This window comes from Dermacentor variabilis, chromosome 9 (genome assembly GCF_050947875.1).
Source record: "Dermacentor variabilis isolate Ectoservices chromosome 9, ASM5094787v1, whole genome shotgun sequence".
Lineage (NCBI taxonomy): Eukaryota > Metazoa > Arthropoda > Arachnida > Ixodida > Ixodidae > Dermacentor > Dermacentor variabilis.
This window is the reverse complement of record NC_134576.1, coordinates 38,629,126-38,773,304: the sequence shown is the minus strand read 5'-3', so window position 1 is coordinate 38,773,304 and position 144,179 is coordinate 38,629,126. Positions and strand designations below refer to the sequence as shown.

The 144,179-nt window shown below is 44.9% G+C and overlaps 3 protein-coding genes across 6 annotated transcripts; 2 read left to right on the top strand and 1 right to left on the bottom strand.

Moving 5' to 3' along the window:
• Positions 1-37,220: 37,220 nt before the first annotated feature.
• LOC142592625 (uncharacterized) lies at positions 37,221-53,595 on the bottom strand. 2 transcript variants are annotated; one of them, XR_012830745.1, is made up of 3 exons: positions 53,495-53,595; positions 46,420-46,570; positions 37,221-41,374 (listed from the first exon to the last, which is right to left on the bottom strand). XR_012830745.1 is itself a non-coding variant. In XM_075704167.1 (3 exons), the coding sequence occupies exons 1-3, from the start codon at positions 52,169-52,171 to the stop codon at positions 41,137-41,139; spliced, it is 453 nt and encodes a 150-aa protein (XP_075560282.1). In that variant the 5' UTR covers positions 52,172-52,239; the 3' UTR covers positions 37,221-41,136. The 2 variants fall into 2 exon arrangements, 1 of the variants encoding a protein (XP_075560282.1); XM_075704167.1 differs by lacking the exon at positions 53,495-53,595 and adding an exon at positions 52,108-52,239.
• LOC142592624 (uncharacterized) lies at positions 52,222-85,357 on the top strand. Of its 3 annotated transcripts, XR_012830743.1 has the most exons (4): positions 52,222-52,417; positions 66,793-66,852; positions 79,655-84,437; positions 84,476-85,357. XR_012830743.1 is itself a non-coding variant. In XM_075704165.1 (3 exons), exons 1-3 carry the CDS (start codon positions 52,222-52,224, stop codon positions 80,254-80,256), a joined length of 858 nt encoding a protein of 285 aa, XP_075560280.1. In that variant the 3' UTR covers positions 80,257-85,357. The 3 variants fall into 3 exon arrangements, 1 of the variants encoding a protein (XP_075560280.1); XM_075704165.1 differs by having other exon boundaries at positions 79,655-85,357; XR_012830744.1 differs by lacking the exon at positions 84,476-85,357 and having other exon boundaries at positions 52,379-52,417; positions 66,793-66,982; positions 79,655-79,740.
• A 967-nt stretch (positions 85,358-86,324) lies between these two features.
• On the top strand, positions 86,325-98,074 carry LOC142592626 (uncharacterized). The gene is made up of 3 exons (XM_075704168.1): positions 86,325-87,034; positions 91,487-91,598; positions 97,072-98,074. The coding sequence occupies exons 1-3, from the start codon at positions 86,966-86,968 to the stop codon at positions 97,335-97,337; spliced, it is 447 nt and encodes a 148-aa protein (XP_075560283.1). The 5' UTR covers positions 86,325-86,965; the 3' UTR covers positions 97,338-98,074.
• The last annotated feature ends 46,105 nt before the right edge of the window (positions 98,075-144,179 follow it).

Sequence of the window (144,179 nt, the reverse complement as noted above, 5' to 3'; positions counted from 1 at the left end):
TAAGAAATGAGCAGAACTTCAAGGCTATCTATTTTGGTTACAATGTTTCTAGCGTTCAGGGATATCACACGTAACTGGCACGTATCTGGCGATGGGGTCGTCTTGACGTCACGAGAACTATACCGGCGTTAATATTAACCGATGGCGGTTTATGGTTCGCTTGATTCGGAGAACCGTGGGCGTAAAAAAAGACAGTGATTCTGAACCTGTGGCTTGTCAAGTACTAGAAGCATTGGCGCGTTTCCTTCGCGGACGACCTGCATTTTTCCCAGGCTGTGAGGCTTTCGTTACACCACTCTCATAGCTGTGATCAATACCGCGTGAATCAGCTTCAGGTACTTTAAACCTTTGATTTTTCCTTTCGTCCCACGGGTAGACCTCTTTGTTAATGACAAATTTATCATACTTAAGGTATACTTTATCCTCAGGCTCCTTATCTTTAGCAGTAGCCCAGAGCAGCTTTCTAATTTTTCTTAGCCTAGGTGAGAAGTCTTCCAAAATGTACGTTTGAGTTCCCTTCAGCTTCGAAGCATTTCTGAGAAGTTCCGCTGTTTCAGTGAAGTCAAAAAAATTTATAATCACCGGACGCGCTTTCCCTACCACTTTTCTTCCTAGGCGGTGTAAACTTTCTAGGCTCTCTACTTTTATTTCAAATTTGCGCTCAAAAATTTCTGTCAGAATATGTTCTTTAAGACTATTTACCGTCTCTGCTTCAGACTCCTGAATACCATACACGAGCAGATTGTTTCGTCGAGAATAATTTTCAATGTTGTCCACATTTGGAAGACAGTCTCACGTTTGTCGCGGTAATGTGCGAGTCTAGCTTAACTCCGATAGCCTTTAGTTCGCATGAGGAAGCTTTTTGATTTTGGAGAATTTCTTCGAGTTGCTCTGCTATTCCTGGGCCTGGATTAAGCTCAACGTCCCCGCTTAGCAACAGTGCAAGTAGACAAAATGAGTCAAAACACTCAGTAAAACATTCAAGCAAGACGCCTGGGCAAGGCAGCACAACCAAACAGAGGGAATCACTTTTAAATTCACAGGAACTGCGATATCTACCAACCTGCATGAAAAAGACGAACAGGTTTAGCCGTGACTGCATCCCTCGGGTGCTGCCTTGCCCACTGGCGAAGAAATCTTGAGGGGCGGTTTCCAAGAAATTTGATGATGTCGATGTTACTTGGGACAGCCAACGCGAATGCCGATAACGTTCAGGGCAGCAGCCATCGGTGTCGTTGCGAAATCCATTGTTGGCATGGAAGAGCATCGTCACTGGCACACGGTGATGTCGTTCATTCCACGGCGCCGAACACTGACCGTCGACGGGACGAAAAGAAGCAGTGTCGATGCACGAGGCAAAGACCTGCATGAAAAAGACGAACAGGTTTAGCAGTGACTGCATCCCTCGGGTGCTGCCTTGCCCATAATCACTTGCGGCGTGTGAAACCGAGGCCAGTTGACTCCCAAAAAAATGGGCACGTTGCTTGATGAAGATGGACTGCGACCTTCTCAGTGGGGGTTCATAGAGCCTTATGAATGTTTGAACAGTGAGTATTTTAAATCTCATTTCAAGGGAAGATAATCGTGAGTCCTTGTAGAGCACAGCGTTGGCTACAAACTTTGGTAGCCCCAGACATAAATGAAGCGCTTCCCGTTTCAGCAAAACTAGTGGACGTAGCTTGTAAGCAGCGGCGCCGGAGAATAACCCACAGTTGAACTCTAGTATAGGTCGAATATACATGCGGTAAATCATTATGAGTGTGTCTCTACGCATGGCTGTCGATTATTACTTATCCTTATTATTATCCCCATTGCACGGGAAGCTTTTGAAGTTATATGTTCAATATGATGATGCCAATTAAGATTTCCATCATAAATAATTCCAAGGTACTTGACTTTTTCCACTTGTGGGATAGTGGAATGGCGGTATGAAAGGGATATTATAACTGAGTCTTGTAGAAGAAAGACACGAATGACACTCTTATTTACATTAAGAGACAAGCGAATACTCTCCAGCCATGCTTCTAGCTCGCATAAGTATTCCTGTAAGCACTCGTATAGTGACTGAATATCAGTTGCTGAAGCAAAAAAACGCTATATCATCAGCGTAAACGTACGTGCTCACATTCTGATGATAAGGAATGGAGCTGAGTAGGATGTTAAACAACAGCGGGAATAAAACTGCGCCTTGAGGAACCCCGCGCGTTTGCTTGGATTTTCGCGATGAAATTCCACTTTGTGCGAAGTAAAACTCCTTGCCCTGCAAGAACTCAGCAGTCTACGTCACGAAGTATTCAGGCAATCCAATATCCTGCATCCTCCCTAGTAATATAGGGTATTCCCCACTATCATATGCTCTAGAAATGTCTAATATAACTAGAGCTACATATTGTTTTTGGTAGCGAGCCAACTGAATTCGGCTCTCTAGGTCGACATGTCCGCACCAAATTGACATCCATGGTCTAAATCCAATTTGGCAGGGGCTCAATAATTCTCTTGTGGTCACAAACTTAACCATATGTGCGTTTAATAATCTTTCTAGTAATTTTACTAAATTTGATGTTAGAGAAGTAGGCTGAATATTGTCTAGAACATACCCTTTGGTTTGGTCTTTCAGCAGAGGAATCACCTTCGCAATTCTTCACACAGGAGGGATCCGTGCATATTGTATTGAGTAATTTACGGCATCTAACAAGCCTTTAGGAGCGACTTCAAAGTGAAATTTAATCATCGTAGTGAGTCTATCGGGACCTGCGGCTGCAGCTCGTAAACAGGAAACAGCTCGGAACAATTCTGGCATAGAAAACTCTTCGAAATCTTCAGAAGTGCCCTGTCCCTGAGGAGAGAAGGGAAGAGAGGTAGCGAATCGGGTCTTTAACCCTCTCGCAATATCTAGAAAGTCAGTTTTCTCACTGGTGGTTAAAACTACTGACTCCAAGTTCAAAGGGCGTGGAATCATTTTTTGAGATCTTAAAAACCAAAATAATGCATGCTTATTATCTGATTTTGAAAGGAATTTGAAATGTCGGACATTGTAATCTTCTTTTGCTTTAGATACCGTTCTTTTAAATGTTCCAGCAATAAATTTAGAGTTGCTCCAGTTTCTCGGAGACTGGTTATGCATGAGTTGTTTCCATGCAGCTTTACGTCGCTTGTAGCCTCGCGAGCAATAGTCATTCCAACAATTTGTAGAAGCAACGTCTTTGCGTGCCTTTAACTGTAACTCTAATCTTTCGCGCGAAGTATCTATGATTGAGCAAATAACCTCAGCTTTCAATGGAGAATTTTCAATTTATTTGAAAGTGGTCTGCAAGCATTTTTTAAATGTACGGTAATCCACAAAACAGTGGATTCGAGCCTTCACGGTGGACTGCGGACCTACCACTTCAAACACAACTGGAAAATGATCGCTGGTTGTCTCGACATTAACCGTTTCCCATGCGTATATGGAAAGACCTGGACCCGAAAATGTAAGATTCAGCACAGATCTAAACTGTCCGCGAAGAAATATAACTGATCCCGAATTTTTACACGATAAGTTATTTGTTATTGCCCAGTCCCACAGACGCTTTCCGCACTGGTCTGTCCTGGATCCCCATGATACATGATGAGAGTTGAAGTCACCAGCCAAAACTATATCTTTACCGCATTTTGCCAAAACCGAATTCAATGGGCGTGTATCCTGCACACCCGAGGAAAAGCATATATTGACCAACAAGAAAGGCCTACTGCCAGGGAGAGTAATTTCTACTGCTAGAATTTCACATTCTGGAGACATCAGCTGAAATATATTTGCCCTGTGGCAAAACTTGCTTGAGACCATAATTAACAGTCCCCCACCTCTAGACGGGTGATCTAGGTGAAAGGACCTAAAATTTCGCGGAGAACATTCTTTTTCAGGGGATAACCAAGTTTCTTGCAGTAAAATTACATCTGGAAAAATTTGATAAGATAGAACGTTTAAATCAGTAGAAGCAGCGAATATTGATCTGCAGTTCCATTGCAGCACCCTCATTTACTTTCCAGTGATGAGAGCACCGCAGAGGCCACAGCCTCCTCCAAAATATTACATTTCGGGTTGACTTCAGGGAGGATTTTCTTAAGTTTACTGAGTGTGAAGTGGTAGCCTCAAGAGGAGAATACCTCCTTTTCTGTGCCCTATCGTCACTTTCCATGTTTGAGGTATCTTGATAATCAGAGTTGTCTGGGTTAGTAGGAACCTGGAACAGGCCTGACTTGCTCTATATGGGTTGTGGACGCCACTGCCCCATCTTCCCGAGAGTGGGCTAAACAAGCATTCATGTCAGAGCTTGATGGCAGAGCCGTAGCAGTCGGTAATAATTGTTCTAATTTTGAGGATACCAGTAAGCCTTCCGTGACGCTTTCTACGATGCGCTCCATAATTTTAGCCATAGACTTCTCAATAGATTGTGCAATTACCTCTGACAGGCTTCGATCAACGACAGCCTGGTGTCGGGCTGTCACACACGCATAACCATGGCTCTTTCCTTTACCGCCGCAAGGGCCTCTTGGCGTGTGCAGCGCCTTTTGTCCATAACTTCCAATATTTGGACTTGTTGAGTTCTAGCAGGGCAGTTCGAGCAATCAGCCTTGTGGGGCCCACCACAGAGGCAGCAAAAGTCCGACTCGGCCAAGCAATCACTAGCGGAATGACTCCCGCCGCACACGCAACAACGAAGGCTTCATTTGCAACCACCCATGTCCATAGTGCCAACAATTGCGACATTGTAATGGACGCGATGCAAGCGGGTCCACTCTGAATATTAGAGGCCAGACTTTTATGTCAGTAGGGCGAGATGTACCTGCAAACGCGGCAATTACTGACTCAGTAGGGACACGTGTATTGTCCACCTTTCTGTTGCACCGGTAAACATCAATTACCCCAACCGCGGAGAGCTTTTCTAGAGTCTCTGCAGAGCTTAAAGTGGAGTATACGCCACGAACTATTCCTTTAGTGCAGGCAAGATGCGGGGGAATGAAGGCACTCACTTGCATCGATCCAAATGATGAGCGCTTAAGTAAGTCGTACACATATGCCTGGTATGGTGAACGGCAAACAATCCCACCTCTGCCAAACCGCCGTACATCAGTGATGAGCAAGTAGTGGTGCGTTGCCGCCTGATGTTCCGCCTGCACTGCCTTCGGGTTGTTGAGCCGGATGGCTCCTCCATGCAAAGGCGTCAGCGCCACAGGAATGCTGCACACCCCACTACGAAAGAAAGCTTCAAGAGGCATTTGATCAGGCGGTAGGGAGGCCGACCAAGGCGGAGATCGCCCCGGGCCGTTCCCTGGAGAATGTTTCGACATTTGCGGCCCTATCTCTGTATCAGACAATATAAAGTTATTATAAAACCCTGCTTGGTGCCTAAAAAACCGGACTAAATCCGCCCGACACTTAACCGAAACCCCGATAGCTCGTAAAGCTTGCAAAGTTCAACTGTTACAATACGCCCCACTTACATGTTGTGCTGTTTTGCTTGTCGAGAGAAGACGAAGAAAACGAGTTCTTGATCAACTGCAATTCCTGCTTCGCTCTGGTTTTTGAGTTAAATTTGTGCGTACCGACGTCTCCGTTGCGGGTACGGTATCAAGAGCAATGACGGACGTTCCACCCCCTCTGACGCCAAGGTTGAAGGCTGGCCTCCAATCTGCAAGTCGGTCTGCGGCGTCCGACCAACTGAACATGACTCTGCCAAGGTCATCGAGCTGCTCAGAAATCTACGATACGGATTCTGACGGTGGATATACCGAAGCCACAAATCGCCGGTTGAAGAGAAAACTTCATAGGACATCAAGAGTGAGTGAGCTTAACTGCAATAAGCCGTCCTCAGCACACATGCACAATCGCCTACATCCCCGTCGCTGCTACAGGCAACCTCAATTCCCTCAATAGGCACATTCTCATGCCTATCTCGAAGGCTGGCTACAAGGCAAATCAGAGAGGTCCGAATTAATCCCAGAAGAAACATACTCACTGTTGATATGACTACACGAACCATCCTCGGCACTTCGAAAGCTGTAGGTTAGCTAGGAAATATACTTATCCGTTCATTCATCGTACATGGAAGCAGCACCACCGCCGGTGTTATCTACGATGTGGATACAGATATTGATAATGGTGATCTACCAACGCAAAGATCCTCAACTGTCCATATCACAGACATACACCGTTTTGGACGGTCGAGGTCCATAACGCTTATTTTTGAGGGAGAGACCTTACCAACACATGTAAAAGTGGGTAATGTGAGGCATGCTGTCCGTGCATACATTCCTAGGCCATTGCAGGGTCATACATCAGACAATCGGGCATGTAAGTGGTGTGTGCGTGAAGAAGACGGCATGTGCCCGCTGTGCTTGTGATCACGATGAGTTGACGTCTCCTGGCTTTCACTTGAAGTGCCCTGACTGCGATGGGCCACACCAGGCAGCGTCGAAGGACTGTCCAAAATTAAAGACTGAAATGTCCGTGCTAAGGAAAATGGTACGAGATCGATCTACACACAGAAAAGCAGCTACCAAGGTACACCGCTACCAGAGGCGCTCTTGTCATCGCAGAAGGAGATCAGCATCGTCAACAAGACAACCTGTACCCCTGAAAAGTCGTCGCGCGCTCCTGCTATTCCTCAAACGCTAGGGCCACCTTTAACCACGTCTACTCTACTGAACACCAAGGACACTACTATATGGCCTTCCCTGCCACATCGGAGTACAGAAGTGCAGCCGGAACGCCAGCTTGACCATGAAACTTCATCGTCGGATGGGCAAATCAAGGCAATGCTTGCACAGTTGATTCGTTCCTTGCGAATGTTGCTTATAGGAGCTAAGACGCCCGTTGTCAAGGATGCGCTGCAAATTCTCGACGCACTAAAACCGGTGCTTGCTGCTATATCTACCAAACGCCATGGCAACATCAACTTCAAGGTTATCACTGCAGGAAAGGATAAGCTGTTCCGCAATATTTCAGTGGAACGCACGAGGTCGGCGGGGTTGCCTGCGAAATTTTAAACAGTGTGTGTTCAAGCATCGATTTTCAGTTATTGTGATATGCGAGCCGAATATTACATTGCCATTTAGACTCTCTGGATACGAACAATTCGCGAGTGAGACAAGTGGAGATCCTAGCAAAGCTTTACTATGCGTGCGATGTGACCTCAAGTATTCGCTAAACCAAGTTCCGGTGCAGAACAGTAACGAGTACGTTTCTATAACACTGAAGCTAAAGCACCGGGCAATCTCGATCATCGGAGGCTATATTTCTCCCAGGGGAATATTTGACTCTGGACACCTGAAACTTGTTCTTCACTCCAGCCAAGGACCTCATATTATTGTAGGCGACTTCAACGCGCACCACCATCTTTGGTGTAGTAGAGTCACAAATGTTCGAGGAAGACAACTTCTTAACTTCACAAGCAGCAAGGGTCTTGACATCCTGAACGACGGCTCACCAACATTTTTTCGGGCCACAACGTACAGCAGCTGTCTCGATTTAGCTATCGCTTCACGATGCCTTTCGTCTTCTGCTGCCTGGTGCACAGATGCTGAAGCGTATGGTAGTGATCACCTACCCACTTATGTACAACTGAGATGGCTTACAAGACTCCTAAGTTTTCATACGCGACGCACTGACTGGGATGCTTTTCAAAACAAGCTGGAAGAATCCTGCAACTGTATGATTTCTCCGAAAGAGATTGAAGAGCGCATTACAACAGCAATGCACGCAACAACACGCACCATCCAAACATCGAATTCAAGAACATCCGTTGACGTTATATATGAATAGCTGCGGGCAGTCCGACGTCGCGCCAAGAGGAAATACACGCGAACTAAATTGATATCAGACTTGAGCACGTCACGCCGTGGGCAATAGAAAATTCAAAGATACATAGACAAACTCGACAGACAACGTTGGAGGTCCTTTTGCACCAGCCTGGACCCAAGAAAACCGTTGTCCACAATATGGCATGTTGTACGAGCACTACCATCTTCTCCACAACAACTACGTCCCTACCGAGCTTTGGCTATCATCCAGACGCGCAGTGAGAAATAAATCAAGGAAGATTTCTGTATGCACCTCTTCGGATCTACAATAGCGGTAGCTTCACTACTCAGGTGCGCTCCTCCAACAATGGACGATCGTCTCGACTTCCCATTCACGCTGCAAGAGCTACGTGCAGCGATTTCCTCTTCAAGACACTCAAGTGCACCTGGGCCTAATGGCATTACCTATTCTGTCTTGCGCCATCTAGGTGCTCGAGCGACTGAAGAGCTTCTGGTTTTATACAATCTCTCTTGGTCCTCAGGAACTGTGCCTGCACAATGACAGACAAGCAATTAAGATCGTAGCATTATTGAAACCGTGCAAGACAACCCATGCTATGCTTTCCTACACACCTGTGGCGGTTGCCAGTTGCATAGGTAAAACGATGGAACGCATGGTTTTGACGCGCTTGGAGTGGTTTTTGGAGAAGCGTAGTCGCAATGACAGGTTTCCGAAAGAGTAGGTCGTCAATCGACAGCGTCATTGACCTAGTAACAACTGTTGAATATCAGAAACGTCGCCGTCGCTTGACGGCTCTTTTCTTTCTTGATATCAAGGGTGCTTTTGACAACGTTCTACATGATGCAATTTGAAATGCGCTATAAGAATGTGGCATCGGTGGCCGTATGCATCAGTGAATAGCCAGCTATCTTCAGAAGAGAACGATATTCATGACAACTCCAGACGGTGAAACAAGGAACCATCCCGTCTATCGTGGGGTGCCTGAAGGAGATGTACTTAGCCCAACATTATTTAATGTCGTTCTAATTGGACTGGTCAAAGAACACGCAGGCACAGTTTCGGTCTCTGTCTACGCAGATGACATCTGTAAATGGACCACGAGCTTAACTCGCTTGCAAGTGCAAACGAAGCTGCAGCGCGCGGTGGCAATAACGTCGACATACCTATACAGTCGCAGACTGCAGCTCTCACCGACAAAAAGCGTAAACATGGCATTTACACGGATGCCAATGGCCTGCTACCCCGTTATGATTGATGGAAACCCACTACCAGTTTCTCGGAGTCATCATCGACCATGACTTATCTTGGTCGAAGCATATCTCGACAGCTTCACTAAAATCATTCGACATATGTCTGGAAAATCATGGGGACCATCCAAATCATCTCACCTGCAGCTCTACGAGGCACATTTTGTTGGCTACCCCGCTACAGTGCGCCTGTACTTTCTCGGATTAGTACAACTGCTGTACGCACACTTGAAAGTGCTCAGGCTCGCGCGCTGAGCATTTGCCTAGGACTACCACGATGTGCGTTTACTTGGAACGCTATTGCAGAAGCACGTGTGTGCCCAGCTTGAGTTTATCTGCAACATGAGCCATTGTGAATGCATCTAAGGCTACTTACTAGACACGGAAATCATTTACTGACGAACGTCACAAGCCTACGACCTGTCGAGAAGCAATTCGCTGCATAGTGCAACAAAGGCTCGAGAAGTGGACAGTACGTGTTCTGCGATTCAAAACCAGCACTGCAACTCATCAGCAATTTTATGAATGACAGAACCGCATATAGTCCTCTGGTTTATGGCATCATGTCTGCTTGCTGAGGCGCCTCATTCCGGGAATAACATCGTGCTGCAGTGGATTCCTAGCCATTGTCGAATAGCTGGAAATGAACAGGCTGACGCGGAAGCAAAAAAGGCGCACACTGACGGAAACATTACAAAAATTAATTTTTCCTGGTATGAAATCAACGGCTCGCTACATAACTCCATCAAAACTTCTATGGCGCGACATTGGGACAACCCCGAACATCAGCAAGAGTGCCTCCATAGACTTGACGCTGGTTTACGATTCCAGCTTCCACTTCGGTTGCGGGGAAGCCAGCAAACACTCATTCATCGATTACGGCTGGGTGTGGCATACATTCACCGATACCTTCACAACAGTGGACAAGCACGGACCCTGATTATAGCGTCTGTCACACTCCCGAGACAAGAGCTCACGTACTTTGCGTGTGCCCTCAATATGCGGCCGAACGAAGAGCACTCAAATCTACTGTTGACTGCTTGGACTGCCGCCCCTTTTCGGAAGCTTTTGGGCGTGTGAAGAGTTGGCTGTGTCCATCGTGCCATAAAGTCACTTTTGAACTTTCTACGCGAGGCTGGTTTAGACGATCGCCTCTAGAGCCTGTGAGACGTGCAGTCAGTGCGAAATGTGCTTGCGCGATAACTTTTTGTGTGGACAAGATTACCCTTGTGTGTACTGCGTCTACAGTGCGCATCCGCATATTGGACAACGTGTATATAGTAGCTCATTGTACCATAACATAGTCACCAGCCACCTACCTTTCCCTGTATTTCCCACTTTCCCTTTCCCCAGTGAAGAGTGGTAGGCTAGAGACACGCCCTGCAGGCCTACCTCTCCTCCTTTCTCTTCATTAAAATCTACTCCTTCTCCTTGCTTGTCGACGTTTGTCTGAATTTGGTGACGCGGGTATCTTCATCGTTGCTTAACCTGTCAAGTCAAAAGTAGTGAGTTACGCCCGCGAGATAGTAGCTTATTTTAGTTGCTTTCCTGCAACTGTGTGGGCCGACGGGTTTGTCTTCCGACGATAGAACCAGCACTCTACACGTCAAGCTTTCGTGGGCCTCCAAAGAAGGCACGTTCTGTGCAGGAGTGCGATTTTGACACCCGTAGTGCTGGACTTTTCCTGCATCGCTTTCCATGCTGAAAGCTCGAAACGCCGATCAAGTCGAATGGCGGGGCATTTGAATATACAGCTCTCATGGCAGGCCACCGCCTTGGCTGAAGTCGAGCCTTCAGACCTCATCACAATAAAAGTTTTCACACACACACACGCCAAAACAAATTTCGCGCCTTTGAGGACAAAATGACGTAACTTCTGTTTTTCTAACAGATATGGCGTCACACCATTTTTTTTTCCGCCTAAACTCTAAAGTGTTCCTTCGTCACATAGATGGCGCTAAGCCCCATGAACTGCCGATGACCCGCCATGTTTTGAACGTATGGGCTTCTATGGAAGCTTCGCCAAGGTCCACCTAAATAGATCGCGAAGCTTGGAATGAAAGCCTGCCAAAACCTATCGCCAGAGATACCAGTTACCAGCGCACGATTGAAGCGCGACTAGGTTAGGGGGGGACAAACACTGAAATTAAAAACCCATCTGGAAAAAAAATTTTCGAAAATTTTCATTGGTATACTGTCGTAGAAGTAAATATTCAGTTTCAAACATTTTTACTGTACCAAAACAACAAATGTTTATTTTTTCACTTTCACAATTTATTAGTTCGTTCTTGGTGACCCCTAGCGACCAGTGATTCTGGCGCAAGACTTGGCAAGACTGCAAACCAGCTATTATGTCGTGCGGAATGGCGTTGCTTACTTGAACGCGGCGGTTTAATCCGAGTTTTTCTTTATTTCCTGGCGTGTTTATTCAACGTGTGGCGTGCGCTTCACTTCAAATTTTGCGGGACCTAGCGTACGGCATTCATTGGCGAAATGTGTGAATGCGGCGTTTTGTTATCGTGCAAGTTCACGTTACGGCATCCGACACGCTGTTTCTAGTTGTGACGACAAATGCGGAAAGCTCCGCGAAGAAACGTCGCGGTATGTTCGTTCACTATCCGCAACAAAGCCTCTGAGTGTCCGACGGGCAGCAAAATTTAAGTCCAATGTTTTCTAGATGATAATGTCGGGCAACGTTATTTGTCTTGTCCGATAATTTTTGGATATGAATACACGGTGCCGCACGGAATTACGAATGATTATGTGAAAAGGTTTCGCGTATGTTGCTCTAAATTACGACTGTATGCTGGTCATAGTACTTTTCATCCAATGAAACATGTTTTGTTCGGTCAGTTATATTGATTGCATTATTCTAGACGAATAAAAGTGGAGTTGCTTTTAAAACCTCTCTGGCACTGTCATTTCCATCCTGTTCCCTCAACTTGTTAAGGAACCCACTGAAGCAACTGCCGTCAATAACACCCTAATTGTGTTACCATTAAGACTTGCGCAATTCCTATAGTTTAATGACACGCTGGCGCTTCAGCTGAGAGGAGTCGCAAGCTTGTCTCAGCCTCAAAATAAAAATAACTGCTGGCGTAGCGCCGGAAATGCCGGACGCCGAAGAAATTCAAACATCCGCGCCAAACAGCGTAACATCTTGACGTCACTGCCATTTTCGGTTGTGATGCCACTTTTTATTTATTTTTTATCTGTTGCTCACAGTTAGTTGTCCCCCCCGATACGTCGATGGCGACCGTTGCAACGAGCCGCCATTTTCTTGGCATGTGGCCTTCTATGGAAGCTTCGCTACCAGTTTACATATTCCTTGGCTGCGCTGCCAGGTATATTTACCTTGGCAGTCACCTTGAAGCGCCACCAGATGGCGCTCACGTCCACGCATCCGCTTAACTAGGAAATAACTAGGAAGCTTACCAGCAAGTATCAGTGTTGCCAGATTGGGCTATTTATAGCCAAATTGGGCTACTTAAAATATTTCCTGGCTGCTTTTTAGATAATTGGCGTTGTGGCTATTTTTGGGCTATACGCTCCCTGAAATTTTTAATGGTAAAAAAGCGTGTTTTTGGAAGAGCGCTACGTTTAATTAGTAGCTGCTGCAGCCTTTTCGCGGCTTGCTTGCATTCATTGCTTCCGTCTACGTGGCGTGCTTCCGTGGAGAATGACGTGGCTTTTGTTGGCTAGGCATTCTGCGTACGGCGCATTTAGCCAAAGCCGCTCTCCTGCTCGCTTGCTTGAAAGTGAAACTATGGCGTCTGGATAGTGAAACCACGCATGCATGAAAGCTGCTGCTGTTGTGCTCGCTCTGTGTGTTTGTCTCGCCTCTTCATTTATGCACAATGGGGAAGTGGGCGAAATACCCAAGGAAATACCAGAAAGAATGGGAGCAGAACCCAGATTTCAAAGGTAAGTATCTGCTGTTAGCTAATTTTATAGTCTACGACAGGTTTATAGCATAAATTCACAGTTTACTATATTTTTAAATGGACTGGGTCATGCCTTCGAGACAGGAGGACAACGGAGACGCCATCGACATGGTATACTGCAAAGCATGCAAGTGCAAGCTGAGGCCGCACGTGCAGGACCTCAAGGTCCATGTTACGAGGCACAAGCACATTCAAAATATGAAATCGATGAAGCTTGCTTCTGTAAACAGGCCTATCGACTCGCACTTCAAGCCCGGGCCTTCGAAGCTAACAACAACTCAGCTGAAGATTGCAGAGCTGCGCCTGGCAGCGCATGTCGCCGTGCATAGCTCGCTGTGCTCTGCGGATCACTTGGTTCCACTGTTGGCAAGTACATTTCCCGAGTCAAATGTTGCGGTCGGAGTAACGCTTGGACGCACCAAGTGTACGGCTCTGGTCTCAAAGGTTCTTGGACCTACATTCCGAGAGATGCTACTCGAAGACATCGGAGAGCAGCCCTACTCCCTTATCATCGACGAGAGCACGGACATTTCATGCGAAAAAGAGATGGGCGTTGTCGTTCGGTTCTTTTCTATGAAAGCAGATGATTTTCAGACCATGTTTTTGGGACTGATCCCTATCACTGACGCGTCTGCTAACGGCATGTTTGTGGAACTTAATCTTGAGTTATGCCACCTAGATTTAACAAAATGTGTTGGCATTGGTACGGACGGTGCCAGCGTGATGTGCGGCCGGCACCACTCGTTATATTCTCTTCTAAAAGAGGAAAACCCAAAACTTATACTTGCGAAGTGTACTTGCCATTCCCTCCACCTAGCCTGCAGTGAGGCAACCGCTGCTCTTCCTGCTAACATTGAATTTCTTGTGCGGGAGTGCTATAATTGGTTTTCATGTTCACCAAAACGGCGAGAGCAGTATCGCCTTATCTACTCTGCTATCAATGAGACCAACCCAATCAGGTTGGTCAGCATAGCGAACACTCGGTGGCTGAGTGTTGCTGCAGCTGTGAATCGCATTATCGACCAGTGGACGGAGCTGCGGTTGCATTTTCAGATAGCTCGAAACACAGAGCGGTGTTATACAGCACGACTACTGCACGAAATGTTCCAAGATGAAAAAAATTATCTGTACATGCTTTTCATTCAGCCCATCATCTCGGAATTCGACAGAGTCAATAGGTTATTTCAATCGGAAAATCCTGATCCAGTTAAGCTTTTTGCAGATTTAGATATGCATGTCAGGTAGATGCTGTTTAGAGTGGTCCTGAAGGAGCATGCTTGTCCAATTGCAGAGTGGGAGAAGCACTTGCTTCACGTACGTGCGTGTAACTACGGAACTGTTTTCTCTGACGCCTTTCACAAGAGCTCGCTTTCAGACGGCGAGAAGGACCAGATGCTTGACCGCTGTCGTGTGTACCTTAATTGTGGCGTGTATCAAATCACTGCTAAAAAGGCTGCCTGACAACCTAGAGCTACTGCAGAACTTCAAACTGTTGAGGCCCAGATGCATTCGTGACACGCCGTTTCGTACGTTTCACAGAGTCATTTCCATTGTTGCAGCATCGAGTAGTACATCAAACCTTGAAAGCGAGCACGGAACTTTGCAGTCGATGCTCCCGTCTCTCGCTATGAGTCGGCAGTTGCCTTCGTACTTCTGTGCTTGCCAGTGTCAAACGCCGCTGTAGAGACAGTTTTCAGTCTGGTGACCGCAACTAAAACAGACCATCGAAACAAACTAAGCGTGCGTACTTTGGAAATGATACTCCATGTGCGATGTGGCTTAAAGGAGTACGGGTGCTGCAACAATTTTGAACCAAGCCCGCGTTTCTTGGTGAAGTTTAACAGTGCTGTCTTGTAGGAGTAGTGATGTGAATGAATGAATAACAAATGTGTACCTCGTGCTGTTGTATTTAACACCGCTCTCTGTTCGTAGTGAATAGTAATGACACATCTCGAAGATATAATCCATATTATTCTCAGGAAACTGACGGGCACTTCCAAAGCCCCACAATTGTCGCTCAGAGGGAAAAGCGTCCGCCACCGCGGCTTAAAGACGACGACTTGCCATTGCTGGCGCACTTGGTCCTCCGGCCCGGCGCCAAGATCCACTGTCTTTCCAGTTGCCTTAGCCGCTGCTCCGTTATTGCGTCGCTTCCGTATTCCCGTCTGCGCTTGGCCGTGGTCGCTTCCAACCGCTCCGTTGACGTCCCTTGGCCCAGACAGGGCTTTACCGATAGGGTGACTTCGTTCAGAGGCTGCGGCCGCGCCACCTGAACAGTCTTCGTCCTTCCGGACGCCGTGGTCTGCGCGGCTGCGTTGACGTTTCCCTCGCGCTTCGGTTCACTAGGGCCGGAGGAGGTAGACGTAGAAGGCGTTGCCTGGACGGGCTGCCTGTCGCCGAGGTTTCTAAACGGGCGTTCCGTCGCTGATAGGGAACTGTTAACTGGAAACGACACCAAAGTGCTCTCCACTTCTTCAGCGTCCATCAGGAACTCTGTTTTCGCGTCTTCGAATGCGGCGCCGCCTGCAGCAAAGTGTGCATGGCTACGCGAACACCTGTCACTCGCATGACCGAAAGCACGGCAAAGGGTACAGCGGACAGTCTTGCATTCTCGGCGCACGTGGCCCGTTTCCTTGCACAACAAACACAGCGGGGCGCGTCCAGCTATAACGACCAGCAGCCTTCCTGTGTGGAATTGCAGAAGGTGCGGAAGGTCCTCTACGTCCATGCCTTCCTTCAAGCACAAACGTACAAGACGCGTCGTAGAGTCGGAAGCTTCGAATCCCGATGACCGCAAAGGAACGCGGCTAACGTCGCTGACTTCACCGTAGCCGTCGAAAGCTTCCTTCAGGGCGTCGTTTGTCACATTAAACGGCACCCAATGCACCTTCGCACACACCTCGCGCCTACACGGGTCAAACACCGCACAGTGCTTGTCTTTGACGGTGATACTTCCGGTTTCCAGAAGGACACGCCGGTCCGCTGAAGTGTTTAGGTGTAGTAGCCAGACGTGGTTAAACTGAAAAGCTCCGAATCCAGTCACACACTTGAGCAGGCCTAGTGCTTCGAACGGTCTCCGGAAATCTTCTAAACGGTACGGTCTTCCGCTGGGGTCACAATGAAGAACCAGGGAATCTTTCATAAGTTCGCCTTCCGGAAAATCAGGGAAGATAAATCTGTAGCCGGGAGGCGCCATGCTCTTCGCACGGCCAAGCGCTGTCGACGGCGGTCCCATTACGAGGCTCTGCATGAGCTGGGCTCTGAAGTCTACCACAAATATGAAGTGGCCACGAGGACATCTACGCAGCGCAGTATGGAATGAGCAGTGGGTGCACGGGGACAACCGTGCTCACGAGAGTGCATGAGACAGTCTGGATCGAAGAAAAAGAAGTTAAACGAAACTGGTTGCATGCGGGGAAAGTTCAGTAAAAAAAAAAAGAAGACAACAGACATGTGCGAGCTTTGTGCCAGTATTTCTAAGAATCTACATCTACCTTACAAATCCCAACCCGATATCCACAGAAGCTTTTAATGCGAAGCAAGGTTTGGGACGGGCTAGTTGGTATTCGATGGTATCAATCGCCATTTACAGCGCATACATAGACGAGGGACAAAAAGGACGACGAAGACAAGCGCTGACTTCCAACTAATTTTTATTTTGAGGAACAAGCATATATATACTGAGACACCATGCGAAGCATTCTTTGCCTCATTCCTGGCACTTCGCAGAAGGTCGGTAGGCAGGCAGGTATTTTATCTCTCGTCGCCCCGTCAGACTTTATGTATTAAAGAAATTCATGACCGACATTGGACTTCACGCAATAGGATCGCACCTCTGCCTCCGAGCACAGCAGCCCAATGCTCTTACCGTTATTTTATTCCAATAGCAATTATATGGACCAAGCGCATTTCTGCCGTCGCCGTGCGGTTCCGCATAAAGTACATGCAAGGGCGATAAAATGTTCGCCGCGCGACGTATGCTGTATGTGCGTGTGAAAGCGTGCGACGTTGAGCCGGCGATCGCGTCACAAGTCTCGCGCACGAAAGGGAGGAAGCGCGCCGTCTTCCGTCCAGTGTTGCCAGATTGGACGAGGCGGTGCCCAAAGCTAGAGAAATTGTAGCCCAAATGTAGCCAAAAAAAGAGCAAACAGAAGTGTAGCCAAATATAGCCATTTTATTTGCAGTGTTATTTGTACTCTATATGTGTGTATGCCTTGACATGTGCACTTTAACGTATTGAATGTGTGGCCTCAGGTGGCACTTGCACACTTTGCAGTACGTCATCTCAGAAGCGTCGTTGCTTACGTGTACACTTGATGGTGCAGTCCAGTCTATAGATAAAAAAAATTCACGTTCAGCACAACATGTGCTGTTCCCCTATGATAGACCTTGATCATACGGTATGTCCAGGCTAAATCGGACCAAGACTATTTTTGTTGCGACCTCGTTGCGAAAACATGTGAATTTACCTCTATTATTGATTCCCTCATTACCTAATATTGGGCGCACCGAGTGCGCGTGCGCGCCTCGTGGATGGATGGACCATAGAGTTTCTCACTTTAACACCTAGACGGAAATCTTGCGCCACAGTCTATGGGAGTTTCCCAAGGAGCGCTGTGTCGCCATAGGAATGACGGTATATATATATATATATATATATATATATATATATATATATATATATATATATATATATATATATATATATATATATATATACACGCGCTGGAAAGAGACGGTTAACTTTTGGGAAGAATTATGTACTTAACGTTTTCGACTGGTGGACCAGCCTTCGTCAGAGTACAGGGCGAAGGCTGGTGCTGATCCACCGGCCGAAAACGTAAAGTAAACGAGTCTTCCAAAAAAGTTCGTCGTCTCTTTCCCGCGTATGTTACGCCGGGTCCTGCGTGCTGAATTTTGAAGAAACCCGCTATTCATACATACATACATACATACATACATACATACATACATACATACATACATACATACATACATACATACATACATACATACATACATACATACATACATACATACATACATACATACATACATACATACATACATACATACATACATACATACATACATACATACATATTCATTCAAAAGAATCTTACAGGCCTTATGGCAGGGCATATAGTAAGGGGAGCATATTAAACAGCAAAGGTATAAAAAGTACAAATTTCCAACAGGAACAGTGCTATAAAAAGATTGCCGTGTTACACAATTTTGAAGACACAAGGAATTCAAAGCAATATCTGAAGGCACACGAACACTTGTTACTGTTAACAGAGCAAAAGGAATACCGTTTATGAAAATGACATACAATATCGCAAAAAATGCACGATAAAATACACTAGATTGGGCACTTGTGAACGGTATTAAATGGGAAAAGCGTGAGTAACTGAGAGCGGAACGTGTCGAGATTAGATATGGAGGCTATGTTATCAGGGAGGTTATCCAGAGTGCATGCATATATATATATATATATATATATATATATATGGGGGGGTTGTGTTGGCTGGTGTTATAAGAAGCTTTGTCTAAAACGTGGATATGGCTACACAAATAACGCTTTCTTTAAGTAAAATCTGCATAAAATGTTTCCGTTCACGCATATTACATCTTTACTTACCTGCAATGCATGACCAAGCGAAGAAAAGCAAGAACAGACGTCAAACTGTTTCAAAGCGAGCGCGAATGTTATCATCTGTCCTCCAAATTTAGCGGCCCGCAGATACAATGTACATGCAATAACAAGTCCTCATAGTTAAACAAAACATGTTTCTGTGTTATAATAAAGCCAAAACAGCTTTTAACGTGCTGTTTTAGTAGAAAATTATTAATTGTGGCAAACCGAACGATGCTTGTCTGGCTCTCCTAAAACGATGCCAATCCGAAGTCACAATATACCGGCATTCCCATGCATACCACAGGGCAGAAGCGCCAGATTTCCCTCTAGGTAATATAGTGAGAAACTCCATGGGATGGATGGACGGACGGACAGATGGATGCTATGAGCGTCCCCTCTCGAAAGGGGCGGTCGGTTGCGCCATCAAGCTCTTGTTATTATATTGCCTTATGCCCTGTACCTACGTTAAAAAAAGAAAAGAAAAAAAAGAAAAATTCCCATAACGAGACATCCCTATCGGTAACTGTTTTTTATGCCTCCGTTGTTTCTAGTTTCCCTATTTTTCTTCCGCCAATCTATCAATCGCCTCTTACTAATCGGATGGATGGATGATGGATGTTATGAGCGTCCCCTTTGGAACGGGGCGGTGGGTTGCGCCACCAAGCTGTTGCTATTATACTGCCTAATATCCTACCTATGTTAAACAAGAAAAAGAAAGAAGAAAACACTATGAACTCCTACAACTAAATTTTCTTATCCCCTATTGCGAACTTCGCTTTTGTACGAGTCCGTTTTTGTCGTTTCCCCACTTCCACCAATCTTCCAATCGCCTCTTACTAGACTCTATTGCGGACGTTTACTTTTCCACTGCTTTCGCTGAACCCAAGGGCTTCAAGGAGGCCAGCGGTGCCTAAATCGATCGCTGGACAGCGTCTTCACATTCTAATAAAACATGCTCTATTGTTTCCCTAGACTTACCGCAGAAAGCACATGCTTCTTCCTTCTTATATCTCGCTTTATCGGTGCGTGTTCTAAGGCATCCCGATCTCGCTTCGAAAAGTAATGCGCTTTCCTTTGAGTTATCATAAATTGTTTCTTTCCTGATATCATTTTTTTTCCTCTTAAGTAGTTACTCATGGCAGGTTTCTTTTCCATTGCCGCCACCCATGAGGTTATTTCAGGCTCTCTTACTTTCCGCTTGACCTTCTTTGTTGCTGTGTTGCGCACCCTACAGGCCGCATACTTGCTCGTAAGCTTCCTGGTTCTTCCTGGTTTTTCCTGTACAGATACCTGGAACACTCTCCCAGCCCATTTACTTCCTTCCATATTCCTCAGTCGTTTTTCATAATCAATATTACTGTGAGCTTCCATCACTTCAAAACTAGTCTAGCCCATATCACCCTGCACAACCTCATTTGTAGTCTTCCCGTGAGCGCCCAATGCGAGGCCACCCACTGACCTTTGGCTCTCATCGAGTCCTGATTGTACCCCTGATTTCAAGACAACAACCGCATTTCCAAAAGTAAGTCCTGGAACCATTACCCCTTTCCACATACCCCGGAGCACCTCGTATCTATTGTATCCCCATGGCGCTCTGCGCTTCATTATGGCTGAATTTCTGTTCCCTTTTACTGTTATTGTTTTTTCCTGTGTTTCCATATATCTATTGCCTTCGTTTATCCATATACCAAGGTATTTATATTCTCTTACCCGAGGTATTTCCTGGCCCTGTATTGCCACTGTCTGTACAATGTTTTCATTGAATATATACACCTCATTTTCTAACACTAAATTTCAAACCGAAATTCTTGCCTTCCTGTCCACAAATATTAGCCAGACATTGCAAATTACTTTGATTCTTAGCTAGGAACACAATGTCATCCGCATAAAATAAACCTGGAAACTGCTGGTCTACTACTGTACCCGCCTGTTCGTATGAGAGATTAAACCCGATATCACTTCTTTCTAGCGCCCTCTCCGTCCTCCCCTTGTACATCATAAACAGCAGTGGGGATAAAGGGCACCCCTGCCTCAGTCCCTTGTTGATATCTACTGTCTCCTCGCTCCTCATCCCTTCCAATTCAAGGCAAACGGTATTTTCTAGGTAAATCTCTCTCAAAAGCTGTAGACAATCGTTACCTAAGCCTTCCCCTTCCAGAATATCCCACAAAATGTTGCGGTCTACGTTGTCGTAGGCTCCTGTAATGTCGAAAAAGGCCACATACAACGGTCTGCTTTCGGCTTTTGATATTTCAATACACTGAGTAAGAACAAACAAGTTATCGTCCAAACGCGTAGCTATTCTGAAGCCATTCTTAAGCTCTCCCAAAGTGCCATTATTCTCTGTCCATGCTTGAAGCTTTAATTTGATTGCCTGCTTTGCTAGCCTGTATATTACCGATGTAATGGTCAACGGTCTATACGAGTGAATTCTGTCTCTCTCCCCTTTACCTTCATAAATTAAATTAATTCTACTTTGTCGCCAACTGGCTGGTATTCGTCTATCTTTTAAAGTTTTTTCCGCTGTTTTCACCAGCGCTTCCTTACTTTCTGTTCCTAGTTCATTAATCAGCCTAACGGGAACCTCGTCTAGCCCTGTGGCTGGGCGCTTAGAAATTTTCTCTTCGGCTTTCTTCCAGTTGAAATTTGTCAGCAACAGCTCCTTTTCCATCTGGTTCTCTTTCATGCTTTTTTTTTTCTTGAAATACAACCTCGTCATTGCCTTGGAAAGATTCGGCTGTTATTTTTCGGGTGTAATTTAATGCCGCTTTCCCTTCCAATTTGTTTCCATCTTCGTCTAGGATATGTAGTTGCATTGTTGTTGACTTCCTGCCTAATAATTTGATGTGGTTCCAAGAAACTCTAGGTGCGGCCTTCTTTTTCTCACGTATTTCCGACAACCAACGTTCACTTTCACCTTTTATCTTTGCTTGCACCTGTATTTGAACCATAGACTTTTTTCTCTCGGTATAGTTCCCACTTACTGGCTACTTCAACTGCACTTTCTGTGCCTGCCTGTGCTCTCGGTATGCTGTCTGTAGTTCGGCGATTGCTTCTCGTATCTCCTCTATCATGCGTAATGCACACGGTCGTGGCAACAAGAAGACTATTGATAACAAGGGAACGTACTTATAGCTGCGCTTGTGCACCGCGCTGCTCTCTTCGTTCGCCCAGTGTCACTGTGTTGGTTGGCCGTTGCATCCTCCTTTCTTTGAAGAATGAAAACACTGAAAACACGGAAAGCACTCAACATCGATGAGTAGCAGTCGACACTTCTAGGCCGTTTCAGTCCGCTGGAATCCGTGCGTGTAGGCTAGGAGATCTGGTAGTCTTCGCGGTCTGGTAGATCGCCTCAGTGAATCTGGCATGTTGGGCGGGCCTGGTGTGCATGCTGGTGGTCGATCCGGTGGGGCCTGCGGAGGTTCTGGACGCTGCTGCGAGACTGCGCTCGAAGATGAATCGGGGGTGTCGTCGCAGTCGTCCGCCTGGTAATGGATGGCTCGATGAAACGCTTCTGGTGTTTTGCGAAGGTGCTGTCTATTTCGACGAAAAACCCGGCCATCCTCCGTCAGAACAGTGTACGACCTTGGGGCCACGAGATCTTGGACTTGCGCCTTGATTTCCCATCTACCATTTCCGAGGATGCGGACGACGTCTCCCTTCTGTAGTGGAGCTAGTGGTCTTCCTGCGGTCCTTGTTTGAACGTGTTTTTGGCGGGACCTGACGCTGACGCTGAAAAATCTGGAAGTAGCGTTCTGAGACTTCGTCCCTAGCAGTTCTGATGGTGAACGGCCATCCTCGAGAGGACACACCCCGTAGTTGAGAAGGCCCAAGTCGAAGTCCCCTTTCGTGCTCTCAGTCTTGCTCCGCAGCCGCTTGACCACTTGTACGCCCTTCTCGGCGAGTTCATTGGGCCTGGCAAAACAGGGACTGGAAATCGTGTGCACAAAGTAATAACGCGCAGCAAAATCTTTAAACTCTTTTGACATAAACTGCGGGCCGCCATCACTGCAAACATTTAGTGGTAATCCATGCCTTGCAAAGATCTGACGTAGTGTATGAATGAAAGTCGTTACAGAAGTCTCCTTCAGGTGCTCGACTTCTGGAAAATTAGAGTAGGCGTCATGAACCAAAAAAAAATGCTCCCCGGAGTGTTAAAAAAGATTTGTACCAACTCTGACTCATGGCATGTCTGGAACGCTGCGCTGGCACAGGGGCTCGTCAACCTGTCGATAAGCAAACTTCTTGCAAACGTCACACCTGTCGATGAAATGGGCAATATCTGTTGACATTCCTGGGCAATACATCAACTTGCGAGCCCTCAATTTGCATTTTCCTAAGCCGAGATGCCCTTGGTGAACTCGTCGCAGCATCTCTGTTCGCATGCTGGAAGGTACGACTACTTTGGTTCCCTTGAGGAGTAATCCGTTGACTACAGAAAGTTCTTGTGCGAAGGGCTTTAGCTCGCCTTCTACAGGTATTGACGACTGCAGCCTGGCGATGACGTCTTGCGTCCTTGCATCACTGGCCGTCGCTGCTTGCAGACGGGATAGGGTGGCTGGTCCAACAATGGCAGTCAGGGCGCCCACCACATGAACTTCAACGTCCGTTGTGGCTTTTTCTGGTTGTTCCTGTGATTGGATTCGTGACAAGGTGTCAGCAACAACCAATTTGCTGCCTGGAACATACTGCAACTAAAGCTCGTACTTCAGCGCTCGAAGAAATAGTCGTTGCAGAGGGGGTGGCATGTCGCCTATTCGTTTCTTTGAAATTGCCAATAAAGAGTTGCGGTCGGTTTTAATAACGACATGTCTTCCAATACCGTAATCATTAAACTTTTCACTGCCGAATTTTATGGCCAGAGCCTCTTTCTATTCGGGCGTACCTTTGCTCAGTTTCTGTGAGTGCTCGCGATGCGTGGCCTACCGGGCACCAGTCTCGTACACGTTGTTGGAAAAGCACTGCTCCGAGTGCAAATGCTGACGCATCCGTGGACAGTTTCGTGGGAAGTTCCGGACTAGAGATAGCCAGGATGGTTGCTTCCGTCAGCATCATTTTGAGCTGCTCCCACTCACGCTCGTAAACCTGCGTCCACTCGAAAACTGTCGTTTCTAATCAGGCTGCGTAAGGCTTCAGTGTGGGCTGACAACAGTGGCAAGTATTTTCCGAAATATATAGTTCACAGTGCCAAGCAAGCGTTGAACGTCTTCCTTTGTCGTTGGCGGAGGGTGGTTTAAAATGCACTTTATCATGTCGGTATTTGGCTCAATGCCTTTGGAACTAATCTTACCACCCAAGAAGCCGATTTCAGTACGTCCACAAATGCACTTTTCTGCATTCAATGTTAGGCCCTCTGCCTGTGCCCTTTCCAGCGCTTTGTACAGGCGTTCATCGTGTTCCTTTTGCATAGAACCCCACACTAGCACATCATCCATGTACACACGTGTTCCCGGGAGGTCGTCGAATATCTGGCTCATAGTACGCTGGAAAGCTTCTGGTGGAGATGCAATACCGAACGGCAGTCTGAGATACCGATAACTACCAAACGGCGAACTGAATGTGCAGATTTGTGATGTTTTTTGTCGAGAGGAATTAGATAGAACCCACTGTTTGCATCGAGTCTGCTGAAATACTTTGCATGTGCTAGATCCCTTTCGATTTCTTCCCGGCATGGCAACTTAAAGTGCTCTCTCTTCACCGCCGTATTAGTTGCCCGCGGGTCCATGCATACTCTTATGTCTCCATTTTTCTTCCTCACGATAACCAAGGGACTTACCCAGTCTGACGGCTCTTCCACCTTCTCGACGATGTTCGCAGCATTCATCCGGTCGAGTTCTCTCTTCAGCGGCTTCTTGAGGGCGTAAGGCACACGCCGGGTTGGCTGCACCACAGGGACAGCGTCCTTCCGAAGCACCATTTTGTACTCGCGCCGCGTCCTGCAGTAGCCTTGGGAATACCTGCTTTAAGCTTCCGTATGCCTCGCTGCCGTCCACCGAATTCACTCTGTTGACCAGACCAAGTTGCTCACTTGCCCCGAGGCCCAGGATGGCTTGCTTCTTCTTTACTATGAAGAACTCAAGCAGCACACGCCGCTTGTCTAACTGCACGGCGAGGCGAACCTTTCCACTGTGTGGTACTTCGCCGCCCCCGTAATGGCGCAGGGGTATGGCTGCTGTCTAGTTCCGAGCCTTTTGAACAGCGAACGCGGCATACGCTATCGTGCAGACCTTCCGCTGCAAATCAGTTCCCTCAATGCTCGTTGTTACAATCCAGTCGTGACTTTCGGGGCCACGCTTGCTTTCCGTCGTCCCTATCTCCAAAACGTTGAAGTCACTGTCACTCTCCGCTCCTTCGACCACGTCATCAACGGCTGCTTGTTGCTCGTACAGTAGGTGGCAAAGTTTTGCCGTACGCCGGACACTTCCTTGGCGCGTGCGAGAAGTTGCAGTACCGACAGTTTTGGCATCCGTGTTTAGCTTGCGTTCGTAAAACAGGTTCAATCTTGTTTTCTTCCGTCCACGCCCTATTTTGCGATTCGGCAAGTTCCTCAGCTTTGCAGCATTCCACTGCTGTGGCCAGAGTCAGGTCTTTCTTTCGAAGAAATTTTTCTCGCAGGGAAGTGCTTAAAATGCCGTAGACGATTCGACCCGCAGCATGGAATTTCGTAAATCCCAGAAGTTGCACGTTCTTGCTTTTAGTTGCAGATCCCGAAAGAACTGTTCGAATGGCTCTCCGTGTGCCTGACGACGCGAGCGAAACGCATATCGCTCATAAGTTTCATTACGCTTAGACAAGCAGTAGTTTTCAAATGCTTTAACCAAAACGTCGTAGTCTTTAGCTTCCGCCGGTGTTAGGTTCAGAGTGTTAACCACGACAATTGCTTCTTGACTCGCAACGTGCAAAAAAATTGCAGCTTTGTGCTCCTTACTGCGTGGTTTCGTGGACTCAGTTGCTATCAGGTACAGCTCGACCTGTTGCTTGAATGTCTGCCAGGACGCCGCTACGTTGTCGCCCACTTGCAGTGGCTCAGGCGGGCGTAGGTCGGTCATGGTCCCGTGGGCGAGCTACACTTCTGACCCCGTGTATCGTGCGTAATGCACACTGTCGTGGCAACAAGAAGACTGCTTTATTAATGACAAGGGAACGTTTTTATAGCCGCGCTTGTGCACCGCGCTGCTTTCTTCGTTAGCCCAGTGTTGCTGTCTTGGTTGCCTGTTGCATCTCCCTGTTCCACCAGCTCTTCGTTTTTTTTTTTCTTTCCAACGAACCCGTTGTTTCTCTTTTCGTATTTCTGTCGTTATTACACTTAGAAGCTCACTATATTCGCACTCTTTACTTGGCCATTTGCCAAATTCTTCCTCTACTCTAGTGATTATACTTATCTGTTCAGCGTTTAAATTACTCTAGTGATTATACTTATCTGTTGAGCGTTTAAATTTGGACTGGCCATATTGCACTCCTTGCTCTCTTTCCCAACCACATATACCATATTCAATATGATACGTTTATGGTCACTCCCTATGCTGCAATACCCTTCCACATCAATGACCATTTCTCTCAACTTATCATGAATTCCTTCTGTCATCAAGCAGCAATCAATGGTTGATTGCCGGTTTCCCACTTCCCACGTGATCTGCCCTTCACACTTAAGCCCTGTATTCACGATAACGAGATTATGTGCTCACAAAGGTCTAGCATTGACTTCCCGTTGTTGTCGATATAGCCATATAAATCCTGTATGTGGGCATTCATGTCACCTAATAGGATAATTTCAGCACCATTCCCGAAACCCTTAATGTCACAGCTTAGCATTTCACTAACTCTTTATTCTTCTCTGTGCAATTATTTCATGCTCACAAATACGTAACGCCTAGCCAAGTTTTTTTTTTTCCCACTCATTGTACCTGACAACCTAAGATGCTCTAGACATTTTGAATTTACTCTTTTCCATTTGGCTTCCTGATGGATGAGCATTCCGACTCCCCCTCCCTTTCTTGCCGACTTAGTTCTGTTGCACCCTTCCCAAACATAATTCTCAATCATTGGCGGCTCTTCCCAGTCCCTAAGGCGCGTTTCTGTAACCGCATACACACCTATTTATTCTCTATTTAACTGCTTCTCAATCTCTGCCCACTTTTCCTTTCTTCTGCCGTCCTGCATGTTTATGTAACCTATTGCATGGCGAGCTCTCTTTCTTGCTTTCCTCCTTTTTCTGTTATCGACGTCGATGCTCTTCTGAGGTTGCCCTAGGGGACCTTCATTACTATCTACTCTGGCCTCCTGAGCGCCCGCGGGCCCCCTAAAAAAGCAACAGCGCAACGACCAAGTCGCCAGCCCACTTCTTGTGCCAGGCTGTAATTGAAGTGGATCCCGTCTCCTTTAAGACTACCACACCTTCTCACTTCCCTGTTTACTTCGACAACCTCGAAGCCTTTCTCTCGGCTCATTTTCCATATCGCCTCATTAGCAGCAACTACGGCTCTTTGTACATGACTGTCACGTACCGGCACCTCCGGCACCGTGCATACCACGATTTGCACCTGAGGTGACAGCTCGCGCAAGTCGCCCACCCCCTTCACCACGCGCTGGGCTAGTCCTGTCCCTTTCCTGTTTAGGACGTCACTTAGCCCACCTGCTACTATGACAAGGTTGCGCACGTGGGCATTTCCCGCGAGCTTTTCTTTTGCTCGCTCCATGACAGAACCCAGTGTCCGCCCTGGAAATGTCCTACCGCCACTCTTTTATCGCCTTTCACCCTCTCCATAATTGCTTCTTAGCACCCAGCCAGGTTTGAGTCACCGGCGATAATCACCCTTTCACTATCTCCTACCTCTCCCTGCTTCCCTTTGTCCTTTTCCGCGTGATTCAGACTTGACAAGGGGCATTGTCCCCTGTGCCCCCATTTTTTCCGCGTGGCAGCCTCAAGGTAGGTGCCGCTCTTTCCAGCTAAGCCTTCACCACGTTGCACGCATTCCACGTACTTTGCTAGCACTCGCTTTCCTGTCACTTCGGAGGACTGCGTCCCATTGTCACGACCATTCTCGTTCCCAATGGCGGCCCTGTTCAGCTTTTCCTCGACTGCTTCAAGTCCTTTTTCCACTACCCTCCGTGCATCACGCTCCCTATTTACCTCATTTTTGGGCTATTCAACCTGTTTGACAAGCTCTTCCTGGAAAGCCTCCATTTTCTCCAGCCTAGCATCGACATCACAATGTGTGCCGATTGACTCTGTTGCCTCTCCATTCTCGTCCGTCCACTCATCTTCCTTGAGGGAACCCCCGCGCACTGCCTGCTTTCCTGGCTTTCTTGCCATGTATTGCACGGCTTTTTCTAATGCAAATACTATAATACTATTATAATGCAGAGCACGTGCCTTCTGGCAAAAACTGATACGCACAGGATCTAAATCCTTAAAATGTCGGTAATTCTCACAAATGTTTTAAAATTAATCAATGCATCAGAGACTTAAGGTATGACACGTTTTCGCACGTGTTCAACCACGCGGCCACGCACTCACTTTCCTATCAACACACACACAGTAAAACCACTACTAGCTATTAGTCTTGCCACTTCCAAGCTAGTATTTAAAGGCTATAAATACTCAACGTACCACCCGGTTGCACGTGCTGAAGCACGTGGCGCGAAAGGACGCTCTAACCATCCTGCAAAACGAAATATACACGAAACACACACGCACACACGAAAAAAAGAGAGTGACAAAAAAAAGAAAACTACCCAATTATTATTTTAAAAACCAGCAAATCAAAAGCAGAAGCAAGCTCAAAGCATGCACAAAAACTTATGATTTTGTCGCCGCCACGAAGCCCTAAACAGCACGTCCATCCGCCGCGAAATATCGAATGCTGGCTTTAGCGAGCGGCCCGCATTGCATGGCGGTAGTTTCTAGCGTTTGTTTTCGCGCTTGTGCGGTCTGTGACGTGGTGTCTTCTACGTGGCAAATGGTTGTGTGAGACGTACTGAAGTGGTTTAAGTCGGCGTGGCCGCACTTTCTGCTGGCGTTGGCGCGCACGGAGCACGCCGCGCGATGTGTGCGCGCATGTTTGAGCCTACAGTCAGCCTCGGAGATCAATTGTGTATTTCTGAATGTTCCATTCACTAATGTGACCTTATCGTAGTACTATCCTCTAGTTCTAAGTGGCGGTTTAGGAGCAATGAAATATGCACGATGATCGCAACAGCGTGGGTACCGTTCTGCTACGATAGGAGCTCTGCTGTTATACTTTGACAAGCGTTCAAACTGTTAGTTGCAGATTACATTGCGTCACTACTTGGTTCGGTGGATGAGGTTTGCACCCATGAATAAAATAGTTCTGTTATTACGAACGCCATACCTCACAGTGTGAATTAAGCTTGTCCAGTAAAGCGGAAGTTCACGAACCGCGCGATATAGGTGCAGTGATAGCAGTGATAGGTGCTGGATAACAGATATATTTGTTCTATATAGCGCATGGTCCGAGCATACGGCATCAACGTTTATAGAGCTATAAACGTTGATGCCGTATGCTGATCTATAAACATTGTGCGGCGTGACTATACGAGGTCGTACTGCGGCGCTAGCCCGTTTTTTCTTTTTCGAGAAAAAGGATGATAACCGATTTTCTTTTTTTTCTGGGGCGGGGGGGGGGGGGGTAGGGTACAAGTGTTCGTTCCGTTCTCTACGACGCACTCACACGTATTACGGAAATTTTGTCCTCAAAAATAGCCATCACATTCTTTTTATGCGATCCCTCTATATTATGCCTTTACAGGACAAAAAGGCAATGCCGAATCACAGCTTGTATATGTATCATGCTGGTTCACCAACCGCAGTGATCGCTGTGTTGAGCAGCGGCATCGGCCTCGTGCAGGAAGGCTAGCGTAGACATATAGTTACTTCAGGTCTTAGTACTAGACTTGAAACGCGCGAGAACGATGACGGTGTATAACAAATGTTTGATATAGCGCCTGCCAATCGTAGTTGCCTTAGGTTGGCCGTACACTAGCATGCGCTCTTATGTTTCATGTGTTTAGCCCCTACGCCAAGCGATCAGATAGTGAGCAGATTTACCATTTCATGCTGGTAATACAGAGACACCGGTTCTGTTCGTTGAATTAAAACCGATACCCACAAAATAGTTCACAACAAATGCACACACCACGGCTGATAATGCGCGTCGCGTGTTTGCGCCCTCACGAGATATTTCCGCGTACTGTAGTGACCGATGTAGCGGAAGGCTTCCCTGATGATCTTATATGAATAGACATTGGGGAAATTTCACAGATTATTATGTAAAACATCTCTAAATCGTTCCACAGCACGCGACAAAATTTCCAGCAGCGCCGCGCGGGATCGCACAAGCCAGAGAGGAGGAAAGGCTCTCCGCGCGCCCTTTTCTCCTCGCCCGATGAAAAGGTCTACTTAGACGCTTGAAAGCTGCTCAAGTTGATTATGATGATTTCATGCAGAAATAAACTGCTCAAGATATTCATGAATGTTTTTGGTATACAGACATAAAACTTTTGCCCAGAGCAAAGTAATTGGCGATTACTGTTAACATACCATGTACAACGGGAAAGAATGTTACACATTAACTTTAACTTATTTCACTCGCTAAAAGGAAGCAGACAGCTATTAATCTATCTTCTGTTCTCTTTAGCAATGAAAAAGTACATAGCGACTTTTGTACTTGAGATAGGGTATTTCTGCTTGAAAATATAATGCATACTGGCATCTCATCACAAAATGTGCAAAAAGTCTATAAATATACACAGGTTATTTACACAACTTGCACACTTGAAATCGGCACAAAAGAAATATATCAGCATATCTATTTACTATTTATAAGCCTACTGCGATGTTTTTCAATCGAGAAATGAATTTGGCTGGTTCTGTGAGCCAAGCATTAATTGCCGTATAATATATGACACAGCATGCAGTTCTGGGAAAATGGGCGAATTGGTGTTGATTCATGGCAATGGGCAGCCTGAACACATGGAAAAGTGCCCTTTGCACTAGAAGCAATACTCAAAGGAACGGGAAACTGGGACAGTTGTATTGAGTCACGGTAACGGGCAGCAGTAATGAGTCTGACATCGACTGAAGGTTTCCAGCGATTATAACATACATGGTGTTTTTGTCATGCTGCAAACTTGGGACAATATGCTCAGCAGTAAGAGCCCGTGCCCGCCCCAGTGCTCCTGAATAAGGCACTAGCAAAGTCAAGCACCACATGCATTCTGTGCCTTCTAAAATCGGGGTGGTATACTGTCTACTAATATACTGTGGTCGAGTATTGTCAAGTACATATAGGATGAATTCGGAGATGTATAGATGCAGTGCATTCCCACATGGCCTTACACTGCAACAGGAGCAGTTGCACACCAATATTTAGTGAGACTGAAGTGCTTTTCCAGCACAAAAATCGGAGGACATGCCAGCTGCTTGAGGCATACCATATAAAGAAAAGAGGAACTGCATGCATCAGCCAGGCGTTGGTATCACTTTAACAAATTGAAATAACCTTGTGAAGAAAGGGCTAGGCACATGTGCAATTCTTTACAAGCGAGGTTGAACTACTATGTCATGATTCGTACCTGGTGTCAACATATGTTTTCTTATGCTTTTAAGTCTTTGTTGTCATTGCCGTTAGTTTTGTTTTTCCTTTTTCTATTGTCACGTACGATAGTTGGGCTTAGATAACCTTGTTTGTATTTAAACAATACTCTTCTATGAATAAAATGTTGTAGTTCAGCACTCATTCTGTGTGGTTCTTTCTTAGTCTTCGTTGTTTGTGCTGCCCGTTACCATGCCGTTACAGGTTGTTTTGTGGAGGACAGTAGATTCTCACGAAAGAACAAGTTTCGTGGCAAAATTTATTCATTTGCATCAACTATACTTCTTTATAAGAAAATGAAAATGCCAGCAGTGTGAACACTGAAGATAGCTTGGGGCCTGCCATGTTCCAGAAGCTTCCAGAAGCTAAACAGAAGCAACAAACAACTCCCAGAAGAAAAAAAAGGTTTTCCTTGGGCTTGTGCCAAACTCAGACAATGCAAAGCAATAGCAAACATATTACCAAGGTGCATAAATGGTCTGTAAAAATGTATAAATGAATAAAGACATTGAAGGCATGAATCAGCCAATCGAGGAAGACATCAAATTTTAGTCGAACTTGCATACTGACTGGAGCAGTGAGAAATATATCACTTAAAGCAAAGCAATGTGTCAAGTCATTTCAATGGTTCTGACATTTTTGGGAATTTGTGTGCAATATTATACCAAGTGTGCTGCTTGGCTATCAATGATTTGCGTGGTCTAAAAAGTAAATTTCTTTTTCTTGGTGGGCTCTTGAAGGCTGACTAACAGATTGTGTTAGTCAGCCAGATTGTGCACCAGCACAACACAAATTGTTGATAGCTAAGCAGCACTGTTTTAGATTGTTGTTAATTATTCTTTAGTATCAAATGATCTCACCACTAACGCTTGTCATGAATTGTTCACTGCCTTGCAAGCACATGCGCATTTTAAGTGTATATTAACTTAACTGCATGGTAGTATGTGACAGTTCCTGCTCATAAATTTGCAACTAGCAATTTCTTTAGCAAATTTGCACGGTTGCTTTAGGCACATCTGGCCTAAACAAAGCCTTGTCTAATTTCTTTTACAAAAGAAAAGTTCAAGCACTACGGGGTTAAAAGAGAATCACAAGCATGTGATTTCCAGTTCAACCCTGCTAGAATGTAATGGTTCATGCCGCCTTGAACCGTTTGCATAACTTATGGATAATTACAGAACGGCATAAACTTGTCGCACAGAAAGCCAATTGGGGCTCCTGTGCTGCATGGAGACAAAAGAAAAAAAATTTTATGCGCATTGCTTTTCATGTTACAAGAAGTTAAGAAAGTGCATTTTGGAAGCACACGTCGGAAGAAATAAATGGTTTCTATCGCACCTACCTCTGTTTGCAAACCAATGTAATCAAATGCGACAGCTTATTAACTAGAAGCACATCGTTTGGCATGTAAAACCCCATGATTTAATTTAGAAGCACTTCGTAACTTCTACAATTTAGTAGCTTCACTAAGCGCGTGTTTATCCTATCTTGCGTCTCGCACAGAAACATAGGGCAAATGGCCATGTTGCTGTACAGCTTTTGCACGCTCTACAGTCATTAAACTCTACTGCAGGTTACTTCGTAAATGCAGAACGATCACAACGCATAATGGTGTAAATTTCCCGCAAGAATCACAAGCGATGCTTTGGCACCAAAGTTCAGAAATACTGATACCGCGTCGTTAATTTCAAACGCTTCACTGACCACTTTGCGATTATTGGGTTTTCATATGCCTCCATCGCGACAGAGAAAAAACTATTTACGACTGCAGAGCATGGCAGAGCAACAAATGCAAGAAGCGCGACTTCAGCCACTCCATTGCGGCTGTGTTTCAAGTTGTGTGGTAGCATAGCTAGGGACGAATGGACCCATGTATGGATGTTTCTTGTGTTAGTACCCAGGCTAATGGCGTTCTTAGGGAGAAAAAGTGCCCAGAGTCGAGGTGCCGCCATGGTTCACGTTCTCCCGAGCGGTAGCGCTATAGTCGATGGCCCTGCTGCCCTGGAAAATGGATTACGCCAATCAAGCTCCTCTCGCGTTTCTTTTTTTTGACACGCTGCGCCTTCTAGTAGCACTGCTTAGAAGTCCCCGCGAGGCCTCCGATACGAGAAGCATGGCACACCGGTGCCTGTGAACGCTGAGAATTGTTCCTTTGCTTGGCTGCACACTCAGTGGCGTATACTCAGTGACCCAAGTTTTGCGAGAGGTTCATTGAAGAGCGGCACATACCAAGTGCATTTGTGGCGTAGCCTACTAACGTGTCGGGTCACTGTCCTTGAGGAACCTTTGTGACGTGGGCTTGTTTCAGTTCACCATTGGATAAATTTAGGCTACCTCTTTATTTATTGTAGAGCGGCACATACCTTAATTTTGTTACCGAAGTTTGCGTCGAAGACCTTCATTGAAGACTGGCACACACCTACTCACACATACCCAGTGACCCAAGTTGACATAAAGGGGTTAATTGGAGACTAGCACAGAGCGAGTGGCACATAACCAATACTCCAAGTCGGCGTCAGTTTTTCTTGAACAGCAGTACCTACATACCCAGCCCCGCATCTACAGCGACTCATGTCGGCACGAAAGAGGTTCGTTGAGAAGCGGAACGTGTGTACACATTGCCACATACTCGGTGACCCAGGTTGGTCCGATGGTTGGTTTCGAACCCTAGATTACCTCAGCACAGCAGCGCGATGTGCTACCGATTCGACCACTGTCTACCCAGTGACCCAGGAAGGCGGGAAAATGCTTAGACAGACAGACAGACAGACTGATAGATAACGACCGGAAAGTATGTGAATACCCAAAGAATGCTAACGCATTTAAGGAGGTCAATCAATCCAAGTGTCAAAGCTAAAGAATACAAGCTTGATGTAGTTTAACTTTAAGTGTGACATGAATAAGATAAAGAATGAGTGAATAATGAGCACTAAAAAAAGAGACAGAACAGAGAGACCATAATATATATTTGTTCAATTGAACCATGTACTTCGACCTTGTCTTCTTTATCGTGAACGCTCGGTTGGCCGTCTTTTTTTTTTGCTGCAGTGGACACATTAGCAACCTAGCATTATCACTGTTTCAGTGCAAAAGTGTTATATGCGCCATTACTCGAAAATCTGTCAACATTGACCTGACCCAAAGATGGCACCAAAAAATGGCCCATGGAGCAAAGAGTAAGAACACAAAAAATGCTTGGGTTGACGTCAAATTTCTCAAGGAAGCTCTTGTAAAGTGTAAACAAAGTGGATTAATGGCTTCAAATAGAGAAAATTTGGTACATTTTGGCCTGGGTGGAAACTGAACCCGGGCCTCCAGGGTGCGAGACGTGCACGCTTCCTCGACGACACGGCAGCTCTGCAGTTCTGGCTGATTAGTGCACCTGGTGTGTGCATCATTGTGTGCGTGACGGCGCAGCCAATGTGGAGGCGGTGGTGCTATGTCATTATTGTATAAAAATGAGCACGTTCATGATGTTCCGATGTTTACAAACGGTATGATCCTTTCGCATTCCCACATGTAAGCAGTGTTAAAGTGTCTCTGCTGAATTTTACTTTTCTAAACTTAGTTGGAAATGGTCACAAGGTAACTATGAGCGCAGCATAGTTTGTTAATTATGCAATGTGCACAATAGATAATTTTCTGCCTCCTAGAAAATTTAAGTACCTTTGCAGAAGGCAGCACTTCGGAATTTTTATGTAACACTGTTAGAAGTGCTTCTTTTAGTGACTATAGTTTTGAAGACTGTAGCAGGTTGTCTAGTGGTTCACAGTTCAACAAGTTGAATGAAATAGCATGTGTCAAGAGTTTTTTCTGCGTTTCTTTGAGGTGCTGCACTGGAAACTGCCTTCAACTAGTATTACAATTATCATATTAGCTGGCTAAAATTCAAGCGATGACAGATACCAGAACAAGAGTTATGACTACCAACTAAATTTCACCAGTTAGCTTGTCGCTACTTCAGTACCATTGAGATAATACAACCAGAGAGTGCAGTCATATTTTTTTCATTTATTTACTGCGAAATTAGCGACAAAATGCGAAGTGGACGAAGTGCACGCGCGGAGCGCCAGTAGTTTCAGATGTGCTCTGCTTTTGATGTTTAGTCCGCGTTGATGCGAGAGACAACATGAAGGTCTATTCGCTTGCTGCTGCTGCCGCATTTCCTCACTCCAGCATTTTGAGAGTGAGTTTCCACGGCCATGGAGTGCAATGTGTTCATGTTTACCTGTGTGCACGTGACACCGTGCTTGGTAATTAAGCTAGTAAGCGAATGTTTACAACTTCATATGGCTGATAAAAGTAATATACTCACTTCATATAGCTCCCTACTAATTTGCTATCGCAAATGATGCTTTGCCTTTCGGGCAAAACTGTGTTTTTAATAAATACCCATTAGGTCTTTCTAAAAAATATAAAGAACGAACCTTACACATTGTTTATATGCATGCGTTACATGTAAATACTTATTTTTTACGTCATACTTGTTCTTTAGCATTACAGAAATGGTTTCAGAAATTGTTAGGTTACAGAAATAGTTACACAAACATGGCAGTGCCTTTGCAGATGCCACTTTCTTTTTGCTCAGCTTTTTCTCTAGTTATGATGGCTAGAACTAGCAAACTAACTCTATGCTATGCTAAGTGTATAACAGATATGCTAGGGCCAATGCACAAGGCTTAAGTTTCTAGGCGGAAAGCCTACAGCTTGGGTGCCATATGCTGCATTCTGTAGGCAAAGCCAAGGCAATCGCTTTAGCATCAGAAGCCAAAGGATGCACATTGTATGTGTGAGCACAGCAGAGCAAAGCCCAGCATACATTTAGAAGGAATCCTGGGACTGCACTCATAATCGGATGTTTGTTCTTTGAATGTCAGGTGCTTTCAGGCATAGGTGTTCCACAAATTTTTTTCTGCTATGTGCAAGGAAGACTGGACAAAGTAGCGCTACACCCATGCACAGAAACAGACTCGGAGCACAAGCTTACGGAGAAATATCTGAAAGCTTGTGTTTGTGTTAGGATTTCCACTATGTCAGTGCTCAAGACCTATTCGTGAACATGTCTTGAGCAGTGACTGGCATTAATTCCTAGCATTTAAAACTTTCCTTACTAAAGAGAAATGATTAGTCTGAGTAGAACGGTATTCTTTCTAATTTCATGCTAACCAGGTTATACCCAGCCCAGATGAGGAAATAAGGTTATACCCAGATGAGGAAATCAAGGTGAATGCTCCCCTTTGAAAAGGTTGCACTGAAATCCCAGCACAGGTATGCCAATGTGAGGTCACATATTTGAAAGTATTCTTTTGCACTTGAGACCCGGTGGCTTAGTAAAAGTTTTTCAAGCTTGCCAAGTTCCAGCTTTGGCACCTTTAGACTACAATCCAGTCAATCTTAACCGAGGAAAATTAAGTGGGCCTGGGTGGTTACATTTTGGTGAGCTAGTGCAGAAATTTCAAGGCTATGTCACCACCCACCTTTTGTTCTTGCGTCTTAGCTGGCTCATGAAGCTGTCAGAATAAAAGCAGCTCTTCTGGTATTATAGGTAAGTAACTAATTTACTGTTCAACTTATTTAAAATCTCATTGGAATATGCCTGATGTCTACCATTTCTATGAATCTGCCCCAGCAATGAGCATTCTATCTGGAAGTCCCTATTTCAAATAACTGAAAAGTATTTACTGAACCAGCCAATTTATACTGACACAAAGTCATGCTCTCTTGTTCGCTTCTTTAACACATAGGTAATAGGAAACTGCCGTAACTGCGGTGGTACACTACAGCCTCCACCAACTACCACACAATATGCCCAAGGCCATGCTACCTGTGGATTGCAAATCACATGAAAAAACAAGCCGCAAGAATAATTTCCATGAGTGCATGTAATGACCAGCACTCATCACGCAGTGCCTTACATGAAGCTGCTCAGCCTTTACCAGGAGCAACTTCAGGATTTATTCAAGTCTTCACCAGAAAGACTATTCAAGCATTTTATTAAATCTGGGGCACAGTATGCTGCCTCTGTGTTGACCATTGTCTACATAATTTGTTTTCATAAGCAACATAAAGCTTGACAATGCAAATTTTATGAAATACCCATGCAAGCACACATACACATCACGGTTATAGAAGTTAACACATATACAGAAAAACAAAACTGAACACTACCATAGTATTTCAGTGTAAGAATATAAAAAAAGAAAGGAACTGCAACTAATGTCTTCTACTTGAGACAGTGCAAATATGCACTGGCAGATACCATTGCACACAAAACATCCCAATACACAACATCAAACATGCCAAACTTCCTTCAGTAATTTTGTCAGGCAATCCCGAAAGAAATAGACTCTGTGTCACTGGATGGCTTGATCAGTCATTATGGAGAGCAATAACTTCGTTCAGAAAGTAAGTCTGGGCTTTTGATGCAAAAGCAAAGTGCCGAACGAGATACAAGCTATAATGTAAAACTAAGTACTGCCCCCTCGATTAACTGCACAGACAAACTGCTCTCTGCTACTGTTCAGCCATTGAACCATCCACACAAACAGAAACATCAATGACTTGCATAAGGAAATTAGCCTCGTACATCGAAACTCATGCACTAGGCCTAGCATACTAGGCTTAGCACCTAACCACTACACCTAGTTTTTCATAAATGCCACAAGCTGCATTCTGCACTGTGGGCTACAGGCAAAGTTTAGGCAAGCACTTCGCTCGAGAAAGCAAATAAATGGTCCACAAGAGTAGCTGAAAACAGTAGTAGAGAAGCCACAATGTACAACATCCACAATCCCTCAATCATATTTTGTAGCCAAGCACTCATTGTGACCAATACGACTAGACGAAATATATGCGTGCACTTTTGCTTGCAAAATGACTTCTTTGCGTGAGGCAATACACCACATAGGAACAGAAAGCTGAGTAAGCAATAATTCAAAGCAAATTCACTGTGGCAATGTTTGGTCTATTTTAGCACATACCAGTGTGATAAATTCAATTTGTTCATTCTCAACCTGCCTGATGGATGATTTTCCACTGCAAATAGTGCTCAAATTCTAAAGCAAATAGCATGGTCAGCCAAATTTGTAGCTGTGACAAATCCACAACTCGTTTCTTGTGAAATCATCACTTTACAAATGTACATGACGATGCTCCACCAAAAACTGAAATATGAAGCAATGAACCTGGTAAGCGGAATTCATACAAATGTGCTTACCTAACGGGGTTTTTCCATAATCAGTATGATGCAGCTAAGCTGTCTGTAGTGCTTGGCACGAGACTAATTTCATCACTGCCAGTGCACAGCTTCAGGTCTCCAAATGCCAGTTAACTCAGGTTTCACATTTCACTAATACTTAGCCTGAATTATAGGCCTAGAGTAAGTCAGGAGGCTGTTCTTTATACTATGCCCCTTCGTGCTTCTGTTAGACGCACTTGCCAAAAAAAAAAAGAAAACTTCGCTTGAGAAATTTAAGGCTCTTATCCCTCTAGGCCAAGCCAAGCCTAGCATTTATGCCACGATCAGAATACCAGCAGCCTGAATTAGATTTGTAACAGATGTGTGTGGTGAGTGAGACATTAGCGGTCAATCATGCCCATGGTGCTGCAAGCTAGCTTGAGCTGTAGACTGACTTCACTGCTACTAAAGATTGCCACCTATCCATGAAATTTTGGTAAACAGAGTGAAAGAGCAATCTGGTCTTTGGCAACACTGTAGTATCATTAAGACTGACTTCGTGCCCTGCCAAGTTCATGTGTAGGTGCACACAGCTCTTTGCAGCTCAAATAAGGGTGGAAAAGAGCTGCCACCTCTTCATCTGCTGGGCTCCATGCATTTAAATTGTCACTTTGTTCTTGCTTCACTCCAAGCCAGGCAACTCGCAGGCAAAACAACTGTGCTGGTGCCCTATTGCTCACAGACAACTCCCAAGTTGCACGTATGTAACTTCGGCAAACTAGGGCACACAAAGATTTAATCCGTAGATGACTGAATACGCTGGCACCAAGTTTTCATTTACATTGCTGCTGCAAGCAAAACATAGCCTATGCAATACCACATAACACATTTCAAAGCATGTGCTGTCTTAAAGTTTCATAGAAGACAGATTTTTAAGTAGAGCCAAAAAAAGTAATATCATGAGAAGCGAACAAAAAACCATAGGGGAAATTACTTGTACTTGCTAACTGAATTAAAGAAATGATAAATTAATGGCAATTAAAGTGGATGAACAAACAACTTGTTGCAGGTGGGGAATGATCCCACGTCATCGCATTACGCGTGCGATGCTCGCACGCGTAAAGCGAAGACATGGGATCGTTCCCCATCTGCAACAAGTTGTTTTTTCATCCACTGTCATTGCCATTAATTTATCATTACACGTAATGCGAAGACGTGGGATCATTCCCTAGCTGCGGCAAGTTGTTTTTTCATCCACTTTCATTGCCATTAATTTATCATTCCTTTAATTCAGTTAGCAAGTACAAGTAATTTCCCTGATGTTTTCTTTGGTGTCTTTGTTTGTTGGGGGGCTTCTCATGATATGATTAATAAAAATCGGGCCCCTCGGTTAACCCCCTTCCTTCTAAGAAAAAGTAAGTAGCATAATTTCTGAAAAGGCACTTAGCTCACAGATTGCACATATAAAACTCGGTATGGTGAACAAGGTAACAAGGCATGATGACATGCTCCACAGACCGGTATCACGTGGTTGCCAGGGAGCCCCAATCGTATGGCTACTCATCTACACCTAGTGGCAACAATGTTTCTGAGACCATGTAATAACATGAGTGCTAAAGCATCACATTACTTCATTCATTCATTAATCACACAAACTAGCCCAGCAGCTTACTAGTCACACTAATAAACATTACCTTATTAGTACAAAACATCAAACCACCAACTATGCCATAGTCATCAGTTTAGAAATGACTATTAGGTCCCATCTAGTCGGCAAACAATTAGACAGGCAGTCACTGCACGGTACTGAAAGACACATCTGGATCCAAACCTAGGCCAGATTCTGTTTGGTGGTGCAGACACAGTGCAGCAGGGCAAGCACTTCGCAGAGTGCACGCCTAATCATGGCAAAGTTATCACTGGCACAGTGCTAACAGAGGAAGTTCCAAGGCCTATATTGAACGCGTGGCAAGCGAAACTGATAAGCACACTGATACGCGAAACAGGACGCTAAACTCATCAATGAATCTACAGTCTGCAGAAAGCATAGCACCTAAGGGCGCACTTGAGGGTATAAGTGGATTGCACTATAAGTAATTTCCATTAAGCTTTCCCCAAGATAAGACAGGCTGCCACATAAGTAGTGCTATTGAACATCAGGTGTACATCATGGTGGTTGTACATCTGCCTGCTGAGCAACAGCTTCAAAAAGCAGTGGGATAGTAGCACCGGGGAAAGCACAGCTCACTCGTATGCTCTTCCTCGTGCTTTAGGAAAGGTGCAAAGCTAAGGAGTTTCTGTGGAAAAAGCTGGCATCCAAATCAATGCCAAGGTGCACAATGCACTTTCTGCTGCTCAGGTGGTAGAGGGCACTGCGCACAGATGCAAAGTGGTATGTGTCGACAAGTGTTTGTGCACTCCAAAAGATCTGCTGTGCACACCCATGAAATGACACATGCAGTTCAGATGAAGCAGCAGAACTGTGCAGTTGAACCCAGCTGAACAGGGCATGCATCCACTTATGCCAAAGCAGCAGGTCGCCATCCATACACAACATTGCACAACACACTCTGGGCAGTCTTGGATCACTGGAAAATGCAGCATGATGAAGGGCTTGCTTATGCGGGCCAATGGCTGCAACTTCATTGCTCACTGTGGTTGCCATCATGAATTCAGAGATGTGAAGCCGGAACACCACCATGCCTACATTCGCTCTTATGGCGCGTCTTCGTTGTCGCCAAGTATCTCGTCCTTGTGGATACGGAGGTGGATGGTCAACAGCTGGCGGGTGACAAAGGCCTCGGGGCAAAAGTAGCAGCGGAAGCGCTTCTCATTGGTGTGTGCCTCTTCATGGGCGATGAAAGGTGTCAGGTAGACGAAGAATCTACCGCAGTAGCGACACTTGAAATTTCCCCTCTTGCGTGACTGGCTGGTGGCTGTGTACGGGCTGTTGCTAGATGAATACGACAATGGCAATGTTAGCATTATTACATAAAAGGGTGAAAAACGCTCTTAGCACTATTTCAGTGAAGTGCAGATATACCTTAAAGAACACTTCCTATGCCAACTCCACAGTACCTTGTTAGGTGCATAAAAGTATGGGTTGCCGCCTATTGACCTCTATAAACCTTTTGCCATGTTCAAATGGAGGCTCTAGAAGACATCCAGTTTTGCGCACCGAAAAAGCCTGTTAAATTTAGCGGGCAAGAAAGTATTATGGCAGGCCGCAGTGTTATACTACTGTAATATTCCAAGCAAGCACTACCCCCTATACTGAAATATACTCCTTGAAAGTTTGCAGGGGGGGCTACCTGCCTTGTATCCGGGGGTCAGCAAGCTAAGCCAATACCGTCTCCCAGCGATCACAGGCTCGCCTGGTGTGTTTGTTCGCTTCCGTCGGCGTCAATAAAATCAAATGCATTGCAATTTAAGCACAACATAACTGTATACACATTGTGCTGATCAACATAGGTGTTTATTATGAGCTACATGCGGTCGTGTCCCAAGTCCCACAGGTCCCTGGTTTAACTGTATATGCACATCTTACTGTACACACGCTCGATGGAGAGGAAAAGAAGCCTGTGGGTGTGATCGTTGTTAGTCACATTTATATGAGGCCAACAGACAGTGAGGCCAAGAAAAGCGTGGAAAAAATTATATATATTTTTAATTCAGATGTACATATGATAAAGTAAAGAGAAATAAAAGTGGACAAAAAACAACTCTTTGCAAGTGGGAACTGAACCGATATCTTTCATATTACGCGTGCGTTGCGCTACCAATTGTCCTGTGCTGTCTTTTCATCCGTTTTCTTGTGCACCTGTGTATGTGTCCTGGACCTAGCCCTGGGAGTGCTAGCCAGTGCCACTACTGATGGCCGGTGGATGTAGACCACCCTTTCAACTGCAAGTGTTTGCAATAAAATGAAGTGGCACCATCTGGATGGTTACGATGAGCATGTTCAAATAAAAGCAGAAGTAACAAAGCATTCATGAAGAAGGTGGATCATCCTCTCCTCTACATATTGGCGACAGGAAACCCCCGACATAAGGCCTCTAGAGGTGAGGCCAAGCAGTCTTTGTGGATTCATGATTGCACTGAAGAGCCTGGAGGGCCATCGACAGGCCACCAAAGGCTAACGCTGGTGCATGTCAGGCCTAACCATTCCCAAGACCCAGTTCACCATGAATGTCTTCCTGGACAATGCCAAGAAGTTTGCTGTATGGATGACACCGCGACACCAACTCCACCTTGCAACACATCTGACCAGTGATGACCTGCATTTTTGGCACTGGCGTGAATCATGAAAACCCGACTTGAAAAACAGAGCATGGTATGGAAGGCAGCCGTGGAAGCCACTGCAAGAATTCATGGTCTTTTGCCCTTGGAGTGCCTATCATTACATGAGCTGCGGGAATTTCATTCCACAATGATAAATCAGTAACACATACTAAGGGAAATCGGCAAGAAAGAAAGTGCGAAGGATAAATGAAAGGAAGAGAGGTTAACCAGGGCTGAGTGCAGTTGGCTACCCTGCATTATTGGAAGGCGAAAGGAGGAAAGGATTAAGAGAAGGAGAGAAAGTCCAGTTATAAAGGCCAACTGCAACAAAATTATGGACTGTGTGAAAAGCCCTGTTCAGGTAATTTAGATGTATAGCAGCCTCTGCGCAAAATTTTATGTTTGAAATGCAAGTGGGTGCTTCACAAAATGCCAGCAAAAAACTGTTTTTCATACCAAAACTGAAAAACATCGACATTACCACTTTCCAGAAGTGACATACAATTTAGACTGTAGAGAACCAGTGCCTAGGTCATCTGCTTCTCTTGCTTGTATACCATGCCCATGTATCAGCGAACAGGTCCCGCACATTTGCCAGCCACAGTGTTAGTATACTCTGCTAGCTGCTTCACACACTGTGCCCATGCTGTCGTGTGCTCACAATGTTGTTTTACTGCAAAATATTTTCCGAGCCAAGCCAGGTTTCTGTATCTGGTTGTCTATGCCCAACGAGCAGAGCCTCGATGCTTCGTCTCTGCTCAGGGATGAAGAGCACATTGGGGTGGCCAAGCTAAAGGAGCAGTGTAGCGTAATGCAGATGCGATTCACATGTTGTGCAGTTATGCTACATTGGTGAAAACTGAACACTCTACAGTCTAGCATGGCTGTTGCGGCAATAGAATGTGTCCTACCTCACACCAGAGCTGCTGGAACAGAGTGAATTGTGCACTAACTTGGTTGACCAGTAGCATGCTGCCCTATATATAGTTTGGGTTCACTGCAGCGACTGTGTTTACCCTGTTTGACTGTCTTTACCCCTGCCCTGCCACCACCAGGGAAAGGGGTTGACTGGTGGGTGAACAGAGCGTCCCAGAGAAACGACTAATCTCCTGCAGGCCGAATATAGTAGCCCATTGTTGGATCGCCTGCGACAAATTTTTAAATTCTGTTAATTCAGGTGTGCTCTCTTATTTTTTTCCCTGCTGTGGTAACACATGCGCTGTAACGCTACATTTTCATTTTATAATACTCTGATAGGCTTTTGACTTCTACATCAAGATTTTCTATGTCTACTAAGACATCATTGCTGCTCTGTGGTTCATGTGCTATATACTCTTTTTTTGCTCATTGCTCTGGTAAATCTCGGTTGCTCAACTTTCTGCACGTTCATTATGCTTATTTTTTCTTCGTCCTTTTGTATGGTGCACATTGATGTGTATAGCACAATGTATGGTGAGCACTCCCCCCCCCCGCCTCCCCCTAATGTAATGCATGCTTGGGTGATATGCAAGTATGTGAACAAATAAATCCATACGCTACGAGAGCCACTGCACTGCAGAGCTCAGGGTTCTTTAACCACTACCTCAGGTTCTTTAATGTGCACTCAATACATGCCCCCTCCCCCCGCACCCACCAGAAATGCAGCAGCCACAGCTGGAAATCAAACGTGCAACTTCCTCCAGCCCAATAGGAGAATGCAAATCCAGTGAGCCACACTGAGCCAATGATGTGAGAGGGAGGGGGTGATGCAAGGTTAAGATTGGAAATCAGGGTTGCCATGATCAGAGCCCACGTGAACAAGGAAACCATGTGCATAGCCAGGAAAAAGGAGTACTGCATAAGAGATAACCCCCATAGAAACAACAGCTCCTAATGTCTCTGGGCATGGTCTCTACGGCTTTCTGAAATAGAATTTATGTCAAACTACAAATATTTCGGAACTTGTGTAACAGGCCTACAACTAATTAGCTGACAAAGCACATAGCAAATATATTGCAGTATGTCAAGAGAACTGAAAACACTACACCATTGGTTTTATTCATTCCATGATTTACCAATACTACTTGAAAAGTTTGCTTCTGGTCGTGTGAAGCCCACTGGGTGTATGTCTGTGCATGTTCCGCAGCAAGCTATACAACAGCAAAAAGCTCAGCTATCAGCGCTTGTGCTGCAAGGTGGCCTAAAAGATTTAATGATGTGGTTTTAACTGCTTAAGCCACCTCTGATTATGGGCAATGACACAGTGGACTGCGGATTCATTTTGACCTTCTCAGGTTCTTTTACCACATGCCCAACGGCATGGTGCACGTGTGTTTTTGCCTATCATCTCCGTCGAAATGCGGTCGGCCCAGCTGGTATCGAACCCTTGACCTCATGTTTAACAGTGCAATGCCATAGCCGCTAAGAAACCATGATGGGTCGTGCTACAACGTGGTCTCCCTCTGAAGGATCAATTGACCTCAATGCAACTTAGCTCCAATGTCTGACAGGCCCTGGCAAATTCAGTAGGAATGGCAGACTCCCCAATTGAAGTGAACGCCTTACTTATACTTCATGCTCTACTTTCCAAGTCACGCTTGTCAACTGCAACTCCTTCTGCAGACATACCTCATCACCGTTCAGACAGCCAGCGAATGTCTTTGAATGAAAGCACCGAAGAAGAAAGTGACAACGAGGACCGCAAAGAAAACTGTTGCTGCGGTGATCGCAGGAACAGTAAAAGTGGTGCTGCACTCCCATAAAACCACACCGTAGGGTGAAATTCAAGCCGAAATTCACACATACAACTCGTACCAATTATTCAGATTATCCCGAGGGCTTCCATTTATTGGAGCAATCCTCGTCAAGTATGAATAATCTATCGGCTACTCTATATCGCCTTATATTACTGAGCATACTTATAACGTTTTTCAGGTTCCCATACTGGCGCCCTCAGGTTATAATCATGACCACCTTATAATCGAACAAATATGGTAGTCAAATTATTCCACAGTTAACAACAGTGACCCTCAAGGCACCTAGGTAGCTTTGAACATTAAACCCCGTAAATCAGTGAACCACAGGTGCCTATGCAAATTAGTCAGCTGAAAATCGTGCTTTGCGAACAATATGCCAATTTCTAACTTTTTATTTTTTTAATTTGAAAGTTTGCCCTGGGGCCCCTCATCTCCTCTGCAGTGGAAGTGCCGAGAAGCTATACAATATTTCTAGGCCATTATTCTCATTTTTAAAAAGAAGAAGCAGGTGTCGGGACTAGAGTAAGTTATGCTGTTAAGCAGATTAGTTGGTTGCTGGCTTTTTAATGTTACCAGTGCAAAATCCCATTTCATTTTGCAGTCGCAAGATGAGCCATGACCTTCAATGCACACTACCAAAGTTCCTAAATAGCAATTTCCCCTGGTAATATGGCGCATCACCTAGTGAAAGCATAGATGTAAAAACCTGTCCAGCACAAGGAGTGTTGGTGAAAGAATATCAATAATCACAGTTCTAGCTCTGCAAAAGGGGAACACAAATTCACTGGTTCGAATCCGGTATTAGTCTGTCATTTCTTCATTGTGTTGCTGTTAAAGATACTTGGTGGGTCAAAGATAGAGGTCACATCAATGTCTGCATCACTGCGGCAATTCTGAATTGCAGAGCCTAAAATGGCAGTGAAAGTTCCCATGCGATGCATTGCGACACGAATGTGTCCATAAAATGTCGAGCCAAGCCTACCTTTTGTGAAGTGAGAAGTTGTAGAAATCACCCTGCTCCTTGGCATTCTCCCTGTAAGCATAGGTGTTCAGCTTGACGCCTGTACCACTTCCTTGTGTGCCCAAACGATGTACCAGTCTTGGTATGTCCTTCTCGAACGAGGCACCGGTTACTACAGAGAGAGAAAGAAAGCCACTCATGTATGGGAATTGCTGAAGAATCACGGTGAAATCATATGCACACGTTCATTGGGCATCAGCAGTACCAAGAAAATAATATTAATAAATGAATAAAACCACTACGACCGTTTGAGGTCAAACTATTTTTAAGTTAAACATAAGCTCTGCAAACACAGTCACGGTTCTCCCTGTTGCAATAAAAGCACCATTAAAAAGTGCACTATGTCTCAAATATCATTTTATTACACAACATAAACAAACCAAGACTGTCTCCGTAAATCACTTACAGCCAGAACTTGACGATTCCTGTATTTCTAACCAACTTTGAAGCCACTTGGTTCTGAATTTTTGCACACCAATATACTAAAATTACAAGAAAAGCTGCTTTGATATTTAAAAATGATGGATGAAGTTAGTTTCACTCACTGCATAAAAAGAAGCAGTGATGCTAATGATGATATGTGCCAAGGCAACCAGCACTTCCCATTTTTTATGAAAAAGGAATTCTGTCTTACTAGTTTGCTACAGGCACTTTCATGAGCCAGCCATACAATGCCGACAGACGAAGTCGAGGACTGTGCAAGGTAAATGTGAATTTTAGTTGAAAAGTAGAAATGAAGGGTGGGCAAATTTGAAATTTTGAATACAAATTGCGTGTTACTCACTATTGGAAAAGGTGATATTCGGCATTTTTGAATATTCAAGAGTACCCAAACACTTGGCAACAAACGACTGTTAAAGCCTAGTCACTATATATCCATTTGCTAAACAAGGTAACTGCAATTATCAGAAATGAAACAACACGACAAATGTCTCTGAAGGAATGCAGAAACAAAATGAATAATGCAAGTTTCGTGTTTGGTTTTGCAGCACAAGCCTAGATGCAACCTGCAAGTTCTGCTGGTGCTACCTAATTTAGCGTTTTTGGCAGTCTGGTCATGTAGCATTTTAACCTTTTACACTAGGACCAGCGACATTTTCCTTGTAACGGCTCCCCTTATGTGTGTTTACTGCACACAAGTTCCTTGTGGAGCTTTTTTTTTTTTTTCCTCTCACTTGTCTTCAGCCACCATTTCTTTACTGTTTTTATAGCTCCATTTCAAACAGCCAGCCGTTCATTCTTTGAAGCAAGTTTGCGACCAGGCTCCAATGATGCTGATAGGTTATTTGTGCAGTTATTTAATGGCAATTAGTGATCTTCTGTTTAAAACCAATTCCTTGCCCCCGATAGCTATCTTTTTCGGACTGACGAGTGCAGGCGTCTTAATTATGCATAAATAGATATTCCTACTGTAAACATGTACATATGTCTGCATTTGTCTATTCAATATTGCATTCAAATTTGATACATGCAACTCATATTTGATTGATGTTAAAAAAATGTGGTATTTACCCTCTTTTAGTATAAATAATAAGGAAACAGGAAATGAAAATGGAAACGACACCTTGCTGCAGGTGAGAGCCAAACCAGCGATCTCCACATGTCGTGCGCCAAGCTCTACCATTTCAGCTACAGTGACAGTTATCTTCTCCCTCTCGCTGTCCATTCTCACAAGTATTTTGTGCACGCACAAGAGTTTACCCTCGGGCAAATTAGCCAGCACCACTCACACCCACTGAGGAAGCTCTGCGATTCAATCATGGGCAGCAAGCTCCCAGTCCGGGGCTGCAGCAGTCACTTTCAGAGATACTTTAAGTTTTGCAAGGTTTCTGCAGACCAGCGCCAGACATGTCAGTGTCTACGAGTGATAGCACTTCTGACACGCTCTGTCAGGATGGTTGGCACAGTGGTACAACGCCGTGGCTTGTGGATGCCGAAAGCATCAGGTGCTAAGTTCTGTGAAATCTGGCAGCAGTGAAAGTATTTCTGAAAGTGATTGCCCGAGAGTGCCGCCCTTGCTATAATGGCCACGAGTAGCGCTAGCTAACACACCCATGTTATGTTTAGTCAAATAGACAAATACCAAAGAGAGTGGATGGGGAGGGAAGGACAGCTACCAGTGAAAGCTTGGGTCACTTCCTGTACACCTGTATGGCATTAGAGATTAAATGCAGCAGTGGAAACCTGCCATTTGGCAGACGCATGCACCCAACAGCCACATACATAAAGTTGCCAATGCTGCATCAAATTTTTGCCTCAGTTTTTTCACCAATGCAGTTGCAAAAGTGATTTCGACTGTACAAAGATGCCAACTTCAACATTTTGCAAAGGCTCCATCAATGTTCCATAAACATGCGCTTGGTATTAGTGCACCAACGGGTTTATACTGCGAGAGAGTGAGGCTGGCCAAACATGTAAAAGCACAGCATGTGGCAATGCATAGATCGTGCATGATTGTGTGGATTCATCTGCAAGACAATGTACAATTGGCTAGCTCGCATGATGTGGTAACGTGCTTGTAGGACCACCTGAACAATATCAATCGCAATACAAACTAGAAAACAGGTGGTCACCAGTACTTTACGTCAAGTTACACATTTAGTTAGCAAGACAATGTATCTGTGTAATGCCCTTTCCGATTGCTTGCTACTACCATCTATGGCTACTGTCATAGCATGGTGCCTTCCTCACAACCTCTGCTTCAGCAGTGGTACATCAGTGAGTGGGACATTACAAGTTTTAAAACATTTATATATATGGACCATTTTTGCTTAACAGAAAGATTTTAAAAAATTTTCTGGGTTGAGTCATTGGTAGCCTTAGAAATTGACATAGCCCTCATTTATCAATGAAGAATTCAGTTAAACAAGACACTACAAAAACAAAAATTCATTAAGGTACAGGGAGCTGGTGAGATTGCATCCAAGGTGTCATCACCCCTGGTCCTTGGTTTCTGCCTCTTTGCTGCCTTACCTGTTATTACCTAGTGAAAAGACTGCCCACAATGGTATCCCAGAAATGTCATTTACTATGCCAGCTGAACCTAGCATCCCTCCTCCGTGTACCTTTACGAGCCTGTTCTGCACATCATGAACATAGTTTAGTTATATTTGTGAATGCAACAAGGTCAAGATTAAGCTGCACATTATGTTCTAACAGCTTTAAAAAATAGGTAATGTGCTTACTGCTGCTTTCCTATTCTCAAAGTTCACATAACTGCACCTCTTAGCATGTATCAGTCCATAAACAGTGGTGTACTTGCTTGCCTAGTTTGTCCTAATTTTTTATTCCCGACAGCGCACAAGCAGGGACAAAATACTGCAGGACCTGCGAGCATGTGCCAAACAGCATTACCGACAAAGCAAGCACCTGGTGCCATGACATGGCATCCTGCACGAGTGTCCTCTTACGCTCCTGTGCCTGCCATTGTGTCCACTTCTCGTCAACCTGCAGTCAGAATTGCTTTAAGTGCTAAACATAACACTAAGAGAGCGGTGTTTGTTTTGGCCAGCGGAAGTGTGGGGTACACTGTCTCTCACATCACAACAGCCAAAAGAGATGCCACTCTCCCAGTGTGATCTTTTGCACTCATCGCAACTCGTACAGCAGGAGTTGTGCTGCAACAACAAGTTGCATTGCAACATTGCAACTTCTACAACAACATGGCATTGCACATGCACAGTGCCGTTGTTTCGACACCTGGTGCTTGCTTCATCAGAGGGCATGGGAATGCAACTTGGCATGCACTCACAAATCCTCCTGAATAGTTTGCCTCCACTGTACATCACTGTGGCTGCTCACCTCTCTAATGGTGAGATATGGGGAGGTATTTTCCAAGAGTCCACCTAGTGGACATGTCCATTTCATGTGCTGCTGAAGTGCTGACTGACTGTGGCACCTGTTTGCTGCAGACATGCAGCCCAGCCCAGCCAATCAGAACATCAACAGCTGACGAAATGGACATGTCCACTAGGTGGACTCTTACAGAATACCTGCCGTGGTGCTATTTTAGTGTGTGTATATCTCTTAAAGGAAACAGGTAAGCAGATATGCCAAATGTTCTTTTGAATAAAGCAGACCAATAAATCCAATCAAGCTGGGAAATTTGAGCGAAACCAAAGAAGCTGTAAGCAGAGAATATTCTTTCGGAGCTGTCAGAATAAAAATACACAGTGTCTACTTCATTTTAAGGGGGCAACAACCAGAAACAAGGAAAGGGACCATGTACACAGCAGAAGGTTTCATCCATGACGCCGCTATACAGCACATGGATAAATTGTTAAATGTTTGCACAATAAAACCACTTGTGAACGAGAAATTCACAATGAATAATTTTTGCAACACGACACCAAGTACAACTACAGCCACTAGAGAAGGGGATCTTGGTGATGTGGGACAGAAGTGAAAACCTGGAACACAGAAAAATAAGAGGAACAGGGTGAATGTTCATTGTGACATGGTGAGAGGCTCTTGCAGACACAACAAACCATATAAGTACATAGAAAGAATATACGATTGGGCATGCTAGCGACGGATACCTGCGCGGTACTTCACGATGCCTGCGGATACCTATGGATACCTGCACGGTACCAAAGAATATTGCTTGGCTCTCTGCAACAACTGGAAACTTGGAAGGCCTCCAACGGTCATCTACTGAAAGTTGGAACACAGTCATGCAAATACACCAGCTTAAAAGGTAGTGCTCCTCAAAAAACAATTGAAATTTCACCTACAACACTGGTTGATGGCTGGAAGCATGCCATCTTCACTTTTTGAATTGAGCACATTTTAATCTTGCACGTCTGTAGTGCTATAAATTAGCTTGTTTTCAATTCTTCCAATGCTTGACCATTTATTGCTTAAACTTGCAATAATTATCAAATAAGTATATTGCTTAGCCCATTGGTTCCTTACCTTACCTGGCCGCAGGTGTAAGAATGGAGTTCAGTCAGGTTTGTCACTGAACATTCATATACACATAAAGTAAGTATATCTGTGGAATTAACAGTTAAAGAAATGAAGTAGGCTGTATGCAACAGCACATTAATCGGTGTTGACACTGCTGCTGATGCTAAAATTTTAAACCGATATCAAGTTTGAGTTATCACTCGGTGTGTACAAGCCCTATGTAGCTGTTTCTTGGGCAGAAAATGTTGCAATAACACACCCTGATTAAAAAAAATGGGGTGGGGCTGGGGGCTTGGGACAAAGTTGAACGATGTAGAATAATGTGAATATAAAAAAAAGGTGAATAGAATGTCACTGGGACATTCCGGACGAATGCAACCAGCAGGCAATCACTCTCGATCGTAAAGCAGAGTTAATGATAATGATTTACGCGATGCAATTACACCATGTGAATACACGCACGCGCACGCACACACACACATACGCACGCAAATCCTTTCACCTCGTAATAATAGCTATTGCAAGTTATATACTCCTTAATTAAAATTTCAAAAATGCACAATCTTTCTAACACCATCAGCTGATGAACGTTTCGAGGAGAACATCTAGTAATAAGCATGAAGATCACACAGTATTCTATAGCAATAACCATAGTGCTTAACTGTCACTGAAGCAAACGCAGTTAATAAGCAGCGCGTGCTAATTACAACGGATGTTCGCTGACATGATTGTACTACGCACAAACAAGTGCACCCCTTGGAGCTGTCATATCTTCGTTCGCTGATGTTCGGATATCTCGAAGCATAGGCACAGCGCGACGATTTCTTCACCACATCATCGAAGAGATTTACAAGGATGCTTGTTATATCTGCCGAACTCAATACCCCATGCTTTTTCCTCCGCTGGAAACCGGCTCTTTGGTTCGGCACCACGGAAAACGTGAACGCGTGCATAAACCGAACGTTTCCAAGCGCGCCATTACAGCGCGCGCTCACGGGCTTCACGGTTTCAAGATGTTTCGTTTTCCGCCGTAGATTGCCAGACTACTTGCGTGAGTATGTACAGCAGCAACGTTTAGCCGTGCTTAATTATAAGTTTACTTTCCGGCCAGTGCTTCCTAGGTGTATAGTATTTACGCAAAACACGCAGGTTAGATACGGCTGCGCGCCCTGGCTGATTCCAGCAGCGCTCAGCTTGTGCAGTTGTGGTGGTCATTGCTTTCAGCATTTGAGCGGTCAATGTTTGCCTATGTCGCCTGTGTTGATAATAACTGTGGTGTTTACTACTACTGTTCGTCGTGTTCTAATGGCAACCTCAAGTGCCCTGCCTTATTATCGCCGTGAAGCCACCGAAGACGCCGGAAAGGCCTGTCACTTTCTTGTCACGTAGCGAGAAGATTGTGTGCCGATATCGGTTTCTTGACCTTCCCTTCTTGTTGCGGACCTACCAAACTTTAAACCAGTGCTGGGCAGTCGTCGAAGGCTTCGACACTAACCTGTACGACGAGTGCTTTGAAAACGTCGCATAATACCAACAACGACGCAACCGTCGCTCTCAAGAATTGTTACTTTCATGCGTCACCGATTGCATTATCTGGCATAATTTACCTAGCCAACCATTCTTCGGCAAACATTAGAAGCTTCTTGGGTTCGAATTTTAACTATTCGTTTGACATGCGGGCCTACGTCGCTCCACAACTTACATAGTCCTTGCATGGAAAGCATGCATTGAGCGTAACCGAAACTGCGCGACGCAGACGGAAGGTGCAAGTTTGTTTCAGACTCCATGCGGTAATTACCTTGGAAGTGAGAAGTTTGAAACCTTGTGGTGTTTTGACTGGACACTTATCGCATTCAGTGAGGCAGACGAAAGTGGTTTTTGTCGTGGAAATCTTGCAAAAAGGTCGCGATTTTTTTTTTATTTTTGTACGTGCTCCGGGTAAGCTTATAGATATGCGAGCGTAATTTTTTTTATAGTTCGTAAAGTGTAGCGAAGAATCGGCCTCGCTGCACTATGTAGTGCACCCGAAGCGACACTATCTTAATGCACAACGCAAGACGGCTTAGTAATGTAACAAGGTCCTGAATATTTGGTTGCGCGCGTGTTCAAAAAAAGTTCTTGCGCTCACCGCTGCACTGTTCTTGCTCAAATTTTGCAGAACGATCGCATTTTGGCGTAGACCTCGTTTAGTGTAATACTTGACACGATTAGTCGCCTGTTCTTTAAGACAAAAATTTGAAACTTTTCATCTGTGGGAAAAATGGCGTCTAAAAAGCCGGCTTTGGCACAGACTTGTGTCGCCACCTGCCGCCATCTGCAAATGTCATCTGCATCTGGTCCCTCATTAGACAAATGAGGGACCAGGCCTCCACATGTCCACGATAACGACTGACAAGCAAGAAAAATACGCCAAAATTTCAAGACTGGCATTCGCTGATGATATTGGGCTGCTAGCAGAATCAGCAGCTGACCTGCAACACCAGCTCGACATCTGCTCCCAAGTTACAGGAAACGACCAGCTAAGGTTCAACACTGAGAAAACACAGTAGATGGGGATAAATACAAGCAACACTAGCGACGAATTCACCCTCCAAGGGAACCTCATCAAAAAAACATCGGAATACAGATACCTCAGCATAACTATCAGCGACCAACCAAACTTTCTGGATCTGCATCAAAATGCATTAGTAAAAAAATCTACTCGCTTCAAAGGCCGCATCTGGCACTTGGCCAGACATTCATACAACCCATACACTGTCGGACGCACACTGTGGAAGGGAGTAGCAGTACCAGCGACAACATATGCAGACGATGTGCTGGCCTGCTCCATTGAAACCGTAAAATGCCTGGAGTGTCACCAAACAGAACTAGGCGGTTGGCTGCTAGGGGGCAGCATAGCCACTGCAAATGCAGCTGTAAGTGGGGAAATGAGCTGGTCCTAATACGAGGCAAGGGAGATGAGGTCCAAATTACAATATGCCGGCAGACTCAAATTCATGGCAAACACAAATTAAAGTCGCAGAATGTACCTACACCTAAGATACAAAAAAATCAAGATGGCTTGGATTTAGAAATACACGTCCCTAGACATGAAATACAGCCAAAATTCAAAACACCACGACACTTAGGACAGAGGCAGGGTGGCGCAAGGCAGTCATCAAGGAAATCAGTGATGCTGAAAACACTATTTGGCACACGACAGTGGTAAAGAAGTAAAGCCTGGCGCTATTACCACCACGAGCCGGAACCGTGCCCATCACCACAGTACTGAGAAGATAGAGGCAGCGCCCTGCTGCTTCAAGCAGGGTGCTGGCGCTCTCCTCACAAACCAACGCCGCCACAAACTATTTGGCATGGATACGACGTGCTGCTTGTGCGGTGCACCAGAAGAAGCCCTTCTCCACATGCTACAACCATGTCCGAGACTTCCCGCAGATCCCCGATCGTGCCCCTTGCTGAGAGCCTGGCGTTGACTGGTCTCACCGAGGAGGACCCAACTGCCTGCACCGAGACTACGAAGATCCGGCTAGAACAGTGGGAACGACTGGGCAGGCGAGCCGAATAGGTGAAGGAAAACCCCAGACAGACATCGCCTGGCTAGAGCCGCCTAGTCACAGCGAGTGGCCGCTGACGCCGACCACCTCAGTTACACGAGCTGCTACGACAGACGGCCAACCAGGCAGCAACACGGCTGGGACGCGCTGACTTGAACCGGCATGGCTGCCGGATTGGATCGTCGTGGCTTTGGTGAAATCCGAGGTGCCTGGAGCGTAGAATACAACGAACCAGACCAACCAGACGGACTCACAGACTGACTGCGACAAAACTGTGCTTTATGGTCTTTCTCTCCTTACTTTCTACGCCTTACTTTCTTTCCTTTTCATACTTTCAACATCTCCTGTGGCTGACAAGTTGACAAGGTTGACAAATGCCTGCCCTGAGTCAAAAGGGATCAGGACCACTTACTTACTTACTTACTTACTTACTTACTTACTTACTTACTAGCAGCGTTTAAGGGAGGGCTGCTGCGTGTCGCCCATAGAGTCATATATTAACTCTATGCATATAGGGGTGTGAGCTCCTGCCTGTAACCATAGAGTTTCATACAATAAGGAAACTGTGCCTTGAATCGTGGAGTTTCGCCTGGAACAGGTGACTGCCCTCCGTGAAACGCTGCTTTCTGCAGATGACAGGTGGCGACACAAGTTTATACTTGCGCCGTCGTGGCAGCAGCTCGCATTCCCATAAGCATAGGCAAATTTGCACTTTTTTCTTAGAAACCAGGCAATCAATTGTGCCAAGTGTTATACTAAACGAAATCGATGCCAAAATGGGATCGTTCTGAAAAATTTGAGCAAGAACAGTGCAGCAGGGAGCGCAAAAAGTTTTTTTGAACTCGCACAGCCAAATATTCAGGACCTTGTACATTTGCCATTCTGCATACGTTATCTTCCCAACCAAAGATTAATTCCGTACCTCCTCAATTTCACAAAACACAGCTATGGAACTCAACACTCCCCCTTTGACCGGCCTTAGTATCCAGGCTTAGCCAGCACAGTCTTTCATGTGCTGGCCTTTTTTACTACGGTAGCCATTATACAAGCACCCACTGTTGCCGTGATGTCCTGGTATGGACGTCACAGACGCAGCGCGCGCCCGCGGAGGGTCAGAAGTTTTCCAGAGATGTGATGTGCAGTGCATTGCAGCAAAAATGACAAAGCCAAGTTGAGGTGCCCCGTTCAGTTGACTTGGCTGCACAGTGCTTTGTCATCTGCTGCTGGCATCAGCATTCTGTGCACTGTAAGAGAGTTGGGGTTGGGCATGTAATAAGTGGTATTTGGCCCATGCTGTCGTCCGACTCATCCATGCTAAGGATGTGGTTGAAGGGAGGAACTCTTTCTCATTAAGAACTAGGATTATGGAATTTATTTGCAAAATTTACATGAAGACCTGGAGAAGGTTACATTTCATTAATCTAGCATGACTGAAAAACGAAGCACACCGGTGAGCCGAAAACAGCTGCTTGAAAACCCGTCTGTCCTCCTTGCCGTCCAACCTTCATCCAATCAGAGCTTTCAAAGTCGTCGAAAGACTGAACCCTAGCCCATGAAGGCGAGGGTTCACATTCTCACTTTTGCACTTTTGTTTCACTGAACACACCGAGCGGAGAAGGACCCAGGGGTTGTCACACTTGACTTAAGCTGGCGTGTCTTAATTCCAGAATTGACTCCGCTGTTAGCCACCGTGTATGTCGAACAACTGTGACGATTACTGGGGGCTGTGAGGAAGCGCCGGAAAACACCCTTTTCCGGGAGTTCTCTTGCTCCACTTAGACCATGAAGGGAACAGCAAACCAACTAACAATACTCGGTCTGCTAAACGTGGCTAGCCTTGCTGGCGCTATGGGGCTGTCCGAAGCAGTTGCATTGTTGGCTTTACGAAGTGATTCGTCACAGTGGGCTGGGAGAGGTTCGAAGGTCACTACCCCCGCAGGCCGATCGTAGCAGCACGCACCCTAGCGTTCCTGTTAAGCAACAGTGTGAGCGCGACAACATAGTCTAAGTGTAGCAGACAGTAAACATCACACGTAAACCACTGCCTTACAATACCTGCCAAAGCTAAACCTTTCATTGAGTGGTGATAAAGGCCGATGGTTTCTTGTTGTACACTGCTGGCAGTGCTCTTTACCACTGCAGCTTTGAGACGCGAGGTAGCTGCCAGGGCACATCTCTTGCTGTGCAGCAGGTGTTGCCTTAAGTGCTGCATCACACGAACATTGTTAGAAGACCGTTTAAGGAGCTCGAGCATATGCTAAAGCTTCGTATCACTGTCAATTGTTTTGCCTTCCTAGAAAACTGAAAATTCTTTTGCCTGCTGTGAGTGAAAATCCAAATGTCTGGTTTCAGTCGATCCTCTGTGAACACTGATCGAGGTGCGTTTGTGTGCAGTTAGAGCTAGTGTCACCCACTCTTCAGGCTCACTGTGTTCAGCTAGCTTATACTCAGTCCCCAGATATGTATTTTTGTACATGCTGCAGGCGTGTTTATAAAACAAAGCCACCGGAAAATTTGTAGCATATGCTTCAACAATTCGCAAGCTGTAGCAAAGAATTGGCCTCACTGCATGACACAGTGTACAGAAGGCAATGCCATTTTAATGCACAACTCAAGGGCTACCCATCAGGGCTGGCAGGGTTCAATAATACACGCTCGCCATTCTGAAGGCAGGTGGTCGTGTTCCCTTCCCAATCAAGGCTTCCAACCTTCTCAGTTCTGTAATACATTACTACCATATAGCATGGGAACGTGAAACGCCCTCTTTGACAGGCCTCTGTATGCAGACTAAGCCATCATACGATCTTTTAGGTGCAAAGGGTTTTCTCTATCCAATGCATCAGGCATGGTGGTTTAATCGGACTGCTCAGTTTTCTCTGGAAATGCTGGTTGATGTGTATGTGGTTGCGCAATCTGCAGTAAAGCTACTATCCTTGTGTTCCTTGTGTTTGGCTCCCTGTGTTTGGCTGGCCCTCAGATTGTATGACTTCATGCAAGAGAGGCCTTAAGCTGCTTTTCTGCGTGTTGCCGTTCTGCTGTTGTAGTAGACTTGGGGCAGTATTGAGTAGGCATCTTGCTTTCTTAATGGTCAAGACGTATTTGCGGGCTAGTTCGTTCATATCCATAGTAAAACAGTGCCAGAGAACACAAGGGACCCAACGAAAAAGGATGACACTTAAACAGGGTGCCTTGTGCACTTGTCGTTCTTCCTCATATGGTCTCTTCTGCTCTCTAGCGCTATTTTACTATGGCTTTCTTAATGTTCACTTTGCCTCCATCACTTTTTCACTTAGTAGACTTGTTCAATTGGAGCTCCTGCCTTGTTGCACCGACGACCTCTGATGAAAGTTCGGCGCCGGCAAATCACAAGAGTGCAATCAAAAGTGCAGAAAGCAAGATGCTTGTCTGATGTCGCCATTGGTGATCAGAAGTGCTTTAATACCCTTGTCGCAACAAAGCTTTCAAGCGTGCTCAAGTCAATGCAAGTTAAGGACTGCTACATATTGTTTTCAGGCAAGTGTGAGTTTGAACTTGCCGTTCTGCTCAGTAAAGTCTCTATCACAGGGGAGAATTTCGATGCAGGTTTAGTCAAGTGAGTACTAAAACTGTGTGTGTGATTGAGGTCATGCATGGGGTCATGTCTGGCAGGAGTTGATGCAATCTGTTGAACATTGCTATGATGAAATTGCATCTAACACTGAAATATCTTTGCCATATGTGACAAACATTCATTATAAGCATATATTCAGCATTTGTATAGGCATATGTATAAGCATATGTATCCCTGCACCATCTTGTTTTTCTAAATGCTTTGGCACTGTTTTATCATCGTATATATATTCATTACGTATGCTGATATCTACAAGATTATAGATATCTGCTTTGCTATATATGTGTACATCATTTTGGGGTTTCTCTGTATTACATGTCAGATTGCTTCAATCTTTGTGTTTAGCATCCTAGGGGTCAGGTTGACCATGTCAATATGTACATCCAGCTATACAAGATGCACGAACTGTGCAAAAGTATTTATTTAATACTGTATGACGATGACTGTATGACGAAACCTACTTTAAAAAAGAAAACTAGAAAAGCATGATTCCTGAAATAGAAAAACGCATTTTGCATTAGAGTTTGGGGCCTAAACAGCACGCCAGTCAATTTCAAGCTCTTTCGCAATGTCCATGCCTCGAAATCTTTTGTGGACCAGTGTAGGCACATGTGTAAGCACTGTGACATGGCAATGAATAAATATGCGTGAGTATATTGTGTTTGAGGAAAAAACTGTGTTTGAGGCAGCCCAACAGTATATACTGAAAGAATGGAAAATATCATCCCTATGGTGCTGTTAAGGTAATTAGGTGCTTAGGATACCTACACCCCTTGTGAATATAGGGATTCTCTATTGTTACCTTTGGCTTGAAAAGAGACATAGAAGCTCTTCCTGTGCATGCACATTCTAAGTAATGGCTTGGCAACTTTTTTTTTTTTTTTTTTTTACATTTCTTAAAACCATTGCCAAAGTCATGTGATGACAACAAAGCAGGACATACATTTCTAAGCAGTGCGTGTAGTCAGTCCCATTGGCATGCAGACAAAAAAGAAATAATGGACTAGGTGACCATTGTTTGCGTTGCCGGTATAAATAAGTGCATTGAACTCCACACTGTGCCTTCAAGACCACAGCGGCACTGCTGCATATCTGTTTGGTTACTTGCATGCACGCACGCACATGCTTTACCTTATGCACTGTCGGCATGGAGTGGCACGCACGTTGTGTCTTTACCTCTGTACAGAGAGCAATGCCAGCCACTGCCTCTCCGCATATACTTCATAGTGCAACATTACGTCTCTCTCAGAAAGCAAGTCTACAACCTGATCTTGCTGCGTCGCTCTTATGAGTTGTAGTCGGGAAGTGACATGAGTATGGCAAGTAAGCTCCATGGGAGCCTGAAAAACTGGAAGTTTTATGGAAGGGAGATATTCTAATCAACCTGAGCATAACATGGGAAGAAAACCCACGCAGGTTTTTTAGAAAGCTTCGTAGCTGTAGAAATATTAATCCTGGTGTTGGGATCTGACTCAGTACCAATGCTGTTCCCTACTCTGTGAATTTCTGTGCAACCAATTTGCCATATTCAGTCTTTCTACAGTTTGAGTTCTTGATTAATTTAGCCTTTCGCTGCTATCTGCTTGCTAGCCTTCCGATTGAATAAGCAACAAGGCAACATACTGGCACTTCCAGCAACTGCCCTTGAAAGTTCAGCACAGCTTACAGACAAATGTGAAGAAAGGGACATCTTGACACGAACACAGTGTCAACACTTGTGTAATATCTTTCGAGTCTAGCACTTGTTTGCGATATGGTTTGTACATATTTAAACAATTTATTGCACAAGTATAGCCAAAAGTGTCTTTAAATGCTTGCAGTATGCCTTAATGTCATTGTTTTGGTCAGCTGTTACATAGGTGTGCAATTGTTGGTGCAGTAGGTTTTCATAGCCATGTTTACAGTTATGTTATATGTGGTGTCCAAAATGCAGCAGTCAAACACCAAAACACAGTGCTGATCTCCAGAAATAATTGCTTGTTTGTCAGCGTTTTAGAAAGCTGAATATGGTTTTGCCTCTAGCATTGTGCACCATGAAGTAGCTGTCTTGAAGTTTGAATAGCAGATAATGGAAAAAAAATTCTACCCAACCACCATCTTCGTTTGAAAAGCCCATACTGTCACATAATAAAGAGTGCCAAGTGCCAAGGTCATTAATAAAGAGTGCCAAGTGTACTTATTTTTGTGCAGTACATAAAGCTAGCAGGGCTGGTGCCATGTGACTAAAAACACTGTACAGTTTCTAGCAACAGTTCAGGCACCATGTGACATCAACAAATTTCTTCTAGCACAAGTGCTCATTGCGCAGTTGCTTCAACACATGGCTTTGATCAAACACATGAACATCGGCTATACCACTTGATTTCAACTGCATGCCCAGGCTGTGAAAAAAAAAAAAAAAGAATTGGAGGTGCCACTGGTCTGCAAACTTTCGCTTACAACTGTACATAAACTGCTGTGTGTTCTTGTTAGCTGTTTTTTGCAAAATGCTTTCAAAGGGTTTAAAAAAATATCAAGCTACACTTTGAAATTTCCCCGAAGGTTAAAACTGTCTGAGGTTCCTCTTACAAGTAGACACACTTTTCGAATGTACAGATGGCATACTGTAAATATTTGAATCAGTTTTATCAGTCTCATATATGCTCTCTAGTTATTGTGTAAAACACTTACAATGTCTAACAGTGGTAGACACTGTGCAGTAGAACCTTATTCATATAATATTTAGGGGGGACCATGGAAAAAGAATGCACGATCAGAGCAAACATCCAGTAATGTTTATGATAGGATACAAAATGCCACACTTACCCACAACTTTATTTGAAGTTGAATAGGAAGCACATAGACTATTGAAAACCCATTCAGGAAAGCTCAGTATCACTACCTGGCAATTAGATTGCGCATCAAACACTTTTAGAGAGCTGTTGTATTCATGAATTACATTAAGAGGCTGGTGATTTCCAATGGGTAAGTGGGTCGAATCTTCTTTAACAGCTGCTTCTTTTTGAGCACTTACTGCCCTTTATCAGTTTCTGCAGAGCCTTGTGTATCAAAGTAAGTACACAAGTAACCACATAAGCAACAAATGTGTTAAATCATCGAGGCTCTTGCTATTCGTCACATTGTGGTGTCCCGTGTTACTGTACCATCTGTTGGGCTCATTGATAGCTAAATCGCTTACCTTTGCAATTAAGGCACTCGTGGTACTTCTAACTTCATGTGCTATTCTTTTGCTTTGTATAGTTTGTTTTCTGTTCTCCTTCACGTTTTTTCATCTTCTAAGGTTCATTAGCAACTGTTGATGAGATAAATATTTCAGTTTATACTCAGTGTCTTTTCATTTCGTTTCGTTTTTTGGTGTCATTTGCTTACAAATCATTAACCAACATCTCACCTAGTTGTGTTATTGTAGCCATTGTTCTATTGTAACTGTGCAAAGTATCGAAGGCCACGAGATGGCTCCTGTGGATGTGGTGTGGGGTAACCCCTTCAACCTTTATTCATCTCCTCTTGGCTTTCAACTTCATGAGTCGTGTTGAGATTAGTGACCGGAAACGATCTGAACACAATGAAAGTCCATCTGCGGTCGTCCATCTGTGCAATGTGGCAGGTTCTGCAAAGTGACCATCTTTAGAGATGACACAGGGCAGTCAATGTAGGCGCCACTGACAGACAATGCTGCATCAGTGGCGCACTTTCCAACTTTTGGATGCAACAACCGGGAAGAGCAACTTAGTAATCATGGATCTAATACACATGACCCTATGGAAACAAAGTTGTATGGCACTTCAGCACGTAAGACCTGGAAAAACGTAATAAGAAATATAAACGAGGTATAGTCAAAAGAAAAATGGATGACAACTACAAATATAAGACATTCCATCGTTCATATGGGAGCCTTGTTCACAATGAAAGCAAAGGAAAGTCTGAGGATGGTTATGTGCGCACGAGTGGATGGCACCATCAGCGGGCGTAAGGGGAAGGAAGGCCGCCGTCATTGCGGTTGCAGCCTGGAATAAGTCGTTTGGATTGATGGTTATTTGCGTTTGGGGTGATCAGTGTCCATTTTCCTTTGGGCATGATTAATCCTGACTAGATGAGATGTTGTCAAACCCTTGACTTCTTATTAACTAGATTCTACCGTATTTGCATTTTTGCTGCAGCATTGCATTGTGTTCTTCCATTGCAGAGACTCACGTGACAATTCTTTCCAGGTTCAGAGAGAAGAGCCAAGCTGTTGGTCAATAGGCTGCATCACATTGGGAAAGAACAACATCTGGTTCATGAAGCTTGGATCAGGGCTAATGCACGGGGAGCAGTAGTATAGTTTGTTTTCCCAAGACATGCATCTAGGAACTGTGCTACCAGCTTAGGTTTACTGAATGGCGCATCCTACTCTGTTGATTGTGACTCGTTACCTGCCATGGTGGTTCAGAGGAGAGAGGGGAGGGGGGTTGGTGCCATCGCGTTTTCAGTTCACCGCTATGGCAACTGCATTGCAACGGTGGTGAAATGTAAGAACACTTGTATAGGCAACCTTTTTTAGTATTAGATGTTAAAAAGAGTGCTGGGGTTCGTCATTATGCACCATCACCGATCAGTGATGAGATTTTTCCACTTTTGCTTTTGCCAAAGGAACTGATTAGTCACGAGATTTAGAGAAATATCTCAACTAACCACCATGTTTACTTTTGCATGAGAGTAACAAAAATTTATTTTCTTTAAATGTGGCGGTGGTTTTGTAAAGTTGAAGGGCAGACAGCCTTTTGAGCAACATAAACGTTGCCCAGCTGCTTATGCAGATTTCAACTTTGCAAGTTTACCACTCTAAAAAAAAACTGTGTTCGGTCCCTTCAAAGGCCAATGGCAATGGAACTCTACTTTTGCTAAACTGGTTATAAATGAGTAGTGTATATTATAGAATAAATCTTTGCAAAGCTGCTGGTCTGATAATAGTAAAAAAAAAATTATTAACAGCTTTTAAATAAGGGACCTTGGCAGACGATGTAACCAGCTTGTGGTTATTTAGAACAACGCAAGTCCCAAAACATGACCTCCAAGATATTCTGTGTGTCTTGGACAGTGCTCGATGTCGAAGCTCATTCCCAGTAGCTGTGCTTATTCTCAACATCCTAGGTTCTGCATTATTTTTGGTAATGGCAGCTTACTGAGTTTTGGCATAGAAAGTATCCATTTTTGCTAGCTTCTTTTGACACATTCACTGATATTTCATATGTAAAAGATCTTGCACAGAAGCTGCTCAGAATCTACAGTATGTGAAATTAGGCTTTCTATGGTGACCTAAGATTTTGTTGCAGCTCGCCCTTAAAGGACACATTCCTTGTCTGCCACTGTATCTGTGAGTGTTCTGAGAAATGCCATGCACGTTCTTTGGCATACCTATGCAGAATGGCTAGTAGTGCAAAGCTAGCAGGCACAGAAACAGACCTTCATGACTTGGACAAGTGCTTGTGTCATAATGTCTATTTTTCTCTCTGTTAGTTTTGTGCTGTAACACTGTCATGTGTGGTCCTCTTGCCTAAGCCTCTACCCTGTATTTTACAGTTTGGTGCATTATAATTCTGTTTACGAGTTGTGCCAGTTGTGTCATGAATTTTTTTATCCCTGTATCTCACTATGCTCTGTTGTGCATGCACCTGTGTGCTTAGATTTAGGTGCACGTTAAAGAACCCCAGGTGGTCAAAATTTCCGGAGTCCTCCACTACGGCGTGTCTCATAATCAGAAAGTGGTTTTGGCACGTAAAACCCCAAATATTATTATTATGTTGTGCATGCATTCAATTCAGTTTATTCGCCAGATGGTACTGGATGGCTACCTGGGCTAACAGCTGTGTAGACAGCTTGACAGCTTGTACAAATACACATACATATACAGGGTGTTGCAGCGAACACTTTCAAAAATCTTTAAAAGTTGCCTGTGGCAGATATCACAATTCTAGTTATGAGCTGGTCTACTTGAAGCAGTGGACAATACTTGCCCAAGAAATTGAGATGCAAAATGGACTGATTAATAAAAATTCACTAATTAAGTCCCTCCCCCCCTATGCAATGCCCGTAAGGGCCTTTAGGGTATCTGAATAAAAAAAAATAATTACAATACGGCCCATATTGCAATTTACAAATTCTAGCCGTGGAGTTCGCAAGGCGGATCCACTTGGAATGAATTTTCAAGATGACACCAGTTTCAAGATCTTTCTGGAGAAATGCATTGGCGTTGCAGTTAATTTGTTATCAAAACGTCGTTTCATGCACTGAAGCACACAAGTAACTGGAACACCAACGTATTTCTCCGCAAAATTCGGGAATTTACATCTCGAAACTGGTGTCGTCCTTATAATTTGTTCCAAGTGGATCCGCCTTGTGAAGTCCACTGCTAGAATTCGTAAATTGCAACATGGGTCAGAAGATAATTAGCTAAACTGTTAATTAGTACATTGTTGTTAATTAGACGATTTTGCATTTCAATTTATTGTGCAAGTAGTGTCCGCCGCTTCGAGTAGACCTGCTCGTTAAACTAGAATTGAGCTATCTGCCACAGGCAACTTTTAAAAAATTTTGAGAGTTTTCGCTGAAACACCTTGTATATATACTAAGTATGCACACATATACAAAATTAATTGATGCAACAAACATTTATTACAACACTTTCACAAAAAATGCTTGCAGCTGAGATTTCGACATGTATTTAGTTTCTTTGTATTTGTTTTTGTGATCCTCAGTGCCAGCTATACAAGTGCAGCCTCACTGGCATTATCACTTGTGCGCATGTCATTATAAAGGAGTATTTGCTCTTGTTCAGTGCATTTAATTGGCAATGCTTGTGACATAGTTGGTTTTATCAACTCAGGGGTCATGTATTATATCTTGCTAGAAAAACCTGCACCTTTCCACGCCTATATTTTTCATGACTTCCTGGTTGATCCGCAAGCATTTATTTCATGTGCGTAAGACCCGAAGTGTATTATTTTGAAGTTTTCATTTCGCTTTAGGCGACTCTGCAGCTTACCTCAAATGTCTCATGCAAATTCACTTATCGACTTAGTTATTATGAACCTCCCAGCTTAATGTTGGCATTCCATGTTAGCATTCGTTCAAGCTCACCAAATGAGTTGAGTATTGCTTTAGTTTCTTTTTCTACTGGCAGCATCCTTGGCAAATGCTAAAGTATTTTCTTAGCTTGTTCAATGTGGCATCGCATGAAGCCTGCCCTGCATGAAGTAGCAACCACAAAAAGCCAAGGAAAGCTTAGGGAAAAATTAACAGTTTATTTTGGACAGTCACCTGCTTCCAGCGCTAGGTAGCACGTACATGTTGTTGCACTTTCGCTCTGCACATCACTAAGTGTCTGACACCACTACAAAGCAAAGCTGAACCAAGAATTCTGATAGTGTCGTATGAAGCACCAAAGAGAGCGCTCTCTCTTCAGCTGCTCATTGGTCTGCACTGTTGGTAAAAGCAGCGACGCTGTCGCTGCTTACAGTCTTTTTTTTTAAAGGCTTCTTCTTGTTCCCATAATTGTCTTGGGGCCTGGCCTGCAGCCTTGTGCATGGCCAAAGCGTACAACAAAAATGCCCGAGAAAACAGAAGGGAAGATGGCTGTGTTGTAGCTCAATTGATACAGCATTGTACCCGTAACGTGGACGATGCGAGTTCGGCGTCCCGCAGTGGCAAGTTGTCTTTGCATCCACTTTTATTTTCCTGGTTATTTCTAAATTTTAATGAAAAGAGCAGTTAATTTCCTCTAGGCCTTTCCCATGGTAAATTGTCTATTGACGTCATGTGGTTTTTGGAAGTTGATTTTCTAATTGCTGGTCTAGTCTGTATTGTGCGCTCAATGAGTAATCTTCCAGGGCTACCTTAATTGGCAGCCCCCTTTTAAGTTACTTGCATATTATTTTGCCATATTATATTTATTCCTTGTGGGGGAGATGTGCATTGTAATTTAGTTGTCATAGATTGTATTTAATCAATTCGGTTACGATAGATTGCATTTAATAGTGAACACCACAGTGCAAAATTGCAAAAATGATTTGAGGCCTTTTGATGCACACTGTACCTAATTTCAACAGTTTTCAATAACAAATTGTTTCCACCCTGAAGATCTTGCTGTTTTAAGATTTCAAATGAATCTGTGTTTTGTAAGCTTTGAAGCATAGCTTGGATCATGTGTTGCCCATTCTTTATAAAAATTTTAAGTTGATGAGCTGTCGCAGAGGTGCGCTGACTCGCTGTGTTTTTTTGCAGTCCTGGAGCCACATACCGAAGTTGCACTGGAGCAACAGTTCAACATCTGTCAGCAATTGGGTAGGAATCGGCGCAGCAGTGTTTAAGTATTCTTGACCAACAAGCTAACAGAATCTCTGCTGACATCCGGATCTCCAGAGTTATCAGCGTGGCTGCTGCAGAGCAAACTCTTGATCTTGTGCCTACAGAGGTAATTACTATCAAGGAGCAGCCAGACATGCTAGCCGAGGCAAACACTTGCAGTCTTATTTGAAATCATGAACCTAGTGAAAACATGTTGGCCGTAGTTTCAGCGGCTGAGAGCAGGATTTGTGGGACATAGAAACAATGCGGTGGCCACGTGTCCTTGAAACAGGAACCTAATGCAGTAGGTGGCATTGGCAGCCCTGATAATAGGCAAGTCGGATGACTCCGGCCAAAGGGATTCTTATGGTTCAGCACACAAAAGTGTGTTGGACGAAAATATGTGCACTGTTGTCCCTGCCGTAGCAAAGTACGAACACCATTCTCAAGGGAAGCCGCTAACATATTTAGAGGGTGACAGTGACAGACTTTAGTCAAAGCTGGACACTGCTCTCTGACAATGTCTTGACAGATCAGCCATGCGTAGATTCCGAGAAAGAGCCTGGGACCTTCAAGGCAGGTGGTGGGTTGCAATAGCATTTCTGACACAGACGATGTCCTTGCCTCAGTAGCCTCTGAAGGGGCTACCCTCCACTGTAGTTACTGTAACCAGCTTTGTGTGATAACAGGCACTTTCCAGGCACTTGCAGACCCACACGAAGCCGCAACTGTTCCTGTGCGACATATGGTATTGGCCGTATCTCAGAAAGCAAAATCTGCTTAGGTGCCACCGAGTGTTGCACAATGAGAAAAAGCCATTCCAGTGCCGACTATGTAGAAGGTCGTTTGATGATTGTAACAAGATGTTTGGCCGCACAATGGCGCAACACTCCTGATTGGCTCGTCTATAGTGTGGAAGGGATTGGTTTCTCAATGGTCATTCAGGAGACAGACTGCGTTTCATTTCTGGCCAGGATTGGAGATGGTCTACATAGAGCTAAGCTTACGGCTTCTAGCCCAAGTAATGGAATGTATCTAGATGACGTTTCTGTGACATAATGCCATCTTATGTCGACAAGAAAAAGCAAATGAAAGCACATATTGTAGCGGTATTTTAACACTTTGCATGTCTGAACCTATAGAAAACCATGTAACTTACATTAGGCATGTTAGGAAACGGGACTATGTTTTCCTGTGAGCAGACAAACTCGCCGTCTTGTTTTCAAGCTTTCTGCTCAGCCACCATTTTGTTTGGACAGCAAGGTAGCCTGCATCATTTTTTACTTTGAGGCTGTCTTTGCAAAGCTATGTGTGCAACCAAGCTAGTTGGCAATTCGTGTGAAGCTGTCTTCTTTGACGGCTTCGTCAGTTGTAACGAGGTATAAGATGGCCACTTCCCAAATGGCCATCTACTTTGCAGTCTATGGCAAGTATTGGAATACAGCCACTGCTGTCTCTATGTTCAGGGGCTGTTGTTGCCAGATGGCAGAGGTTAGGCTGTAACAACATGTTGGCTCCTAAGAAATAAATTTTGTATGGTCATGCGTAGCCACAAAAGCACGGTCAAAATGCAAGGATATTATAAATGGGCAAGTTTGGTAGTTTGCTGGCCCTTATTCAGTTTAGTCAAACCTGCAGATGTGGGGTAAATTATACAAGAATGAAGAAATGACACTCTAAACCACTACAGGTAACTGAGAAACCTGAACCTTGGTTAACGGCAATTTCTGTATGGTTATTGTGTAGTACTCACAACAAGTTGGTTCCAAGTACAAAAAAGATATATGCAGGTTTGAAATGTCTGTGTATGTAGGTAAAGTGGCATGTGTACCACACTTGGTGTGGACTATACATGGATGGGCCACTGGGCTAGCCTGAAAGTGAAGCATGTTTTCAGCCATTGCTGGCTAATTACTTTTAACCCACTAACTTTCTCGACGTTCTTCCTCCAGTGACACCATATTTGATAACACAAAAACTATGTTACCCTGATAAGTTGAGCCTTCATAAAGTAAACTACAAGCACTGTTCAAACAAAGGTCCTACCTTGTGATATGGTTAATACATAGCAAGGTATACATGAAAAAGAAGAGAACAGAACTTAAGAAAGGCGATATACTATCTGTCTGCAGAAAAAAAGAATAACTTTGAAGCATGTGCAGAGAATTAGCAATCTTTTTTTCCTCTGGAATTGCAGCATATTGCGTGTCGTAGGGGGCGTGGGCACCTTTCTGCACCCTTTTGAAACTAGAGCTTTGGGCCTCTTTTGAAGTCGGAGAAGCTCAGCGTAAAATTTGTTTTGAAGACTCAGGAATGTGGATGAAAATAAAGGGGTGGCTAAAGCACACTTGTCTCTCTACTGTAAAAGCATGGACACAATGGAGGAAGAGGTGGCAACCAAGTAGAGGGTAATTGAAAGTGTAAACATCCAACCAGGAGTCATCAGAGAGAAAGTGAGACAAAGAGAGAGAGAGCAAATTGGATTCAAGGAGTGGAAACAAAAATAACCATGGAAACTTACAAAAAAGGGAAGAAAAAAAATTAGAAGGGAATATCTGTATGATAACACAAAGAGCAGTGTCTTGCTATTTGAGGCTAGGGCTGGTTGCATAAGGACTTGCATTCTGTTCTTGCATTCTGTTCTTGCATTCTGTTCTTGCATTCTGTTCTTGCATGCTGCTTTCTTTTGGTTTGGCTTAGTTGTTTTATCTTAACAAGCTTGCCCCTTCTGCATTTGATTTTCATCCTTCTTTACTTATGTATTGTGTTTCTCCCCTTTTTCACTTTTTTCTACGTCTTTCTCATGGCCATGGGACAGTTCAAGTGCCCACTAATGGGCAAGCAGTTAATATGCCCACGGCCCTTTATTTCCTACTTCCTTCTTTTCCCCTTATAAACAATCAATCAATCAATCAATCAATCAATGATTTCCAGAGAACTAACTCGTATCAGCTTCCGTTATTGCTTGTAGTATTTTTTTGCAATTTCATGCGTAGTGATGTTGATGTAATGTTGTCAAAGTGGATGTTGTGGCTTCTTTAATTAACTTTGCTGAAAATTCGGGGGTGACATTTCATGTGACAGGCAATTGCTACCATGAAAGTCTAAATTAGTCTAAAAACTGTATAAGGAATGTTAGGGGCGAATTCCTAATGAGCACCAGAAATATGGATGCTTCAATGCCTGCTAGATTTATTTCACTGAGTGGCAAAGTCCTGTGTAGCTCTTTGCCAGAATGTAAACGATAGCTTCTTTTTTTGCTGGCTTAATATGGCCTTACCAGCTCTGAGCTGTCTCAATTGTCCGTTTAATCGTGTTCACTTTGTGGTGTTTTCTATGTTTTGTACATTCCTTGGCCTGTTATCAAGAACTTTGTACTTTTGTATGGCAGTACAGAATTGCAGATGTACTGCACAAAGGCCTGCAAATTTTATTCACCTCCTCTGTCAGCATCCTAGCACTCATATTTAACACTTAACAAAGCTGTGTCGACACATGAAACAATTATTTTCTGTTGATGCCTCGTTCAAAATTCAATTGTGTTACGAATTACTGGTGTTGTCAAGATTGAAATGACAGCAAGGAAGACGAACACTTTGTTGTTGTTCGCAGCTTAATGGTACTAGTAATTAATACATCTAATCAACCCGCCATCAAAGGGTAGTACGTGCTGTTGAATATTGTTCATATTGCTTTGGCAAAAGAAAGGTGGTAGGAGGTTGTGTTTTTGTTAGACTGTTTCTGAAGCTCTTTTGCACAGCTCGTTTCTGTAACTGCATGTTGGAGAATTGACTTTGTTTGGAATGGAAAGACATGTTTGCAGAGCTTCTAACGAGGCACAACTTTGAGGGGAGACAGTGTTTTTGGCATTCCTGATTGCTGATCTACCTGGTTCATTTTATCTTGTACCGCTTAGAATAGTGGTAGAACTCAGCTGCATTTTAAGTCAATGCATGAGTTGCCACTTACAAAGGCGTGGGCAAGAGGACGTTGAACTTTGCAGCTCTGGGCAGCTCTCTGCTCAACCTACTCCTAGAGTGATGAACTGCACTGCTGTTTAGATGGATGCATTTTGATGGCTGGTTAATTGTCTTGCAATATAGTCGTCAGGTTAGTTTCTTGCATGGTGCTATTAGCGTGCACATAAGTTGAGCGGTGAGCAGATTGAACGTCAAGTATTCAGGCATAGTTAAAGGGTAAGCTGGCAGGTAATGGTTGGCTTCATACGGTAATTAAAAAGCAAAATGGTTCTTGAAACACCTTCCGTCAGTATTTCTAGGCACAGCTACTGACGCGAGTATGTCAACAGATGGTTGATATTACAGAAGTGGTCTAAGGGCAGATAGCGAAAGTTTCATCTGCTCAGTGCCTCGACTGTAGCTTTGGTGCACATTACCTGACTTCTTTTTTTTTCTTCAGTGCTACACATTGCAGACTTCTAATTTTCTGTCCACTAGGAAGGGATTGTCTGCTGGTGCTGTTCACAAAGTTTAAAAGCGGGACCATTCTAGTGCAGAACCCTTTCCAGTATTTCCACTTTTTTTCTTTCTTTCTGGACCTATGATATTTCCAACTCCAGTCTGAGAGTATAGACTGCAGCTCTATAAGTGTTGGCAAATTGTCTTGCATTGCAAGTTAGTCTTGGATTTGTTCTGTTGCTCTTGTACATAGGCAGTAAGCCATGAATGCTACCAGATTCTCATCCATAATAAGTTTCTCTTGGTGAATGTCGCATGTGTCGAACTTGTGCAGTTGATTGGATCAAAATGTCGATGGTCTTCATTGTGGGACTGCTGCAGAGGCTGTGGTGTTCAGCTGCTGAGCATGACACCGTGCGTTTGATTCTCGGCTGCAGCACTTTGGGTCGGAATAGTGTAACACTCCTATTCCAACTCTTTTCCTTCATGCACTTCAGAAGTCTGAACAGTGCTTTACCTAAGTCATCACCTGAAAGAATACAATATGACAAGACATCTAACTTGTTCGTTCTTCGGAACCTATTTGCCAGCCATCTCATGCACTCACAATGAACTACACATCCTTATTCAATTCGTCCTCTTGTGCTGGCTAACTCTGTATGCCTCATTAACCTGCCAAAGTGGGAGGGGGGCCATGGCTACAGGCCAACCATGACCGGACGATGATGTAAAGGTGTAAAATCTGGCAAAAAGAATTGCAAAATTGTGCTGGCCTTACATTTTCCCGATTGGGGTAGGAATGTAAGTGAGGTTGGGTGCCATACCTTGGGGGCGTCCTAAATAACAGCAGGTGGTTAAAGTTAGCCTAATACTTTAGGCCTGCATTGCCCAAAGTATTTTCATTGTGGTGTCCATGATTGGTAGTAAAGAAACAAATTCTAACTGGTAATAGTGTAGTGCCAGTGGTAGCCTGTTGTGATGTCTGAACAACAATGTGCATTTCTCTTGTAGCCCATGTATGTGATGTACTGTGTCTGTGAAATTTGCTGTATGTTAGCAGAACTGCAACTACTTTGCATCCGGAATATTTCTGTTTGAAAATGAAAAACATACTTGCAGGTTTGTGTTTTATATAATCAGGTAGTGCAAGTATGATCACTTGTGTGTTTATGAGAGGTGTTAAGCGCTAATGTTTGCCCCATCAGTTATAAATAGCCGGAATACATGCATCTGATAAAATCAGATTGTCCTCGGTGTACTTTGTGACTAAACTGTCTTGCTAAAAATTCAAAATAGAGATTTGTGAATAAAAATTTGTCAACTCATAGTCTTTTGCAGACGTTGACTTTTGGAACAACCCATCTCATTTTGTGATAGCGTGAGTTTCTAATTGCCACTTTGTTTTTGCTAGTTTCATGCAGTGGTAACAAGCTGAAAACCATGTCTGTTCAGCTGTGTGCAAACTGGGCCCTCTGCTTCAGTAATGTGTCTCCATTTCACTTCAACGTAGAGGGTGTTGACACACATAGCAAATTTACTGAATGCAACCACTGCATTAAATTGGAGGCTTTGTGTGTCGCAATCAGTCGGTGCTGGCGAAAGCACTCTTTAATTGGGCATAATGCCTCCAACTGCTTAGTAATGAATGCATTTGTGGTGCTGCAAGCCAGTGCTTCAGGTCTTTCCATGAAGAATTACAGCTTGGCCTTACTTCAATATAACTTGGGATTTCATTTATTAAAATTACAAGGACTCGTTGGAAGTTGCATAATTGATCTTGAATTGATTGACCTTGAATTTGATCATTCTACCGCAAGTATGCAGCACTATTGTATAAAATTATGTAAATTTGGCAGATTTACGAGCAGTTCATCTTAATTCCTATTGGAAGAGGTTATTTAACTCGATGAGCTCAGAGTTTCGTCAAGCTGACAGGTTTAGTACGCATAATTAGCATGTGGCACAAAATTTGATGTAATGCAACTTTTGCCAACACATTAAGGTGTCCTTCCTGCCCTCCCATTTCTTTTTTCTTCAGTTGCACGAAGTTAGTGTACAGCTACTGTTATTGATAAAAAGAGCACAAGGTTTACGCTGTGTGCAGATCACATTGGCTCGGCTAGGACACGTATATATAGTGCGCCATAGCAAATGTTATTGCTTTACCGAGAACACATTGAACAGAAATTTGCTGATGATCAGTTGGCTTACAACCAGGCTTGCAGTTCTGAAAGCTGTCCAAAAGGAATCAGGGTGCAGAAACAGAATTACAAGATGGAAAGACGTTTATGTTTCTTTATTAGTGTTATCCTACTCAGGACAGTGACCCGATAAAAGACAAAGAAAAGTATGCAGCAGTTCGTGTTTTGATATTTGGTGTGTAAAGAAAGTCATGATTTGTTTTGTGAAATTTTGTTGATAAGAAACATGTAAACGACTTTTCTAGCCATACTGCGTGCCTCCTTTGTGTGCATATTTCACTCGGAGGTAGCATTTTGCGGTGTAGTGTTTTGTTGGTATTTTGTTTGGGGGGGAGAGCAGGATTTGCCAGTTTCATATGAAATGAATCCCAGCTACACTGTTCAATTTCCAGCTGCTTCTTGCTGGGTTCACCCAGTGGCTATGGCTGCCGAGCTCAAGGTTGTGAGTTTGACCTGTTGCGGTTGCCACATTTTGGTGGGGGTGGAATGCAAAAGCACTTGTGCACTGTGCACAACTTAAAGAATCCCAGAAAATCAAAATTAATTCAGAGCCCCCCACTACAGCGTGATTAATCATATCGTGGTTCTTGCATGGGAAATTTCAAAATTTTTTTCACACTTCTGCAGTGAGAGAACTAAAAATGCCGCAGATCCAACAAGCTGGAATCTGTATACAGTGAAGCTTTGTGCGAGTGCATAAAGATCTGAAACACGAGTAGACATGCCCGCACGCACGCTTGGAGGCACACACAAATTATACTGAGCCTTTTGTTAAGTGGAGTTGCTTACTACAAGTGAGTACGGCGGGTCCCTTAAACACATCATAATTTCAGAGGCAGCATGCGCATGTGTATGTAGTGCAATTCAAATTGATTCTATCTGCAAGGAGCTTTCACTTCCTCATTACTATGCAACTGCGGATACGCTAAGGCATGCTTTCTGGATCTTTTTCTTTGCGCAGCCGCCGTCGCAGATGTGTCGAGGCAAGTGCCACATGGTGGTGCTGCAAGAAACCGAGCGGTGTGTGTGGCGTGCATGATCCACCGTAATTGGTTGGCCTATTCGGCAAGGGAGCAGTCAGGTCACAGCTCCCACGTTCACGAAACCTGCAAGGTTCACTACGAAAACCTTCACATTTAAAATGTGGTTTCAATAAAAGGAGCATTGGGGCACCATCTGCCTTTGATAGGTAGGAGAGACCGGTTTGCATTGCGACATCCACATGTGGTCATTGTTTGGCTATGGTTGCTAAAAAATTCAGAATTCATTTTTTTTTTCTATTTTATGAAAGGCTACAGATGACACATTTTCCTGAATAATTCTCAATTAAGTGTGCTCGTTCTGCACCCAAACAGGGAACTTTATTTTTAGGAAGATTTATTGTGTCACCAAACAATAGTCTGTTTAACATGCATTTTCTTGCTTTAACCCCGCTCCCAAGACTTTCATGGCACAAAAGGCCTGCATGTATAAGTGTAACATTTCCCTGACTAAGAACTAGCAAGCATAGAGCACAGTAACCAAAATGTACGTCGAGTGCAAAATATTACCCAGTAAGTTAAATTTTTTCAAGTGTAAGCAATGTGCGCAATAAAATGTGTCCACTCTGAAATTTGAGTGCTGTTGAGCCTGCAAATTCAAGTGGAAGATTCTGTGTACACCTGTCTCTCTTAATTATACAATTTTTGGCATTATTTGGCATTTTTTGGAATTGCGCAGTGTTCCCATTGAGAAGCAGCTTGCATAAGCCTCGGCAATGTCTCCTGTTTGGTGCAGTCTGCGGTTATGGATACGGGCTACCGTTCCCACACTAGTGCCGTCAGAAGCTGGTTCAAGCCTGGCAAATGTGCATCAGAGCTTCGTCGAGGTGGCCTTTCGAGGCTGTGAGCAACTGTTGACACTCTATTGGAGCCACGCCAGGGCCATGCAAAGTCGAGGTTATCTGCACCCATTGAGAGCCTGCAGCAAAGTGAAAACCAGGGCTGCTTGTCTGGAGAACAATCCATCAAAACAGCATGTTCCACCATGTGCCCAGAAGCACGTTCCAGCTACACCGTGACCTGGTGCCCCGCTTAAATTTTGATTGTGTGATGTGTGCAGAGTCGTTTGGCTAGTTGAAACACTTAATGGGCCATATCAAGGAGTGTCATGCTTAGTGATACAGCATTTCTTGCCTGAGCCTGCTTTGGTGGGGCTTGTGTTGGCTTCATTTTACTTGTAGCACGAACAGCCAGCCCGTATTGTCAGGTAGGAAGTTTTGTTATAAAGCAGGCAAGTTACATTTGTTTAGCCAAACCAAAGGATCCAGTTATGTCTTTGTTCATGCAGTGCCATGTGTTTTAATACACTTAAACTGTCATAAGCTGGTGAAAGTGTACTACGCTTGGAATTCAATGAAGAGAAATCGTGTAACAGTTTTCTAGTCTAGTTCTAGTATAAACCCATATGATGCGACAATGTGGTGTGTTACTGCTCTGAGATGGCTGGTGTGATGTTTGAGAGTTATTGAGAGTTCCTTACTGTGCATAATAATAAGGTTACAAAGAGGGATTATACATACATACAGAGGGAGGTCTCATAGTGAACAGACTGTACAGGGGACCTCCCATTACAAATGAATAGGATATGTAAATATAAAGCAGCTATATGCAAACACACAAAAAACCACAGTAATCGACAACATTACTGGCACCACGGACACCACAGGCTTCCTCACTCTGGGCAGCCAGTGGATAAAATTCCGTCTTATCAAAAGTGCATGGTGGGTGTTTTATGAGACTGAAGGCATCAGGTTGAGCTTTTAATGTTTATGTGCAGGCCTCATTCCTTAGTAGACTTTGGTTGGTAAAAGCTGACATAAAAACATGCTAGATGTTAATTCAAACAAAATGCCTTCTGTACTTTGATGATCATGTGTCTTGTTTTGAAGAAAAGAGGGAATTGTTGAAAGTGTAAACATGAAACTGTAACAGTGTTGGTATAGAAATGGCAAATATTTATTGCAGTTCAGTGTTGTCAGTATGTTTAATTCTCACAAACTGATCTTTCGAGCAGTCTTTAACTACAGGCATGCTTATTGAAGCTGCTTATTAACCAGGCTTGCTTGATAAATAGAGCCTTCTGTCATCGTGGAAAAGTTTGAAGAATAAAGTTGACTCATTTGCACATAAGACATCATGAGAAGAGCTGTGATAGAGTTTGTTGACTAACATTTTTGTTGCTATAATATTTTAGCAATTATTTTACCACATACTCACAATTTTTGTTTTAATTGCCTTTTATTGTGTATGGCATAGAAGTGATGGTATTGTTCGTTGTGCCTTCCTTATCGACGATTGAGGTTTGGTTTGTAGATGAGCTTGTACTTTTTTCTAGTCATTAGCCTTTGAGTAAACATTTTTGGGAATCTTTCTGTCGTAAGATTTCGCATTTAATATTAGCCATTCTGCAGTTTTACATGCTTAAATGGTTTGCTGTAATCATGCTGAAGTGCACCTGGTGTAGATTGCCTGCAAGTGTTATTACAAAAATATTGAGCTTAGCACGACCGTGATTTTGAAACATTCTTCACTGGCACTCTCACCTTAGTTTATTTAGACAGTGCCTACGCATGCTGTGAGCAGCAAGCTAATAAACAAACAATCTGAATTCAAATGTTGATGCCACTGCTAGTATTAATACAAATTTTTGTTAATTAGCTCAATGGCCATAGCACAAGGATTGGTGCTGTAATATATGTCATTGCTAAGAAAGCCGGTGTGACAGCCAAATAGAGTGCCTGCCGGAGTTTCCTTTACAAAACTGATTGTGATACTCTTATTTCATGGTTGTAGAAATTAGCTTTCAGATATTTTGGACATAAATTTTAATTTTACGAGTCTGAGGAGTGAGGGCTATGTGGCCTTACTACATATTTTGCTGTACATCTTTTGTCTTTGCTTAATGTTCAATTTAGATTATTTATTTTGGGGATTTTTGGTGTTTTTTTTTAACTAGCAGCAACAGTCAATGACTGCAATTGTTTATTATTTATTGCTTATCTTGATTTTTTTTATTTGCCTGCATAAATCTTGTGATGGGCATTTTGCCAGCTGCCTAACGTAACTGATTTGTGATATTTGTTGTAGTGCACCATTCTTTGGCAAGCTAGCTGGTATGTGTTACATTCGTATGACCTTTATTTAGAAATTTATTTGCAGTTTCAAAATCAAAACAGCTCATTCTCTTAAGTCAAGATACATCCTGCCTGCCTCATGAACACTATTTGTCTCTCCAGGCAACCAATACTCTTACCTGGGTCATTTTTCATTCAAAAGCTTGTCAGGCCTTGCAGTAAATGAGCATGACATAATTATCTTGAAGCATGGCCACTCTTTAATGAAGGATTTGTTACCCTAGATTTTAGCTTGTATCATTTTCTGAATAAATTTTAATGTTGGGTTAAAGTTGTAGCTTATCATAGCTTCATTCATGGCTTTCTCCTTGAACTTTCTTGCAAAGCACTATATTTCTGCGCTGCAAAACTTTCCACTGAGGCATTTTAAATGATCTGTTCAAGTAGATCCTTCATGTTATAACCCATTAGAGATGTTTCCTCATTGCACTTTTATGCTTTTGAAGTCATTTACTGATTCGTGTCCCACATAATTTTAATTAGTGCAACTGCAATTGCTTTTAAACACCACTACTATGCAAGATAGAAGCAGCATATTCATCATATTTGTAATTCAGATAGTGTCTGTGGGAAACTTGTGAATCAGTGTTGCAAAGCAGAAGCTTTCATTTACTGTCAGTAGAAGGGAATAACTTCTAGTGGAACACTTGAGCCAAGCCTAAACTATTCAATTACATTGAACTTGGCCATCTAATTGTTACTGAAAGAAATTCTGTGCGTGGTCTCTTGGCTCTACTGCTGTGCAACAGTGCTGTAAACATTCTCTGCGGGGTGGCTACATGTTGAGATGACATTGGAAAACTTTCACTATTCTGTTTCATTCTTCATCTTAATTGCCTTATTTTAACTCCGAGCATGTCACTAAATTAGAGGGAAACAAGGCTGATAACAAGCTAATAATACTGAGTTGCCTTTGATGTCAGAATTTCCCCTTTGTCCCAGACTACATCAAAAATCGCCACGGTTGGCAGCATTCATTGGCCTTTCTAACGAAAAAATTCAGGTGATTCCGTGCAGTAAGTCTTTCCTACTTTCTTACTATTACACTCTGTTCCATACTTAGCGGGCAAATGCTGGTGAAGCTACTCAAGTACTAGTTTCATGGTCAACTGGCTTTTAATTCAGAATATCTCATTGGGAACAACTTCTTCATGTACTGCTTAATCTACAGCAGATAGAACTACATTTGTGTCAAATCATGTATTTATGTACATTTCTTGCTATATGGTGCTCTATGTTTTGGTTGCTAACACAGGTGGTGCACGTTGGAGGCTGTGCAAAAAGTGAAGTCATACCAACGTAGCCTTCCTCTTGTTCTGTACTGAACAAGCCCAGATATGCAGCATCTTTTATATAAGAGCTTCTTCATAATTGTGACTGTAACTTATAAGGATAACATGCCTTAAATTCCATAATGCATCCGTGTGTGTGGCTTTCATATGGCACGTACTAATTTTGGGTTATGCACACAGGTGATGTGAAAAGTTGCTGCAGCCTCCTCGGCTTTGCCTGCTGGGCAGGAAGGGGAGGGTGGAGCAGTCAGCAGAATCCCTGTGACATGCCATGCCATGCAACCTTCAGTTTAAGCTTGCAAACAATCTGTTTTCTGCTAATTTTACTTCACACAATGCCTTTTGGAAAAAAATTGCAGTAAGTTCTCTTAAAGACAAACATATGGGAGTCTTGAAAACTTGTGTCACATCAAAATTTTGACTCCACAGAAGTCTTCGGGATCTGTCGAAAGCTGGCAAAATGTCTTTGAACTGTTCAGTTTACAAGATAACATATCTGAAAACATCTGGAATGTGTTTTTTTTTATTTTACCACTCTCAGAGTGTGCGTTTGCGTCCTTTGTACAGGTTCCTTTTTTTGACATTTTTATATGTTCAAGTAAGGCAGTATGTAATTCTAAACTCTATTAATAGCCTGCAGCAGCAGTCTGGTTGTCTTACGCATCACGAACCAAGTGCATGTGTCTTTTGGAAAACTTTTTCTTACTTTTGCAGGCTGGGAACAACTGCCTCACACATTCTCCGAAGGTTTGGCCCAGACTAGCCGAGATCGCAGTGGCTGCGACGAACTAGCCAGGCACCTGACGACCAGCTCTCCCTCGGAAAGTAGCGGCGCGCCAGACCAAAACAACTTCGTCGAAGAACTGCGACTCAGTTGGAGCGCTGCAGGCCTTCCGAGTGTCGCAACGGCTCAGTCGCAGCCACATCGGCAGCCGCATCGGGAACAACCATTGGCACAACTGAAGCGGCGCTGGCCATGCCAGTTGTGCCCGATTGTCTGCAGCACTGAGTTCAACCTGACGAGCCACATGCGACGCCACGCCACCCGCAAACGCCATGCTTGCCCCGTCTGTCCGACAACATGCAGCACCCTGTTCAACTTGGCCAGCCACATGCGCACGCACACGGGCGAGAAGCCATTCAAGTGTGACATGTGTCCCATGGCATTTGCTGCCAAGGGAACACTGGTGAACCACCGACGGACACACACAGGGGAGCGGCCGTTCCAGTGCCCCTTCTGCAACAAGAGCTTCACACGCAAGTTTGTGCTGCGGGACCACATCAGCTACCGCCATTCAGGCCTGAGCGGCTCGTGATGAAGTGGCCAGAACCCAGTTGCTGTGGCCATAGTTCTTTAGTTACCCAGAGGGAAAAGTGTGACTCTCAAACATGTGGGAATGTCAAAATCTGGGAGCTTTAAGTTAATTTGGAAAGCCAGGGGTTTCTGTAGATACATTTGGCAGCTGTTGTCCTTTCTCTCGTGACATCTTATTCTATACCTCAGCAGCACCTAAGCAGCTGTTCTTACTGTTAATATTACTGTTATTATATGAGAATTTGTTATTTAAACATGGGCACTCAGGCTAGAGTGTACAGTTGATATATATCAAGTGCCAAGTGGCTCTGTGAGTCACTCAAGTTAGAGAGAAGGTGTGAACATCTGCACTTACTGTGCACTGGTTTCAATCGTATGCTTTCATTTTCATTATTATGCTTACTATAGTGTGTGTGAGTAAGTGAACCCTTTCATGGAGGGGGGGACATATCGGACCACACTTTTCAAGGTAACTTTAGTGTGCCGTAGCGTCGAAATGTAACAAGTACAATTTAACTTTTCTGTGTGCGTTCGTTTCTGGATTTCATTTTGTTTATTTGTTTTTTTATTCAACAGTCATCAACAAAACGAAATGACTACATTAATTGTTTACTTTCTCTTCCTTTTCTGCTCTGTTTCATTATTTCTTTCCATTTACTTTCCTCTAGGTGTCATCGCAAAAAACTTAAAGTCTCGCTGCTCTTTCAGCACTCATGTGCCCTGAAGGTATTAGTTCATTCTCATCAGCTGCTATTGTATGGACAAGTTCTCAAGACATTGTTAGGCCTTTTGGAGGTTTCATCTAATGCAGTGGGACAGTGTCAGGATCAAAAAGCGCAGTAGTACATTTAGGTACTCTGTGGCCTCTGTAAGCATTTGTGGAACGTACCAATTAAGCAGTAATCTGTGCATGTTTGGCCAAAAAGCAATTCAAACCCAGGCTTCAGTGTACCTTTGGCTATAGTCTTGGCAAATTGCATGTCAACTCATACTACATGGTTTTGGCTGCATGTTGTTTTCAACATGCAGTTTATGCAAACTAGCATTGCATGAATCAGTCACATATGAGCAAATAGTGTGGGTAGCTGCAAGAAGCATGCTCAGGAACATGAGGTTGTGTTTTTATGTTCCCACCTAGGTTTATGATGTTGTACATACATTCTGACAGCATTCCTAGTATGGCATGAGCTCATATTTGTTTCTGTATTTATGGAAAAATTAATGTAATGCATGTGTCAGTTATGCCTTCACAAGCCTGGGGGGTGGGGTGGGGGGGAGTATTTTGCAAGCGTCCAGCTATTGGACATGTCCATTTCATCTGCTGATAAAGAGCTGATTGGCTGGGCGTGCCTGTCTCCTTACGCATACCCCTGCCAATTCCCTAGTTTATATCACTGGATGTGCAAGTAGTGCTCCCTTATAAAGTTAGTTTTTTGTTGTATGCAATAAACTCGTAGCTGTATGTGAGCCCCAATAAAGTAGTTTTTCTCTCGTTAGGAAGGTGCCTAAGAAATCTAGCTACCTTTTGCAACTGCCATAGTCACTTCAATTAACTGCGTGAGGCTTGTCGAAACGTTCCTTTAACACTTGTAGCAGTAATAAAGGACAAAGAACAGCGATAAAGAGTTCTAGTACAAGCGTATTTCTTTTGGCCTAATGTTGCATTACTTCCAAGTTCACTCCTATGTTTGAACTGTAAGTATTTCTGTTTGATGGACTGCTTGGCTGCGAGATTCTTGATTCATGCTTTTAGCGCAATATAAATTGGTGTACTCTTTGTGTCTTGTTCATATTGTGCTGGTAGTATAAATCAAGATTTTGGTTGATGTTGTACAGTACTATCATTATAGCAAGAGTGACCCCTAAGGAGCACTAATGAACATCTCAAACAGCATAGGACTTGGAAATCATTATAAGAGCAGTGAGCATACATCTATCTTTCTTTTTTTTTTTTTTGCCATCCAGCTATAGTACTGTCAACTAGAAGCACACACTTCCTATACCATAAAGGTAAATTGTTTAAACGAGCTTAAACTGCAAAGAGCCTATGAAGCACAATTTCAATGACATTGTGAACAGCAGATATTTCCACATCTGTCTTAAAGCTACACAGGGTAAACTCAGTGATAAGTTGCAAAAATAATTTGTCGCAAACGCAAGTTGAGGAATAGACATCACATTTAATGGTGGAATCGAAATTATGCTTTGTTGACTTTATAATTTTGTACTAGGAAGCCTGAATGTTCATCCAAGAAAGATGTCAGTGTCTTTGAATGTAATGAGCTCGTGCTGTGAGGCATGAATGAAAGACGGGCACTGTGTTTGAACATTTTCCTGCTGATGTAACACCGGCGTGGTTCATTTTTAGATGTCAAGCTTCTAAGTTGCGGCATGCTTATAGATTTTAATAGTGTCACATCACATACATAATTAAATTTCCTACTGATAGCTGACGTGGGAGACCTAAAGCCCCGTCGGCGAAAGCTCTTTAGGACTATAAATAAGGTTGTTACCAAACTGATAGCTGATGTAAAACTTTGCAGCTTCAACTTTGACCTAGTCAGAGGTAGGTTTTTGTTGTAGGTTGTAGCAATTATAAAATTAAACATATGCAGAAAGTTGAAGGAAAGAAGCCACTCCAGATCGAGTTTGAACCTGGTACCTTAAAATTGTTGTCTAATTAACTGTTTCACTAAGTAATCAACAAAGTGCAAGTGCAAAGAGCGGCTCGTGAGGTAGTTATAAGGCATGGTATAGTGTGTGTGATGCTTATATGCTCGGTTCAAGGCGAAAGGGGCTTAAAGGGGGTGCAAAGAAATGAAATGCAGGGTAGGCGGAACACTGAAACTAAAGCTATACTTCCTTTGAGCAGGTGATCTGTAACCTGCTGCTATTCTTTTTCTTTCTTTTTGTAATTTACACAGGTGCAAATGCTCGCTGCTGTAGCTGAGTGGTTACGGAATTCCACTGCCAGGCACAAGATCACTGGTTCAATTCTTGGTTGTGGCCACATTCTAAAGGATGCAGAATGAATTAACGTTTGTGTACAATGCTTTGTGGGGGCATGACTAAGAATGCTGCTTTGTAAAAATTAATCTGTAGCTATCCACTATAGCATCTTACATGGATCCTGTCTTGCACTTTTCTTCTTGTGATAGAAACCAGGAACAGCTTGACTGCACAAGAGAGAGGTGAAGAAGGAAAAAGATTAAATTGACAATTTGCGGCAAGCTGTTGTTGCCTTGAATGATTAGCATGGCTTTTTTTGTGTGTGTGAAAAGCATTGCCAACTGCCAATGCAGCAACTGCGGAATGAAGAATGTTTAGCTGTTATGTAAGACATTCATAAAGTGCAGTAAATTTTGAGGCAAATATTTGTGTCGTGTTGCATAGCAAGGCCACATGGGTTTAATAAAATTCGCACATCTTTATCAAAAGTGATGCAATATTGTGATGAGCGGGTGTGTACTTTGTAAAGTTTACTTATGTAGATGTACACCAATTCTGCATTGAATGCATGCAGCTGAGCTGTTAAGTACTTTAACATTATGAAAGTCTTGCATATAATTTTTTAACTTTACTTTTTGTGTGCCTTGTTCTGTGTCCTGGAATACTGACTCTTCATCAAAAACTGAATTCCTAAAAGCTAAATCAACACACAATTTTCGGTGTTTTATGGTCATGCCAGAAAATGCCAACCCTAGCTAAAGGACACCTGTCCTGGTTGTAGTTGCCAACCTTCCCAAATTTAGTAGGACAGTCCCGACTTTGCAGTAAAAGTTGTTGGTCCCAACTTGACCTCATCAGGACAGCCAAATGTCCAGACTTTTCTTTTTTCTTCTGAGTAGCAGTAAACTGTATGCGTACTGCGTACATTACTGAGTGCTGAATAAATGTGATATTTTCTTTCTCGTGGTAAGTCACTACACAGTAGGACTAAAGAAACATTCATCTTTGTTGCACGTACAGACTGAAGCTCCTAACGCTGACAGGGCCAGTAAAGACCGACCCTGTCAGTGCCATTTACCAACATGCACAGTTGTCATAATAAGCATTTGTGAATGATAGAGGTGCTGGTAAAAGCTGCAGGCACTATGCCGAATTCATTGGAATAGCCCGGCAGATGATGCTCGGATAGCGAGACGCTCGATGAGTGTGTACCTGCCTTCACCATTTTCGCGGGTGGGCTCTGCGACATGTGCAAGTTGCACATGTCGCAGAGCCCACCCAAGGCCTATGTGCAAGTTGATGCTCCCATGTCAATAATAACCTCATGGAGGACTATCTTTAGGTTTAGGTGCACGTTAAAGAACCCCAGGTAGTCAAAATTAAAATCCACTACAGCATCTCTCATAGCCTGTTCGGTACTTTGTGACACTAAAACCCATAGTTTTGCAAGGAAAGGTGCTAGGGGTTGTTGAAGAAAGCTTGGCAGAAGAAGGAACAAAGACAACAGGAGAGATAAACTTTCTTTTTAAAAACTGCAATGCACACATACGCACACACCCACAGCTTATTGTGGCTACCTTTTTTTCTACTGCTGCTGCTATTTTCTTTATTTCATAGTGTAAACGCTGTTGATGATAATGGAGACAGCTTTTCTCCTGTTGTTGGTGGTTTATAGGAGGATAGCATTCTTTACAGAAGAAATTCGGTGCTGATATCAAACCTATTGCATTGAGACGTGACAAAGGAATTCAGAGCATTGTTGTATTTTGATGTGGGACGCTACAAGTCAACATCCATATTAGACTGAGTTGATATCGGAAAAGCTACGTTTCTTTTTTTTTTCATGTTCATGTGTTGCCGGCTTTGTACCGCAGTGTTTAGCTGTCTTTCAAGCAAAAGTTAAGCTCTACGTTCTAACAAATTGTGCACAACTGATTTTACAGCACTGTAGATGTTGCACTAAAGACTTTTGGTGCCAACATTATCATTACTTGCATTGTTCACTGTAGCTCTCTGTATTGCTTTCTGTGCCTTATGTTGGCTGCCTTCTTTTTTTGTGAACTTTGGATACATATCCTGGTATCGCAGCCATAAGGAGTTAAGCAGTCATGCAAATTGCAATGTTCTGAATAAAGAGCAACATTTCGATTACATTCACGAGTTCTAATGGTCGTTGACACGTATGGCAGTCTGAAATAAGGTGTTTCTTCGCAGGCCATCTGATAAAACATCTATGGCAAATTAAAATGAATGCTCATCTGAAAGAAACAATGGCTTTTAAACGTGACACTTCTTTTTTAGAGTGCAGCTTTTAGGCGAGCATTTTTGTGGCGAGCATCGCCGTAACCCAGCAAACGAGCACAGTGAAGGATGAAAGATGTGAGGAGGAGGGTATAGTGAAAATGTGAGAAAATAAGCTTAGTGTGGCGACGATGGGCTACGAGATGGCGCCAGAGTAGCATGCCTGTGAGGTCTGTCTGCAGCAGCGGCCGTGAATTGCGCCCACGGGTCACCCATGTGCTGCCTCTCGTGATCTCCAGATTAGCGAGGCAGTCGCACCACACTTTGCTCCGTTTGCAGCTTGCCACACGAGACATTGTCCGCGATAACTAATATATCGCAGAACGAAAACACGTATAGAGCTGCACTCAGATTTCGCATTAAGGAGTATTATAATCATCGGCAAATTTTTTTTTTCAGTCCCTTGTGATATTTGCACGTAGTCTTGACATCCACAATAGTGGAAAGAGCACCTGATGAGTTAAGGGAGCCGTGATTCACGAAGCGAGTTCAAGCAATACATTCTCAATTTCAGGCATATGACTGGAATCAAATAAGTAGGTATCTAGGTGTATGTGCATAGGCATATTTGTAAGTAGGCAGATGTGGAACAACAATGTTGTGTATTGAATGTAATTTTGTTTAATTGTACTGTAAAGGTTATTATGTGTTTTGTTTATTGTTTCTTATTAAATGGCAGTGATGCTCATCTGTTGTGACATTTCTGTTGTGACATAATGCTATTCACTTGTTTTTGTTGAACCACTGAAGTTTATAAGCATTTGACTCTGTCAGTGCTCCGGAGGAAGACCCACCTGGGAAGACACCCACCTTAGCTGTCGCTGTCCACAGAAGGGTGCTTGAATCTGCCGTGGTACCAGAAGAGTACCAGCTGTTCTTGTGTGGAGGGCACCTCATTACTTTAATCAAAGATTGGATGAGCAAAAGGGATTATTGTTTAGCCAAAACAATCTGTAGCATCTTGTTGCACTCATACGAGCATAGCTGTGCTCCCAACTTTGAAGGTAGTAATTTCTTAATGAGACCAATGATAGTGTGGCTTGCAATGCAGGCAGGTCAGATCATTATAGTTATGGCTGAATATGCGTAAATCAGTCTTAGGCTATCTTCCATGACTAAGAATTGTCAGACTTTAACCAGTATTTTGTGAGAGAGCAACCATGTACACACATGACTGATGCGTTGGCACTGCTTTCACTGCAGTGTGCACAGATAATGTTAGGACTTTTCATTTTATTTTGCCCTGGTGCGACGTTTGGTTCGACAGTTGGGTTTTCTTGTTGTCGTTTTGGTTTCTGTTGTGCCCATGTCCTTTGCACTTGCTGTCAGTATTATTAATCAACTGTGTTGCTTGTCTCTCCTCTCTCGTAGTCTCTCAACAGCTTGAGTCGGCAAAATCATACGGCCTGGGTACTACGGGTCCCTTTGGCGAGCATAAAGGTGCACTGCCTGCCAGCCACATGCTTCTCCAGTTTCCTGCGCCTGTCCAGCTGTTCTTCGCCGAGCAGTTCGAAGCTGGAAACAGTCAGGTTGGCAAAATGTTACTGCTGCAGCAGTTAAAGAGCAACCATAACGAAATTTTGAAACACCTAAAAAGCTTAGTTTCAAATAGTGCAGATGTTATGTTTGGAGTGTTGTGAGCCACCACGAGCTAGTGGTGGGGCTGTTGCCGGGCGCTACAAGAAGGCAATCAGCGGTAGTCACCAGCAGTCGCAAGAGTGCCGGCTTGAGCTTAACATGTGCAACCAATAAATTTTTGTCTTGCTCCTATATGCGTGGTGCCTTCTTATCATTATATTTACAGCAGTCTCAGCGTAAATTTCATGTTTTAAATACCAGTGGATGTGTCATGAAAAGCTAGCAAAAGTACACTTCCTTGATATCGAAACTTTAAAAAAAAGAGATGCACACTGGAAGTGGCACAACGCCCAAAGTGTGTGCTCCTTGGCTTTCGAGAAGGCAGTGCACATGCCACCGAAAGCCAACTCTCGGCAGTAATTATTAATGATGTTCGCGGCAATGCCAGTGGAAATCAAAGCGATGTGTAGACAGTAGCATGACTAGAAGTCAGTGAACTGGTGGGCTTATTAGACCTGTTCCTAAAGCAAAAATTTCTTTGCCTTCCTCTCCAAGATTTGGCTTGCCGTGGTGGTGGTGGTTCTCATTGTTGTGATGTTGGTTGTCGTCGTCAGCTGTCTTGCTGGGTATAAGCTGTCACCATCAGGGACACGATCACTTCCACGAGATTTCACGTGACTTGGCTACAGATGCGTCACTTTACATTCCTGACAGCATTTATGGCACTCTGCCAAGCTCTCTATATTCACAAGGTGACAGGAACATCTTCAGCTGTTGACCAACACTTCCAGTGCTGAGTCGCACAAAATCTCATGGAGGGAATCGATCGTATCACTGAAAGTGATTGCTCGAGTACTATATCACTGCTGAATAAAACTTGCCTTTGTTCTGCAAGGTATGCCACCATGGCTGATGATTGCTATGCGGTGCATTCACCACGAAAATCTGCTGCCCATATTTTAGTGATTTGGCATTTTGTTTGCTTGGCTCATCAAAGCTTTGCTTACACCAGTTCTCATGGTGCGTGAAATCGACATGACTTTCTTTTTCTACTTGAAAAGTGACTGTTCTGTGACAGCATCATCTGTTGCTCACTTACGTGCCTGTCTTTCATTTCGTTATGAGTGATGACCCGTAATTTCAGTTATATATGGCCAGTCTTAAGTCAGAGGCCAGGAAGTGTGTGGTGAAGTATGAGAATAGTGCTGATGGAAGGCATTTCAGTGTTGACTGAAATGCTGCCGTAGCTGAATAAACATGAAACTTCTACAAGAAATTGCACAGTTGCAGGCTTTTTAACTCTTGATCAGCACAGGTTTGAGTTTGATAGGATATACCTACTATGGCCAAGGGAGCTCTCTCAAACGTGACCGCTCATGCTCAGATTGACAGACATGTTGCCAAGCTACCACTCTTTGAATGTCGAGCGAAAAGCTAAATTTAGCTCCACATGTATCATGTGTGGCACAACAATGATTCCATCTGTACACGCAGTGCATGCATGGTTGAGCAGTTGGTTGTTTCATCCACACAACAATATCAAAGCAAGGCGCATGGGTAGAACAGTCACAAAGGTATGAGTGGTAAGACTATAACGTTTTTGTTACATCGATTTTAACAAGTAATCCCTTCTGACAACTTTTAAAGATGTTTCACTTCAAAAAAAAAAAATGTGACAAAAATGATTGAAGGTGACTTTCAGTGAGCGGTATCTTTCGTCTATGGCCTGCTGCATTTGCCCTTTATCAGCGAATCATGAAACCTTATCAGCACATTGGCAGACAAACTAAATGGCATTCTCACTGCCAACCACAATGGGTACCATGACATACCATGACGTACTATATATCTTGCTGTAATTACTGTGCCCCAATTGAAACTGTATAGCATCCTTACTATGCTGGCTGCAACTTTGTTGAAATGGCTATCGGTCAAGCGGCAGCGCTCGATGTGTCTGTTGTAGATCTGACACATTCGCTTTAGTGTATTTAAGGCTACAAACCCCTTGTGTCGTCCTAGCACATCCGTTGCGGTGGAATGACCAAGAATGGGCTCATGCCAATGTCACGTATGCAGGGCTGAAGTTGCCTGTTTGGGTACACACACAAGTCGCCTACGCTGTCTGCCCCCACAGGACAACAGCCACCACCTACTTAGTGGCCCAAGTTGACTCTGTTCCCATAAATTGCCAGAAACATACAAACCTCAGGTGGGGGTCAGAGCCAAAGAAAGTTGTCTCTTAAAAAAAAAAAGTTCGAATTGTCATTGTGTTCAGTATTCCTTTAGCCCTTTGACTGTTAAGTATTTTTTACAACTGCTACATGGCCCCTGCCTGCTTGGCTTCTTTCGTTTGTTGGTTCAATGGACATTTTATGCGGCATAGAAGCTGGTTTTTCGTCACTGTTTTCTCCCATTTCAATATTTGTTAACAGTTTCTAAGTTTCACCTTGGTTAAAAGACGATGGCGGGCTAGTTGGTTAGAATTCATGATAGAGTGTATGAGCGCAACAGAACGAGGACGTAGAAGGAAACAGACACACAGATACACCGCTTCTCTGTGTATCTGTTTCTTGTTACATCCTCGTTCAGTCGCGCTTATACACTCTATCATGGATTCTAAGCTTCTGCATTTGTCATAGTCCAGACAGACAGACACACATACAGACATGCCACGCAAATCATGACCATGGCTGCCCATCAGATATTCAGTCCCAGCCGTTTTCCTTTTCCCTTGCTTGCTCTGCGGACATTTCATGGTACATAGAAACTGTTCCTCCATCACTGGTTTTTTCCAATTCATAAAATCATTGTTACGAATTCGTAAAATCATTGTGTTCATAAATCCCTTCACCTGTAAAGTAAGGATGGACCTGCCACATTTGCCATGGCCATCGCGCCATGACAGAGTGACGAAGCACTGAGGCATTTGCTGCACCAGCAGTCGGAAATTTGACTGGCAAAGTTTTCGTCTGTATAGATGGCCTCTCCACAGATGGCAGAACTGGTATGCGGTGTCATCTTTTTGCACGAGTTGCTTCTGGAGAGACGGAGAATGTGATAAAAATGCACCGACACTACCACCACACTTCTATTTCATCCACTACAAGCTGAAGTTGAAGCTTGAATCTTTTTTACAGTTGGAAAGTACAGTCCTACATATAGTTATTTACTGTGCTTAAACTTCGTGCTATTATTGAAGTTCTGTGAATTAATGATAACCTGGGGCATTTATTGAGTGATCAGTTCACAAACTGTTTCTAGGATTGTAAGGTGATGCGACTGTAAACAGTATCAACTTTTCTTTCTTTTGTTTGTCCTTATGTGCCAAGACTCTTTAATAGGGAACAGAGCGCTGAAAATTGGCACTTCCTGAACAAAATTGTTGAGCATGGCGTTGAACAAATAGTAGATCAATCAATCGCATTATTTATTTATTTATTTATTTATTTATTTATTTATTTATTCATTCATTTATTTATTCATTCATTCAGTCATAATACCTTACGGGCCAGTTGTAGAGCATTGAGTAAGGGGGTAACAATGTCTACAGAACCAAAAAGAGTTAGCACCAAATAAAGAAGTAACAAAACATATGTTACAAATAGTACAGTGGAACATCATTACCCAACATTATGAAAAAGTGTATTCAGGCTATCATGAAAAGTTGACATCAATACAGTACAGATACTAAAATTTTGTTTTTGCTAATCAAATACGAACATTTCATTCATGATTATTCATCACAATGCACACTTTAGCAAAGTACAGATAATAACAGCACATTTTTTACCATGATTTCGGACTTCTCAAAGTGTTGACCCCAGAGTACAACCAAAAGCAACATGAGATGAGAAAATATGCTGGATTTGCATAGCACTGGTTGCCTTGATGTGCATCCAAATTTGCACGCACAGTGTTAGGTGATCACTGTGAAGCAGTGGGAAATTGATTGCTCGCTAGAGAGGATGCAGTGCAGATTGGAGAGAAAATGCAGGTAATTGATGTTGTAGTTGAGATTTACAAGAGGCCATGAAATTGGGCAGGGTAAAAAATGCATAGAATGGGTAAGTCGGGCTCTGTTAGCCCTTTATCGCGAATCCTCAGCCATTCTCATCCAGGACACAGCTTAGTCTACTTTGCTTGTTTGGAGATGGGCCATACTCATCAAATCAGTTTGCATCATGCATTTGGGTTTTGGTGCTTGAGCATACTCTTCAATGCTTTTGATTCCTTTCGTTATCATCTGTAACGATAATTATGCCCTAACCTTCACATATGCTGAGGGTATGCCTCTTTTTGAGGCAGATGTGTTTCATTAATATTTCAATTGAATGCAAGACAAAGGCTTGCCCAAGCTGCCCTTGCCTGTGTCCTCAGATTTATTGCTCGGCATTCTGTTGCAGAAGTCTGGATGCAGCGCAAGTCTTCTTGCTCCTGGGCCAACTGTGAGCGGAACAGACGCACCTGTTCCCTTGAAAAGTCATAAGCCAAGACCTCGCGGCAGACCCAGCACTGGTAAACAGCACACTCAATGTAATCAGTGCACGCTTTAGTGGCTGACTGGCTATGCCACTCTTTCTCAGCGCAAGGTTGCAGGTTTAATTTTCCAGCTAGCTGTGGTGGTTGCATACTGATGGGGAGCAGACTGCCAAAGCTTTCTCGCTAAGGTGCCTGGCATAGATCGCACAGTAGGTAACTACACACTCTTACTCATTCACCAAAATTTTTGCACGCTCTATGCTCACTCACACTGATATGTACCTGCACTCATTGTCACTCATTCACGTTCATGGTCGCTTCCGTTCGCACTTGAAGGAACCCAGTTGTATCTTGAATCCCATCAAACAGTTCTCTTGGACAGGCACAGGGGGTGCCCAATTATTCACATACAGTTAAACCTCAATACAGTGGAACCCCGTTCATACGTTTTTCACCGGACCGGGGGAAAAAAACGTAACAGCCGGGAAAACGCAACAGTGAGGAAAGCTCCGAAAATGAATGAAAAAAAGGGCAGCTTCAACTATAGACAATTTATTTCCACAGAGTGCGCTTAGGACTTAAAAAAGCCTAGAATGATGGCTTGCCGTTTCTTTCGCTCGGTAGAAATCGCCACACGTTTTTCAATAGCCTGGAAGGCCGCATTGCTGTCAGCGTCGCTGTGAGGTGCGACGTACCTGCAGAGGAGGTCTAGAGCCGCGACGGCTTCTCCAAAGCTAGGATTTGGCCACTGCCCGGCATCATGCGGCTCGTGCTCCTCGTCGTCACCGCGCCACGGCAATGGCAACAGACGAAGGAATATCCGCGGGAAATTTTGCCCTCTTTGGCGTAATCATGCTAACCTGCTAACGACTGCTTAGTATTGCTGCGGAGCGCGCGCGTCCGAGCAGCCCGGTTGCGCGCGGCGCGGCGTGGGAGCAATGTAAACAAGAGAGGAGAGCTGTCCCGGTAGGCGGAACAACGCCACGAGCAACGCCAACTTCCGGTTTCACTTTTGCTTCACAAAGAGTGACGTGAGCGCCTCTCCCGAGTTTCCTTCATCCGTGAGTCGACCCGTCCAACAACCATGCGGTGACCCTAATCACAGTGATGATAGTGAGAGCATTTTTCACGAATGGCCACTTAGTGCGGCCTCTCGAACTGGTGTGCGGCTTTTTGCAGCCAGTTCCATAGCCAAGCCCGGCCAAGCCCAGCCAAAACTCGTCAAAAGCCAAAATGGCGGTTGGAGCGCGTTGCCTACTTCAGCCCAGGCGGGTTCGGGGTGCCAAGTTGCGACGTATCATGCGGGAACGTTTTCACAGCTACGACGTAACAGCGGGGTTCCTTATACATTGAATCCTATGGAAGCTATGCCGGGACCGGATGAAAACGACGTAGCAGCCGGGAAAACGCAGCAGTGAGGAACGTAACAGTGGGGTTCTACTGTATAGCAAAGTCTAATCGGCAATTTGCTTTGTTACATCGAAATTTTGTTCTATTGAAATTCGACCTTCTATACAAATAAGTACAGTCGCCAGTCTATTTTTCTTACACAGAATGGGGCTGCAGAATTTTCCGAGTTATCAAGCATTCGTAAAAAGCAAATTTAAATGAGAAAATAATTCATTTTGATAAATTTGGGAGTCTGCGACGAATGTTATGGTTTCATGCCACATATATCGACGATATGTTCTCGGCGGTACGAATTAAGCGAAGCCAGCCACGCTGTCACGTGGCTCTGCCCCCACAGCTGATAGTGTTGCTCGCACTGGGATGGCGCTGTCAGGAAAAGCGCCGGCAGCAGGGAGTGAACGCTTTGCCTGGCTCTCGCTCCAGTGGGCCATCGAAACTTGAGATTGCGCAACCTCCGATACTAAATGCGCAGTGAGAGAGCTTACATGGTGCCACGCCTTCTCGGCACACCCACTCTTTGCATACATGGCAGACTATCTCTTAAGCAGGGTTTGCGCAGCTGCGTATGCACTAAACCACGCTTACAGCCATGCTTACAGCCATGCGCAGCCACGGCCGAGACGCGTGCCAACTTGCCCCCCCACTCCGCCTTCTCGCGCGCAGTGCATCGCAGGCTCGCTTGCCTCCCCCTCTTTCCCTTTGCTTGCGTGGAAAGGCGGCACTTGTGAGGGCGCCATCTTTATTCTCTCACCCTCGCACACTTTCACTCGCACTTGAAGCACACCGTGCGTGGGGCGCAATGGGATCTCATAGCACTCGGACTTTATATGGAATGTAATGCAGCTCCACTTTAGCAGTTGTTCTGGCCGTGGGGTGCGTGGTTTGAGAGTTGCGTTTGCAAACAGCTGCTTGTAATTCAATCATTTGACCGTCTGCATCCGCAGATGTTTCCATTTATTGTCTCAACATTCCTTTGCGGCGGCAGTGAAATTTCGTTATATTGAAATGGCATACAAACACACTTCATTATATTGAGGTTCTAAATACATGGTGTTCTATGGACAATAAATTATGAAAAGGTAAATATTACGTTATATCAAGATTTTCGTTATATTGAAGTTCATTATATCAAGGTTTAACTGTAATGCCAATCCGCAACGGTTGATGAAGGGGCTGGGCATGGTGTGGAAACACCGTCTTTCTTAAAGGGGCACTAAAGGCAAGTACTAAGTCAAGCTAAAGTGATAGATTGGGGCCTAAGAATCTCTAAGGTGTCAATATTGTTACGGAAGGGTGAAAGAAGAGAGAGAGGAAGAAGATCGTGAGACACTGGTTGCTGCGTGTTGTCACTAGTCAGCCATTTTAACACAATTGACTCTCCTTGTATATACATTGTAAATACAGTCTTATACTCCTAACATCCCCGTACCATATTGGTGGAGGTACGCACGAACTCGCACAAACTTCAAGTAGTAGAGAACTCAACTTCCATGTGACGTCACCCGCTGTGGTTACTCAGTGGCTACGGTGTCAGGCTGCTGAGCACGAGGTCGCGGGATCGAATCCCGTACGCAGTGGCCGCATTTCGACGGGAGCGAAATGCGAAAGCACTCATGTATTTATGTGCACGTTAAAGAACCCCAGGTAGTCAAAATTTCCGGAGTCCTCCACTACGGCGTGCCTCATAATCAGAAAGTGGTTGTGGCACGTAAAACCCCATAATTTAATTTTTTTCCCGTGTGATGTCACGGGATGCCCAAACAGTCTACATCACTTGACCAAAAATGAAGCGACAGCGGTGAATACACGGCTCTGTCTTGGCTCGTTATTCCTGTCGGCTCGTTATCCCCGTTATCGTCTGTCGGGCAACGTTTTGCTCATCGACGGCAGCAAAGGGTGGTGATGGCGTATGCAATGTCACCAGTTCCCCAGTTGGGTGGTGGGAGATTTGAATTTCTAAAAAGGTATTCGGACCTTTCAGATGCAATTTTGTCGTAAACTAAGTAGTTTTTTGGCACGAAACAAGATTGCTAGGTTTCTGGAATGCTATTTAAACAGTCCACGTCGACTTAGTATTTGCCTTTAGTGTCCCTTTAAACTCCACACCACTTACGCTCATACTTTCGTCAACTCTCACTAACCGCCACTCACATCTGGTGATTAGTCAGTCATGTTTGTGCTCATGTGCACTCAAACTCACCATCACTGGCTTTCATTAGTGTTCACGTTAACTGGAACTCGCTCATACTGACTTCCACTCACACACTTGGTCACTCACTAATGCTCTATCCCATGCCTTTGAAATGAGTCTGCAGCATGTTTTACTAAGTATGGACAGCTGGGCTAGTTGGTTGTGATTAGCATTATGAAACATCATTCCAGCGCACAATTGAACATGGACGAGAAGAGAAAGACATGACGGCATTCGTGTTGTCTTTCTCTTCTCATCCGTGTTCATTTGTACGCTGGAATGATTTTTCATAAAGCAAGTTTTAGCTAGTGTACTGATCTACGGTGCCTGGGCAAGAGCCTAAGGTGATTGACATTTATCTTTGGAGCCTTCCAATACAGCCATGAGAGTTTCTCACAGTTACCTGGTGTAGAAAATAAAGTTTTCGACTAGTCGAACCAACTCTTGCCTTGAGTTCTCATTTAATTCGGTGTTGCACTGCAATTGTCTAGCTTCCTATTTAGCTCATGTGGTAGAGTCACTGCCACGGAAAGGTGTTGGTTCTGGGTTGGATCCCCAGACCAAGACGAATTTTTCTCCAACTTTGAAGCTCTCTTTCACTGAAAACCATATTTGGTTTATTTCATAGCTCCGTGCTAAAAGTCAGGTAGATGTTTATTTTCTAGACTTGTGCAAGTGTCAATTTGTTGGTTTGAAGTGCAGTTGAAGTGAATAACAGTTAGCATTTAATAATTTTGAAGCAAATGCATTAGAACGCCATTCATACATTTTGAGAAAAAAGAATGAAAACTCTGGAAGAAATATACTAATTTAAAAGACATACAACCCAAGGGCATCAAAATATTTAGCAGACTCAGCTGTATCAGACATCTACGTAATCCAAAATTTTGCATGAACTGTCGCATTGCGAAACACCGATGCATGCCACGTCGGTGGGGCTTGAGCAGCCTGAGATTATGCATTGTGGTTTTTGCAACTTCAGCAAGACTATGTTCATGCTGCTTGAATTTCATGTGGTTCAGCAGCTCCTTGGGGAAACATTTTGGTACGCAGTTTTGACGCACCCACTTGGTGAGAATCGTTGCAGCACGAGATACCGAAGCATGTTGAGCTATCAGGCACAAGTGGCCAGTGACGTTCATTATCATTTTTCTTTTGTGTACTGTTTCAAGACGACGACAGGAAATGAACGAAATCGGGCTGGTGTGTGAGACCAGAATGTGGTGTTGCCAAAGCGAAATGTGATGCTCACTTTGCACTGCCTGCAGCAGGAAACGGCAGTGCCTTTGGGTTGTTGTCTATTAAAAGCATACGGTATGCAAGCAATGGCACTACACCACATGTGCCGTGAAACAGATAGGTGAAGATGCTTATCGCAATAGTATCGGCAGCGAGAGCTGTGAGTGTGACGTGCGACAACGCTCGAGAAAATATGCTGGTACCCACTGAGGAAACTGAGTGCATGCCGGTAATTTCACATGACACAGGCAGGTGAGTACTGTGGGGATGCTGTTGTGACAGGTGCCTACTGCTTTCAATTGGGCATGCTTCATGCCTTTACTTGTTCATATGGCATCTAGTGGCCCAAAAATGTATGGTACGATTGCAGATTGGTGATGTACGAAATGCACGTTCCAAATGATTGTGTTTTCTGGGAAGATAGTAGCAAGTAAAAAAGAAGCATATCCGTATTCGGTAACTGTTTTGCATTCTCGATCATGAACGGTGCTGCCGGGAAATTGTGCAATAGAATATCTGCTTGACTGTTCTACAGAATATTCTAATAGTATTCGCACAAGCCTATAGTGTTTCCCTTCATGAACCTCCCTCGAACTTGGGGGTTTCCGCTGAACTGATTTGCCATATTCACCGACACAGTTTAACTCGTCGTCTGATTCTGCCGTGCAGGCAAGAAAAGACATGGGTGCCACCTGTGCACAAAGAGCTTCATCACAGCACGAGACCTGCGCACACACCTGCTGAAACACCAGGGCCACAAGCCGTTTCACTGCCACCTGTGCCCCGCCACCTTCCTGGCACGTGGCTACCTGGCCGACCACCTGCAGAGTCACTCGACCACCAAGCGCTGCAAGTGCGACCTCTGCCCAAGGTCATTCATGCGCCCCGTACAGCTCAACCGGCACAAGGAACGCCACCACTCTAACGCGACGTGAACGCTCTTGCAGAGGGTTGCGCAATGGATCCACGCTATGGTTTATGTAATGAAGTACGCCGTGTTGTTTTACTACACAAAGCAATGATTGAGCAAATTGAGTTTAAGTGGTGTCAATGTCATGCTATTATGCTACGCTTGAAGTGCACACACCTAAGTTGTTCCATGACCAGGATCAGACGGGGATGGACGTTAAATTTAGCATGGTGAGAGTTGGTGTAGCGAAGTTGAGATCTGCAAGATTTCAAAGTTATCGGATGATTAACGTAGCTGTAGTTAATAGCCAAGAATTAGGTTGGAGGGAAGTGCAACAGCTCATAGCAGTGGTGAGCAGGCACATTTCCCCGGCATTTGAATGAAATCGTCTTGTAAATACAAATGTACCTAGTTAACTGCTTGTGACGTAAGCAACTTTTACTGCAATAACAGCAGTAACAGTGCATAAGCAGAGCTGTCTAGGTCCAAGGCCTAATTTCTTCCATATCCACCACCATTTCTCAGTGGCTCTTGTGTTACGCTGGTGGTCCTGCAGTCACAGATTCGACTCCCAGCCAAAGTGGCCATGTGTCAGGCAGCGCTAAATGCAAAAGTGCTTGGTAACATGCATTAGATATGTGCTGATAGGCCCAGCTGTTCAGAATAATTATGCAAGTCCCTTCACTACACAGTACACTCAAACTTCGATATAAATAACCTTAATTTAGCAAAATTGAGGATGTAACTGTTTTCATTTCCCAGTCTTAGTTCCATTGAAAACCAAATATGTATTTTTCTGCTACTTAATGAAGTAATTCTGTGACAAGGATTTCATTTAATAATGTTTTTGGTCATTTCAAGCATCTACTTGTAGCCTGTATGGCTGGTAAATGTAGCAAGGAACTGTAAAAATGTCAGTCAAGGCAAAAGTTATTTGCAAGCATCTTGCTGCACAAAAATTCAAGCAGCAAAAAGTCGAAGTGCGAGCACTCGGACGAGCTATGCAGGAAACGCCGCTGCACCATTTGTCACATTGCTAAACAACTTGTGGAAACCATGGGACACACGACACCTCGGAGAAACCTGAAAGCTGACGATTTATTTGGTGCAAGGAAGGGGGTGGAGAAGGAGCCAACATGCAGTAACCCAATCAAGCATGTGCGAAAGGGGGAGGCAGGGGGGCACATGCGCATCTATCTGCCCTCTTCCCCTTGAGTGCCCACCTCCTCCCCTACCCTTGCCGTGAGAGCATGGCTGTCCACACACGGGCCATGCGCGGTATCTTGGAGGTAACCTGCGGCAAGTGAACAGTGATTTGTTTAGAAGTGCTCACTGACGGGATTCTATCCAACAGGAATGTTCTGAGAATTAGCGAAATTATTTTTACTCCCGAAATTTTAAAACCTCGAATTAACAAAATTCTCAACTTAACACCACAAGTACCGCTCCATAAGTACCGCACCACAAGTACCACAAGTAACACCACAAGTACCACAAGATTTCGCCACAAGTACAACTTTGTTATATCAAGGTTTGAGAGTATTTCATAGCCTGTATGTTTCTTTTCGGCAAATGAGTGCCATCTGTCCACGGAAATTTTTTTTCGGAATTGTTTGATTGAGCTGCCCTGGCAAACACGACAGCCATCCAGAACTTGCAACCGCTTCCTACATCTCTGTGTCCAGAAAAGAGTGCTCGCGGTAGCTGGCAGCAGCTCTGAGTGTGCCTCCCATAATATTCTTCGTGTAACATTATGGGCAATTTGCTGCTGTTGCAGCTCAATGCTGCACATTTTCTGGCACCAGTCGTGCAGAATGGGGTTGACGCTATTGTTCCCTCTTGAGGGACCTCCTCAGCACAAGTTCTCAGCAAAGCAGCCAACAATGGTTTGCAGCTCAATTCAAAAGTGGTTCCTTGAAAACAGGGATGGCATTTTTGGGCTATCACTTTCAGAGGTAGTTTTACTTTCGTGAGATTTCATGAGAATTCGCACTGGATGTGTCGAAATATACAGCCAACAGTGCTCGTGGCACTATGCAAAGATAGCAAAATTGGCACAGCACCTGAAACTGCCATCAGCCCTATACGCTGATGCGTCCAGGGCTGGGCCTCCCAAAATTTTGCAAAAGTGAAACTATCTCTGAACGTGATCACCCAAGAATACAGCCCCAGATGGCACTCAGTTTTCGCTTTTGATAATGAAGGAAAAAGCAAGCTAGTGGACAAAGGCCTTGAGAGCTGAAGACTTTAGCAGAGCAGCCGACTTGCAACACTGTTGTATTGATGCCAGTTGTGCATCCTGCTGTTCCATTATGTGACAGGTTCACTGCCCATCTTATAAAACATTTGGCCGCATGACCACAATGCGAAGGCGATCGACATGCCCAGCAGTAGTGTTTTTGCTGGTTCAGCATTCAAGTGAAAAATGTGCAATTGCTTAATAGTGATGCATCCTACGAGTCCGCTTGCTTCGCATGACAAGCTCATAGTTGTGAGGCGACTAGTTTCTCAAAGCATGTGCCTCCTTTAGGACAGCTGTCTTGTTGCCTTGTATTGGCAGATTTTATGTCAGTCAAGGAAGTCTTTCCAGTCGTAGTATTGTAAGAAACCAAGAAAATAAGTGTCAACAGTGTATCTTCAGTGTTAAAAAAATTTATACAGTAAAACCTCGTTAATTTGATCCTCGTTAATTTAGAAAATCGGTTCATTTGGACTTGTCCTTTGGTACCGGCAGGCGTACGCATTATTTAATGCAAGCAAACCCCCAATGACAGACATATTTGGCTATATGTCAATTCATTCAGACAGCTCTTGCAGCTTGACGAGCGAAGGGTGCTGCAAATGTGTCGCAAATAGTAGTTTTGTTTTGACTCAGGGCAACCGCTCCACACTTGTCATAAACATGCTGAAAGCCGTGGAGGATGAAGAACGCCGGCTATATCACAATGGATGGATGATCTGTTGGTGACCAGCTGGGTGATTGATTCAGAACGCCAATCACAAGCTGACAAGAATTGCAGCTTTCGCATTGCTTGTGTGCAAGATAGAAACAAAATTCACTGATTCATTCAGTAAATAAAAGCTTGCTAACTTAGTTAGCACTTGTGTATTGTTATCTTGATATCCTCAATAGTTTGACACTCGGTTAAGTCATACTTTCTTTTTTTCGGTCCCCTGAAATCCGAATTATCAAGGTTTTACTCTATAATGTTTAAGATTGGCATGAAGGTGAGAGATAAAGACAAGAAGGGATTGGCTCAATTTATTTCTTTGCTTGACTGACACCTGTGTTTATTTTCACATATTCTTTCTTTTCTTTTTTTTTCTCATATCCTAGTCACTCGAATATATTTTGTTTTGCATTGAATTTATATCTGCACACCAAACTGACTTGTCTGATATCCTAGACTGCAGTGTTATTCACTTGGACACAAGCACAATAGCATGCTCGTAATGCACTTCTACATCTGTCTCCTGTGTTGATGATGACTTGTACTACGTACTTCATGCAACACCACCACCTTCAAAACCGTGTTTCCAGTTTCCGTGCTTCCTACTGTGCCTCTCAAACCCCCGTGATGGGTGCGGACTAAGACAGTAGAGCATTTGCTTTTGCAGCAGTGGCCGTTGCAGCAGGTCTTAGATAATGATTATCATTGTGTCATAATGATGATCAATAATCAGTATGTACCAAGGCTTGCTTGAACCGAAAGCACATATTCCATTTATGAGTCTGGCAACTTTTCCTCTCAAAGAGCACACCGTATGACTGCTGCCCTGATGTCGACAAATGAACAGCACTGGCTTATGTCCGAGGTGTCTTCTTTTTATCGTTAACTGAATTTTTAAACACCACCTGCAGCATATAGCACAATTCTACTAATTGAGCAGTATTACTCTGATGTGTACATTATTTGCACAAGAAATTAAAATGAATATTCGAGCAATTAACAAAGTTTTCCTAATTAACACTTAAACTAAATACTTTATGGCATGTGTTGCAGTTTACTAATTGTAGCTAGCAACTTTAAAAGTCGTATGCCTTTGTAATGAATTGTGAGGAATTGTGTCAGTTTCAAGTTATGTGTTCCCAAAATTTTCTGTGGATGGCATTGGTGTTCCAATAATTTTCGAGCTTCAGTGCATAAATAGCATTTTGTTTAAAAAGTATGTGGAACAAGATAAACACTAAATCACTTTGGACTGATAAAGTATTCACTGAAAAGTCTATTTTTGTTAAGTTTACGACAATAGGTTTAGTATGGGAGGAGAACATGAAGGTGAAAGTTTCATCTTCTTAATGTTGCGTCGCAACCCCGACGCTGCTTTGTCACCGTGTTGCCATGGATATTAACATTTTTTTTTCTCCACATTTGGCCCCTATTGGCTTAGTGGAAGTTCCCGAATCTTGTCATGTTCAGATTGGGGCTTCCTTTAGTCACTCCTTTGGTAAAATGGACATAGTCCATTTTTACCAAAAAATAATTAACTATAGGACCTAGCAGATGGCCACCAAAATCCATGACATCACAAGCGCTTTGTCGCAGTAAGAGTGCTCTGTTTAGTATTGATGAAGGGGTGAAGTGTGCTGCCACTGGTGAAATCATTTTAAATGTGTAAGCGTTTCTATGGTTACCCAATGAGAAAACTGTCCATCCGTCCCTCCTTCACATAAGATGATCGCTTTCAAAATAGAGTCAGCCAGCTGTGGAAGAAGACGACAACGATCATGCGAGCAGTGGCATGAGCGCATCTCTGTGACCGTGTGACATGTACAATCAGGCATGCACCAAAACTGTGGAGCAGTCGTGGCTTCAGATCGGAACGTCATCGGTGCACCTGGCACCGCCAGCTGCAGTAGTTTGCCTGCCTCATCAGTTCATGTTGCGCTGCCTTCTACAGCAGTTGGTGTCGCCGTAGCGCTGTCACATTTGCCGCAGTAGCTCAAAGACGACCGCAACTGCTTCGTGAAGAATGGAAGCGCAGGAATGCAGAGTATCAGCGTGAATACAGATCATGTCAGAAACAAATGAACGACGCTTCGCAGATCAGGAAACTACAGCAACACACCACCGTCAACCTAAGGGTTGATCTTCAGGACATTAAATAAAGTTCACCATACTATACCATATACCGCCGAACCAACAAACAAGAGGAATGATGCCTTGCCGACACCGCCCGATACTGACATTCCAGGGAAAGCTGCACACATTTCCTTCATTTCCTACATCTCCCTCGTCACTTCACCGCACGTCCATATTCGCTGCGGGCTCTCTATAACACAAGTGAACATTGCTTCTATTCACCTCTTCTATGTCATCTTGTGCAGGTCTGACTTAACAGTTTGGTATTCAAACCACACTTCTCCGGTTCACAGTTCTTTCAGTCATTCTTGCAATTATACCAAATGCACCAGTGCATGACCACTTAACACCACATCATTACTACGAAAGGCTTACACTTCATTGAGATAACTCCCTGAGAATATTCTACATACAATTTTTCTCTATAGTGTGTCCCTTTAACCCCTTAACTGCTGATGGCAAGATAACTCGTCATCAAAACTATTGTACTCTGGTGCCATTGACGAGTTACCTCGTGAAATTTTAGCAATTTTTGCAAAGAATGGCCAATATATTTGAAAAATTTAGAAAAACATGGTGTGAAATATACAGGTCTTGTAAAAATCTTGCACTTCTAAGAATTTTCTCGGAATTTGTCATGGCAGTTAAAGGGTCATGTGATAGCTGGACCAATTTTGATTGTGTTTGTTTTGTTGGCATCCATAGAGCTGTGTTGGACATACAAACATGCAGTCTTCAGATTCTCGTTTAGACCTAAATTAGTTTATTTCACAATCGTTGCATGGTACAGGGCAGTGCAGCACTGTCGCACGTGTGTATGCCGAGCACAATATTATGAAGGTTGATAAAACAGTAATACTGTCTTGACGTGAAGATATCTGAGCAAGCATCAAAAGTAGTTGCAGCCCCATAGCATATGTTTCATCACTGCCAGGGTCTCCATGAGCAGAAAATTCGTACAGGCAGTGACCGATTTCTCGAACGCCCGATTTTTTTAACATGCCCTATAATTCAGACTGCTTCGCGGCACAACCGCGTACCCCCCAGTGTCAATGTTAAGAATGTCTCAAATTTCGGATGCAAGAACCTTTTACCCTCCGATTTTCCGGACATGTTGCCGTGACCGCAGGTCCGAAATGGCATTAATCAAAGCCACCACCGCCACCATTTTGATTATCTCGCTGCCTTGAACAGGCGCTCTCGCACCTGCGCAGATCCGCTAGCAGCCGCAGCCACCACCGCGGCAACGCTAGGCCTAGCAGCTTCGACGTTCGGTACCAAGTTTTTTTCGCGTTCGGTACCGTGCTTTCCATTAAAATAATTCGCCGCTGTCACCAATGGCACCGACTCTGCCTTCGTAATTCTCGCCATTGGATTTGAAGCTTGATAAGCGCGGCGGGTTGCATAATTCCGGTTGCGAAAAGTGAGTTTCGCCGCAGTATAGAAGTGTTACGCGGTGAAGCATATGCGAAGTATTGCGATGAGAGATGCTAAGAGTGGGAAGGGGCAATTGTCATGGGACAAGGTATGTATTAATTATACAGCCGTACATCCGCCGTCTCCTGTCACAGTACGAGCATCAATGTGCTTAATAAGTGTACTGGCAGGCCTTCAGAGCTTTTTCTGACATGCCGGTGGCGATTTGCAGTAAAATGCATGCATTAATTCACTTTTTCGGACTGCCCGATTTTTCGGAGGTTTTAGCAGCCCTTAGAGAGTCGGAAAAATTGGACGCTAATTCTTTTATAAAACAAAAAAGCGACGCTTGTTTCGCGAAGTGAACCTGTATTTCGCATGAGCATACTTTCTGTCATTTGTGCCATCATTGTTTATCTAATTATTTATCTAATTATCATTGCTCCACCGACTCCGCGTTGACTTTGGTACGATACTGGGCAGCTTGTCTGGTCACTAGTCGAGCTGCATGCACTTCAGGGGTCTCCTGGGCACGTCTACCTCGAATGTATTGCTGAACGCGGTCGGACCAGCCTTGGCATTTAGCAACGAATTTGGGAAGACTCGCGTTGTTCTAGACGGCCCTTCCGTTGCATATCTCTGCCCTTCTAGCTCGCCGTTGAGCTGCAACATATCGAGAAGGACCCACTCCGTCCATATTACTTCACAGCGGTGAAGCACTGTTGCGTGCTCCAGGGTAGCGTACCGTACTGCTGCCGAGAAGTAGCGGCGCCTGCCTATCGAAGCTCGACCGACATTTCTTATTGGGTAGCGTGGCGTTGTCGGCGGGCTGCAGGCATCCGGTAGATCATGGCGACCAAGCAGGGGCGAGACGATTTGCTAGTGCGAAACTTGCACTGTTTATTCAAAGGTAGTTGAAAGAAAATAAGAAAAGCATGAAGTAAGAAGTCTCAAGTATGAAGTCTCTCAAAGTACATTTCGGAGCCCTTAAATAGGCGGGATCTTGCTTCCGTCGAATGACACGTGACAGGCACGGAGAGAGGTCGCCCGTGGGCTCCGGCTCAGAGGTAGATTGAATGACCTCTCCGGCGCCGTGGGGTCCGGCCAAGAGAAGGTGAAGGGGATGAAGTAAGCACACACGATGCCACGACCATGAGAGGAGGGGAAGGGGATGAGGTCGCCCGTGGGCTCCGGCTCAGGTGTAGGGTGAATGACCTCTCCGGCGCCGTGGGGTCCGGCCAAGAGAAGGTGAAGGGGATGAGGTAAGCACACACGATGCCACGACCTAGAGAGGAGGGGAAGAGGTCGCCCGTGGGCTCCGGCTCAGGGATAGGGTGAATGACCTCTCCGGCGCCCGTGGGCTCCGCTCAGAGGGTAGGGTGAATGACCTCTCGCCACGTGGTGTCAGACGCCAACCCTAACAGCACCAACTATTATTGCCAAGCGCCCATACAAAACCGATTACGCGCCTCTCCGAGCGCCGAGTTATGTCGGGTGCTGAAGCCATCCGCTCCGCCCTGCGCTACTGTGCGAGTTGGCACCCCGCCAGCTGCGCCTATGACGTCATACGCATCATCATCAGCCTGGTTACGCCCACTGCAGGGGAAAGGCCTCTCACATACCACGGCCGCTCGATCCAAAAGCACAAGGTACGCAAAGCACCTTGCTTTGCATCGAGCGGCCGTGCCCATACTTCTCCAACTACCCCGGTCATGTACTAATTGTGGCCGTGTTGTCCCTGCCTGCATATAGGAGGTATAGGAGCCTAGACTTGAGGAGGGAACAGGAGAAATTCGTACATAAGAAGCCAATCAATGAGTTAGCGGTAAGAGGGAAAATACAGGAATTCCGGATCAAGCTACAGAACAGCTAAGTATTCGGCTTCAACTCAGGAAGAGAATCTTAGTGTTGAAGATAAGAACGACAACCTTATGGGCATCATTAAGGAGTGTGCAGTAGAAGTCGGTGGCAACTTCGTTAGACAGGATGCCAGTAAGCTATTGCAGGAGACGAAAGATCTGATCAAGAAGCGCCAATGTATGAAAGCCTCTAACCCTACAGCTAGAATAACTGGAAGAAATGGAAACTTTATTGCAATAGAAAAGATTTGAAGGAGGGGTGGTCGGAGCCTCTAAGTCCAGGGCCCCACTGGCCTCTGCCGCCTGCCTGACCTGGCTAATTAAGGACTTCTGTCCTGCCAGGTCGGAGCGGGCGAGCTGTGCCTCCCACTGCTCTATTGTGTTATTGGTATTTGGCCTATGAGGGTGCTTAGTGCACTCCCAGGTTATATGTATTAGGGTAGGTATGCCACCGCACCAAGGACAGTTGGCCCTATAACGAGTGGGATACATGGCGTTTAGCAAAATGGGGCAATATCCCGGTCTGTATTTTACGCCAATCGGCGGCCCCTTCCCCGCTAAGTTGTGGGTGAGGCGGCGGGTATTTTCTGTAGACTCCGCGCTGATGAGCAAAGATGTCTTTGGCATTTAAATTGGTGGAATGTTGTGAGGAATAGTGCGGGTGGTTGGGGTTAGAAGAGGACGCCGTCGCTCGGTTAGTGAACCCTCGAGCTAAGGCGTTAGCCTTTTCGTTCTCCTGTACCCCCGCGTGGCCCGGGCACCAGAGTAGGCGATGATGGTGGTTGAAGGATTTGTGGATTATCGCGAGGCTAGCCGCAGTCACGTGCCCCTTGAGAAACATGCGACATGTCTCCTGGGAGTCCGTGACCACGACCGAGCCCCTTTGCGAACCCTTCACGTGAGCGAGTGCGATCGCCACTGCTAATATTTCAGCCGAGGTGGGGGATCCCGCCGTGGCCGACGCGGTAATTTGCTGTTGGCTGATGGCGTTCACGACTGCCAGGGCGTACCTCCTTTGGTAGCGCTGCCCTGTCGCTTCTGGATACAGAGCTGCGTCCGTGTAGTACGTTGCACCTATGGTTATTAGAGTAGGCTGATTGAACGTGTTGTGCGCGTGCTTTGCGCCTTTCTTTATTGTACTCGGGATGCATATTCTTTGGAATTGGGGCTACTGTAATTTTGGATCTCATCGAAAGAGGGAGAGGTACGGCCTTCTCTCTGAGGTAAATGGGGTATGCTGGGATATTGAGTCTAGCCAATATTGCCCTACCAGTTTTTGTGAAGCTGAGGCGCTCCCTCTGTCGCATCAGGGTGGCCTGCCTCAGTTCGTCGAAAGTATTGTGCACTCCCAAAGCTAACATGCGCTCCGTTGAAGTACACTTAGGCAGGCCCAGAGCAGCTTTGAAAGCTGTTCGGATTATTGTGTTAGCCTGCTTTTCCTCCTCCCTGTTCAGGATTTGGTGCGGTAAGCCATACGTGATTCGACTAACCACTAAGGCCTGTATGATCCTTAGGGTTAGTTAGTTAGGGTTAGTCAGGGTTAGGGTCTTCTCGCATTCCCACTTTTCGATATGTCACGCGACGTATCATTTGGGCTATGTTGTGGGCTGTGGATTTGAGGGTCTTGAGTGTCTGTACTGCTCTCCCGTCGCTCTGAAGCCACAAACCCAGGACTCGCATCGTGGGTACCTCTCATACTGATTGGCACTCAACCACGATGTTAATCGATCCTCTGGATTTGTAGCCTTTCATCCGGATGACCTCAGATTTTTCGGCTGCGCACTTCAGGCCACTCCATGTAGAAAATTTCTCCACCGCTAATACTGCGCTTTGGAGCGTATATTCCTTATCCCCTATTGAACCTCTGCTCGTCCACAGCGTGATGTGGAGTTCGCGAGTTCGAACCCGCGAGTTCGAGATCCTCTAATATTGCGGCATGAGAGACGTTGTCGAAGGCTCCTTTGAGGTCTAGTGCTAGGACTAGTCTCTCGTCGGCGTACGGTATATTAGTTAGAATTTCGTCTCTAAGTAGGAGGAACGCGTCCTGGCAAGATAAACCCGTGCGAAATCCTATCATGGAGTCCGGGAACCAGCTCCGCTCTTCCAGGTACTGCTGCAATCTGCTATGGATAACCCTTTCATAGAGCTTACCTAGGCAGGATGTAAGCGACACCGGCCGTAGTGTATGAATCGAGGGATTCTTTTTTGGTTTGGGGATCATGATTATTTTAGCCAATTTCCACTCTTGGGGCAAGTCTCCCTTGGCCCAGCACTCGCTATTGAAAATCTTTGTTATTTTCGCTAGGGCTACCGAATCCATGATTGGAATCATTGCATTTGTGATCGAGTCTGGGCCCGGTGCCGAGTTTTTAACTGCGGATTGTGCCGCCTCATACACTTCCGCGTACGTTGTTTCTTCGTCTAATTTAGGGTTCGCCTCCCCCGCGTATTGTCTCTTCGCGTACGACGATCCCGTGGCAGATGAGGGTCCTATGTACTTTTTCTGAAGCGCATGGACGAGATCTTGGTCTGTACCCTCGAAGTTGTCTGCTATAATTTGGAGTTTTTTGTTAGTCTCAGTACGCGTGCTCATCGGGTCTAGCATGCTTCGTAGTATTCGCCACGTACTGGTCGTTCCCAGAGTTCCTGATAGGGTTCCACAGAACGTCGCCCACTCGTTTTTAGCAAGCTCGTTGGCGTGGCCTTGGGCCTGCTCTGCCAAGAGAGCGATGCGTTGTCTCAGGTGTTTGCTTAGACGTTGCCTTTTCCACCTCTTGGCCAGTTCCCGCGTCTCTTCCCATACGCTGACCAGGTGAGAGTCTATCACCGGCACCTCCGCTGTACGCTCAATGGCTTTAGTGGTGTCGCCCGTGTGCTCGTCGAAGGAATTCAGTCCATCCTCGCACGTTGGTCGGAGCTGTATCCGACTCCTCCAGTGCTCTCTGGAGTTCTCTATAACGAGGCCAGTCAGTTTATTTAGTCATTCCTATTGTTCTCCGTATGTTGGGTGGGGAGAGCGCTACTCGGATTATGTCGTGATCGCTTCCCAGGTTTTCCTCAAAGGAAATCCATTGTGCGTCTCTGATGTTAACTGTAAAGGCACGGTCGGGCACCGTGTCTCTGCTGACGCTGTTACCCGTGCGCGTCGATTTGCCGTTCTGTTTGATTGCCCGCAAGCCCAAGGCCGTTGCGGTGCGTTCGAGTAGGAACCCCTTGGGCGACGTTTTCGCATATCCCCATAGTATGTGTGGTGCATTATAGTCGCCCACTATCACCGCCTTATCCCTGGTGCCCGCTAAATCTTTTGTTGCTGAGAGAATGTGGGGTAGGTCGTCGCCTTTGCTTTTGGGAGGATTGTACAGATTTGTGATTGTTGTGTGTGCCTTACTCCAGCGTCCTTTCTGCCTTAAGGCAGCGTCCCGTCTGCCCAAAGTGGGCAGAAGGGACGCTGCCTTAACATCCGCCTTAGGGAGCACCAAGGTGCGATCAGGAATGAAACAGGTTCGAATCTGGCCGCGCATTGTAGAGTTTGCTCATGCAAACCCATGTTTGAACAAACGGAAATATTGTATAAATATATGCATCAAATTAACCGCGAGATTGTAGAAGCCTACTTCATGCATGTGAACTCAGGCGCATGCGTCAGCCAGCCTTCTATCACTCTGAAGGATAAAGAAACAGATTTTTTGAATGGCAAGATAGGCTAACACCCTTGTAAACGTCACTTCACACGTGTTTACATTTTCTGTATACTTTAGTCCGTTGTTTGAAATAATAAACCAGTTGTTAGTCTGCGCTCGTGTTGTGTACTTCCTCTCGTCCTTCGTCCGGGTTGCGCTGCCCACCCATAGGAACATGTTCAATCACCAACTCGCCCAGCTTGCCGTCTTAATTCAGAACTGGAAGAACTTTCCAAGTTCATCAACATGCGTAAGACAGCTGACATAAGGAAGTATAATATACATAGAATTGAACGTGCTCTCAGGAACAGAGGAAGCCTAAAAGCAGTGAAGAAGAAACTAGGAATATGCAAGAATCAGATGTATGCGTTAAGAGACAAAGCCGGCAATTTCATTACTAATATGGATTAGATAGTTCACGTGGCTGAGGAGTTCTGTAGAGATTTGTAAAGTACCAGTGGCACCCACGACGATAATGGAAGAGAGAATAATCTAGAGGAATTTGAAATCCCACAAGTAACGCCGGAAGAAGTAAAGAAAGCCTTGGGAGCTATGCAAAGGAGAAAGGCAGCTGGGGAGGATCAGGTAACAGCAGATTTGTTGAAGCGTGGTCTGCAGATTGTTCTAGAAAAACTGGCCACCCACTATACGCAATGCCTCATGACTTCGACCGTACCGGAATCTTGGAAGAACGCTAACATAATCCTAATCCATAACAAAGGGGACGCCAAAGACTTGAAAAATTATAGACCCATCAGCTTACTATCCGTTGCCTACAAAGTATTTACTAAGGTAATCGCAAATAGAATCAAGACCACCTTAGACTTGTGTCAACCAAAGGATCAGGCAGGATTCCGTAAAGGCTACTCAACAATGGGGCTCTTGCATTGCCCAGGGGGCGCTGCGAAAATGGTGCTAAAAAACGTCTTCTGTCCTAAACTGGGTAGTACCAAGCTCGGTCGTCTGCTTCGGAAAGCACGTTTACAATGGACCCGCCGCTTTCGGTTGTGTTGTACCACGGCTTGCAGCTAATATCGGACGCCGATGATTTTTTAGGGGTGGCACGCTGCGTAAAGGTAATAAATTATGCAACGCCGAATACGTGTACGCCGTTCAAGAAATAAGCGGCGAAGTTTTAGCGCGGTGTCAATCGGGTTCAGGTAAGGTTTGCAAGCTGTCAGATTCAGGCGCACAAACGCGAGGAAATGCTTGCTATAAATGAGTTCACAGCAGCGATCATGTGTACGGAACTGCTCGAGCGCACGATGGTACGCGCCGCGACAGCAGCGGTCTTTTATCATGCCGCGAAATGGCGGGCCTCCAGCGATCTTTGTTCACTGCATGCCGCTAGACAAGTAGTTATGCCTGCACTGTAGTAGCGGCCATCTGTCCCTTTAGCAACTGATAAATAACTGGTGCAATGCATACGAGCTCGCAGTAAAGTACGTGCGAATCGCGCTGCAGCGCGAGCTCGTGCGCTGCTCGCTTGATTTAGCTTTTAATGACAGCGCTAGAACATCGATGTGCTGCAATCAATACTACTTGCTGCGCTGCCTCAGCGTGCTGGCTTGAGGTCAAGGATGAGCACATTTATCTCTCTAACCTCTGCTGCTCGTAGTGGGGTAGTAAATTGTCACCGAATCAGCCGACCATTTGTGCTCAATTGCACAAACCTGGTCACTTCATCACTTCGCACCGATCGAATTGTTAATTGGCCGGGTCTCGAATCGTGAATCACCAGCCATGCCTGCTGCTATGTCGGTCTGCTGTCGGGTCTGTAGGTGCAAAAGACCGAATTTTAATTAGAGCGCAGATAATCAAGCAAGCTTCAAGACAGGCGAAGCAGTCAGCATGGCGCGAAGTTTCGCTTACCCGACGCGACGAACTGCAGTTATACAGCGGGCCCGACGCTCCGCTTCGTAAGGCCTTGAAGGAAAACGGTAGAATCTGATGTTGGGATTAAGACGTCCTTGTTCATGGCAGCCGACGACGCAGAAGTAACGACGGTGACACTTTTTCGAGGCAGAGCTAGGTCTCTTCGAATCGGCGTCGCCGATTCCTTCTGCTCCCAGCATTACGTCCCACGGCACACGGAGAGTCCGTTTTCGTTAAACTATAGGCTGCAGCGAGCTCGCAGGGGGGTCGGCGGGTTCTGAGAGAGGTGACGAGCTTTTTCGCAGTCGCAACAGGGCAGTAAAAAGCGCGAATCGACGCAAAGCTCAGGCTAGAAACATGCTTCGCCACAGCCATGGCTCAATACTACTCAAGCTGGTACTACCCAGATAACGTTTCGCGCGCCGCCACAAGGCGCCGCTACTATACCTCAAACTCAAGCGCAAGACGCCCATAGACCATATTTACACTATCAATCAGGTGATAGAGAAATGTGCGGAATATAACCAACCCTTATATATAGCTTTCATTTATTACGAGAAAGCGTTTGATTCAGTCGAAACATCAGCAGTCATGGAGGCATTACGGAATAAGGGTGTGGACGAGCCGTATGTAAAAATACCGAAAGATATCTATAGCGGCTCCACAGCCACCGTAGTCCTCCACAAAGAAAGCAACAAAATCCCAATAAAGAAAGGTGTCAGGCAGGGACATACGATTTCTCCAATGCCATTCACAGCGTGTTTACAGGAGGTATTCAGAGACCTGGATTGGGAAGAATTGGGGATAAAAGTTAATGGAGAATACCGTAGTAACTTGCGATTCGCTGATATTGCCTTGCTTAGTAACTGAGGGGACCAATTGCAATGCATGCTCACTGGTCTGGAGAGGCAAAGCAGAAGGGTGGGTCTAAAAATTAATCTGCAGAAAAGTAATGTTGAACAGTCTATGAAGAGAACATCAGTTCACGATAGGTAGCGAGGCACTAAAAGTGGTAAGGGAATACATCTACTTAGGACAGGTAGCGACCACAGATCCGGATCATGAGACTGAAATAATCAAAAGAATAAGGATGGGCTGGGGTGCATTTGGCAGGCATTCTCAGATCATGGAACAGCAGGTTGCCATTATCCCTCAAGAGAAAAGTGTATAACAGCTGTGTCTTACCAGTACTCACGCACGGGGCAGAAACCTGGGGGCTTACGAAAAGGGTTCTACTCAAATTGAGGACGACGCTACGAACTATGGAAAGAAGAATGATGGGTGTAACATTAAGGGATAAGAAAAGAGCATATTGGGCGAGGGAACAAACGCGAGTTAATGACATCTTAGTAGAAATCAAGAAAAAGAAACGGGCATGGGCAGGATATGTAATGAGGAGGGAAGATAACCGATGGTCAGTAAGGGTTACGGATTGGATTCCAAGGGAAGGGAAGCGTAGCAGGGGACGGCAGAAAGTTAGGTGGTCGGATGAGATTAAGAAGTTTGCAGGGACATCATCGCGCGAGCTCTTGTCTCGTTCGCGCAGCGCATGATCTTGCGCGCTCTGCACAAGGAAACATGACTAGCGGTATAATTCAGTGCTACTCGAATACTGACGCAGAACAAGCGGATCGCAGAGCGTATCACGCGCTGGAACACGGTAGAAAATGGCATAGTTTCGGTACCTGCGCACGTGACCACACGACCGTGGGAACAAGCAGACGAAGCGGAAGCACATCTCTCTTACTTCGGTGTGAAAAGACATTGAAGGACTCTGTTGCGAAGTAAAATAAAAAAACACGCAGACATTCAGTTTGTGTGTTTTATTATTTCTCCAAACGTCAATTCAAGCAACAGATCGCACAGATAGCAGATATTGTCTTGAACAATTATCGAAGTCACGTGTCACTACGAGGGACGCACACTGCAGGCATGATCACGTAGGCGCAGGGGCACGATTACGTCACCGTCCGGCTTGGAACGTATAGGCCGCGAGTGAAGAGGGAAACGGCATTCGGATGGAAATTTCAGATCTTTCCGCGGCGCGTAGCGAAGTAATACTTTGCAGAAACGATCGTTATTGCGCAATGTATGCTCTGCGCTTGTCAGCTCAAAATGGCCAGACCTGGTGAGGGGCTCTTTAAGTTTTCTTATATCTGCTGGTAGCATGTTCCAGAATGCGACAGATGAAATAATAAGCGCTCTGCTTGTCATAATTAGTATGTATTTCGGGTAAAATGAAGTTCCTATTTATTGCAAACCTAATAATATTGGTATTTATTAGAAAGGTTGTGGTATCAAGCTATTGCATCGTGTGTAATTGACTTGTCGGAGCGAAAAGGTACCGAGGTTATATTTACCGAGTTTTGTGACTGAAGGAATGTGATTAGTTAATAAAAAATATGTGGCGTTGTGGTTTATGGGCTAAATGTAATTATCCTAATAGCCTCATCACGTAGGATTTGCAATGAGTTCAAATGGGTTACGTATGTGTTTCCACTACAAGTAACGCATTAGTTAATATGGAAATGAATAAATGAAAAGTACATGGATAGTAATATTTGATGGTTGAATATGTTTCATGTGTAGGGCGGTTTAATTAACGAGCCAGAACGTTACACGATACACGGGCAGGTGTGTTGTTGAAGCGTCGGGCACCGAGCGCGAGCTCTGTTCTCTAGCGAGGCGTTGACGATGCGCCTGAACGACACGCCTGTCTTGTTTGCTACAACTCGCCCCCCCCCCCCCCCCCCGCAGTCGCAAAAGCGGGCGCCGTCCTGGCTACTCAAGGGGAGGAGAGGACGACCGGGTCGTAGTAAGGTTTGAGTCGCTGCACATGCACCGTCTCACTTCCACGGCGCCTTAAGTCGGCGGGCGCCGTGAGTGGCTCGACAAGGTAATTGACAGAAGACGTACGTCTGTTGCACGACGCGGTAGGGACCGTGGTACTTGGCTTGGAGGAAAGTCCGGGGGTGGTGGAAGGTATAGAGAGCCAGACTAAAGAGTGCGACTGATATGAGCTGATGGGCCAGTCTCCATCGTGACGGAACTTTTGCTGCCATTGGTCTTGAGTCGTAAAAGCGCGGACTAGCCGACGGCATTCTTCGGCGTATCTGGAAGCTTCAGACAGTGGCGTGCACTCGGATTGGTCAGGTCGGTAGGAGAGAATCGTGTCGAAGGCGCAGGAAGGTTCACGACCATATACGGGGAAGAATGGGGAAAAGAATGTTGTGGACTGTGAGGCGATGTAATATGCGTAGGTCACATATGGTAAAACGAGGTCCCAGTTGGTGTGGTTGCACGCAACGTACATGGATGGCATATCGCCCAAAGTGCAATTAGATCGCTCAGTCATGCCGTTAGTCTGCGGGTGATATGCAGTAGTGGTGCGATGGACAGTACGGCATGCAGTAAGGAGGGCGTTAACTACCTCGGAAAGGAAGGCACGTCCTCTGTCACTGAGAAATTCCGGGGGCGGCCCATGGCGAAGTACGAAGTGTTGCAAGAGGAAGGACGCAACGTCGCGGGCTGTGGCAGTTGGTAGGGCAACTGTTTCTGCATAACGCGTTAGGTGATCTACAGCAGCAACAACCCAGCGATTCCCAGCATGTGCGCTGGGTAGAGGGCCGTAGAGGTCGATGCGGACGCGTTCGAATGAACGAGAGGGGCACGGGATTGGCTGCAAGGGGCCACAAGGACAGTGAGTAGGAGACTTCCTGCGTTAACATTCTGAACACGAGCGGATGTACTTCTGGAAAGAAATATACATCTCACGCCAATAAAAGCGCAAGGGGATCCTGGTGTACATTTTGAAGAAGCCAGCATGGGTGCATTGTGGATCTGCATAGAAAGCGGAGCACACATCTGCTCGGAATTGGCGAAGGACGACGAACAACCACTTGCGACCGTTTGAAGCGTAGTTGCGGCGATAGAGCAGTCCATCCCGTACCGCAAAGTGAGAAGCTTGACGGCGGAGAGCACGGGAAGAGCGAGTCGCCGAGGGGTAAGATATGCAATCCAAAAGAGCCACAGTCCACAGATCTTTGCGCTGCTCCGCAGACATATCGATGAGCGCTGGTGACGTAAACACCCAGTTGATGGCAGAAAGCGAAGTCGTGTTACTGGGGAAACGTGGGGAAACGAGAGTGAGCGTCCGTGTCGATGTGTTTGCGGCCAGACCGATAGACAACGCGCATGTCGAAGTCTTGTAACCGGAGGGCCCAGCGGGCGAGGTGGCCTGATGGGTCTTTTAATGTCGACAGCCAACACAGGTCGTGATGGACGGTAACGACATAGAAAGGACGGCCGTGCAGGTATGGTAGAAATTTTCCAAGGGCCCAAATGATAGATAAGCACTCCTTTTCGGTGACGTAGTAACTAGATTCGGCCTTGGTTAGTGTCCTGCTGCTGTAGACTACTACGGATTCGCCGTATCCATTTTTGCGCTGAGAGCACAGCACAGAGTCCTACGCCGCTGGCGTCCGTGTAAACTTCTGTGGGAGCCATGGGGTCGAAATGGCGCAGTATGGGCGGCGATGTGACTAGACGGCGCAATGTTGTAAGCGCGTCGTCACAAGCTGTGGATCGAATAGAAAGGCCGGAGTCGCGTCGTAGGGGTTGGGTTAACGGAGCAATGATACAAGCAAAATTCCTGATAAAATGACGAAAGTATGAGCAGAGCCCGAGGAAGCTTCGAAGTTCCTTCAGGGTCATTGGTTTCGGGAATTCGGTGACAGCGCGAAGTTGAGAAGCATCGGGTGAAATGCCGTCTTTGGAAACCACGCTTCCGAGTATGTCGGCTGCTTGGCCCGAAAGCGACATTTGTTCATATTGAGTTGGATGCCTGCGTTAGTTAAGCACTGCAAGACCTGCTCGAGACGCCACAGATGAGAGGCGAAGTCAGGAGAAAAGACGACCACGTCAACAAGTTAACATAAGCACGTCATCCATTTTAGACCACGGAGGAGATTGCCCATCATCCGTTCAAAAGTAGATCGAAGTAGCATATCAAAGACCAAACGGCATAACGTTAAAGTCATACAGGCCGTCTCGTGTTACAAAAGCTGTTTTTGGGCCATCTGCTGGAGCCATAGGCACTTGCCAATAGCCGGAACGTAAGTCGAGTGAGGAAAAGTACTCCACGCTTTGCAAAAAATTGAGGGCGTCGTCATTGCACGGCAAAGGATATACGTCTCTGCGCGTTATCTTGTTAAGACGGCGATAGTCCACGCGAGACCGGATGGGCCCATCATTTTTCTTCACAAGGACTACAGGGGACGTCCAGGGACTGTTATAAGGTTGAACAACTCCTCGCTGAAGCATATCACTGACTTGGTCTTCAATACCACAGCGCTCTATGGTTGACACGCGATAAGATCGCTGGCGCAGCGGAGCGTGGGCGCCCGTACCGATCTCGTGATACACCGTCGATGTGCGGCCCAATGTCGCTTGTGCAGAATCTAATGTAGAGGAGCACTTGCGAAGCAGATTAAGAGGCTGGGAACGTTGTGCGGGGCTCAGATTGGTATCCATAGAACTGTCGAAGACGTCCAGTGGAGACAGGGGACTAGCAGGGCAGCGAGCCAATGTACTGATCTCGGAGCAGTTGCCATCAAGAGGGGCGTCGAAGATGGTAATAAAGTCGATGCGCTGAAGACGTCCAAAGCACTCACCACGACGCAAAGTGAGGGGTGAGAAATAACGGTTGGAGACAAGCATATGAGTGAAGCTCCCGTTGACAGTGATGACAGCGAAGGGAAGAGAACATTGTCGATGAATAAAAATATGCGACGGTGCAAAAAGAGCGGTGGTATCTGTAACACCGTCGGAGCAGGCAGTTGCAATCACCGATGAGTGTGGAGGTATCGTCGGGTCGACAGCAACGAGCATCTCGGCTCCGGAATCATCAGCATCATCAAGTTGGGCGTCGTCAGGAAGCGGCGAAAAATTGACTTCGTCGCGAGGACAGTCAATGACGGCTTTGTGATCGGGAAGGAAGTCCCACCCTGAGATAATGTCGTATGAGCATGAAGACAGAACAGCAAATTCGATTGTGCACGTGAGTCCTTGAATGGTCATGCAGGTAGTGCATGCAGCAACAGGGGTAGTGTGCTGTGCACTTGCTGTACGGAGCGACAGGGCAGACAAAAGTGTCATTACTTTTCTGAGCGAGCGACAGAGTTCTTGGGTAATCACAGAAACGGCGGTTCCTGTGTCCACTAGCGCCAGTGCAACAGTTCCATCTACAGATACTTCAATAACGTTCGTCGGAGAATAGCGAGGCCTTCGACATAGACGCAGTTCTTGCCTCGGGAACCGCGGCGACTAGTTTTTCTGTTCCGTGGGAGTCGGACGACGAAGCATTGGTGAAAGCGAACGGCGTCGTGGAGATGGCCAGCGGCGCTCGTGGGCAGGATTGGCGGTGCGCAGAGAAGTAGGACGTAATTCGCGAGGCGACGAGAACGGAACTGGAGGGGCCTAGGATGGCGCAGGTTTGGCAGCTCGGGGAAGCCATGAGCGACGGCGACAGAACCGTGCCACATGACCAGGGATGCCACAATAGAAGCATATTGGGCGATTGTCGGGCGTGCGCCATGGTCCAGCGTTGGCTGGTAGCCTGGTGGGAAACGCGGGCTGACGGGATAGTGCAGCAGGCTGTGGTGGCGAGAACCTCGGTGGCACGATCCGCGCTACAACTACTTCAACGTAAGTTATAGGTGCAAGCGCCGGTGGTGATGAACGCGGGAACGGAATAGCTTCAGACACTTGCTCTTGTATTATTTGTCGCAGGTTTGGAATTAAAGATGGCGTACAGATTGGGACGGCAGTGAGTAGAGACAGCTACCGAGCGACTTCAGCACGGATGAACTCTTTGGTCTCACTGAGCATGGGGCCGGGGTAGGGAGCTGCGGTTAAGCTCGAAGAAGAGGCACCCTGCTTGGAAGAACGCCGGGTCAGGAGACGTTGTCTGCGTAGTTCATCGTAACTCTGACAAAGGTCAGCGACTTCGACGACGGCCTGCGGGTTTCTCAATAGGAGCATTTGAAAGACGTCATCTTCGATGCCGTTCAAGATATTACGGATTTTATCGGGTTCGTTCATTGTTGCATTGACGCGCTTGCACAGGTCGACAACGTCTTTTATGTAGTTGGTGAAGTTCTCACCGGGCTGCTGGGAACTGTTGCGTAAGCGCTGTTCGTAAGGAAGCTTTCGCACCACGGGACGACCGTAACATGCGTGAGGCTCGTCTTGAAGTCGGGCCAGGTGCGAAGGTCAGACTTCAAGCGAAGACGGGGTATTGCACAATATTAATATTCGACGCAAATGCTAGCCTTTATCTGAATTTTTTATTGTTTTTTTTATTCTTTGCTTGCGCTGAGCTAAGGGTTCAAAATGTCGTGTCGGCCTCACTGGAACGTGCAAGTTAATGCCACACAGTAGGTCAGGCACGTCAATACTTCCTTGAATAATTTTATGCAGAAAAAGGAAGTCTCGACACCTCCTCCTGGCGGATGCACATCACGTCGTCTCCGTATTTCACGAATGTTCTTGTAGCGCAAATCGCCAAAAAGCCACCCGCTATTGCACGCCTACGGACTCAGCTCGTTCCCAGGAACAAGTGGATACCGAAAACCAGGTGGGATTCCCATTTTTCAAGCCTCTACGACAATATTTTGGCCGGACCTCGTGGCGGGAGAGCCGCCAGGCCACGCGCCGGAGCCGGCTTTCTCAACAATTGCCGATCATTTTCTCAATGATGGAAGTCACCGTAGAGGGGCGCAGTATATCCCAGGAAGAAATGGATACAAGCAAGGGATGGAAGGAGGTCAGACGCAGAAGATCAGACCGGCGAACCTCCCAACATCGCGAGAGCACCTTGTCGCCGACGCGGCTCGACAAGCGCAACAACAACCTATGGAAAGGCAGGCTAGAGTAAATACGCAAGGCAAGCAGAATGCCACATTTGCCAAGAGGGGATTACAAGATTGGGATCAGACCGCGTGGAGGACTCAAAATATCCGAGCACGGTATAGTTCACCTCACAGCTGCGGTACAAGATGCGGCAGGCATTCCTCGAGACGAAAGGGAGGAGGACATTGTCTGCCCCAACAATTATCAAGATATCCTCATCGTCAGTACATCGGATCAAGAGCGTGCAAACAAATATCAGGAAGTAGCAGGTATCAAGATTCAAGACACGTTTTACGTGACCAATGCTTACGAGACAGCGCCTCACATGACGGCCAAAGGAGTCATCAGAGGAATCCCACTCGACGAGGGCCCAAGAGACATCACAGCAGCGGTGGTTACGAGTAAAAGCCCAGCGGCGATAGCAGCAAGAAGACTCAATAATACTACCACAGTGATTGTGCTCTTTGAAGGACACAAAGTGCCCACGTACGTCCGATACAGGGCAGCGTTACTCCCTTGCTCCCTGTACAGGAAACAAGTGGATTTCTGTCACCAATGCAACAGACTTGGACACAGAGGAGATGTATGTCCCAACCCTGACAACAAGATTTGTGCGGGATGTGGCACACCAAACCCAGATGAAGACCACAGGTGCCAACCTAAATGTCAGGTATGCGGCGAGGACCATCCGACCGCAGACAAGACGCGCAAAGCCAAATTTAAAAAGCCATTCATCGTTAAACAGAGACAATGACACAGACTGCAACGAGAACGACAAGAAGAACATGAAGACGCTATCTCAAGAGAAGACAGAGCAGAGTCTCGCGGAACGCCTGGCCTCCTAACCGCCAGGGAACGACGCTCCAGATCGAGAACAAGGTCTCCATCCACCACCAGATCCTTATCCCGGTCCGGCTCCAGGACACCGGGGACGCGATCCAGATCCACGTCCAGAACTAGGCCATCCTCTTCAGCAAACCAGACAAACACGGTGAGCTGGGCAGACGTGGTCGATGGCGTGCGCCCGGGGGCTGGTGGGGAGACTGCCATTAATAACGAGATCAAGCAATTAAAACACGAGAACGCGCAGTTGAGGATTTTGCTAGCACGTATGAGCGATGAAATAAAAATTCTCAAGGAAGGAAAAAAACCAAATAAATCAGGTAGCTCCCGCTCCACACTCGAGCACGAAAGAGCCATCTGAAATCCCGGACAATAAGATGAACGAAGGGGATGACCCCTCTCCACTCAAACGCAAGGCCCACGCCATCAGTGATAAACAAGATAACGCAGTGGTAGATAAAGCATTAGCCGATATTCAAAAGACCCTAGCAGAGATACAAAAGTCAAATGAAAAACGGGACGGAATGATGAATCAAATGACTGAGGCAATAGCAGCAATTATGAGTAGATTAGATATCCTAGAGGCAAACCAGTCACCAGGCAATGGACTCCCCTCCGTTGCGTCAGAAGCACCACAATCCTTACCCACTTCACAACCACATAATTATATAAGATCAGCTTCTCTCCAACCTCCCGTCTCCCTCCCATGGTCGCACCCGAAATGACGCGCGCTAAAGAAGGGTTCAGGATATGGCAGTGGAATTGTAGAAGTTACGAAAACAAAAAGTTAGTTTTACAGCAGTATTTAAAAGACAAGGATACACTGGACGTCATAATTCTGCAGGAAACGCACGGGATTGCAGAGCTAGCAGGATACAGATCTTTTGGCTATGCCGAAGGGGACACCAAGGCATTAACCACGCTGGTAAAAAGAAACATAACTTGCGTGCAGCACAACACAGGCATAAGGCACATTGACAATATTCTATTGGAACTCATCCCTCAAAAAAAGACAGGACGTAGCTTATTTATTCTCAACATTTATAGCAACCACATGCGACATAAACACAAATTCAAAGAACCTATTCCAGAAAACACTCAGTCTTGCTGGAGAAAATACGGTAGTTATAGGAGGAGACTTTAATGCCCCACACATCACGTCGAGATACTTATATACCAGAGCAAAAGGAAGGGACTTATGGAACGACTCGCAAGAATTAGGCCTCACGCTCGTCAAAGACCCCGCCACTCCAACCAGAGTAGGCACGGTGCTAAACAGGGACACAACCCCAGACCTAACCTTTACCAAGAATATTGAAAAGGCGACGTGGCACAACACACTGGAAGATTTGGGTAGTGACCACCGCATATTGGAGTTGCACGTCAGAGAAGGGCCGAATAGACCCAAGGAAGGACAGATCAAATTAGTAGACTGGGAACTATTTCGTGGAACGCGAGAGACGACACAGCAAAGATCAATCGCAAACATAGAACAATGGACTAAGGAGCATGGTGATGACGTTAAAGCTGCCACAAAAATAGCACCACCTGAATCTAACTTGGATAAATGCGAAAGCAGACTTCTCCACATGCATGTGGGAAGCGAAGCAGTCGCTTCAGAATAAACTTAGCGGTCAGAAGCATAACAGAAAGTTCAGAAAGGGCATAGCGCTCCTCAACAAAAAAAAATAGAAGAACATGCTAAGCAATTGACCAAACAACAATGGGAAGAGATATGTAATTCTATGGATGGACAATAAGCACCGGCAAAACTTGGCACATGCTCAGGTTCCTGCTTGACCATGACAATAACAAGAAAAATCACATGCAAGCCATTAATAAGTTAATACAGGCATATGAGGGCACAGAAGAGGAATTTCTCAATGAATTACAGCAGAAATACTTAACACAGGCACCCCCTTGCAACTATCCTAGCTACAACTGGAATACAAACGCAAAATTATACGAGGAACTCACGGAGGCAGAAATCCGTGCGGCCCTACAAAAGTTAAACACCAAATCCGCCCCAGGCCGGGACGGTATAACTAACAAGACTCTCAGGAACCTCGATGATGAATCTATAGCCAAACTAACAGAATACATAAATGAGTGTTGGGTAAAGGGAGAAGTACCAGCTCAATGGAAGAAAGCGACGATAACGCTCATTCCAAAACCTGGTAAGGAGCTTGAGATCGACAACCTCAGACCAATCTCCCTAACATCCTGCGTCGGAAAATTAATGGAACATGTAATTTTAAACAGAGTAGACAACTTCTTAGTGGATAATAACATATACCCAGATACAATGATAGGATTTCGCAAAAATCTTTCGACACAAGATGCGATGCTCCAACTTAAGCATCAGATAATCGATTATAAAATGCGCTAGATAAGGGCCATCTTGGGCCTTGATCTTAAAAAAGCTATCGATAATGCTAACCACGCAACCACATTGGAAAACATCGAACGAATAGGACTAGTGCAACGGACGTATAACTACATCAAGAGCTTCCTATCAGATAAGCAGTCATCTCCGTCGGAGGGCTCAAGTCGCCCGAGATCGACATAGGGGGGGTCGGCACGCCGCAAGGCGCTGTCATCTCGCCGGCGCTGTTTAATCTCGTCTTGATGGGACTCCCAGAAAAATTAAATCACATAGAATCCCTGAACCACACAATCTACGCGGACGATATTACTATCTGGACCTGTAATGGCAGCGACGGATCAATGGAACAGCGACTCCAGACTGCAATTAACACAATAGAGGAACACCTCATAGGAACAGGCCTCACATGCTCTGCAGAGAAATCTGAACTTCTATTGTACCGCCCCACACTTAGAGGCAGGCCTCCCAAAGTATACGAGAGAAACAAGGCTCATGAGGAAACCAAGCTTCACACCAAGAATGGGCGGAATATCGCAATAGTCAACCAGCTCAAGGTGCTGGGTCTGGTAATCAAGGACGAAGGCACAAATAGGGAAACCAGAAAGAAGTTAGACACAAAGGTAACAAACACCATGAGATTACTCAAACGAATTACTAACAAACACCAAGGTATGAAGGAAGAAAGTATCATACGGGTGATACAATCATTCGTAATCAGTCAGGTCACATACATAGCAGCCTTCCACAATTGGTTTGCAGCTGAAAAGCGTAAAATTAACAACATGATAAAAAAGCATACAAACTAGCACTAGGGATTCCCATCAGTACGAACACGGATCTCTTGCTAAAGTTAGGACTCCACAACACACTGGACGAACTCGTAGAAGCACAACAAACATCTCAAGCAGAGCGACTAACCAAAACCAAAACGGGACGGCATATACTAAGCAAACTAGGGATGAATTACCACAATCTATACGGAGAAAAAAGGACGATAACGAGAGAAATTCGTGACAAACTCCTTGTACCGAATATAGCCAAGAACATGCATCCAGGTTACAACGACGGCACACGCAAGAGTAGAGCAGAGAAAATTATCCGAAGCTTTGGGTCAGACGACAGAGCAACCTTCGTAGACGCGGCTGAATACCCAGATAGAAATAGCTATGCAGCAGTAATCGTAGAACACACACCCAAAACCCCTTACAAGCGTATCACTTAATACCAAACATTCCGAGACAGCAGAGGAGGTAGCCATTGCACTAGCATTGGTCTCCACGAATGCTCAGTACATCATTAGCGATTCTCAAGCGGCCATTAGAAATTATGCAAAAGGTAGGATCTCTCCTGAGGCATGACACATCATCAAAGCCAATGAAGCAAAACTCTCCAATGCAGAGAAGAACGGCAGGCAATTGCTCTGGTTCCCAGCGCATACGACTCCCGACATTCCCGCAGTCAACCTCAACGAGGTAGCACACCGCGAAGCTCGAGGTCTTACTCGCCGAGCTGAGCAAAGAGTGACTTCCATTGGTCAGGAAACGCGGAGGAGGAAATCTGGAGAGAAAAAGATGTATTAACAAGATTTAGCGATATTACCAAATTCTATCAAAATCGGAGGCAAGTATTACCACCGCCTCACACTAAACTGAACGGAGCTGAGTCCGTTACTTAGAGGCCACTACAAACAGAAACTTATACGAGTCCCGTGCAACTAAAAACTTTCTACCCCGATATATACGAGAGCGATATGTGCAAGTAATGCAAGTCTGTTAGAGCCACCCTTCAACACATGTTGCGGGGATGTGAAATATACCAAAATAAAATGGCAGTCTCCCCAGAAAATCTACGGATCTATGGGCGCGTTGGTCGGCCGTGCTGCTCAGCTCAGAGTTCCAAGACCAACTTTGGGCCGTCCAGCGAGCCAAGGAAGCCCACGAGAGCAGCAGCTCTCAGTGGCCATCTAGGCAGCCCCAGGCCCGGGCCTCCCAATTGCCGGATTCCAAATAAAGTTATCACATCACATCACACCTCCTGGAGCTAAGCGTAACAAGTTTCCATTCATTGACATTTATTAATTAGTGTTATACAGAGCACACCTTACGCTGAAAGCATGTGTCGTACATAATTCCAGCCAGACGTTCCTTTAGTACCTCAATTGCTTCATTACATCCCAAACAGTTAGGTGATAGGATCACTGAGATGCAAAGCAAGATAACGACGTTAGAAGCAAACACCAGCGCTTGGCCAAAATGGACTCGTTTCTCGAGTTTGTTGTGGGCCCGGTAGCGCCAACGAACCCACCGATACGTCTTTCTGACCCAGCAGCTAGCAATGTAGCCACGATTCCAGCCCCACCTAGGATCGGTTTCCAGATCGTGAGATGGCTCTGCCCCCTGAGACATTCCAAATTTGGCAGTGGAACTGTAGGGGCTTCTCTAGGAAGAAGGCTCCCCTACAGCAATATCTACGCAGTTGTGAAAGGAAGCCTCAGGTTATCTTATTACAGAAAACCCTCTAGCGTGGCATATCGGTGACTGGGTTTTGCTCGGTCGCCGTACAGTCGGAAAGGGGAAGGAGGGCGTATGAACTCTCGTTAATAAGAAACTCATGTAACACATGATCTCATAATGGCTGGTAGTAATATTGAGTATGTCATGGTAGAGATCATACCTGGTCGGGTCAACCGAGGCAGCATATATGTTCTTAACATTTACAGTTGTCCTAACGATACAAGGCAGCGGTTTAAGACTCTGCTCCGCAATGCGGTAGACCTGGCAGGCTTAAGCCCTCTTATTATCGCAGGGGAATTTAATGCTCTGCTTCGTGTCAGGGGTTATAAATATGACACCAGTAAGAGCAAGCACCTCTGGCAGAATTCCATGGATCTGGACCAGTCGCTGATCACTGACCCTAACTTTCCGACTCGACTCGGGATATCCACGTGTAGAGCTTCTATCCATGATCTAGTATTTGCCAAGAACATGACTGAGGCCAAATGGAATAACTTGGCTAAGAACATTGGTAGTGGCCATTATATTTGTCAGGCCCAGCTTCCTATCGTGGGTAAAAAACGGCACGAATTTCGTACACGGATGGGATAAATTCTGCAAGATTCGGGAGGAGAGGCCTTCCTCAGATTCCCGACATACCATAGAGCAATGGATGGGCCAGATCCAAGAGGACGTTCGGCGTGCAAACTCTAAGGTATGCACCGACCTTCCTGTTGAGAAAATGAACAGCAGCTTAGCCGATCTGTTTGAGGCCGAACAGCCCATTCGCATACCTCACAGACGAAATTAATGAAATTTGGAGGAATGTAACCGTGTCATTGCCTTGGAAGACTGCTCTTGCAGTACTCATCCCAAAACCTGGCAAAACACCTAGCGTTGACAACTTCAGGCCCATCTCGCTTACATCCTCTGTGAGTAAGATAGTGGAGCACGCGGTCCTCAGTCGACTCTCCCGGTTCTTGGAGAATAACGAGATTTACCCCCATAGTATGATAGGATTCAGAGCAGGGCTATCCACAGAGGATACTATAAAACTGATTAAGCATGAAATCATAGACAACGATTCTAGCCACACTCGGGTCGTTTTGGGACTTGATCTTGGGTAGGCTTGCGACAGCGTTCTACATTCGCATATCCTAGCCACAATATCTCGGCTCAATCTAGGTGAGAGATTTTACAACTACGTCAGATCGTTCCACTCGGATAGAAAGGCTACCCTCCAGATGGCCGATCTCGAATCACAAGTGCTTGAACTTGGCGAGAGGGGCACGCTACAGGGGGCGGTCATTTGCCCCTCTTTATTCAATATAGCCATGGTCGGCCTTAGCAGAAAGCTTCTTGAGATTGAAGGCATCAGACACACTATGTATGGTGATGACATAAATATATGGTGCACAAGTGGCAGTGATGGTCAGGTTGAGGGAGCCTTACAGGAGGCCATGGACACTATCAAAACCTGTCTCGAATCCACTGGTCTTAGATGCTCTCCCTTGCAGTCGGAATTCCTTCTGCATAGTCCCAAGAAATGCGGTCCAAGGCCCAGGGGTGGACATCGTTAGAAGACAAGAGACAGCAACCTGTATACAAGAAACGGTTGCCGCATGCCCAGAGTCGATTCAGTCAAGGTCTTGGGCATGAACGTTGGGTCAGGGGGTACAAATGGCAAGACTATAGGCAAGCTAATTGCTAAAACTGAAAGTGCCATTCGTTTAGTTCGGAGGGTGTCAAATCGGCATCATGAACTCAAGAAGGATAGCCGCATTCGACTAATGCATGATTTCGTTCTGTGCCACTTTACATACGTAGCAGCCATGCATCGATGGAAACGGGCAAAGTGGGATAAAATGTATGCACAGCTTAGGAAGATTACGAAGCGGGTTCTCAGGTTAACCGTATACACTTGTATAGAGCGCTTAATGCAGCTTGGTATTCACAATACTCTGGCAGAGATTGCAGAGGCCCAGGAGCGCGCACGGCTAACTCGCCTCACTACAAAGAAGGCAGGGGGATCCATCTTGCAGGAACTCGGATATCACCCCGATAGAGTAGTGGAGGAGTTCTCTGACCTTCCTCCGTCGATTCATTAGAACATTGTGGTCGTGCCCATACCTAGGAACATGCACCCCGATCATAATCGTGGCAGAAGGAGGGCAAGGGCGGCCAACCTCTCAGTGCCCCGTGCAAGTTTTCCTCGGTATTCAATCGTATGAAAACGCGCGAAAGGGCCTTGAGCACAACAAATCATAAATATCGTTTCGCCCGCAGGGGCGTCTACGTCAGCAGGCGTTTGGTGCGTTGCGACACCACGTACACGAGCACACGAGGGTTGGAACCTCCCGCGTCTGTCTAACCGTGCGCGGCTTAGCCGTGTCCGGGGAAAGGGGATCCTGGGGCTTGAGCCAATTCCGGGTGTTTGGACCTTCGTGGCCCCTCGGCGGCGGAAACATACCTCTTTGGCCTCGGCTTCACGTAGACGGCACCACCGGCCTGACCCACCCGGGGCAAATCCATAGTTGCCTTTTCCTATTCTCCTCTCCAATCTTCGTTATTCTCTCTCGCCTTTTCATCCCTTTCCGGTCTTCAGTTCTTACTTCCGAGTTTCCCGGCGGCAAGGGTTAATCTAGTGTGGCTAGACAGTCTTGGTTATGCTGTATTTGGTTATAGCAGCGATGTACGCCTGTCATTGGCAGGGCTTCCCTTGCAGGAACTTCTGTCACGTCCCCATGTTGGGCTCTATGGTGGGTGGTACGTATCGCTGCCGAAAACCCCATGTCTACTCATGGAAAATGATTTCCCTAAACCCCCTGATCGCCCTCAGAAACGAGGGCGCATTGCAGATGTGTTCCAGTTTTTCGGACGCCGAATCCAGAACTGCCCCCGTTTCCGCGTTATGCACTCTGAAAACTCAGACAAACCAGTGGACAGCATTTTACCGTCCCCTGTTTCACAGTCTTTGACTGATGTTTTTGGTTCAGGTTACAAGGTGTCGAGGATGGCAAGCGGTGACCTCCTCTTGGAGCTCCGCGATCAGAAGGAATATGAGAAACTACCGAAAATAGTGTCATATGGGGAGACCCACATAACAGTAACCCCGCACCGTAATATGAACACCAACCGCGGCGTTGTGTCGGATGATGATTTGCTGGAGCTGACTGAGCCTGAACTCTTGGAGGGCTTCAGTGAACAGAATGTCATAAATGTTAAACGAATTAAGATGAGGCGGGATGGCAAAGGGATCCAGACGAAGCACCTGATACTCACTTTCGGCTCAAGTGTCCTTCCCGAGTCAATCGAAGCCGGTTATATCAAACTTTCTGTTAATCCACTTCATTTCAATTCAGTTTATTTTTAATTGATAATAATTTGTACAAAAGAACTGCTGGGCCAGTAGCCAAAGACTAGTATAGGCCTATAGTCATATATATAGTAGCAGCTACAAAGTCAAGCGCATATGTAGTTATTAGTGATACAATCTAATACAGTTAGGTGGATAAATACAATCAAAAATATTAAGAAAGAAAACAGTGTGTCTCAATCACTAGTAATAAAAAAGAACTGTTAGGAGAATACATACACAAGAAAAAGACAAAAAAGAAATATCATATTGTACGTAGAAGTAACATATTTGCAAATGTCTGTGCTCAAGTGTTTAGGCTTTCTGAATAGATCCAAGAAGGAATACACAGTATGAAACAAGTGGAGAACCAGACTGACGGTAAATCACGTACTTTTTGATAGGTATAACTTTTTTGCAGCAGACACGAAATGGTTGGCCATTTTTACCTGAAGAGGTACTGCATTCCAAATTTTGGCACCATGAAACTCAAGTAATCGTTGGCCATACGTGTTACGAGTGATTGGTAGGTTGAAATTTATATTTGTTGCACTCCTTGTATTGCGATTAGGTGTAATAAACAGGTTTGGTGATAATGAATGATTCCCGCGTAAAATAGTGTTAATCAAAGTGGCAACTTTCATTTCGCATGCCATAGATAATGGTAATATGCCGAGATGACCGAACAGCATGTCACTATTATCATGTGGGCTTGTGCATGTCATAATGCGCAAGGCCCTTTTCTGTAACCGAAAGACGGGATGTATATGCATGTTTTATATGTGCCGGACCACGATTTGGAACAGTATATGATGTGACAGTGAAATATGGAAAAGTCAACAACTTTAAGTACGCTAAGGTCAAGATATTCTCTGCATTTTATTAATAAATAGCAAGCCGAAGCTAATTCCGCGCACATACTAGATATATATAGTCTCGAATTCAAGTTGCAGTCCAATAATACCCCTAAATATTTTATGTGGTCGAGCTGCGAATTTACATGCCTATTTTGTCACACTTGGAATAACAGGAGTTGAATACTACGTATTTTGTCTTATCTCTGTTTAGTGTTAACTTATTACATGAAAACCAAGTTGATATGTTTCATAACTCGCTGTTTATATTGTTCTGCAATACGCCAAGGGATTTACCTGAAAATAATAGCGCGGTATCGTCAGCGTACATAACAGCTTTTGATGACTTTAGTATTGATGGGAGGTCATTGACATATAGCGAGAACAGTATGGGCCCCAAAACTAATCCTTGCGGAACTCCTGTAGCCATAGTAGTATACTGAGTAGCAAAGGAGCCAAATTTTAGATATTGTTTTCGACCGTTTAGTATAGCTTGAAAAGCGGTCCATTGTAATTTCGCTAAAACAATAAGTTCGTATTTTTTTAGACGTATGGAATGACAGACCATGTCGAATGCTTTCTTTAAATCTAAAAATAGTCCTGCGGCAAACTCGTTTTTGTATATAGCTGTGTATATACTCTGGGTTCTAACACTGCTGATGACCTTGATCGATTGGCTCTGAATCCATGTTGAGAGTCTGTTAGAAGGCTGTTTTCGTTTAGGTAGTGCTTCAGTTGAGCCGCGATTAGTTCTTCAAATACAGTGTTTATTATGCTAAGCACAGATATGGGCCGACAGCTTCCAGGGTCATTGACGTCGCCACTTTTCTATATAGGAGAAACTCTTGCGATGTTTAAGATGTCAGGGTATGTGCCTCGGCTTATACAGATAAGTATTTAGCTGCAAGGGATTAATGGGGAAATCACCCTTCTTCAATGATCAGCATGTAAGATGCACTGTTGACGAGTCGAATAATGTGCCAGCTCCCTTTAATTTCCCCCGTCGCTATCACAGCTGGAACGACTTGAGGTTCTGCACAGAAAGGGCCTAAGAAGGGCTCTTGACGTTCCGCAGACTGCTCCTAACAATGCAGTACTTTAGGAGGCTCTATCGAGACCTCTTAGCCTAGTCGTTTCACAAATGTTATTGATGCAAATAGGCCGCCTCAAACAGACGGTAGCCGGGCGAGCCCTTCTACAGCGCCTTCGAAAGATATCTGAGTCCCGAGCGTACTTGGCCCTTAATAGTCTTGCTTACCTGGGTCTTGACGCTAGAGGTCGAACTAAGAGGTTGAAACCACTTTGGTCATTCGCGAGCCTCGATTTTTTGTTGACAATGCCTCACGTTCGCGCTAAGCGGAGTCCTCCTCTGGCGGCAACGCGTTCGCTCGTACTGGGACATTTTGAGGCTGAATATGCACGTCATCTTGAAATTTTTGCTGATGGCTGTGTGGACAAGGTCAGAGGATCTAGTGCAGCTGCTTTTCACATTCCCTCTTTGAAGTATGATTGGTCTGTTCGGTTCACTGCTGTCGTGTACTCCACATAGGCCGAAAGCGTTGCCATTGAGGCAGCTCTAAAGAAGCTACGGTTTTGTACGCCTCAACCTGTTGTCATTCTTACAGATTCAAAATCTGCCCTTCAAAGGTTAGAGCACGGGTTCCCTACGGATGCCTTGTGTCTTAGCTCCCTACGCTCGGTGAACAATCTACATATCAAAGGCTTCTCCATACGTTTCCAATGGGTGCTCTCGCACATAGGTATCATTGGCAACGAGATGGCGGACAGCCTCGCCCATAGAGCGCTGTTTGGGAATCCATTGAGAAAAGTGCCTCAAGAGGACAAGAGACTCTTCAGAGAAGCGGTGTTGTGCCACTTCAGTTCTTTGTCGAGCTCAACTCACAAGCAATGTGTGACCAAGGGCCTCAAAAGTAACCAAGCCACTTTACGGCTCCGCATTCGCAAGGGCTGTGCTCGTACCCCTGCGTGGATGTATAAGACTGGCCTGGCGTTGTCTCTGTTATGTTCAACGTGTGGTGTGTTCAATGACATAGAACATTACCTTATGTGCTGTACTCTGTATAACGCGCAAAGTAGTGTGTTATTCGGGTCTCTCAAGAAGGCGAAAGTTCCTCACAGTTCTCTTCAGGACATTGTTTTCCCGTGCGGAAACCAGTTGTGTAGGAAGGTTTCTCACCTTCTATTGAATTACCTGCAGGACCCCGATTTGGCTTCCACATGGTGCCCTTAGGAGTGACTATTTTAATTGGGATGTCTGTGACTGATTTATGTGATTTATTTTAACTATCGCTACGGTGTAGCAATTTCCGGCAGCGACTAACTGCAAGGCTAATCCCACCAGTATCAGTACCAGTACCAGCCTACAACTACTCAACTCAACTATTGGCACAACAATATCCATATTGTGTTTCGATGCTTTTACTGTAATGCCATCGTGGCCAGTAGCTTTGTAGCAAGGCATGCGTGATTTAATTGAGGTTATGGTATGCTCGTCCACTCGATACAAGGAAAAACGTGCATGTAAGATGGGACAATCGACATTGCTTTCAGTAACTGGAATACGCTCAGCTAGCTTTGGACCAATGCTAGTAAAGTACGCATTAATTGTGTCGGCGCAATTGGCATCCACATGTTCAGGAGCGACCGGTTTTTAGTTGGGTTATTATAATATATAATTTCCCACATTTCTTTTGCTATTGCCTTGTGATTGTTGTATTAAGAAAGCGGTGCATTCTTTTTGCCGCCTCCGGATAAGCGCTACTGCGCGGTTACGAGATATTCGAAAATTTTGCAAATAGTAGGTGCTATCTCTCTGTTTTTTTTTCATTTTTGGTACCACCAGTCCTTTCCTTTTATTGCTGTAAGTATGGTGTTATTCATCCACGGGCACGAAGGTTCTTCGTATTTGTTTTGTTTATATGTGGTACACTGAGATATCATGTGTGTTGATGCATTTGCAAAGTTTACGCATTCGATATGAGTGTTACTGCTAATTTCATCTTGAAATTCCTTTTCCTTAATTTTTTGCCGCAGTTTTTTGTAATGAATCCAGCGATTTGCTAGGATGGTCTGTTTTACAGTGGTATTATTTGCGTTTTGTAATAACGCAAAAATAGGGCAGTGGTCAGTGAGACTCGTGTCGCATACGCCAGAACGTATGTTATTACTGTTGCACAATACATGGTCTATAGTTGTAGATGCACTTGGTGACAATCTAGTGGGTTCATGTATTGTATTCTTAAAACTGTATGACTCCAGTAGGTGTGAGCATTCACAATTAATGTCTTTGCTAATATCAATGTTAAAATCGCCAACAACAGTGATGATATCATAGCTCTTAGTACTTAGGGTGGAAAGGATAGATTCCAACGATTGATAAAAAATGGGCAGACTCGAACTTGGTGACCGGTATATTGTACCAACAACTATGCGTGAATCTAAAAGAACAAAGAGAGATTCAACCGTACTGTTAGTAATTTCAGTATCGGTGACTATCCTAAAGGGTACCGTCTGCTTGATTAGTAGAGCCACTCCACCACCGCGCGTTACTGCATTCCTGGGATTGCTTACAAGACCGTATCCCGGCATGGAGACGTGCCCACCTTCTCTTAGCCAAGTTTCCGTTAAGCCAATTACATGAAAAATAAAGTTGAGCTGTGCCAAAAAGCAACACAATATATCTTCGTTTCTACGAAAACTTCGAATATTACAGTGAAGTATCGATATACACTGGGTTTTGTGGAATTCCCGTTCAACTTCACAGATTGAAAACGCCATGATTGGTGTGGCAAAGAAGACTTAACTCGAGAGGATCCTAACTGCTTTTTCAGGTCGTCTTCAGAAATGATGTGCAGTACACGAAAATTCACGGTTTTCCGCATTAGAATCCTCTTGGCAGAGCTAGGTGTTCATTAATGAGTATGGGCTCATTATTTTGGAAGCCAAGGACAGATGTAGACAGTCTCTCTTTCTTGGCATTCTTTATCATTTTGTCTCGGACTGCAGTGGAAGTAAATCTTACCAAAATATTCTGTTGAGTCTTGTTTTTGGTCGGAACTTGATGCACTACATCGATATCTTCGGTACGAAATTCCATCTTCAAGCAAGTCGCTAATTTTTGCATGATGTCTGGCAACAGTTCGTCTCCAGACACAGGAACATTTCTTATTTCCAAGTTTTTCCGACGACTGTATTGCTTGAGCTCGGTTATTTCCTGTCGCATTTCTCTTACTTCCCCTTGTAACTGGCGCACATCGCCAATTATGCTCGCCTGCTGGTGTTTTACTTCTGATACTTCACGATGCACGTTGTGCACATCAGTGCTCGAGTTGCTCAAATGTCCTATTCATGACATATGTCTTGATGTCCTGCATGTCCCTCTGAGACTGTTTGTTGTCTTCCACTAAGCTTTTTATGTCGATTCTGATGCTTGTTCTGACACTTTCTAGCTTTGAGGTCATATCAACCAAGACTTTAGCTGGTTCCTTAACGGTACCCGGCGGTTTGTCCGCAAGAACCTGTCTAAGTGATTTCAGCGGATTTTCACCCATGACAAGTTTCCTACGACAGAGCAACAATGCAGAGAGATTCAGCAGCTATAAGTTGAACCTGAGATAAACGTTTGAACGCCTACGTACCTGCAAAGATGCAAGATCCGGGTTTAGTACATGGCAGATGCTACTTGCTGCCTGGATCGCTCTGAAGTGGTGTTGGCTTCGTCTGAACAGAATCAGAATTTATTGCTAGAATTTGGGTCAAATTACATGTGTTTAGTATGCAGGAGGAGGTCCCATAGTCAAAGACTGTATCGGGACCTCCTGTACAGGAATAGTTATGATAATTGACATCTCAAAGCAACAGTAGCATATAATAAGGTATTGTACAAGCATTAGGAAATGAACGTTAACAGAGCAAAATACAGAATTCATTAGAAATAATAACAAGGTTTAGCTTATCTCACAGTAACATAAAGAATTGCATGTGAAAAAAATATACCAGTAGTTTATTCACAAGAACAAAAACAAACAAAAAAGGCAAAAAAAGCAAGAAAGAACGGGGAAAATACGGTTACAGTAAATTTTCTCTTTAGTTTGTCAATAATAAATGCATTTTGAGTTCTCTTTTGAATTGGTGTAAAGGTCTTGTATTTTTCATAATGAGAGGGAGAGTGTTCCATACTGATATGGAAGTGAATTCCACGGTTTGTTTACCGTAGTTAGTGCGGATTCGTGGTAAAAGAAAATTGTTATTTAAAGCGAATCTGGTGGTACTATTAGTTGTCAGGTTAGATTGTGAAAATGTGATCAACGGTAGCTCATTATGTAGAAATCTGTAGAAAAATATACCTAGGTTGTATTTAGTGAGCCCGGAAATAGTAAGGATGTTATTCTCGTGTAGTAGGGAAGTGGCATTAGAAAACCATGAACTATAGGTAATTATTCTGATGGCTCGGTTCTGAATTGTTTGTAAAGACGTAATATGAGTATTAAAGGTGTTTCCCCAACATATGATACCATAAGTAATGTGAGAGCGGACGAAAGAGTGGTAAAGTGAGAGCAATGTGGTACGCGTGAAGTAAGGGCGTGCGTTACTTAAGATGCGTATACCATAAGCGATTTTTTTTATGTGAGCAATATGATTGTGATATTTCAGATTACAGTCAAGTAGAACGCCAAGGAAAGATGAACATGAACTTGGATGAAGGCAGTGGGGACCAAGACTGATAGATGGAATGGACGCTTTGTTACGCTGATGTGAAGAGAATACAACAAATTTAGTCTTAGTTGCATTAATAGATAACATGTTAACGTTACACCACCTTAGAATATTTTCTTAGTCAGCATTTAGTTTATTAACGAGAGATGAGATATCTTTATGAAAAGTGAATATAGTGGTATCATCAGCGTACAGAATGCATTTTGTCGAAGAAAGACAATTAGGTAAATCATTAATATAAACTAAAAACAGGAGTGGCCCCAGGATGGAGCCCTGAGGCACACCGATGTTAGTAGTTCGCTGTCGAGAATAAGCACTGGAAACTGAAACAACTTGAACCCGGTTATGTAAGTAGCTTTTTAGTAGCGAAAGTGCAGGGCCGCAAATGCCAATTGCTTCGAGCTTAGAAAATAGGATGTTATGATTAATGCTATCAAATGCTTGCGTTAGATCGCTGAAAACTGAGGCGGCGAGAAATCCCTCGTCAATAAATTTTTTTAGTTGGTCCGTAAGATGAATAAGTGCCAGCTCTGTGGAATACCCAGGGCGAAAACCGAACTGACATGGAGAGATGATATTAAATTTAGAAAGATATTTTGTTAGCCGTACTTCAATTAGTTTCTCAATAACTTTTCCAAAGAACGGCAGAATGGAAATAGGTCTGTAATTGTGCAGTAGTTAGTTGTCGTCTTTTTTATAAACTGGGATAACTTTGCCACGTTTCAGTTCAGAGGGAAATAAATCAGTCCTAAATAATAAATTAACAATAAATGAAAGTATGTCTGAAATTAGGTGTGAGATAAGTTTAATGTTAGCAGGGTGGACCTCATCAGTTCCAGCACTTGTCACTTTTAGGCTACTTATAACGGCAGTTATTTCTTCTGGCGTTGTAGGAAATAAAAAGAATGAATGAGGTATACGGTTCATGTTAATGTTTTCTGCAAGAGTAGGTGGATTGTTAGGAAAGAAAAAACTACTGAAAGCCTCAGCTATTTGAGCAGGGGAATCAAGCTCTACTCCATCCTTTGAAATTCTGGATACCTGGTTTAGTCGTGTGTGTCTATTTAAAAAGGAGTTGACAACCTCCCATTTCTTTTTAGTGTTATTAGGTGCCTGTAAAATTCTTTGTTCGAAATACAAACGTTTAGCTGTTTTTATTTTACAGTTAACAGTGTTACAGAAGTTTTTATATCTGGCCCGTAAGTTCATGTTAAATGGTTGCCTTTTAGTTTTCCTATATAAGTTATCCGTTCGCGCATTTGTACTAATAACTGCTGTGAGAGCCATGGATTGTGAATAAATGACACATTTTTTTTGCATTTCTTTTTGGAGGTGAACTTACGGAAGTATGATGTAATTAAAGAAAAAAAATTTGGAAAATGCTTTCTGCGGGTCATGTAGTGATTTAATTACAGACCAGTTTGTATTAGCAACAGCAGTTATGAAGCCATCTTTGTCAAGAACGTCTTTAGTGTGTGAAAGTGGGTAAGGTCGTACATTAGAATTGAAACGTAAAAGCAGGGGGTAATAATCACTGATGTCGATGTGCAAAACTTTTGCCTCTGGTGAATGAAGCAGGTTAGAAAAAGCATGATCAATAAGTGAGCCTGTACCATAAGAGACTCCGCGTGCGGGCACATTGATTAAGCAATCATATCCGTAGCTGTGGAATAAACTAGTGTAGTAAATACAGATAGGTGATTTTTCATCGAGTGAATTAATGTTTATATCACCTATTATAACAACATCTTTATTTTCTAGAGATATAGTATGTAAAATATGATCGAGATTGGTACAGAATTCATTGACTGACGATGAGGGAGAACGGTAAATGCAGCCAAATATGAAGTTCTTGTTATCTTGAGTAAAAAAGCAGTTACTGATTTCAATCCAAACAGATTCGCACTTAGTAACGGTTAAGGATAGATCATGTCTCCTTCGATAAGCAATATTAGAAGAAACATATATGGCAGCACCACCGTGATTAGTCGTCAATATGTTGCAGTATTCCACTTTATAGTTAGGGAAGCAATACAAATTTTTGTCATCGTCAGATAACCAGGTTTCAGTAATGGCAATTAGCGAAAACGGATTAGTTAGTGATGCGAGGAAATTATCGATAGCGTCGAAGTGTTTACGAAGACTCCTAGCATTAAAATGAATGATGGAATGAAATCCATTTAAAAAAGAATTCAATTGATCGGTTTCCAGTGTAGAAGCCATGTTTGTTGTGTCAATTGGTTAAATAATTATGCCTAGTCTAATTGGGTTAAGTCGGATTCGTCACGAATACGCAGAACTTTGCTGTTAGTAGTCTTCCTAGCCTTAATTTGGCAGTTGTCCGTCTAAAGGAACATCCATTTTTTTTTCTTTCTTCAAAGGTAGAGCCTTGGAGAAGAGAGCCTTGTTAGATGGGGTCGAATGCTCATTTACAAAAACGGGAGCGTTGGAAGAGCCGGAAAATCCAATGTCACTAAGACAAAGTTTAGATTTGCGGGCTTTACTACCAAAGTCAGCTTTCTTCGTTCTAGAATGAAAACGAGCGATGATGTTTTTCTTGTCATTAGATCTGGTGGGAACGCGATGAACAACGTCCAGATCGCTAGACGATACTGGACAGCCAATTCTGTCCATTACCGTTTGCATAATTGTAACGCAGTCCTCTCCTTGGGAACAGGGAACGCCTTTGACCTCGACATTGCTAAGGCGAGAGTACTGTTCTAGTTCCTCAACCTTGCGGGTCAATGACTGGTTCTGAGGTTTCGGCTTGGTGTTCTCAACGATTAGTGTAGCATTTTGGCTACGTAGTTCTTCTATGAGTCCGTTGAAGTGTTTAGTGCTTGTACTCAAAGAATCAACTTCCTTTTTTAGTTCCACAACATCAATCCCAGACTCCTTCATCCTCAACAAGATCTTGCTAAAGACGAGGTCATGCGTGTTTTTAGCCATGTTGTTAGTCTTTAGTTCCAGCTCCTCAATTTTTTTCGATAGTTCTGCATTCGTCGGCATGGTATGCGTATTAAAAACAGGCTCAGATAGAAAAAAAAGAAGAAAAAGAAACGCGACTGATGGCAGCAGCAGCAGTGGAGAGAAAAAAGAAAGAAAAACGAAAAAAAGGATCGAAGTCGGAATACTTGCGCAAACAGAAGATCCCGGCTTAGATTTGGATCATGCAATGCCGCTGCTGCCAATGAAGAGCAGGCAAGGTAAATATACCTGGTAGCGAAGCTTCCATAGGAGCCCATACGTTCAAAATATGGCGGTCCATCGGCGGTTCATGGGGCTTAGCGCCATCTGTATGTGGTGGGAACACTTCCGGCGGAAGAAAAAATAATGTGACGCCATTTCCGTTAAAAGCAGAAGTGACGTCATTTTGTTTTCGAAGGCGCGAAATTTCTTTTGTTGTCCTTCCTTTGGAGCTATATATTCAAATGCCCCGCCATTCGACTTGATGGGCGTTTCGAGCTTTCAGCGTGGAAAGCAATGCAGGAAGAGGCCAGCCGTACGCTTGTCGAAATCGCATCCCTGCACAGAACATACTTTCTTTGGAGGCCGACGAAAGCTTTAGGTGTAGAGTGCTGATCCTATTGTCGGATGCCAAGCCCGTCGGCCAGCGCAGTCTCACGAAAACAACTACACAATTATCTGGCGGTCGTAACCCACTCCTTTTAGCTGAACAGATTAAGAAGCGATGAAGCTACCCGCGTCACCAAATTCAGACAAGCTTCGACAAGCAAGAAAGCGCAAACTGTGAGGGGGGCGTATTTCAACAGGTGAGCTTTACGAGTGCGCCTTTCTGCCCATTTCAAGACGTGCATTGCATTGCGAGTGATAGTGGCGTCAACGCCCCCTGTAGCGATGGGCGCTGAAAAGAAATGCATTTATTAATAATAATAAAATTAAACTTGTATTTTCTTAACTCGTCACGAATTTATAAATATGACTAGGAATTTTATTTTCGTTGAATGAATATAACTGTGTCTCGTTTGAATTAAAAAACGCGTTTTTCTTTCCCAATGTTTGTTCCCTCCAAACATAGTCGCGCTTCAATCGCTGCTCCCATAACCCCCCATGCTGATGTCGGTGACAATCTGTACTGAACCGCTTTTCGCTCGAAGCTTCGCGACCTATTTGAATCGACCTTGGAGCAGGCGTCGATGTCGGCTCGTTTTATACGGCGCCCTGCGATCGCAGCGAACTCCAGTGGTGATCTTGCCGATGCTGGGCGCAGGCCCCGATGAGGCTACGCAGTCGCAGTTTCACCCCGTGTGGATGATGCAGCGCCTTCCAGGAAGCAAAGCGGTGGGACAGCACCACGATGATCGCCGAAGAAACAGAGGCCGACAAGGAGAGCTGCGCAAACAGCAGATTCCGGCTTAGATTTAAATCATGCAATGCCGCTGCTGCCGCTGCGGCCGCTTTTATAGCGGAGCTAAGGTGCGTCGTTTGCCAGAATAGCTGCTCCGCGCATCACCCGCTGTGGTGACAGCGCGATCAGCCGTGGGGGTGGTAGGTCCGTCGAAGGCCGCCAGTTAAGTCACGCACTTCGTTGTCACGAACATTCCAAGCAATCTTTTGTAGATATGCCTCTCCACTGTGCCGTCCGATGAGGATTCAGCTGGCACGGCGACGCTAGATCCGTGTCGATTCGCTCACTGGGAAACGCTTCCTGCAAAGATGCAAGGTCCGGGTTTAGTACATAGCAGGTGCTACTTGCTGCCTGGATCGCTCTGAAGTCATACGTGCCAATCTTCTCAGATGCTTTAAGTACCAAAGGTTCGACCACAGTTCACAGAACTGTCGAGGCCGGCTGAAATGTGCCAAGTGTAGTGACAATGAACATTCCTCTGAAATGGGCCAGAACACTCCACATTGTGTCAACTGTGATGGCGAGCATACGGCATACTCGTGGTCCTGCCTGTCTTGGAAAAAATAAAAAAATTGTCACAATCAAAGTCAAATAAAATATATAGTTCAATGAGGCACGTAGGCGGGTGTCATACCTGCCTAGGAGCAGCTTTGCCGATGTGGCGCGACAGGGGCAGCGTCACAACGGCCTCCGGTGGCTGTCCGGCCCACACACAGTGAACCGGCAGTGACGTCACCCGCGCCCTCGGCGGCTGCGGCTGGTGCTGCTCTGCCGTCCGAGAAGGGGCCATCGACCTCCAGGCCGGTGACTTCAAGGGCCTCATCCCTCGAGAAGATGCCTTCTCGACAAACGAATCGCTCACGAGAGCGGGTGTCCAGCGCTTCGCAGGAGGCGATGAACACGACACCTATTCAAACGGCGCCATCAGCGCCTAAGGAGCCGCGGGAATCTCTGGACCGCTCCAAAAAAGAGAAACATCACATTACGGCACCGGCAAAAGGCCCTGTAACATTATTTTTTTGTTAGACACACATCACTAACCTCGTTCTCATTATGGATATCCAAATATTACAATGGAACGTGAGAGGACTTCTTCACAATCTTGACGATGTTAAAGACCTCCTCCGCAAATTCACTTCAAAGGTGCTGTATGTCCAAGAAACACACCATAATAGTCGATAAGGACGTTGCATGTCAGCAAATAAAACTCCGAACACCCCTTGAGGCAGTTGCAGTCCGAGCTGTGCTATTTGGTAAACTAATCACAGTTAGTTCGATGTACGTCTCCCCTTCTTCTCAACTTTCTAAAACAGAGTTTGAAAGCTTCATCGATGAGCTTTCTCCGCCATACATAGTGGTTGGTGATCTAAACGCACATAGCCACCTGTGGGGCAACTCGCGTTCCGATGCACGTGGGCGACTGATGGAATTTTTTTTTCTTCCCGTGCATGTTTATTGAACAAAAAAGAACCAACGTACTACAATGTTACACATAACACATACTCGTCCATAGACTTGAGCATAGTTTCGAGCTCACTATTTCCGTACCTGGAATGGTCTGTTCTGAAGAACCCCTATGGGTATGACTACTTCCCAACTACGTTAAACATAATAAAACCAGATAGATGCTCGCCGCATTTTCCTAGATGGAACTTCGTATCAGCGAACTGGGAACTGTTTGGAGAACGCATATATTTAGGCGGGGACGACATTTCTGATTTTAATGTAGACGATGCTGTGGCATACCTAACTGCTTTTATTAGAGTGTTTTAGTTGAGCGTCTTTACGGTACGCTCCGCTCCGAGCTGCCCCGCTAAGCCACAGCGGAGCGGCGAGCGATTTTCACGTTTTAGTTATAGACCGTTTCATCGGGCGAGGAGGATAGGGCGCGCGGAGAGTTTTTCCTCCTCTCTGGCTTGGGCGATCCGGCGCGGCGCTGCTTGAAAGTATTGCTGTCGCGTGCTGCGGAACGATTTCGATATGTTTTAGACCTTACTTTGTGAACTTTACGCCATGTTCGTTCATATAAGGTCGTCAGGGAAGCCTTTCGGTGCATCAGTAACTATACTGTAGGCAGAAATATGTCTTGGGGGCGCAAAAATGTGACGCGCATAATCAGCCGCGATGTACGCGCATTATCAGTCGCGGTGCGTGTTTGTTTACTATTCTGCTTATATCGAATTCAATTCAACAAAGAAAGCCGGCGTCTCTGCATTACCAGCATTAAATGGTAAATCAGCTCACTGTCTGATCGACTGGCGTAGGGAGTAAAACATAAAACATAAGGGTGCATGCTCGTGCACGGCCATCCTAAGGCAACCACGAACCATCTGAGCGGCAGGCTTTATCAAAAATTTGTGATGCACTGGCATCGTTCTCACGCATTTCAAGTCTAGTATGCTTCAAATTACCATATGTCTTGCTGCATGAGGCCCATGGTGCTGCTCAACACAGCGATCACTGCAGTTGGTGAGCCAGCACGATACATATATAAGCTGTGTGCTTCGGCATTGCCTTTTTTGGCCGTTATACAGCCATAATATATGAGAGGGTTCGCATAAAAAGAATGCGATGGCTATTTTTCAGCGCAAGATTTCCGTAATACGTGTGAGCGCGTCGTAGAGAACTGAACGAACACAACCGCAAAAAAAAAGAAAATCTGTTACCATCCTCTTTCTCTAAAAAGCAAGAGAAAACGGGCTAATGCCGCACAACGTTTATAAATATATAACCGCTGATGCCGTATGCTTGGACCATGCGCTATATAGAACAAAGATATCTGTAATCCAGCACCTACCACTGCTTAGGACGCTCGCGCAGTTCGTAAATAGTCGCTTTGCTGGACAAGCTTAATTCAGACTATAAGGTATGCTGCTATTACTAGCCAAAACTATTTTATTCATAGGTGGAAAGCTCATCCATCCAACCAAGTAGTCACGCAATGAAACCTGCAGCGAACAGTTTGAACGCTTGTCAAAGTATAACAGCACAGCTCCCATCGTAGCAGAACGGTACCCACGCTGTTACGATCGTCGCGTATGTTTCATGGCTCATAAACCGCAGCTTAGAAATAGAGGATAATACTGCAATAAGGTCACATTAGTGATTGGAACATTCAGAAATACACAATTGATCTCCGAGGCTGATTATAGGCTCAAATATGTGCGCACACATCGCGCTGCGTGTTCCGTACACCTCAACGCCAGTAGAACGTCCGGCCATGACGCCTTAAACCACTTCAGCACGTCTCACAGAACCGCTTACCACCTAGAAGACGCACGTCATACTAAACAGACCGCACGACCGCGAGAACAAACACCAGAACCTACCGCCGAGAGTATACCTGCCATGCAAAAGACCGCTTTCACCCAAGCCAGTATGGCGCTGCTCATAGGCGGCGCCACTGCGTTCACAATATGGCGGCGCCTACGAAAAAACGGTCTATACATTAAGCGCAGCGGAGCGGACCTTTCGTAGTTGCAGCGCCCCCTGGCTAAATTCAGGGTAATGCAGGAAAATAAAAACACTTTATGATCACTCTTATACAGTAAAACGTTTATGTGTATATATATATAACTTATTTCTCCATGAAGTATCTAGACGTGCGCTTGTAATGCGTTACCGGTCCATTTTATCCAATGGAAAATAAAGCGCCGTCTTGGGGAACGCCACGTGTTAGCCAGCGCGCTTGCTTTCTGCATCCAATCCAATCCGTTCTGACGCCAACGCTAGCCACAGTGCTGCGCGGCACGCTCCGCTCAGGCAGCTTCTAAGCGGACCATGTTCCTCGCTCCGCTATCCCGCTTACGGCTAAGCGGACGGCGCATGCGCATTCGCGCTTCCGCTCCGCTTAACTGCTTAGCGGAGCGTAAACACGCTCAACTAAAACACTCTATTATTGACGCTGCAACAAAATGTATTAAGCAAACTAACGGACTGGCAAAGAACCGTCGCATCCCATGGTGGAATGACGACTGTCGGAAAGCACGCAAAAATGAAAATAAAGCTTGGGGATTGTTTCGCAATTCTCCAACAGCTGAAAACCTTATTAATTTCAAAAAAGTAAAATCACAATTCAGGAGAAACACGTCGACGTGCAAAGAGAGATAGGTGGGAGCGGTACATATCTGGGATAACTTCTTATAAAGACGAGGCAACGGTGTGGAATAGAGTGAATGGACTAGAAGGCCGGGGGAGATGAACCCCCTGCTCTTAGTAAGTACCCAAGGAGATATGCTGGGAGACCAGGGAGACTGTCTGGGTGAACACTTTGAATATATATCCAGCGCATCTCATTACAGACAATCCTTCCTGTGGTTCAAAGCACGCGCATAGCGACAGCCCCTTGATCAGAAATGTGCCCAAATGAAAATTACAATCGCCCGTTCAGTTTAGCTGAGCTTAAAACTTCTCTTGCTTGTCCCAACAGCCCAGCACCAGGTGGTGACCGTATCATATATGAAATAATGAAGTACCTTCACCCTGAAACACAGAAAGCACTCCTTTCACTTTTTAATGTCATGTGGGCCGCTGGGTAAATTCCATCTTGGAAAGAAGCTATAATAATACCGATACTCAAACTAGCGAAGGACCCCTCACCTAGTAGTTACAGACCTATCGCTTTGACAAGCTGCCTCTGCAAGCTCTTTGAAAAGATGATAAGCCGGCGCCTAGTCTATCTCCTTGAGAGCAACGGACTACTAGATCCATACCAATGTGGTTTCAGAGTAGGCAGGTCGGCCGCAGGCTACCTTGTCCGCACTGAGGAAAATGTAATGGATGCCTTCATACACAAACAGTTTTTTCTTTCCGTATTTCTTGATTTGGAGAAAGCATATGTGACACCGCATGGCGCTTCGTTATTATCCGAGAGCTTTCCGCTATGGGTATCTGCGGCAGTATGTTGAGTATCATCGAAAGTTACCTTTCTAACCGCACCTACGTGTAACGGTTGGCCATACCTTGTTGAGGTCTTTCACCCAAGAAACTGGTGTTCCACAAGGTGGT

Coding starts and splice junctions, on each gene's coding strand:
- LOC142592626 (XM_075704168.1), top strand. CDS start 86,966: ATGCTTCTCCAGTTTCCTGCGCCTGTCCAGCTGTTCTTCGCCGAGCAG. Junction 87,035..91,486: donor TCGAAGCTGGAAACAGTCAG/GTTGGCAAAATG, acceptor ATTCTGTTGCAG/AAGTCTGGATGCAGCGCAAG. Junction 91,599..97,071: donor TCGCGGCAGACCCAGCACTG/GTAAACAGCACA, acceptor TCTGCCGTGCAG/GCAAGAAAAGACATGGGTGC.
- LOC142592625 (XM_075704167.1), bottom strand. CDS start 52,171: ATGCTTCGAGATATCCGAACATCAGCGAACGAAGATATGACAGCTCCA. Junction 46,571..52,107: donor TCCAAGGGGTGCACTTGTTT/GTGCGTAGTACA, acceptor CTCTCTCTGTAG/TAACCGGTGCCTCGTTCGAG. Junction 41,375..46,419: donor AACTTCTCACTTCACAAAAG/GTAGGCTTGGCT, acceptor GTATTCATCTAG/CAACAGCCCGTACACAGCCA.
- LOC142592624 (XM_075704165.1), top strand. CDS start 52,222: ATGCTTGTTATATCTGCCGAACTCAATACCCCATGCTTTTTCCTCCGC. Junction 52,418..66,792: donor TAGATTGCCAGACTACTTGC/GTGAGTATGTAC, acceptor GTTTTTTTGCAG/TCCTGGAGCCACATACCGAA. Junction 66,853..79,654: donor CAACATCTGTCAGCAATTGG/GTAGGAATCGGC, acceptor TTACTTTTGCAG/GCTGGGAACAACTGCCTCAC.